Raw genomic sequence first — 144,179 nt, forward strand, 5'->3', positions numbered from 1 at the left:
GGTGAGCAAAGCAACAAAATGTGGAATACATTGTGTTAAAAAAAAACTATTCGAATGATTTATGGACTGTTTGAATATGTTTGTATGTGTGTTTGTCACTGTTCTGTATCATTTGACTGAGTTTCACTTATTTTTCTAAAATTCTCGCGAAGTCTCGCGAGAAACAACGTGCCTCCAGTGATGTGTTCTCAGTTATCGGAATTTTGAATATCAGCCGTGGCCAGGGATGATAGTCTTTTTTGTTTTTTTGTTTGTTTATTTGTTTGTTTTTTGGGATTGACACAAAACACATATTTTTACAAATTTACATGGTATCATCCAGGACATGTGTAGATTTTAAAACATTAGACAAAGAAGGAACGCCCTTGTGCGTTGAAGCATAACAACAATTTGAAATGTCCGAGGGAACCTGAATCTATCCTGGGTTTGCGGATTTTTTTCATGGCGGAGCTTGTTGTTCGCTGCTAAACTGAGTGGATTTTTACCTTCTTCATCATTATATTTCACCCTCTTGATCCATTTTCCCTCACTTTGGATATTTCGGGTCACCAGCACGATGACTTCTAAAGCGAAAGGTAGGTTAGCATTGGCTATTGTCAATTGCGCCGTGTTGTGCTAACGATTAGCTCGCACTATGCTGTGCTGTTGTAATATTCTCTCAAACTGTGATCGATAGTGTCCCTCAGTTATTAAGCGTTTTGTAACGCTAACAGCCAGGTATGTCAGATTATGCGCTCCCCTACCCCTGAATTTACCAAACAACGGCATTCGAAGTACATGTAGTTGACTCAATTAAGCGGAGCATAAACCAAGGTAGTCTGTTGTAGAATTTAGGTTGATTCGCTCGATCTACCCATTGCAAATAATGGATCCGTAGATATATGACTATTGGTATGTACATCATTTAAGAGGTTAATTTTCATTGGAGCAACTTCAATGTCCACACAACCTGAGAGAGTTCGGTGAGAGTTTGAAACATATTTCCAGTGTTGGTAATTGTTTCAATCCACCAATTTACAGGGGCTTTCAATCTATGTTGAAACAACAAAAACGGAACAACTTACTTGATCGTTGGATTTTGACATTGCATGCTAAGTTGTATTAGTGAAATGCGCAGCGCGATCGACGGATCTTTGCGCGATTAAGGAATCACTGGCTTGACCTCAGTAAGGAATCCATCACTGCGCAGAGCAATCTGTAATTTGCGCTGACTGTCCAAAACCGCTTTACGTTTCACTCTGAAAAATACCTTCCAAATCGATGGATTTTTTTTTTCATTTCTTTACTCTAAATATAGTTATGTAGCTGTGTTTTGTTGTTTGGTAATCTGTGCTGTGCTGTATTTTCTGTGGATTTGTACACAGTTTGAGTTTTATTACTTAAGTGTGTTTTGAGATTCACACAATGAGGAAAATATTTGCTTTTAGGAGAAAAGCCTTAAACAACAGAGCATAACAAAGGCCAAATTGGAGACGTTATAAAAATATGTAAAGTTTTTCTTTCTTCATCATGCTCAGATTACCTAATACAGCAGCTAACTGAGCAGAGGCAGGATACATTCTGGAGTGGTTGCCAGTCGAGCACATAGCAATACACACATTCAGATTCACACCTCTGTGCACTTTAGAATCAGCTTCAAACATGTTTTGGGATTGTGGGATGAAAGTAGTCAGAGAAATCTATGTGCACAGGGGAAACATCATGTCCCTAAAGCCCAGCCTGGACTTGAACATGGGAACTGTTAACCGCTACACAACTTTACATTATTGGTTGCTGTAATCTTGATCAACACAATTAAAATACTTAGTGAAGATTTGATTATCTCCTACAAATACACCAAAGGCTGAGTGCAATATATTTTATTTTCTGCTATTAAGATTTTATATTTTGTATCTTGTATGTATGTATACTTTTTCTGTTTAATATTGATAAGAATCTTTCCTAGACTATTCCGCCCTCTTCTGCTTCAAAGGTTAAATTGAACATGAAATAATTTATGAGTGAAAATATAAATTTTAGTGATAGAGCAGACCAGTATCTACATTCAGTGTCTCTGGGAGTCACATCCAGTCTGTTTTGTACCAGCCAGATTTATCGGCATTATGTCTGAGTTAGTACTCTAGCTATAAGACTGAGTTCAGACTAATTCCATTGGCTATTCAGATAGCTTCAAATATTTGTAAGAATGTATTTTACATTTTACTTTCCTCCTGTCACATATGTTAAATTCCTGTCAAGTCCAGTTCTAATCGTTGCTAATCACAACCTTCACAATAAACATAAGTTTAAAGTCAAACCTCTCAGACAGAATGTATTGCAGAACTGTCATATTGGACCAAGTCAGACCGTACAGTGAAGTGCTAGTTGAGAGTATGTAGCTTGGTAACCAATTAAGCATGTAATTTGTGTCAATTCCAGGTGGGAAGACTGGCTCCAAGAATAAGGAGGATGCACCATATGAGCTGGAGAGCCAGTTTGTTCTGAGGCTTCCTTTGGTGAGACACTAATTAGTCATTTCAGTTTTAGTTAGATCTGACCATAAGCTGATTTTTTTTATTTATTTATTTATTGATTTTGTCTTTTACAGGAGTACGCCTCCACAGTGAGACGAATCGCTCAGTCCAGCAGTATGAACATGAAGGACAGACTCACCATCGAGTTACACCGTAAGCTTCTCCATCAATCGTCGGAGCACGACCAATGTCACCTCACAGTTCCAACACTGATTTACTCTGTGTTAAAATGGAAATCTCTCAGGTTATTTATTGACATTCTAATGCAGAATTTCCTATGTTATGAGTTCACACTTTTGTTTTTCTGTGAGACATACATTTTCATTGTGCGAGCATAAGCTCTAAATAAATTAGGTAGTGTCGTGACAGTTGAAATTGAAGTGCATATAAACATATTAGATCTGATTATTACATTTATCTGATCACTGCTGTTTGTTTTATTTCTATGATCGTGCAAACAAGTTCACCGGCTCAATCATTCTCACACACTTTCCTTCTCATTTGTGCTCCTGATCTGCAGCTGATGGTCGTCATGGCATCGTGCGGGTAGACCGCGTCCCGCTGGCCTGCAAACTGGTGGATCTGCCCTGCATGATCGAATCACTGAAAACGGTGGACAAAAAGACATTTTACAAGACTGCTGATGTTTGTCAGGTGAGCCACTTCAGAGAGTTGAACGAGCTGATAGGAAGTGAACTTCACTGTTTTGAATGATTACAGGTTAGATTTACTTCAAAAAGAAAGTACTTTTTATATTTGCATAACCTTCATAGTAAAATGTGGAAAACAGACTCTACTACAGCTGTGTTTGTCAGTTACACTGACTCATCATTCGCTGGAGCTCGTTTATTCATGCATCTCTAATTTTCTTGCTTTCATGGGTTAGATGCTGGTATGTACACTAGATGGAGACCTTTACCCTCCTTTGGAGGAGCCGACTGGGACCGACCCCAAGAGCAAAAAGAAGGACAAAGACAAGGACAAGAAATTTGTCTGGAATCACGGCAGTGAGTAGATAAACATCCACACACACTCCTGTTGGGCTGTTTTTTTGCCATGAACTTGATTCATCAGCGATTCAGGCAGCGTAGTTTGCCCTCCACACCTAATTGACCCATTTTAAGGACGCTAATCCTGTTGTTTTGGTCTTCAGTCACCTCCCCCCTGAAGAACACGCGCAAGAGAAGATTTCGGAAGACTGCGAAAAAGAAGGTTTTTGACATTTTCCTCTTCCCTCCAGCGCTCTCCTCCCTTTTCCCGTGCATCTCTTTAGTATCCTGTTTGATGATCCATCTTTTTCCCCGGCTCTCCTCCAACAAGACATTTACATTTCATAAAACAGGAACTGTGGTGAAAGTGAAAACCAAGATTTACATATAAATAAAGCCCTTCCGTCTTCGTTTGCCCCATAGGCATGCAAAAAGGCTATTTCTTTACGGCTTTGATCAGAGCGAAAGTGAGTGAGCTCGAGCACTACACTTCTGCTTTGTCTTCTGAATAAATCTTACTGAAGGTGCCGAGCTGAGCCATATTGATTTGGCTCCTTCTGGTTTTAATCGCTAATGTGCTTCCTGGCATGCGGCCAGCTGCTACCTTCGTGTGCCTGCATGTGTGTTTATATGCATGTGCGCGTGGGCGGGTTGAAGAGATGCTGCGTTACGAGTAACCTGATCTCTCCCTCCCTCTCTGTCTGTCTGTGTCTCCTGCAGTACATTGAATCTCCCGATGTTGAAAAGGAAGTGAAGAGATTGCTGAGCACAGACGCCGAGGCCGTCAGTGTCCGTATCCTTTCAGAAGCTAATTGATCAGAGACACAAATACTTGTCTGTATGGATTTGTAGAATTTTTGTCAAACGTGGAAAATAATACTTTTTTTTTTGTGGAATTGAATTGGGATATTGTTTGTGGCGTTTTTAAGACAAATGCAGCCTCACGCTCATTCAACGTCTTAAAATAGGTTGATCCAAATCCCAACTTCCACATCCTCACTCCTTCCCGGCTCACCTGACTTGACTCTGTCTAATGCCTTTGTGAGAGATGCGCTGTGCGAGGAAGCTATTAGCGCTCTAATGAAACTCTGAACTTGCCTGACAGAATAAGAGCACAGCAGGGCTGCTTTGAGTGGCTGCTTGCTGCGTTTTAATTGAGATGGACTGTTCATTATCATTGCTTAGCTGGTCACAGTGAAGCTGGATTCTAATTATAGTTTTTTTTAGTGCTCGCATGCAGCAGCAGACACACACATGACACAAATGGAGGTTAAACCGGAGGCACTTCCCGCGGAGACTCGTCTGCTTTTTACCCTTCGATGCAACTTCAAAGAAAAGTTGGTCAAAGGACTTCTGAAGGTTGAAATGAATCTGCAGCAGGTGTGTTGCCCTTAACGTGCGGCGTCCAGGATGGGAAATCATAGCAGAGGACGAGTTGAAGGAAGCCGATCAGCATGGCTCTTTGGGCAACCTGGACTCCTCGCCTGGGACTTCAGGACACAAGATGGGTCACGGATCCACCGGTAAGAAAAAAAACCAAACGCATTCTATAAAGGCATGATGGATTTCACCGGTCTTCACCTCATGTAACAGGTGGATGCGCTGCGTACATCAGTCACTCGGCCTATAGAGGGACGAGGCACCAGTGCTTGAAGACCATTGTTTTTGCTAAATCACTGAGAGTAACACAATATTGTTTTGTAATCCAAAAACAGGCATTCAATTTTGTTTGGAATGAACTGTGTGAATTATTTATTAAAGTTCTGGACCGTCTTCAAACGCAGCAATGATGACGCGATCCCTATATTATGAAATACATCTTCTTTAGTTTTTGTCCTCCAACAAATGTCACATGCACACAGTACAGAGACTACCATCCAGTTTTTTAGGACACTATCGAATTAAGCTTGCATTGTCATTGTAAATGTATTATTCTATGAATAATGACATTTGAAAAAAACACTTTCAGTAGAAAACATCAATTTTCATTCAGCAGCACAGTTTAGTTGAACGCTTTGGTGCCTTCTGGGATGCTGCCAAGTGTTGGAGCAGTGTTTGTATGTCAAGTGAGAGAACACTCTAGTTTCTGAGATTCTCCACCTCATGTAGGACTGCTGCTCTGAAATATTCTGTTTACATCAAATTCTGACCTAAATCAAACCCAAACACACATTGTGAATGCTCAGTCTTTCCGTGTTTGTGCTCATGTTAATAATGCTGATGTGCGTTGTGCGTGTGCAGCCCCGCGTGACGAGCTGAGGGAGATCTTCAACGACATCAGCAGCTCCAGCGAGGACGAGGAGGACGAAGGGGACCGGCACGAGGACGAGGACCTGAATATCATGGACACGGAGGATGATCTGGTCCGACAGCTCCAAGACAAACTCAACGAGTCGGATTCTGCGCAGCATGAAAGCGACAGGAACAGCCAGATAGGTAAGACTACATCAAGGCGTGTATATACACATCCAGGGAGAGCCGTATTAAAGTCACATTACAGTATCATCACATAAACATCAGGTTTTACTGACAAGTAGAGCCAAAGCAATCAAATAAACATTGAAGTCTCGTATTTGATGATTTAGACTGCTCGAGTTTGTTACTCCTCGGATAATCACTGAAGTGAATCCTCTACTAATCAATCAGCTGCTTGATCAAGTGTTGAAATGACAACTACTCTGTATTTATTCCTCCCTTTAGGTCTTTTTTCCACGATTCTGGCTTCAGAAATGTCAATACTTTGTTCCATTTACTCATCAAAAATTCACTTTTAGTTGTGATCTATTGGTTGATACAAACTGTTTCTCACACTGCCAGCTTTTTTAAGATCAGACTTTTTTAACTTCTTCACTTTCTAAAGACCAAAACCCAACCCATCAAGTAAGGGATCAAATCAGCCTAACAGTAACATGTAGAGCTTACTGTAAGGTTACATTTGTCAGCTGTAAATATGGCGCAAGATGCAAACTTATGTGCATTTTTTTTGCTTTGGAGCCACGTACTAAAAGATGTTCTTGTCCCCCAGTGAGTTAGGTAAGTGCAGCATTGGAGTTATGTAATCCTTCGCACTCCTCAGAACGAATGCTGATTCTCTCGGTCAGTTTACTGAGTCGTACAGCCGCGGTTGTTAAGTTGCAGCCGTCCGGACTAAAATCGTGGGAGACTATAAACTGACGAATGTGAAAGCAGAGGTGAAGAACAACCTCTGCCAGGTGTTTTGATTTAGCTGAATCTTTTCACTCAGACTTAGACGAACTTAAACAGATAATTCTGGGGTTTTTTTTGTTTTTTGTTGTTAAACAAATGGACCTGCTGTGCTCTCAGCCAAAGAGAGACACACCCAGACAGCTCTCATCCCCCCCCACCAACAAACCAGTCTGACGGGTGTTCGTGGCTCAGCGTGCGGCTCAGACGGATGTCCGTCCCGACAGCGCGGCGCATCCTGATCTACATACGTGTAGCTGTCAGTCAGCTCCACTGCGGTATCCGGGCAGAACCTTCCCCGACACGCCCTAGCGCGGCCGTGCACGTCTGGCAGCTGTGCAGAGGTGTGGTGAATGAGTCTGCGGGGACCTCTTTCTGCTTGATTTCTGTGTATTACAACAGCTGTGTGAGAGAACCGAGAGCCGGTCGGGTGGAAGCGGTGAAGGGACGCTGTTGGTTTAAAAGATGGTTTACTCGCTTTGGCCACAGGTTGCTGTGAGACGCTATCGCTCTGTCTGTATTTAATGAGATCCGCGCGGTGCCCACAGCAGGCTGATTTAGTCGTGTCTTTTCGAGTTTTGTTAAATGGACAGATTGTCGTCATTAACCACAATTTGTCAGACTGAAATGACGGTCTTCTCATGTTGGCAGCAAAACCCAACATGCATATCTCCGTCCTTGGCTTTGTGTGTAGTGCAGCGACGCTCACAGTTTACGAAACGCCAGCTTTCCGCAGCCTTCTGCCCCTGCTAGAAAAACAGAAGAACAAATGACACGTTTCTCTGAGCGCCTCTGTTCCAGCGCATGAACCTTCTGTTGTTTTTTTTCCCCCAGTTATGGAGTACCAGGTGCAGATCAACAGCATCAAGGCCAAGCTTCAGGAAACCCGCACCCGAAAGAAACAGCAGGAGGAGCTCATCATGAGAGTGGATAACCAGGCCCTCAAAGTAAGCAGTAAACACGCGCTCTTATTTCCCTCACAGTCATTCAGAAACTAGGTCTGCATGTACAGAAACATAAACAACAAGATGCAGATGAGCTCTGAGGCAGAAGTTGTCACGCAGCATAAATTCTCTCAAAAGTGTTGCAAGGGGAAAACCTTAAAAATGGCCGATTACACACACCGTTGGAGGCCATTTGTTTGCTTTCAGTGTTTTTTTTGTTTTTTTTGTTTTTGTCCTGAATTATAAAACTTTAAATGTGACATTACTTTTCTGCAGCAGTCTAGCATACGAGTTTATCCACGCTCTGAAACTTGAAAAATCGTTCCTCTGCCAGGCGCTCTTTAGTGGAGACTTTCACAAAGAGTGAAACATGAGCGGACACGGCCCTTTTTACGTTGCCATTTAGAGCGTTCATTGCCCGGTGTTTTGGGACCGTCAAAGCCCCATCGCCAGTCGTTATTATCACAGTCGCATAGAAAAGGTCAGCTGTCTCTGACTGGCATTCCAAGTGGCCTTTCTGTCAGGGAGAAGATAGTGACATGAGCGGCCCAGGCAGACACATTTAAAGCCATCACAATTTAATGAGGCTCAGCGTGTCGACTCCAACAAATATTGTTTGTCTCTCCGCTCTCACAGAACCGCCTCCAACCCGTTCTGGATGAGATTATTCAGCAGGAGGAGCAGGAGATGGAGCAGGTAAGAACCTTTTTTGGGGTTTTTTTTTTTTTCTTCCCCTTTTTCTTGCCCACTGCGAGCTTCCTGCCGTTCTCCACACTCGGCCTCGATTCATCTCGTGCAAATGTCAAATACCATGTTTTGCAAATCGCATTGTGCCAGCTGTCGTCTTTGAAGCCGACAGTTTCCCCGTCCGGCAGAAAAGTTCAAATCGAATCAAATGAAACTTAATTTGTCAGCAGCGAACAGCGGAGTCCTTTCCTGCAAAGTATGGCGTCGAGGCCACCCCACTGTCTGGGGGTCGTTGTTTGTATTGACAAATGAAGGCGGCAAATTAATGTGAAAAGACATGTTAATCATCATCCACTTACCCTCCAATTACACCCCGGGGCGGCCGGGCATCAATCACGCCTCCTATTTTTCTCCTCCCAACAGCTGGCCTCGCTGCAGGAGCAGCTGGACTCACTCATAGAAAAGTGACCACCAGGGGGCAGTCTCATGTCGTCTTGAAGAGGAGGAGGAGGAGGAGGAGGAGGAGGAGAGCCTTCATCCTGGGAGGAGGGAGACTTTATCAACGGACTTGCTGTGTCACTCTTCTGAGTTTTTCTTTTTCATATATTCCCCTCACTGCATAGCAATTATTCTCCCAAAAGTTAGTTTTTCTTTTTTTAAAAATGTGATAAAAAAACATTGTTACCGTATGAATAAACTGTTTTGTTTTCATGTGGCAAAAATTGTTGTTTGTGTTTGTCATGCTAATAACTATTTCCTAAAGGAAAGCTCAGTTTTTTCTGTATTTCCTCTCCTGTGTGGGTAAGATGTTACTGAATTGGGTTGGAGCCTAAAATTGCAGAGTGGCATCGCTTCGTCATTTTTCATTTGTGTTTTGTGAACCAGCACACACTGAACGTACTGATCCTGAACAGTCACACAGTTTATGTTACACTCCAAATAGGTCAGACCTCTTATCTTTAATGCCACTTTTCACATCCAGTGTTGGCAGCTGCAGTAGTGTGGTAGTTCTGCTCCTCCTCACAGTGAGATGACTCCAACTCGAGTGAATCCAGAGGCTTTTGTTTGTAGAGATCACATGTTCTCCGAGGATTTTTACCAAATATTCTGGTTTTCTCCAATTTTGGGAAAACATGTGTTTGAGGTTTACTGTTCAGTTCATGTATGTTTCTATGTCGGGGGGGTGCCGCACTATCTCCTTCCGGGTAATGGTGAGAGGAGAAGATGCAGTCTTCACAGGTTGTAAATTCATCCATGCCTGCTGTATTGTGAGGGGAGGAGTGGTGCTTATCCCTGCTGACAGCCGGCGAGAGGAAGTGTACACCCTCAGTTTTTCCTTTCAGGGTGTTTCCATAGACTTCCTACAGTCATAAGATCCTAAGACACTGCATAAAGAAAGTATGCATTCATTTAATAACCAAGTGGTTTCTTGCTGTATCTGGAACGACTGTTTATATAAACGTGGCCAAGGATGGTACACTTAAACCTAAACTCGTGACTTTTCGCCCTCAGTGAAGAGTAGAGAAGAAAAGACTTTCTGAATGCGTTTGACTTGCATTGAAAATAAAGTAATGTTAAACATTAGCAAATCTCTAAAAATGTTTGATAGAAACAATTGTGGGTTCTCTGACTTTTGATCACTGCTGTTTTCTGATCTGTAAGTCTGCTAAACTAAAAGTAAGTTTTTAGTGACTAATTTGGTGTGACAGAAGAAAAGCTCATTTATGAGTGCTACAAATCTCACCAGCCAGCTTGAGGTTCCATCGATGAAAGACTGAATGGAGATTGAACAGAAGTATAGTTCATAAAGGTGGAAACAGTGTATGCTTTCTGAAAAGACGCAGCCTCCAGTCACGGCCGAATGTTGACATGTCACTGTGCTTCCGGAGAAAATGTCCTTTAGGTAGACGAAGCAAAATTAGTTGCTTTTTTTTTTTTTTTTCTTCTTCTTTTTGGGTGAGTCATATCAGCTCCGTGTTCGCGGAGGAAGAAATGAGTCTTTCACAGACAAGGACACTGTTCTCGCTGGAAAATACAGAGGAGGTTTTGGTTTTGTAGCAGGGCTGCGTGCTGTCTCCAGCACAAACTGCTTGGAAGCTGAGCGGAACACAATGAAATCAAGATTATCAAGACATTATAGAGGGAAACACACTGTCCAGTGTCAGGGAGCTCCGTCACAGCTCACAGCTCCAGCAGCAGGATGAGGAGCTCAAACATGGATCTTGAAAATCTTCCAATTTGCCATTTTACAATGTGCTGCTCAATCACTAATAAGAGAGCATTCATTAAACCTGAAAACTGATCAAGAGGAAAAGACTTAAAAAACAATGAATTAAAGTACAGAAACCTCATCTAGGAGCTACCATTGTGTAATTCAGAGATTTTCTCTCTTTAGTTTTCCATAATAGCCTTTTATGTGTCAGTATTTTCTTTCAGCCTAATTATTCAAAACACAGTAAATCAAATTAAAAGAAAAAAAAAATCTACATTGATTTTTCTATCTAATAAAAGGCCACATCATTGAGTAGCTCTTTGTATTGTTTTCTCAAAGCGAGCATACCCAGGCTTAGGAGAGTTTAAGTGCGGAATTTGCTTGTTCGCCCTTTACGTGTTTGGGTTTGCTCCAGACACTCCAGGTTCTCTGCCAACTGGGCACACTAAATGTGAGTGCGTGTCTGTCTGTGTTTACTCTATCCAGGGTGGACGTTTTACTTTTTTTTTATTAAGTCCCAGTGGTCATTGACACCTTTCCATGTATTCTTTTGTTGCTAGGATTTGGCATATCTATCACATTTTTTTTTTTTTTTTAACAATTGCTGCTCTTGAATGCTTAATGACTGCAGTCACATCCTCTGTGTTTTTCTTGTCAGTAATTTCACCTCTTCCTTCCTTTAGTTCTTTCAGATGCTTTTTTTTCTCTCTTTTTTTTTATCTATCTCTGTTTCTAATAGAGTAGTTTTTCCTACCCTGGTTTAGTTTTGAACCTGCACAATGACCCAAATGGACCTCATTACTGCACTGCAGTTTCCCAGTCTGCACACGAGGTACTTGATATCAGCTCAGTGGACCACGAGCTCGAATCTCCAAAGATGAAAAGCCATTTCCTTTCTGGTGCAGCAACTCTGGTTCGTGTCTCGCTCAAGGACACAATCCTGAGAATAGTGTGACCACAGTGGGACTTGAAACGGCTACCTACAGGTCAAACAAGGAGCAGCCAACCAGAGAGACCCTCATCTATTGTTTAAATCAGTGTTTCACAGTCCTGGGCCCGGAGTCTGCCCGACCTGCATGTGTTTAATGTCCACCTGCTTGGATAAATGGGTTCTTCTGAAGCCCGATAACTGCGGACTGCATCAGGATGAAAAAAGAAACACTTTTTTTTCTGCCATTTTTAAGCACAAAATGAAGTCAGTGGTGATATTTTATCAACAAAATATTTAATACAGCACTCATAAGAAAACTTCTAGTAATTATAGCTGTTTGAGGGCTTATTTTAGATTGAATTGTCCCTAGAAAAAGATTAACTAAGCACTCCCAGTGCACTTTCCTGTGTGAACTTGAGGTTTTCCAATGCCAGACCACAGCATCATCAGTCCATTACTGCATCAGCAGAGCGCCTCCTTCCAGAATGATCCCCTTCCAGAATGATCTCGTTCCAGAGTGATCTTTCTCCTCCACATGATGCCGGGCCCATTGGTCATCCCCACCTCTCCTGCTCCTTCCTGCAGGGACTGCCCCACCAATCGTAGGGGTAGGCGAGGGATTAGCTCCCGAGATTAAAGTGGCCATCTCCAAACCCTGTCTAATCCTGCCATCTGTCAAGAGAGCAGCGAAGCAGCCAACACTCTCTCTACACCGGGCTTATTAGAAAGCCAGAAGAGCACACACTTATATAGACATCTCAGAAAACACTGTCCCTTTTTTTTTTTCTTTATCAGGGTGACAATGGAGGAGACATATCTTTTGAACCATCCAGGAGTCAAGAAGTCAATTCTGGCTGGAGGCACTGGTCCGATGCCCCACTTTCCACCTGGGACTAAGGTATCCTACATGACCTGAAGGGTCCCGCGTTCAAACACTGTATAATTGAAATTCCTAGTACAATTGCTTTTGCTGTAATTATTATTTCAGAGAAAAACGTCTGTTTTATGGTTTATTTTTAGCCACGTGTTGCGTCGCACACTTCAATTAGAACCTGCTGAATTATTCATGAAGTATGGAAATGGATTCTGTTCCTGGCTCACGCACACAGAGCAAACATTTGGTCAACCAAATTGCAGCATGTTTTTTGGCACGGCGTCTTTGTTTCTGTTCACGAACTGATCTGCCGTTCTCCAACTTTTTTCCCCCTCCCCACTCACACTCAGCCATATGGCACCAGGCCCGGACAGCGTGCCAAGTGTTTTCCATGACAATGCCAGCATGAATTTCCATTTACCTGTGTGTCTGTATCACTGTGCAATGCACGTGTGTATGTGTGTGTGTATGTGCTGCTTCCACAGAGAAATGATCCCCAGTTGTTCACACAGCTATCAGGCCCACTTACAAAACACAATCTGCTATAAATAGAAGATTACATGGATATGAGCTCAATTTACAGTCAGGGTTATGGTAAAGCTTTCATCATTGTCTCACCTGCAGTCAAACAGATTGAACACATAATGAAAACCATCTGTGTGTGTGTGTTATATAACAAATGTCTGAAGTATATCATGACACCATAAGGTTCAACAATCTTTATTGTAAAGAATAAAAACCCAAGATTAGAATAACAACAGCAAGATAAAAGTAGGAAAAGAAGAAAGCTTCACAAAACTAAAAGATAAAAAGGATCCTCTTGAGGGAATCTTAAAAAAAGATTCCAACAGTTTCTCTAAGTTAAATTTGATTCATAAAGTTTTATCTGCAATATGTCAAAGATAGAAAAAAATCTTTTGAAAAGTGGCTTGTGTAACCTTGGTAGTGAGAAAAGTGAAGAAAATTTTGACTTTTTTATTTGAGATCGTCAGATTAAAAAACACATCTCATATCTAATGATAAGGTTTTCTAGGAATTGCATACATCCACATGAAGGGAAATCGTCTTTGAAAGTCGTTGCTCATCATGCCTAAAAAAATTGAATGAACAATTTTAAAACCCCAACACTCCTTTTCAAATTATGAGTGGTAATGACTTCATTTCTTGTTAAGCTTCTTTTTCTTCAAATGTGTAACTGTTTGTAGATCTGAATACACTTGAGTACCATCAAACTGTATTATTTGTTCCAGATCTTTTCAAAATTCAACTCATCAATTAATCAAATCCAATCATTCTACTTTATTCTATGGAAAAACAATGCAGCATTGTTCTGCTGCAAGTTCACGTTTTAAAATTGTCTGTTTATTGTTTGTTTGTTTGAATAATGCAATTAGCAGTCCCTGTAATGAACTGGCCACTGATGTGGCGTCCTTCATTAACGCCTCACTCCCTCTTTGCCCCCCAGCTGGTTTTCCATTTTCAGACGCTGTTGGACAACTTTGAGAGGACGGTCATCGACGACAGTCGCCTGGCTGGCAGACCGGCCGAGATCTTTGTGGGGAAGATGTTCAAGATGGAAGTGTGGGAGACCCTGCTGACCTCCATGAGGATCGGGGAGGTGGCTGAGTTCTGGTGCGATGCTGTGGTAAGCTGCGCTGCAGAATGCACGCACACATCAAAAGGCCCCTGAGCAAACCTTAAGTATGCCTTTATGCTCAGAGACGCCAGGCTTTTATTCCTCATTATGATGCACATGAACCAACCCTGTGTAGCCTACATGTTCGGCATTATAAACACAAATACGGCAATCTTTTGTGCAAATGTTGGTGTACTCCCTTCTGGAGAAAAATTCAATTTGCAAGTAAAATTGGGTGAATTCTTGTCTTTTTCCTTGTAGGGACTGATTGGCACAGGCTGGCAGCGCTCATGGGGTTAGCGTGATTACTTCTTGTGTGTCTTATTTTGGATCTGATGTTCTTGTTGATGTGACACTTTTGCAGCACACGGGCTTGTACCCCATTGTGTCCAAAGGAATGAGGCTGATTGCTCAGGGGAAAGACCCTCTGGAGGGCCAGCGACACATGTGTGGCATGGGAAACATGTTCCATTACCACTCCACAGGGTTTCCAGAGCTGGACGAGCTCATGCGAACCCCTCAGCCACTCATATTCATCATGGAGCTCTTACAGGTAAGCGTTAATGGAAAAACGCCACGTGTCACCCTGCATAACTGAAGGAGACACTGTTAAGCACTCATCTGTACTCTTATTTGTTTCAGTAAACGGCTGCTCTCACAGTTTTATATATATATATATCCACACACAGCCTGACAGTGAAAAAGACACATATACCTATTAATCTAATCCTTTCTCAGAGTTGAGACATGCTATTTGACAGCACTGACAGATCTCCAGCCTCTCTCTGGCTAAACAAATACAGCTTTGAAATAATGCATTTTCCAGAACAAGCCTGACACTCACCGGGGGGGTCCCACAGCAGTCCAAGTAAATTAAATCTGTGCACTTGCAGACAGTTTCATTGTTGTTTTTGTTATTTGATGCGTGGAGTGACATATCTTCAGCACTGGAAAATAATTCTTACACTAACAGAACAACGTATTGTCGAAGGCAAAGATACCGCCAGGATGCATTTGATTATCCGAGGTAAAAATCTGCACATAGTAAATAATGTGCAGAATGAATTCGCCGCTGCAATCCACCTGTTTCAGCGTTCGACTCCAATCACAGTTGTGTTGTGTTTGCCTCCTGCTCCCGCTGCTTCCAGGTAGGAGACCCCATGTCCTACCACCGAGAGTCCTGGATGATGGAGAAGGATGAGAAGCTGCAGACGGTGCCAACTCTCCACATGCAGGGCAACGCGCTGGTCAAGCAGCGACGGTTCAGCGAGGCCGCCAGCAAGTACAAAGAAGCCGTTCTGCTGCTGAAAACCGTCCAGTCCAAAGTGAGTGAAGGATGGGGGAGGGAGGACGAGACGGTGAACTGGGAGGTTTTCTAAGGATTTTAGGTTTTTGGGACATTCAGCTCATTCTTTTCCAGTGGGAGGTTCCTGTTTTCCTGTCTTGCTCTACTTCACTGTGTCCCTGATTACAGGAGGCTGGCGAAGGAAGAAGAGGGCGAGCGCTGTACTGTATAATACTGGAGGGAGAAAGGAAGTTCTATGTGTACAAGGTTTTATTAACCGAATATGTAGGAGTCTTAATACTTGAGATTAACTTTTGGCAGCTTTAGACATGTTCAGGGTTTATTGTTGGAAGCTTACACAGAGAGGAACTTGGTTCTCGCCGAGCTGTCTCGGCCGGAGAGGATATACCTTTGGTGTCTTCAGTGTCCTGAAGCCATGTCATGTTTAAATTTGTGTGAAAATATTTAAAACCTACTCAGCTCACATGAAATATTCAAATACCGTGTAGGAGCTGCCCGGCCAATACAGCTGCACAAAGAACATGTTTTTGTTCCTCTTTCTCCTCTTATATGTGTGTAGGAGATGCCGGGAGACATAGACTACATTAACTTGGGTCGTATGATCGTCCCCCTGGAGTTGAACTACTGCCAGTGCATGCTGGAGCTGGAGGAGTACTACGAAGTTATCGAGCACACCACCGAACTCCTGGAGAAACACAAAGGTAAAAGCAAAAGCTGGGTTAAATACACCTGCAAGGATTTTTATTTCTTAATTACGGAAATGAAATCATTGCATTACTCGCTGTTTCTTGCGGGATTTAATATAACTGGTGTAAACTTTGTGTTGCTTAGTTTTTTTTTTTTTTTGCATAATTGTACCAAACCTTGGAGCTGCATAGCTTTACTGGTGCTACCTGCTCACAGAGGTGCTTCAGATGAAGCGAGGTTATTTGTCACTCACTTATCTGACAAAGGCGTGAAACACCAAACATACCAGACGTTCAGTCCTCGAACCTATAAGCGCAAATGCAGAGAGAGAGAGAAAAAAAAGTTGTGCTGGTGTTATTTATGTAAGAGAGCCATTACTATTTAAAATATATGAAGATCTTTCAAACCATATTATTTTAAATTTTTTAAACAGCTGTAAATGTTTCAAGAGATGTTTTCTGCCTTAGACTTCAGGCTGTGTTTGCATCAATACATTTCCAACAACAGAGTTAGATTCTCTTTAGTCTAATGCTTCCTTACTGCATTACTTTTGTCCACCGGTTCTTTATTTATTCACCATCTTCCTTTAAAAGCTTAGTACATTACTGCTAAAGCAATTTTCTCTCTAGAATAGAATAACTAAGCCATCTATGTCATGTCAATTAGCACTGTAGCCAATTAAACGGGGTTTTCGCCATTTAATGACCATGTTTTCTGTCTGCTGTGACACTTCATGCCAATTCATGATTGTATTAAATATGCCAGTAATAAATACTTGCATTTGTATCTGTCATGTGGTGCAAACTGCCGCTACGCACTGTTTCAGACGTTTTTCCAGTTGAAGCTGCTGCGGAAAGATTCAGAACAGATGAGGCTGCAATATTCTACCAAATGAATCATCATTAAATCAAAACTGCAGGAGTCACTCTCAATTTTCTTTTCATTATTCACTCACAAACTGCTCGGTGGAAAGTGCTTCACGGTTTCACATCACAGCCACTCAGGTCTGAGTTTGGGGGGTTTTCTCTGTTGGGTTTGCATCTTATCTCCGCGTATGCATTCAGTAGTAAGAGGAAAGAGATAGATGGAGGATCGATGGATTCACTGAACATTTACTCAAACATGCTGAATGCTTCATTTAATGTGTTTGCTGGCATTGCATGCCAGTCATGTCTCACGCCCTTCACTGTTAAGGGAAGCGGTAGGCAGTTAACTGTGTGTTGATAAATCACTGCGTGCTGGAGGAAACAGCTGTGTCAAATTTGAGATGTAATCCTTTACCCTAGTGAAGGATAACATCTCCTGGTTGTTAAGTATTGTTATGTGTGACATGACGAGGGAGCAACTTTTCCCAGGTAACATCTTCGCTAGAAAACAAACAAGATAATATCTCAAACTGAAGATTTTTTTGGTTCAATTAAATGTTACAAATTCCGCAGATTAATGAGAGTGCACACATTTCTCTCCACCTCTGGATATGAGCTGTGAGAGTAAATTCAAGGCGTAATAAAACCCTGACAGGTCATGGCCTGATGCCTGCGTCGGGTTTACTGCGCTGTCTGCCGCGCGCTGCAGCCGAGTCTCCAGGAGGAGTGTGTAGGAGGGCTGAGGCTGACGTTCCTGAGGGTTTTACAGTCGGAGCAGCCTTGGGAATTGTACTGTCATACCCATGGCTACTCATATCCTGGAGGAGCCTCACATGTTGGCACAGTCTCCACTCCGGAGCCTCATGAATTATGCCCCCGTCCAGAAGCAGGATCCACAGAGGCTATCTTTATGTTACACTTTATTCCTCAGCCTGGATTTTCTGTTTTACAATCTCGCTCTCCGATTGAGTGTTTGTAGTGATGTTGTGGCGTCTCACATCTGTTTACACCGTCACAGAGCAGGTAAGTCACACTTCTGTAGTGGGATAAAAAAGAAAAACCCCGCGCTGCAAAATATTATAAAATATGGGAACTTGAGATAAGAGCATCAGGTGAAGAGGACAATAATGGATGAGCAAGTAATGACTCCAGTAAGTCAATCTAATAGCTTTTGAAGTGATAGGAACGCCATCGTGTGTGCATGTGTGTGTGCGGGTGTGTGTGTGTGATTGAAGAGGGAAGGTTGAAAACCTGCTTGTGAGTGAGCCTGAGCCTGACAGTGAGATGTGAAAGTGGTGGGCAGGGGTTTCTCAGCTCCACTGGTCCATTATGAAGAGATGTCACAAAACTGAGCCTTTAAAGAATGAGCCTTCTTCCAGTCGCACGACTGACCCTCCTCTTCACCTCTGCTTCTTTTTTTTTTTTTTTTCTCACCGTCTTTATTTTTGAAATCTACAAGGACTTTTCAAGCTGGAGATGTAATATTTTCCCACATTTCCTGTATACTGTATGTGTGCACATGTGGATTTGTGTCTGTATCTCTGTCTTTGCAGCGTGTGTTGGACTCCATACATGAGAAATGCACTTATTGACTTTCTTATGAAGTCAGACAAGACAGACTGAAACGTCTTCCTTTTCTTAAACATTAAACTTACATCTTTTCCCCTGTTATAGCTCCCGCTGTCAGTGATGTTGTGTTGTCTGAATCAGTTGAAATCAGCCACTTTTCTACTTTCATCCCTTCAGTCTAGTTGTTCGTTAGAGAAAGCCTCACTGCAGTGTCTCAGCTTTTGCCAGAGGCAACACTGAATTCTGTTAACTAGTGGCCAAATGAAGATTTAGAACAGAAGGAAATTGACTGCAGAGAAAAAGAAGAGAAAACTCCACCAACAGTGAGTAAAACAAACACAGGCCGAGGCCGCTCAGGATGTGTGTGTGTGTGTATGAGTTTGGGGAAAACCAGTTCTTCTATTTCTGCAGTGAGACATGTCTGTGAGGCTACAACCAGCAGCACATCAGTTTAGTTTGCCACAAAAAAACAGGAACCAGTCTGACTCTGGCCAGAGGAAACAGATTCTACCTCGCTAAATACTGCCCCGTATTTTGCAGTTTGTTTGCTTTCTCCATGCAAGAAACCGTAAAAACAAACATTTTTTTTCGCCGCTCTACAATTTCCGTTTTCATTTAACTGATTTCTAGGAGTGTTTCAACTCTCGCAAATAAGCTGTAAGCAGGAATTAAATGCACCACTGAGAGGGTTTTCTGCACCATTATTTTAAACAGCATTTTGTACATTTTTTTTAGGCCACATAGTAGTTGCATTTATTCTAATGCTTTAGCTTGGAAACACTTAGAAAGAACGTTTCTTTGATAATACGATTCCAACTCAAAAGTTCCAGTTTATAAAGGCATGCTGGGCATTTTTTGCCCATTTTTTTTTCCTGAATCAGTTTCTCATTCCTCCTTTTTCTTCTTGGTTCTGCTGCTGGAAAAGCAGCCATCACAGGGTTGCAGGTTTGATCCCCCATCACACTCTTTCCATGTCTTCAAGTGTTCTTGGGCAAGAAACTGAACTCTGAATTATTTCTAATGGAGGCTGAGTCCCTTGCGTGACTGCTGCTACACTTCTGAATGGATGAATGACTAACTAACAAACTGTACTATGTAAAGTGAATTCCATCTAACTTTAATGAATGTTTCTGTCACATCTGACTGTAATGCAGACGGCAATACATTCATTGTATGTGAATGTGCAGTGTAAGCTGAAGTCAAACATCGGCAGTCCTGATTTATAAGACATATCTTATGTGACAAAACTTTTATGTTAACATTTGCTGGCTGCAATGCAATACAGAGCACACTGAGCATGAATTGTCTTGTAGGACTCTGCGTTTTAGTTCTTTGTTGGTTTTCTTTTTCAAATTTTCACAACTAATAACTCACAAACAGATTAAAGATGTGCGACTAAATGAACGGCAGCACATCAGTTTAGTTTGGCACAAAAAACAGGAACCAGTCTGGCTCTGTCACAACACTGCATGGAGACTTTTTCAGAAGCTGATCCAAGTTGCTTTTCAAACGGACTCGCTCGCTGCATCGTTGCTCATTTCCACAATTCAAAGAAAATGATGCAGCAAATAAGCCACAGTTTGTTTTAACCAGACCAAACACACCTTCAGTGACCAGACACCACAACTGTTACTTTGACGACAAATAATGTTTGTTTTTTTAAAAGTGCCCTGCAGAAGTAATTGATCCTGGCAGAAGCGATCTGCTTCCTGCTACTTAATTCAACCTTATTATTGCATTTGATCTGTGTCTTGGAGATAATACATGTTTAAATTACAAAATGTCAAACAGTAACCCATATAGATCAGTATGAAATAAAGGTGCAGCATACATAGATTATTTGCGAACTCAGAGCTGGTGATAAATAGACATAATCACAGCTCTTCACGGCTCCTTGTCCAAAAAGACAAATTACTACCAGAGCAGACAGAACAGAATTATTATTGAATTTTTGGGTCAAACATGATTAACTGTATTTTTGTTTTGTGTGTGTTTTTTTCCCCCTCATGTTGCTCAGACTGTGTGAAGGGCTACTACAAGAGAGCCAAGGCTCACGCTGCTGTGTGGAACGAGAAGGAGGCCCGGAGGGACTTCAACATGGTGGCCCAGCTGGACGTCACCCTGGCCAGGCTGATCCACCGAGAGCTGAACGCCCTGTCGGAGCGCATGAGGGAGAAGTACTGGGAGGAGAAGGAGAAGTACTGGAACATGCTGGAGAAACAGGAGAACAAGAATGAGAGCGAGCAAGAAGAGGAGGAGACAGAGAAAGAGTCGGATGATAAACAGCAGCGAGCGGATGACGAAAGTGTGACCGCAGCGCCCGATGATGGAGTGGAAAAAGATCTGTGTGAATCTCCAGACTCTAAAAACGAAAATGATCCGCCCACTGAGGGAAAAGGTGCCAAAGAGGAGGCCAAACCGTCTGCGAACAGCCCGGACACCTCGGATAAATATGAGGGGAAGAACTGGCAGCTGATGTTACGCCTGGTCATGCTGCTGCAGAAAGAAGGAAACTTTCTCATTAAAGAAAAACGCTTCCAGGAAGCTTCGGAGAAGTTCAAAGAGGCCATTGATTATGTGGACTTCCTGCCAAATAAGGTAGAAGGAAATGTGGTGTAGCAGTGGTTAGTACTGTAGCGTGGTCCCCTGTGTAGAAGCCCCTGTGTGGAGTTTACATGTTTTAACCTCGGCCTCCACTCACCATCCAGAGCCATGAACAAACTCTATTAGATTAAGGTTACCAGCTCAGTGGTTTTCACCACGTGTTGCTGTGGGTTAAGTGTTTTAGTTCATGCTCAGATTTGGACATAACTTGATTTGTCTGCACATTACAAGAATATCTGTGTGTCCAACACTGCCCGGCTCCACCCAGAGCCCACCTGCCTCCCTTATCCTGTTAGTCAAGTGATGGTATCCCTGATGGACAGCCACCCTGTTCAGCTGCTACCTTATCTTTTTTTCCAGTGCTGGCTGTAAAAATCTATAGCTTTCTGTACATCAGGTATAGATACAGTGGGTATAGAAGTGAAAGGAAATTTGTTTCTTTTTATAGAAATAATATGCATGATAGAAGTTGTTGTTGTGACGTTGTCCAGATGGTCTTCATGGTTCATATTCGCCGCTTCCACAGCCACCAGTGTGATTCTTTGCCTGTGATGAATAGTCAGAAATGCCAGAAAGTAGGCTTAGAAAAGCACTGTAGCTCGGTGTCGCCTGTAAACTGTAATCATGTGTCATTCCTGCTTTTTTTTTTACTGAAGAGCAGCTGTGGCATTGTAGGTACGCTGGCAAAGTGAGGAGCAGAAAAAGAACTCTAAAAATAACAGTGATCCACAGAGATATCACTGTCACAGCACAAGCCTGTGCTTCGTTCCTCTTTCTTAAACTCTCTCCTCTGCCACACCTCACTGTCTTACCCCCCCCCCCTACGCCTTCCATACACAGAAAATTACGTCCTCTTATCAACTCACACTATTCCATCCTCATTTCTCCTCCTTACCTCAGACCCCATCTCAGTGAGCCTTCAGTCTGCTCCATCATTCCCAATTCTTCATTTCACTGTCTGCGTATTTGTTTCTCACACTTCCATTTTTGTCTCATCTTCTCAGCATTTCCTCGGCCATACATCACCCTCTGCCCTCGGCTTCCCTCCTCACGTCCAGTTTGTCCACTCTGTTTTCTCAGGAGGTGGACATAAAGGAGGACGACATGGAGTCGCTGGAGAAAGTACGTCTTCCTCTGGCTCTCAACCTCAGCCAGTGCATGCTGGAGCTGAAGGAATACCAGCAAGTGGTGGACATCAACAACGACCTTCTGAAGAAGCATAGAGGTAGTGTGGAAAACCAAAAAAAAGGGAGATGGGCGCATATACAGTACTTCTTCATAGGTGAAGATCAATTCTGACTTCAACGATACTCAAACACTTGAAGTTCAAGGCTGCTTTAGGTTGTCTTCATTGAAAATGAGCCATTAACTGTTGTTTAAAATAGAATATTTTTTTTTATATTTGTGACACATGAGACACATGGCACATAAGAAGGGGAGACAGATTTTCCACGTCAGCTGAAATTTTCCATCAGAAGCATTGACATGTTGACAATGGGGGGGGTGGATTCTCTCCTACTTCCCCTGAAAATAATGATTAAGGTAATTAAAGTTTATGCAAACAGGATATTTGCAGCAAAATGCAATGCACACTTTTTTTCTTTAATAAGTGATTTGGCCTCATCTCTCTGGACATGTGAGATTCAGTGCTGAAACATTTCAAACCGTTGTTTCAACGTTTCCAAGCTGCAGCACTTCACTCAGAAAACAGTTTCCATTTAAGTGTTGATGTAGTAACATTCATTTACACGAGAAGCAATAAATTTGTCTCCAGTCATAGTAAGAAATAACTCAACAAAGGCAGGTATACGTACATCAAATGGGCCAAATCCCGCCGAACTCTTAGTCCCCTCCGGCCCACTGATGTTAGTGTGACAATGAAATTTGTAGCTCAAGGTGAAGCAGAAGAGTCTTCTTTTGATGTAGAAATAGATGACTACGTGCAAGTTTCGTTTAGTTTTTTTCTTTCTTTTTTCTGCACATGCCATCATTTCTCAGCTTACAAATGTGAACATCTGATGCCAGGAAAAACGCCTGGCTCCCAGCAAACGCCTGCATTCACTCCGCAACAGCCCTTGATCTGTCTGTTTACCCGAGAAAGAAGAAACCAAACATTCGCAACTGCAATGCTGCGTCTCTCTTTTGTTCCCCTGGCACCCACCCATGGACATCACAGTCAAAAAACGAATTCACTGTTTTCTTTTTGTTTCAGCTGTGATGAATTATTTATAGTTGAGGCTGATCTGAAATGGTTGTTCTTACGCTTTCCTTTTCCCTTCATTTACTCCTCTCCGGCTTTCGGCTTCTTCTTCAGTTGGTCTCCTGTCCCTCCACTGGAATTCAGCCTGCTTCCTTCATCCTCCCTCTGATAGATTATTATACCTTTAGCTGCTTTCTAGCTCTATTTTTTTTTTTTTTTTTTTTTGCTGACCTTATAATGTCACAAAGCTCTTTTACCAATAACACTGTCCCGGCCTCCTTCGCAGGTAACTTCAAGGCGGTGTACCAGAGGGCACGGGCGCACGTGGCACTGTGCAATGAGGATGAAGCCCGGCGAGATTTAAATCTGGTGGAGACATTAGATCCAACATTCAAACCCTTTGTTCGCCAAGAACTAAAGAAGCTGGGCGATGCCGTACGCACTCGGCATGCTCTCCAGAATAAGACTTACTGGGATACAACGCAGGAGAGGTGGGGGCCTGGTGGAAGCAAAACAAAGAGTGCAGCAAAAAAGAAGAAAGTGAAGTTCTCTCAGAAAACCACAGAAGTGAAATCTGAAGCGGATAAGGAAACTGAAAAGAGTGATATTCAAGAGAGGGAGAGCTCAGAGAAACACCCCCCTGCTGAGGCAGAGGGAGCGAGTGATGCGGAGAAAAATCCAGATGCGAACGCCGAGCAGCCCGATGAACAGTCAGAGTGTGTGAGAATGAGTGGAGAGGGGTTAGATAATGAAAATATAGAGAGGGCTGTGGCTCATGAAGCCGGCCTGGGTGCACCAGATAATCGTGCAACAGATAAAGACAGCAATCCAGTGCCCACCAGCTCAGGCAAAGATAATGTCGTGAGCAACAGATCAGCGTGCGATAAGGGCAAAAAGAAGGTCAAATGCCAATCAAATCCTGCACCGGACTCAAACAGAACAAGCCAGGGGAACAAAGACACCAGTAAGACAGGAAATGGCGACTTTCAATCACAATAGACCAATGAGTTTCAATTTGTCATCAAGAATCAAAGGTCACAGCAAAGCTGTGGTCAGAGAGATGAATATACTGGATGGATGGAGAAGAAAAGTAGTCGTAAAGTCTCAAAACAGAAAATATTGATTCTGATACAGGAAAAAAAATCCAAGTATAAAGCCACGAGAAATAAATATAAACAGCTTACATTTGGCACCATTCGGAGTTTAGTTTCATTACCGAATCCTCAAAGCAATAACAACAGGAGCATAAAAAGCACAGACAGGCTCGCAGTTTGCCAAATACAAAGTTTTATTTCTGTACACAAAGAGTAGAAAGCAGCCAGTAACCCACTTGTTATTACAGTAAAAAGCCTTTCTTCAGAAAACTTTTTACAGATTAAAAACTCCAGAGAAAAGACAGCAAGTAGTGTGAGATCTGGACAATAACAGAAAATCAAAACCATCAAACAAGAAACATTTTAATGAGTGATGAGGTATATTAATGGTGATTAAAAAAAAAAAAAAAAGAAAAAAGTTCAACAGTAAAATATGAGTGTGTACGTTTATTTGTGTTAAAGTTACCCACACCTTTTCTGAGGTTAGGTGATTCGTCGCCCTGTGTTACGTGAGAGACGTTACATGTTGAGATGCATAATGCAAACACAGGCGGGGGAGTAACGGTGGGGCTTATTCACAATTTAGTCAACTCCATGCGATAACGATATTGGTAGTCGTGCTCTCTGGTGCTTTGGGGACGGCCTTTTTTTTTCTGTAATCACGGGGAGCAGAGTGTGTCAGTGTGTGTGTGTGTGTGTGTGTGTGTGTGTGTGTGTGTGTGTGTGTGTGTGTGTGTGTGTGGGGAGCAGAAAGGCATGGCGCCACTGGCTGTATAGATATTTGCACATGGATCCGATCACAGACTCACACAGGGATGAGACCCACTGTGTAACACTCCTGCAGCTGGATCAACACTCACTGAGGCGGCGGCGTCAAACAGCAGCAGAGTGTGAATTCAACTAGAATATGTGATACCGAAATGTTATTGTCAGTCTGCCCCCTGTTTACCGCCCTAAAATAAACATGAGGAACGTTGACATCTTGCCCTGTGGATGATGCCTCCTTCGCTTTCTTATTCAAACAAAGCTATTACTGTTGCATCAATTTCTGTAAACAAAAGACAAATAAAAGGAGATGCAATGTGTAATGAGTAATCATGAGAGTCTAATGAGATGTGTAAATACTATTAGATAAATGCCTATGAATAAACATTACTTGACATGGCTTCTTCTTCTTCTGCTTCTTTTATTTTTTTTTTCTTTCTCCCACGAACTGAGCGACTGCCTTTGTCCCGTCTTTTGGGAGCTCGAACAAAACAAACGCTTAAGCCGCGCTGACGCCGAGACGGATTCAACATATAATATTGACTATCTTCAGCAGCTGAGCAGGCTTCAGGAAGTGAAGAAAAGGAGAGTTGTGTTTGGGAAACAAGGCGCTCTCTCTCTCTCCCTCTCTCTCTCTCTCTCTCCATCTCTCGCTTCCCTTAAGGCTATTAGCATTTGTATTATGAACAGCACATCACCTTTCCAACTCACAAACCTGTGGATCTGCATCCTTGGGGACAGTTCCCTAGCAACAGTATCAAAACTAACAGGCAGCGAGTGCCGAGGAGGAAGATGTCAAATGTGAGTGCTACGTGCCTGGAGGTGGGGGGGGCGCCCGTAATGAAAGCAGCACATGGGTTTCGCACTCATGCATGTGGGGTCAGTGTGCCTTTTTAAGGTTTGAGAGGAATCCACTTGTGGTTGTGTGTGTGTCAGCGTCTTGGGCTTCTGTGTGAGCATTAGGTGGCACGATTGCTGGGAAACACACAAGGCCAGAGCCTCATTGTTTCAGGCAAACTCCAGTCCTGCTTCTGGAGATTTTGCTGTAGCAGGCACATCAAAGAGGATCTCTCCCACCAGCCCTCCAGCAATAAATGGATCTATTTTTCTCTACTTTTTTGCTACTCTTGTCTCTCAGATCTCCAGTTCCTCCAAGCAGCCCTGGCATCAGAAGTTCACCCTTTAAAGGCCTGAGCTAACTGGCTCCAATCTATGGATGTTCACATGCTGCGAGCCACACTTTTCTATTCTTTCTGTCACTTCCAATCAACCGCAGTGCTGCCAAGGGACTGACAGACACCGATACACAAAGACGGGCGCCTGATGCAACCGCCTTCCCTGAATGTAAGACACAACAAGAAAAACAAGCATCCAGAAAGACTCATTCCCATCCTGTGTGGATTCAGTTTGATTTTAAGGCATTAATTGACTGTGCTATATTCAGAGCAGAATTCGCAAAAAAAAACCAAAAAAAAACAGGAATCCTTTTGTAAACTTAAAAGCAGTTGGAGAAACAAATAACAAAGTCAAAGCTACAGTTGAATCTGCACGGGAATGAAGCGTTGCTGAGGATGGAGACACTGCAGGACTGCTTTACTTCGGTGTGCCTAACACAGACCAGCGAACAGCGTCTGGAATTAGGCGAGTAAAGAGAAATAGTGATTCAGCCTGGAGCTCCATCTTTTCCTTTTCTCCGCACACAGCAGGATAACAGTAAAATCCCAGAGTGCAGGCCCACATGCTGATATTTATCGGCCGAGATTTCCTCAACAAAGCCTAATTCCAGTCACAATACAAACTAGTCGGAAGCTGAGGACTCGTCCGAATCCCACAAGACAGGAAATGGATCTCCATTTTCATGAAAGCGGATACGGTGTGTATTTGCATTGATGCAGCGGTGTGCATCGTATTGATCATGCAGGGGAGCAATTTGTGCATAATGCAGGAAGGTGTATTGCGAAAGGGAAGTCTGTATGTAGCAGCATATGTGAGCGCACGGACAGTGAGTGCAAATGGTTTCTGCACGGGAGTAAAGGGCTCACTTAGGAGAGGCGAGCAATGGGAGCGACAAGCAGTTTGAGAGGATTAGAGGAACTCAGTGTGTGCATACAGAGGCGCTGTGCGAGCGGGCACTTTGGCTGTCTTAAATAAATCATGGATTTAACTGATGATGTGTCATTCTCACAAAGTAAATAAGCTGGCTGTGGGTGCTGTCAACCGCTCGGCGAGTCTGCGCCACGCACCCACATGAAGTGCCGTCAGCCCAGCCCCGATTTAGTTTACACAATTCGCTTTAACTCACCACCCGTCGTTATGAATTCAAAAGGAAGAAAGATGAAAACACACGTGAGGAGGGGAAAAAAAAAAAACACAAACACTCAACGTACAGGCATTTTGACATTACAAGGGACATCCTTCCTATTCCTATTGTTGCATTTTTTTTTTTTTTTTAAATCTATTCTCTTCATGGAAGGTCCAATTTGTGCTGTGGACTGATGTAAAGCTTCACACCTCCAAACGACTACACAGATACTGGTAAAGCACAGTGTCTTGGCTGGGCGTTCTCCCTTCGCTTTCGTCTCTCCCTGACCTGCTGCTGATGCTGCTTCCCTTTGGCTCGTTAACATGGAGTCGGACTGCACCGCTGAAGGGACGAGGCACAGGCCGGCCAAAAGGACATCAGCGTGAGCCTTCAGCACTTCGCATGAAAAAGGCTTTTAGTGCACTGAGTTCCAGTGGAGGGTTAGCTTTAAAGTCTTAAAGCCGCTGCGGCGGTCACAGGGCCCGATGCGTTGTGGCCTGACCCCAGCTGTGTGTGCAGCTTCTCCCTCCGCCATCAAGCATTCTTTCAGGCTTCCTCTCCGCCCCTCCGGGCCAACTTGGGGTTAGATGTGTGAGGTGGTGCCTGAAATTAGGAGACGGAATAGACAGAGAAGCAGAGAGAGCTTTCATTAGTTCAGGAACACATGCAAAAGACCAAGACGCTGTTCTTGGCTATAACTAAGAAGGCTATAATTATTATAATCCCTTTCTTTGTTAAAGTTACAGGCTTTGGCTTGTAGAGAAAATTGCATTTTAAATGTAACGGGACAGCTTGAAAAGTGTGTGACAGTGATGCTCTACGTCTTCCTTTGCGACAGTCTCAGCCTTTCTCTTATCTTACTCCTCCTCCTCCCGGCTATTTAATCTCTTTGTCCCTCCCCTCCCGGACTATCGACCCACAGCAGTACATATTTGCTCTCCTCTCCATCTCTGCATTCCCGAGCGCCGCGGACGAGGAGAAGAGTCCGAGCGTGACGCGCTCCGGCAGAGACGTGCGCAGGCGAGCTGAACTCACCTGGCTCGGAAGGGAAGACGTTCCTCAGCTGCTCGATGACCTCCTGGAGCTGCAGCACCGTGTCCTGCTCATGCTCCAAATCATCTCCTGTATGCACACACACACACACACACACACCAAATGTTACCGCGTATCGAGTGAATGCATGGCTTCACATTCTGCATGCGTGCGAAGTGTCTGTTCCACATCTGAGCCCGGCTGCACGTCCCTGACCTGCGGCCTCAGTGTCAGTCGTCTCTCTGCTGGCCGGCTCTCCGTGGTGACCCCCTCCGGACACAGGGGAAGACAGGGTTGACGGTTCTGATCCATTTGCCTCTGAATCGTCTTTGGGCTATTTCATTAGAGAGAAAAAAAAAAAAAAATCACCATTCAGTTTAAATAATTGCTTGGATTCATCCTTGCTTTAGACCTCGCTTCGTCTTTCAGATAGCAACAAATGCGGCGTGTGGTGGCACTCCGCCAGCCAGCAGCTCTCAAATGGCATCTCAGAGTGAAATTATTTAAGAGAGGCAATTTTGTCCAACAGCTGTTACACAAATTCATCAGGTTACTGCTATTTGTGCTTTGATAGGAAGATAAGAAGACGGGGACTGGCGCCGCACAGCGCAGTGATACAGAAAGCACACTGACAGAGATGGATGGAAATCTTAACTCACAATCAAATGTGCATAATGTAACTCTCGAGGATATTATAGGCAATGTACCATCGCTTGTATTGTTTTTAGCAACCGCGGAGTAATACTCAAGAGGTGGGTGAGATCAGTCGATGCAATGCAACAGAAGATTCTGCAGAGCGGGATCGTATAGACACATCTACCACTATAGAGGTAGATCCAACAGATTTGACTTTCTGAGGAAATGAAACTGTGTTTTCAGAGTGGGGAGAAAAGAAAAGAATTCGAACAGCCCTTTTTCCTCTCTTCCTCCCTCCTCCTCCTCCTCCTCACATCCTCGTCTGTCTTCTCTCTTAATTTCCAAGTCTTTCACCTGGAGAAGCAGTTTCTTGTCAGTCTTTCTCAGTGTCTCTCTCCCCTCCTGTAAATCACTCCCCTTTCCTTTGTTTCAAGTCAGTGGCCCAGGCATGCAATTCAAACACCCCATTGTCAAGAATTTACACCTCATTATAGTAAGCAGTAATGTCACCTTCCACTTTCCCCATCCATCTGTCGACTCTCCTTCATTCCGCAGCAAATCCTTTTATGTGTTGCTCCAGTGTCTCAGCTCTCTCCGTGCCGCCCTTCTCTTGTATACCCATTTCCTTTTCCAACATGTGCACTCCTTGCCTCTTTATACATGTATAAATGTATTTGAAGGACTGCACTGCCTGATGTATGCAGTGTGATGCATACAAATTTTTGAAAAGCATTGAATATGAATTTCCTCTCTCTGCACCTTTTATTCATACTGCAGTCACTGAAACTTGCAGCGAGTGCAGCTGAGGCTCTCCGACAGAGGATGTGTGAAAACAGTAGCGGTGACATTAATAGTGACTCTAATTTTTTTTTTTTTAAAAAGTGTTTTGATGCTCAGCAGACAATATGAACACCTGCAAATGGTCAACAGCTGCAGCACAGCCCTGAAAACTGTTCGCACGAAGGCAGACATTTCGAATTTTTTGATGTTTTTTAAAAAACTGTGAGCTGCTCGAACAAAGGAACGGCGTCTCCTGCTGTTCGAGAGAAGATGAAATATAAACTAATCATCCTTTTATTAAAAAAAAAAAACATTTCAGTTTAATTTTCCAGCTGAACAATACCATGAAAAATGTAATTTAACTGTTCTGAAAGCCTTGCGGGATATAAAGCACATGAACCAAATTATTTCTGGAGGTGTAGTTAACAAGTTATCAGGCAAGTGACCACATTCAAACTTTTATTTTCTCTTCACCAACGAACAATGGCGAACTGAAGAAAATGATAGAAAATGCCCCCAAAAAAGTGGCACTGGTTATTGGGTCATTTTATTTTTGTAATTTCAGATATATGGAGATATTCTTCAACTGTGTCCGCAGGATTTAAATGTTAAATTCACACATTTTCGAGAGTACACTATGAAAGATTAAGCACCAATAATGCTCACCATGCAGAATAACTACATCTTATGTGTTTAATGATAATGCAAAATCTACCATTTATCATTACAGTTTATGTATTTAGTTGGAAATGATTAATTCACATCAAATTATGGAAACACTTTTATTCATGTCTGTAAAATGCCAATAGCGTTGCCAATTATCCATCGACTGAGAAATATTCGCATTCCTTTAATGTCAAATGAAATTCAATAAAGAAAAAAAAATGCATAGTTTTCGAATGAAGCTCATTCTGCTTCACTGCTGTTGTTCGATTATCATTCTGCTCATGTTTTTCCTCCCAGAGCCAGTCTGTCACTACAACTCGCTCTCTCCATATAATCATAAAATGGTCATTCCACCTCTCAGAAGCTGCGGCGTTCAGCCCCCCTCCTCCACATCACCACCGTATCCTTCACCCTGGTCAGGGAGTCTCTTCATCACTCCCATCAGACCCAAACTACCTGCTCCCCCTCTAACGTCTAGACAGCTGGAGTCTTTCCTTAATGCTCTGTGATGTTGATTCTCATCACTCAACAAAACTTTACTTATTTATTTATTAATTTTTTTTGCATCACTTTAAAGTGAATGTGAAAATTATTTCTATATAATTCAGGCTGCGTCTTTCTACCATCCAGATTTATTAAACTCTTGAAGCGCTGGAGCCAACACCAGCTGACGGGGCAGGGTGCACACACACACACACACACACACACACACACACACGCACGCATGCAAAAAAATTCACATTCACACATAAGGGCAAATTAGGGTCACTAATCAGCCTCTCATGCAGGTTTCTGGAGTGCGGGTGAATTTGAGCTCGCTCTCAGATTGGTGCCGCTGTACCTGTAGCAGCAGCTCTCTGAGCCTGCGCAGCTGAGACTCGAGCTGTTTGTTGTGATCCTCCAGGATCTGCATGCGGGTCTCCAGGCGCGTCTTGTGCTGCCGGAGGACCCGGGCCTCGGCCAGGAGCTCCTCGTCCTGCTGTCCCTCTGCCGTGGGTGAACCCGGGCCGCCTTCTCCGGCCTCGGTCAGCATGGGAACCGACGCCGCCTCTTCATGCTTCCACTTCAGCCGCCTGTACTCGCCCTGCAGCACCCTGAGGACCCACAGCGCAGAGCAGATGGAGCGAAACAGTCAGGCCGACTTGTTAGAGCAGCACTCGAAACATAACCGCAGAAGGAGAGATACGCATCGAGCCGAGACAAGTAGACAAAAACCTGGACCAAAAAAATTACACAGTTCATACAATACCAATTCATATGTAAATAACAACACAAACAATGCAACAACATGTTATTACATTGTTGACACGAACCACATGATGAATAATTATATTCATGATGAATATTTCAATATAACTTTAATCAAAATTCCAGGAAATTAAAGATGCAGCAACACAACAAAGCCTCCAGCAGTTTTCTAAAACCAGACATGAATTGGAAATCGGATTTTGTTTAGTCCCGATAATTCACTGGAATTCAAATAATTACGCAATAGAGCTGACACAGCAGTTTAACATGTTTACGCACTTCAGATATATTTTTTTTTCTTCTCTGAAAGTATATGCAGAGTCAGCAGGATGTCTGATGCTGTTGTTATCTGTCTTTCACATAGGAGCCACAAAAGCAACAAACGATCCAGATTAAGCTGCAGCCTCTGCTTTGGCCGTGAATAGACGCAACAGAACACACAGCAACGTAAAACAGAGTTTGTAGCTGAAAAAAACAATACCTAGGATGAACCGAGTCAAGGTTTTAGGCACCCAAAGGGTGTGTGTGAGTGTGTGTTTGTCAGGAGAGGTCACAACCAAACTGAGGTCAAGTAATATATTCATATGAATGATTCACATCAAGTGTGCCTCTGGTCACTAATTAAATGAAAAGATGAAAAGGGGAAATGAATTTGCTTTATTCATGGAAAAATACATGAGCATCTAACAAATAAATTCAAAACAAACTAATTCAGTCATCAGCAGCATGTGTTCTAATGTTCTCGACACTTAAATCACCAAAATTTGTTCCGATTTTACACAAAGACAAAAAAAAAAAAAAAAAACAAGAAAAGAAACAATTTTGAAGCAACTGCAGAGAGCTTCTGCGCCATTTTACAGACCTCACTGTCATTTATGCACACAGAAAATCAGATTTTATTTACTTGATGCCATTCAAAAGGATTTGGAGTGTGGAAGTGTTTCCTCTCCACAGGGGGCTTTTCAAACGGCGGCAGACAGACTGAAGGGGGTCACACACCCAGACAAACACACACAGTTGTGTTATTATGCTTGTGAGGAGCTTCACTGAAGAAAATCACTCACTCACAACTTCCATATCCCTGCTTCAACCTTTATGTCTCATCTTCATCGAATCAATTCATAAGAAATTCAGACGAGCTATCTGAATGTTAAGAAAGGAAGAGAAAATCTAATTTCTTGGCTGTGATGAAATGTGTATACTTGTTTGTCAAACACGGCAGCAATGCCTGCGATGGATGTGGTCCAGAGATATTATTTGTAAAGAACTGAAGCCCAGTTTATTCTGCTGGCTTACAGACCTGTTTTCGTTCTCCAGGCGGGCCAGGGTGCGCTGCAGCTGCTCCTTGTCCTGGTGCTCCAGGTGAGCCAGCAGCATGTGCTGTCCGCACGGCGAGTCGTGGTCCAGGGCTGGGCTGGAGTGACGCAGGAGGTACTGATCTTCATCCCTGAGTCCCCCACACAGGAGACAGCACACTGAGCCACCAGCACACAGCCACCAGCAGCACAAAGCAGAGCCAACAGCGTCTCGGGGAGGCAGACAGGCCAAAGCGAGGCCGGGCGAGCGGCATGAGGGATGGCGTGACCGGACAAGACGCGACGAGACAAGACGAGAAACAGCGGGACACGTCGCCAGGTTCACAGTCCAAAATATTAAATACTCTGTCATAAACTTGGCTCAGAAGACCATGAGGACCCACTCGCATAATTAAGAATGTGAGGTGCATCTTAAGCTGCAACACAATATATCGCTTGAATAATAAACACTTTATTGGAATTGGGAAAGAAGACTTGCTCTTGGATAGCAAACCCAGGACAATAAATGGGTCTGTGAATGTTTGGCAATTATTTTCAGAGGAAGACACTTGTTTGCTTGTTGTGATAATGCTTTTGCCTACAAAGCAAACTACTTTATTGAACTGCCGTTGAAAACAAAACGTAAACGATTTTGCATTGCAATTAAACACTGCAGATGCTTTGTTTAGATGGACTGAAATGATTAAATGCATTTCACTTGCAGCATATTTCTACTATTTGCAGATTTTTTTTTTTGGCCCACTTCACAATTTAAACAAGTCACAGTAGTTACATTTGGACAAACGTTTTTTAAAATATGTCACTATTTGCATAGAAGGTATTTAAAAAAACGCCTTCCACTATATCTCACTATTAACTCTTGTTTTTCCATTTTCAATAGACACTCACCATGTATTTTTATTCACGGACGTACTCAGTTTTTATTCTGAGTGACGTACTAAAACACTCACCTATGTATATTAGGCTGCATAATTATTTTGCTGATTTAATTCTAATTCAGATCAGACGTATTTCTCCAAGTTGAAAACTACATTTACATTTTGATGCAAATTACGTGAACGGCTGTATGCGATTATAATCAAATTAGCCTACTTTATAGCTTATGAGCATGCCAGCCTCACTTTAGCTGTTGTTGAATTGTTGCTGGTTGTAAGCAGCTCCGGAGCTCAGAGGACATTTTCTGACGATCATGAATATTTTACTGTATCAGTAAATACTATATACTCCACTGTATTTTTTAATTCTTTGGAACAAATCCAAACCATGATATGTTTTTAAAGTAAAAAAAAAATAATTAAGTTTTATAGGTTAAAGTTAAAATTATGGTCATGTCTGTTACCTGCTTTAGAGCACAGTGAACTCTGAACAACGCACACAGGTGGAGGGTGACGGCTGTGCACACAGGCAGCGTGGTTCAAGACGCAAAACAGTATGATGCCAACCAAACACCAGCTGGAGACACAGATAGCACAGCAGCATGTACAGAGCCATGCAGCATTAAGGGAAAAAAAGAAGAAGAAGAAGAAGAAGGAGAGAGAAGAGGAGTGCTGACAGAAGGACGGGTTTGCAGAATATGAACAAGATGCAAAGGCAGAGGAGCAGAACACAACACCGCACGTGAAGGGTAGAAAGGCAGCATCATGCATACAAATATACTCTAAGGCAACAACTTAGTGGCATGCATAAAGACAAATACAACATGCCCGTACACAGTTTTGAAACATTGATCCATGTAAGCCAGACTTTAGAAGCATGCACATGCCAGTAGAGACACTGTGAGCAGGCTGGAGAAGCACCAGTGTCAGTAGTAGAAAGTGCTGTGTTGTAGTTTTGTCAACCTAAAGCTAACTCTTAATGTGGTGTCAATCACAGCCCTCTCAGAGAAGGCACACATCTGAAAAGAAATAATGAGCACAGTTCACAATGCACACACACACACACACACGCGCGCGCGCGCGCGCGCGCGCGCATACACTCACGCCACACACCTGGAGCCCTAAAAGACCAAGCAGCACTTTGTAGAGAGCTGCTGGGCAAGCAACCTCAACTTTAAAGCGCAATAAAGAAAAGAAAACGATCTCAGAAGGAGGAAGAAACGGTTGACAGCCCCCATCGACGTCAACGAGACGAAACACAAATACATACACGCGATCTCAAACGAGCGCCCTCTCCACGTGGCACTCTCCGCTCTCCGCAGTGGAGAATTATGTCTCTCAGCCAGCCTCCACCACTTATCCAACTTCTACAAGCACACACACACACGGGCTTTGTGTGTTTACACACAGAACCTAATCGCAGCAGGCATGCGGATTAAGAAGGAGGGGGGGTAACGTGTGAGCTTCTCGCTCTGGGTCATTTTCTTTATGTGGCTGATTATTCATGCCTTTTCTTTAACAGTCAAACATACATGTGTAAGCCTGAGCACACCGTAATCGCAAAACCAGCGGCTGTTTCAAGGAGAAAAATATAAACAGAACACACACACACATAATCTCTGAAAGGTTGAGGTTGTAATGACGGGGTTTGTAGTGTGGGGGTGGCTGCGTACTCACAGGCTTTCATCCGGGGACAGGCTGTCCGTGAAGAACGAACAATTCTGGCTCTCCATTTCTGCCAGTCTGCAAAGGTACACACAAACACACAGCATGGACAATGTGTCAATCGTAAAACACACGTGAATACAATGAGACACACAATGGAGGGGAACCCGGGAAAGTTTAAGCATAATTCATTCAAATATTGCAAAAAAAGCAAAACAACTGGCTGATTTTATGACCAAACACGAGGTGAAAAAAAAAAAAAAATCACAGTAACGAAGCCTTTAAATATTGTGAAAATCTTTATGGCCGTATGGCAGTATGGCCATCAACAGACTAGCAAAGAAATATCCGGCTAACAAGACCACAGAGTGGAAGGATCGGCCTTAGCTTACGAGCTGTAAAAATGTCCATGAGGAGAAAGAAAGAAACTGTACAGTATAGGGTCTACCAATGTGCAGGCAATAATTCATGAAAAAAAAAAAAGAAAAGAAATGAAAAAAGCCCCGTAGAAATGTGGTGCTGTCCAGCAGCTGGAAGTGAGCGGCTCTGTGCTTTTTCAGGACCACGGACAGCGCTTCCAGTTCTGTATTATTTCCTGCTGAGTGTCAGAGGACAGCTCTGTGGATGGCTGCTCTGTGAGCTGTTTCACTGTAACACCAAATAAAAGGTTCTGTGGCAGAGAAATCACAGGGGGAGAAAAAAGCATTAATTTTTTTTATATATTTTTGATGGATTAAAGGAAGAAATTCACACTAGAATGGAAAAGTTAAGTCTGCAATACAAAGAAAGGGTTCAAGGTAAATTGGCTGGGACTCTGCAGACGGTAAGAATCATATACTTGGGTTGATGGAGGAATCAAAAGCTCCTTCAGCCAACGTCTTGAATGAACGGAGACTGATCCTAATGTGTCGCCTTAGACAGGAGCTTCCTGCTATCAGTGTGTCTGCTCCAGTGGTTGAATGTGAAGCCAAACTGTAAAGATGTGTGGGTTATAAATGTAATAGAGACGATATAAGAGAGAGAACACAATAGAGCGCTTTGTTAAGCTTCAATGCAGGAAGGCTTTCTGTGCGAAGGTTGCATGTTCTTCCTTGTCAGTAATCTCGGGGTCCTCCAGCTCCTCGTTATTGTGAGGTTAACGGACGGCGGTAAATAATCCATGTGTGAATTACTGCTGCACAATATCAGGTGAACATGAGATGATTTGTTATAAATGAAGTGAAGGATGTATTTGTGCTTCAAGATTTATTTGTCCAAGTAACAGTGCTCTTTCTCTTGCCCCTAATTACACAAATTATACCTGGCTATATTTTTTTTTCTTCCAGAATTTTTGTACATCTGATGGCATTGTCTTAGGTTTTCTTGGATAAGTACTTGGTTAAATGTCTGAAATGAAATAAATCATTAACATAAATTAGTAAGAAGCTCTCCTGTACTTTTTGATTCAGAGTTTGCATGTTCTCCCTGTTCATATATGGGCTTTCTTCAGGTTCTCTGGTGTCTTTGAACTGTCCAAAAACACACATCTGAGGTTAGTCAGTGAATTTAAAGCAGAGTGTGTGTCTGTGATGGACTGCTGACCTGTTTTGGGTGTGCTTTGCCTTCTCCTATAGTCACATTCAAACAGTGTCCCTTAAATGTCTCTTGACGTAAAATCGAAAAAGCGCCATAAAATTTCCTCTCCTATTTAACATCTTCTGTCTTTAGCAGACAAAACCCAGACGTTTGATAAGTTACTTTATCTTGTTTCACAGAATGCTTTCACACACACTGCGGTCTTCATGCTTCTAACAGCAATTAAGGTTTCACTGTGTGTATCCATGTTCACTGTCATGTTTATTGCACCACTTACAGCTATTTCACTGCTGCGGCATAATTACCAACGGTAGGGTCCACGGCCCATGATGCAGTAAATGTGTTTCTAACCTTTGCTCTCCATCATTGTCACCTCTGAGTAAACGTTTAGCTTGCACTTGAATGCACAAAGCTATCTATTTACGTCCACTCATTAAAAGATCAGAGCTGCAGTGCTCAGGTACTGAAAATGGCTGAATGAAAGCCAAAAAATATTAGAGTAGTAAAATCATTACCAAGGGGCTTCAGTCTGAAATGGTAATGAAAAAAAAAAAACAGTGTTGTGTGATCAGAGGGTGTTGTTCTCTCCTTCCATGGGGTAATTATCCGTCACAGGGAACTTGAAGCCTTGCAGCTCATCGCATGTGTTCATATTCTCGCATGTGCAACATGAAAGCGGCCTTAAATCTCCACCGCGGCACTTCTGCTGCACACAAACACACACCGATATAATCCACGCTGCATCATCTTTCGCGGTGTGTCGTCAGCTGAAGGAGTGAGAGCTGGGAAAAGGAGGTGTGAGTGATATAGAGGCTGTCAGTAGCATGTACCTTTCGTCCTCTTTCTGCCCAGTTCTCAACCAGACTGCAACACAGAGAAATTTAAGGTTTGACCCTGTCACTGGACCCGATGCCCATAATTCAATCTGGGACACAATTCCCCATAAAACCTCCGCAGACCTCCAGCCTCGGTCAGGACTGACAGCGAATGAGAGAAGAAAGGACAAACGGCAGCACCAAACAGGAGTGTGTGCATGTCTGTCTCATACACGTGTGTTCAGATTCAAAAAACGAATCAAAATTAACTATAGAATATATGAGAAACAGGAGAGAGAGTGATGGCTAGAGAGGAGTAATCCTATCAGAGTTCTGAGAGGGTTTTTTATTATCTTCTTCTCATCTCTCCTCGATGAGATGTCAAAGCGGTGGTGATGATGAAAGGAATAAAGTCCTGCATCGACGTGGGGGGAAGGGCGAGAGATATGAGAGAGAAAAGGGAAGAGACAGAAGCTGTCTTTGTGTTTGACATGACCACAGATCCGACTTTTCTAACCCAAAACATCAAATAGTCTATCTTCTCTGAGATAACTGGAGACTACATTCATGCCACAGATTAGCACGTACACCCCTGTAGAGAGTGCTGAAGGGCGCACACACACACACACACACACACACACACACACCTGTCTGAGCTGCTCTCACAAAGGATGATTATCAGACACATATTTTGATGTCCGTTTGACTTTCCACTTAAGCTCAAAGTGAGTAATTTCTAATTAAAATCAGCGGGTTGAAATTAGAAAGAATCTGAATGAACTTGAGGAAGAAAGACACAAAGAGAAAACTTTGGCATGGTAACACTGCTCTCTTTACTTCCTTGAGTAGAAACTTGTCTAATACTGACATAACAGCGTTTTCAACTTCTTCATAAACTGAGCCAGACTGAAAAACAGTGTTTCAGGACATGTCGTCGTTCACTCACACACATGGAACAGGGGGCCCGGGACTTTATCGGAGTTGTCCAAGTTTGAGGGCTTTCATGCAAGTTTTGTTCTCACGCCTGATTTGTTTAGCGCAGCTCCTTTCCTTGTTTCAGAAGCCTTCATGTCATTCACTGAGCTGCAGCCAGCCGCACTCTGACTGTTTCCACCTGTGTCTTGTTAACTTCTCTCTCCTCCTGCGCTCTCTGTTGTCTGTTGCCACTTCATCTTGTGCCATCCAGTCGAGCGTCCCTGCCATTGTCAAGTTCGGTCTGTTTGGTTTTGATCTAGTTTCCTATTTTCTTTTTTTTTTCTTTCCTCTGGTTTAACTCCAGCCCATCCCTCAGGTACCCCAGTCTGATTCTCTGCCTTCATGTTGACGACCTCTGTTTGGACTTTGAATAAGCTCCCTCGAGGACTGAACCTGTCTCACAAGTCGCGAGTGTGAGTCCTCTGTTACCCCATGTCAGATGTAAGCACTGATCTAAACTTTGATGGCTTGCAGGGACTCCGAGCCTTGATCCAGATACATAAATATGTGGGAAAGGGGAGGGAGGGTTCAACAGCCCATCTCTGTGTTCGCGATGCATTGAATTTAGCACGGATAATAACATCAACTTGACAGCACTGTGTTGTTTTATTCAGGTACAAGCAAAGCTAGGTGCCACTTTACAAGTCTATCAATGTATTTGAAGAAACCCTTGTAGTCCCCTATAACACATCCATAAGTGGAGGGTACTGTATAATTAATTTATAATAAATTATTCAAAACACTTCATAACAGAGCTGTACCCATATGTTAATATATAAACCCTGACATGAATGCTGTGTTGCAAATCATTTATTAAATGGTTGAACACATTTATAAATTATTCAATAGAAGCTTTAAAATAAGAAAAAATATATATAATCTGGTTTTCCTGAACAATACTGGCTGTAAACCCCATGCGATGTGCATTGTATGCGCATCTAAGTTTGATACAGCTTAAGCGTGCCTCTGCATCGCTGAGCTCTGCTGCTGTCCTACGATGGAGAACAGTCACATCAATCAGCCACACCGATGCACCGGGTGACATGTTTCTTCATTATGAATAATGCAGTCTATTTCCAGTTAATTCCACATTGACAATACCGCTGCCTTAAATAATTGCTCAACAGACCGGATCCGTGGCTGTAAGCGGTCCCCTAAAGAAACAATAGGCAGCTACAAATAGAGAAAAACCGGCACGCGGCTGTAAACCACACACAGGTTAAAGACGTCAAACGGCGGGTACTTATTTGTCGATCATAACAATTATACCTGCATGTTATCTAACCAAGCATTCATGTGTGTGAAGAGTTTTCAAGTTCGACCTCTGGAGACGCTTTTAGAGGTGTGATTGTTAGAAACTATTTGTTTTTCAACCACTTGATGATACAGTGGCTTGTAGCTACTTCCCACAAATGCTATGTTGTCTAAAAGAAGATACCCTTACTTTAATCCATCTGTCTGCGGTCCATCGGATCTGACTGTGGGCAGAATGCACCCAGAATGGGTCGATCACAGTCCAAACACCAAGAGGCAGATCGTCACTCACCCTCAATTCACAACACTTAGCCTGTTTTTGGACTGTAGAAGAAACCACATTACCTGGAGAAAACCTAGACATGCACCGGAAGAACATGCAGAACCCTACACAGAAAGGTCCCCAAATAGATGATAGCTGTGAATATCCTCGGTATTTTGACAAAACTTGTTCACTTCTAAAATAAATGCTTTCAACTGAATGAGCTTTACGACATCTTCTTGGCTGAAACATTTTTTTTTCGACAAATGTTTTCCAGATTTGCCAAATCCACTTCCTCCTCTGATCTTCTTGTGCATTTCTAGCTAATAGAGCAGTTCGGTGTATTAAACTTGCAGAGATTCCTCTAAGTGACCAATGACTCGAGATCTGTTTGAAGAAAATTGCACCATAATTGAAAACAAATGAGTAAATGGAGGAGGAAATGTTTGAAAAAATGAAAGAGAAAGCGGTAGCGGAGAGAGGCAGAAGGAGAAATAGTCTGCGAGACATAACAAGATGTTTAATGACGAGTGGGCAGGAGACAATAGAAGAGAGGGATCATGCAAAAGAAGAAAAAGGAGGGAAAAAAAGGAGAGATATGAGGGGTAGAGAGGACAATTGTGCCTGGTCTCCGGTTGGTGTGTGTCCTCTCTGTTTTGGCAGGGTGTAAAGCAGTGTGTAAGAACCTCAGGGAAGTAATACACAATGGCACACTTACCAGTAGACGCGCACGGCCCCACACACAATGCAGGCACAGCAGAAAGGGATATCTGTGAGTGTGTGTGTGTGTGTGTGTGTGTACATGTGTGTGTGTGTGTGTCTGCGCTGTGGGCAGAGCTGCCAGGAGTGTGTGAGTCCAGAGCTGTGCCCTGTTTATAACCTGTCACACAGAGACTAATCCACAGTGACAGCTCCCAGGTGACCAATGGGCTCGCTGCCCCAGCAAGTGACAAGTCGCTAGGCACGCTGAACCCTGCTGACCTGAGCGCGCCCACACACACACACACACACACACACACATACACACACACACACACGCGCAAACTGCTCTGCTCTGCTGGGTGTTTGTGAGGAGAATACGAGAGAGGAAACCACTGGGCAGCACAGCCTGCATCCTGGCTGGAGTGCGGTGTACAGCTCAGCCAAATCAATACCTCAATCAGTGCTGTGCAAAGACTAAAGGCTGCAGGAGCGCACAAGGAGAAGGAGGAGGAGGAGGAGGAGGAGGAGGAGGGGTGGAGTGAATATAAAGAAGAAGGGAAATGATTTGGAAAGAAGAAAGTGAAAGAGGGGGAGAGACTCTGTAGTAATTATTTGATATATAGCACTGCACCGAGAGCCACGTACCTGCTGGCATAATGTTCGATTCTGCTGTGTGTGTCTGCATGGGGCAGCTTGGGTGAGGAGCACGGTCTAAGAACAAAAGGAGGCATCGTCAATACTTCACAAAGGCATTTTTGATACTTTACACAAGGGTGCCGTTATGAAAATGCAAAATTCAATGCATGTTCTTTAAAGAATTTTTAAACATATTTTTTCAGGAAACATGCAAAAACAGATTAAAATGCTGCAACATGACACAATATGTTAAAAAACAACTTAACATTTCAGTTTTCTTCATATCACTTTAATCTTCCACTCATTTACACTGCTTCACTTTAGTTTAGTCGACTTCCATGGTTTACACAAACAGAATGAATAAAACACCAAAATAAATGTATTTATAGAGCACTTTTGAAAACCATGCCTTAGAAGCTCGAAGCAACAAGAAAGGAAATCAAATATCATTTAAAACACAGACTGAAATATCAGTGCGTTATAAGCCATGACATTTTAGATGTGCTGTACTCTTTGCATGTCATATTTACTTACACTAAATAAAATTGCAGTTACTAATTTGGAAGATATGAAAGTCGAAAACAGAACCATAAAACCTTGAAGACGGCAGGATTGAAATAAAAACTGGGACAGAAAAGTTAAATTACAGGTGCTGAACTCATTAGAAGGAAGGTGCAAAGTTCAAATTCTGGGGAAGTTTCTGCTGCAGGTTGTGTCGGGTTACAGTGGGACATACAGCGGTGTGTCATCTGCATAGCTGCAGAAGTGAATGTGATGCCTACTCAGAATAAACCTCTGGGCTACAAATATTCAGCTGTATTGATTAAACCCTGAATTCAAACATCTTTGGGTGTTGTTTGTGATTAACTTGGATAAATAAGGAGAGGTTCAGAATCAGGACTGGAGACATTTGTATGTAGTAGTAGGATGTTTTTAATAAGGTCGCTCTTCGCGGCAAGAAACTTAAGTATGCAAGGCTGCGTCGTAACGTTAATGAGTTTCTGCTTTACTGAAAAGAAGTCAGCAAGAAGCAGATATGTAAACAATCCGGGGCTCAGGGGAGGCTGCGCGATTCAGTCGTTAAATATAGCTAAACTACACAATGTAAATACAGCAAATATGCTATTTTCAAAGATTTCTCCAAGGTGGTTTGATGATTTATGTGATGTTTTATAATGGCATACTTATATATGCTGCTGAGCTATTCCAAGAGCAACAACTAATAATAACACACAATCCTATAAGAAACAAAGAAAAACTCTGTTATAATAATCATTTTCCAAAAAAACTAAACACAACATGTCTGTTGATGCACTAGATTCAGCTCTCTGTGAAATTTGAATTACTTCAAATATTACAGGCATAAAGTAGAATAGTGAAGGATGTAAAAAGGTAAACATCCCAATAACAATCAGCCACAACATGGAGCCGTAATTAAACTCCGACATCCTGGATGCTGCTGTAGCCGTAAGCCATGATTCCTGATGATCTCATGTATTTTTATCTCAGCGCTCTCTTCTTTTTTCTCTTTAGCCTGCGACTCGGTTAAGGCGCTCTGGAACCAGACCGTGACCACAGGAGCAACATTATGTTAATTCTGAACACAGAACTGTCCCTTCAACCCATCTCAGCCAGGCAACATGACAATTAGCCCACAGCAGCAGGAGTCTGCATGGCTGTCACCGACAAAAAGCAAAAGACAGACGATGCCAGGGAAGAAACAAAGGGGCGACCGTGTGTGTGTGTGTGTGTGTGTGTGTGTGTCTGTGTGTGTGTGTAATACTCACGTCTCTGAGCTCTCCACTTCCAGCACTGATTGCACTGGCAGGTAACCTCTCTGTGGGTGCTTGGTGAAGTATTGCTTCGACCTGAACTTATTCTTCAGAGTCTTAGCGAAGTCCCTCATCTTCTCTCCCGATGTCGTCTGGGGTGTGATTTAGGTGTGGATGTGGTGGGCGGGTTGAAGAGGGGGGACAGGCGGAGGTTAACAGTGAAGGAAGATGATAAGTGGGAGACAAATTACAGCACTTCAGGATTCTTGGAAATGTTGCTTTCTCCAAAATTACTTCATGCAAATATTGCCTACTTTGGCTCACAGCTGGGTGGTCTGATTCTCACTTTACTTTTCCTCCTTCTGCCTTAGTTTATCCACTGCTTTCTCTCTCGTTCCATCCTCATCTTTACATTTTTTTTTTTTTGTAAAGTCACTGGCTTTTTCTACTCTGCTCTTTCCATCTTAGCAGAAATCCATGCGGCTTATGCCTCGGTCTTGGAAAAAAAACTGAAGCTAGCCAACGTGAAATATTGTCCATCGAATAAAAAAAAAAAAAAAATCACTGTACAGATGGCCTTTTGCCACATTTTACAGCTTGGAATTGATTAGAGACTTAATCTGGCCCTATCTCAGCACACTCCAGCTACAGTACAGCAGCTTCAGAATGAACTCCACTTCAAAGATTGTGCATGAAATCTCTTAAGACTTTGGTTTTATTGGGGTTTTATGCACAAAGTACCGAAAGCTGCAAATGGACCATCATGTGTTCACTATTCAAGGGAAAGGAAGTGTTCCCACTGAGTGGTTCTCAATCCTGGCACACCCATTGAGCTCGATGAAAAAGATATCCAACAGCGTACACTTGGAGATGACAGAGGCCTTACAGTGGCGAGACAACTAATCCATGTCTGGCAGCAGGAATCAGGAGATAGTAGTATCATTTTCTTTCGAGTACAGTTAAGCTTTATCCATCCCCGGAGACCTGGATTTGTATTTAGTCAAAGCGCCACCTATTTGTCTTACTGGGGTGTAGTACTCCATGATGGGGTAGTGCAGCTTCTTTCCCTTGGTAGTCCGGCCGGTTAAAAAACACGTCTGGCAGATGTCCACATTAAACTGCTTCAGACTGCGATATCTGTCAAGATAAAAACAAACATTCTATGATGAAAATTAACTATTTTTAGAGGGAAAACTTGGATCAACAAGAAGATGAAGTGATTTAATCCCAAAGTGGGAGTATATCTCCAGGAAATCAATGGAAGTGTGTGTGGCTGTGTGTGAGTTTATTACTCCTGTGAGGAAAGAAATCTGTTTACAATTTCACATTATTGGGACTTGGGAAACAAGAGACCCAATTAAGACGATCAATAAAAGTTTAGGTGGAAACAGGTTTTGGAGTTAAACTAAGGTGAGAGTTGGGGCGCTGTGTGAACTCAATAAGAATATTATGCTTTTAAAGGTTAAGATTTTGGGTTGGGGGGTTCACACACGACGCTCGCACCATTCTTCAATAAACTGACATTATTTAATACTCTGGGAGTGTTTGGTCTCTCCTGCTAATATTACAGCGCGCCGTATCTCAGTTCCAGCATCTCCAGCGAGCCTTTATCTCATGAGCAGCGAAACCTGTGATGTAATAAAAGCTGAAAACACCAGTCGCCATTATTAAAACATATTTACTTTCATCTTCCATTCACTTGCATAACGCTCCCACGATAATGTTGATATTAATCTCAGTTGAAAGTCCAATGCGAAATAAACGTGCATTTCATGTGCATTTTTTTTCCTTTGCAAGATGCAGGAGAAAAAAAAAAGCCATTCAGTTTAACACACTCATGAGTATTAAAATGTAATTAGGTCCTATGGAGATGACTCCTTGCATATAAAAAACGCATAACTCTTTGAGAATGCTTTAAACAGAGTTTAATACTTGTCTTCTGATGGAAGAGAACAAAATTTACACCAGGATTTTGTCTCTTTTTTTTCTATGTTTACACCTGTGCAATTGCTCCAAATTGCTAATTTGATTCGATTTGATTTTGCAATAGTTTTCTTTTCCACCGAGATTAGTCAAGAGTCCCGTGGATCAGTTCACGTCTTTGTAATCAGCAGCTTTTTGTTCACAGTAGCCGCCTGTGTGTTCAGTTAGCCACTCACTGAAGCCCACCTGAAGCCCTTGATGGGACATTGTTTGCAGACGTAGCACTTGGCCTGATGCTTTGTCGACTCTGCGGCAGTCACGCGGTGGAGGACGGGCAGCCAAACCATCGACTGGGGCTCCAGGCTCATCCACTCCAGGAAGTGAGACACCTCAATGGCAGGCTTCCCTGGAGCCTGGAAAAAGGGACGTTGGAGGCAGGAAAGAAGTGCACAAACTGTAAACAATCCAAATATAGACCACCGGCAGTTAGGCGAAGCACTGAGAGAACAGAGAGTCCCTCCTTCCAAACAGCGATTTCACGATGAATGAAAGTAATCACAGAAATACGAGAGAGAAGAGCAGGATCAATGCAATGACTGCTGAAATGATAAAACTCACGTGCAACACAGAATCATAAAACACCTGTGCGTACTGTATGTGTGTTTGTGTGTGTGTCTGCAGCTTGTTAAAAATTCCAGAAAGTGGGATAAAAAGGAAGTCAACCTAATAAAAGAATGACTTGCCAAGCGCTAAAAATCCGTGATGTGCTAAATTCTCATTAAGTCTGCATCAGAGATGCATTAAGAGGTTGATTTCCCTGGGGCTCCCTCCACTACTCAACCAGAGTAACATAATAAATATGTGTGTGTGTGTGTGTTGTGATCACACACACTGAGGTGTACTGAGGTGTAGAGTCTCCAAGGGATGAAGGAGCTCCTCTCTGTCAGTGGAGTAGCCAGCTTCGCTCCGTGTGGGAGGTCAAACAGCAGCCGCCCCCCTCACTTGAACACCGAACACCTGGAACTGGCGATGACTATGCCGAGCACACCGCCGCCGCACCTCACACCAGCACACGCAGCAGATGGGATGTTTTAAATATCATTTGGGGGGAAAGAACGGGATGATAAATTTCCAGTTATCTATCAAAACTCAATGCTTTCAGATTATATATTCAATAAACTTCATGGTTAGGAATCAAGCTCTTGAAATAAAACACTCGCAATTGAATGTGACTGAGTTGTTCACTTCTTTAAAGTTGATTTTATGACCTTTGCAGTGTCATCTTCGATAAAATCAGGTCATCATGATTAACTGCCTCACTCAGCCTATTCTACCTTGAGTATGTTTCATCAGTTTCTCTGCTAGTAGAGTCTAACCCTCGGTGACAATAACGCTGAACCCACATCCACTCACGGAAATCGTTTTCAAGTCAGCTAATAAACACCAGATCTGGTCCCTCGGATTCACATTACATGAACATTTCACCCACGAGTGAAAACTCATTACCTCCCTGGTCTCCCAAATTAAATGCCACCAGTGAAAGTTCCCACAACCTTTGAGAAATATACAAGTTCAGAAAAGATCAGCAGAGAATATTTCTCTTGATTAACAACTACTCTGTCTGCTTCTGGTCCCTTTATCATAAAGAAATATTCCCACAGATGACACTCTGCCAGCAACTTCTTATAAACTTGAGTTTAAAAGTATCAGGATAATCTAGAACTGAACTCGCACTTTAAATTCACTGCAATGCAGCCGTAATGTAATGCGACGCTTCTGCACTCACTTGGAGCAGGAGCAGTTCTTTGGGACCGATTATGAACTTTAACATTTTCTGTAATGGCACATTAAATTTCTTCATCCGTAGTCAATAAGACGGAGTTCAATTCGGCAAAACACACATTCACAAAGCCAGCAGATATCCTGTTGAGGCACCTTATCATTAGCATTATTACACTGTTTTACTGTGCACGTTTGGCCCAGGCGAGTTTTCACTCAGATTAATTACAAGTCTGCCGCTGTTTTCCTGCACGCTAATTAATAAATCAGACAAGCTTCACCTGACAATAGCATGAATAAAAAGGTTTTCAAATTGGCTTTCAGATTGCTCATTGGAGCAATCAAACTATTGTCACCAACACTGAAACAATCACTGCATTCACGATGTAAGAATACACTGTTACAGCAGACACCCTGGATCACTGATATGAACATTAATGCAGCAGCTTAATCATTTGGCGGCCTAATCTGAGCAAATACGTTCAATTAACTCAGTATATTTGCTATTTCGTTGCGTGTGTGTGTGTGTGTGTGTCTGCTTGTCTGCGTGTGTATAAAACTGCAGATGCTCCGCTGCTCGTCTCTTAACGTGTCCTCACCATGCGGAAGCAGCTGCGAACACTCGGCTCCACGTTGCTGCCCCCAAAAGCGGCGACCTCCCCTAACTGGCGTGGGATCTGGATGGCTTCGTGGAGCAGCAGGCTCAGGTGACGCTGGTCTGTCAAGCCTCCAGAACCCGACACCTGACGAAATAAATCTGAAAAAATATGAAAACACGTCAATCAAATCTGATAAGACGCCAGGCAGAACATGCAAACTTCACACAAAAAAAAGCCCCCGGACCCAAAATTGAACTTGGATGCACTGTAATCGCTGTTGTTACTGACTGCTTGGCCTTGCAGAAAATAAATAGGACATTAGTAAAAGCTTGCTTTGTATTGATGCAACAGTTGGACCTGTTGAACTTTTCTTTTTCTTTATATTTGTCCTCACTATTTTAAATACATGATGTTAGAAAAGCCTGTTTTCTGTACTTATTTCTACTATTTTCATGCTTTTGCCCAAAAATGGCAAAGGAAATAAAAAACATGCTGGGAAAAATGTTGTAAATGTCCTTCCCTTAAGTTTTGCCACAAATGCAACCCTGATTAGACCGGTGGCGTCTTCGGGGCGTCCTCTAACGGCCCCCATGTGTCGGCTGGGAGAAAGCTTAGATTGATCACAGATAACAAACCTCAAAAAAAAAAGTTTTCTTTCCCTTTTTCAACCGGGAAGCTTCAATTTCAGACTTGAAACTAACCTTAAGCAGTTTTGGCTGGATAAAATTTAGTATAGTGTCACACACGCACACACACACGGAGATAAAATCAGTATCAGGCCCGGCTGGTCAGCTCGGGGATGAAAGAGCTGCATAAGTAGAGTCTCGTTGGGTTTTGAATGAGGCCTTTACCGAGCTCGCTGGGAAGTCTGCCTGTCATTGAAGAGATGAATGCTGACAGGCGTGTGAGGGTGCTGCACAATGAGAGTATAAGCATACTATGTGTCCTCCTCGCCGCGTATTTATTCAACCCTACAGGGACAACGCTCCGCTTTGGCAGCTGCCTGTTAGCAGCCGCCTCCATACAGTCATCATAACCAAGCTCAGGTGTCACTTCATGTGTTCAGGCTGACATGATTGAAATGCATTCTGCACGAATCTTGGAGATTACGACAGTGTATTGATGAATTGCATCCTGAAAATAAAGCCTGCAAACTGCGCAGTGAGATTGCTATGGGACTGAATGACAGAGGACGAGTGACAAATACGAATCTTGCTGAGATGCTGCAGTTTAGACCCTCTGCATGAGCTCCACGATTTCTTCTTCATATAACTATATTCAAAAACAAATTTCTCTTCGTGGATTTGACACGACTAAATCATCTTCTGCGTTTGACAGATGAAGGAAAGACGACTGACAGAGCAGAAAATGGTGCATGCATAACAAATATGACAGCAGAACATGTCTGCAAAGAGGAAAACCATGTAACCAAGAGGTAATAGAAACACTTGTTACGCTTACAGTAATGACAAGTACACTTTTTAGAGGAATTAAAAAAAAAAAGCCTCAGAAATGAAATACAAACACAAACCATCTGCATCTGAAAGCAGACGAAAGCTTCGGCTTTATTCGCGAACATTTCTTCAACAATGATGGATCAGCCGTAGAGAAGACAGACTGCTCGGGCCACATGTCTACCTGAACACGGGATAGTGAGGCTGACTCACCTTGAGGGACATTCACTTGAAGGCAAATCTGTTATCTTTCCGTCTCAGACCTGACACAGATGGTGTGCCAAGCATGAATAATCCTGGCGCCGGTTTGGGGTTGTTGTCTCAGATCCCGTATCAAACTACAAGCTGTCGCAGCTGCAACCATAACCGACTCAAACGCTCGCTCTTCATTTTTACCTAATACATACTTGTAAACCGGAGTTACAAAAGAGCAGTGAAAGCATATCTCAGACCGGAGCGGAGCACTAATAAAAAATTACAGCATAATTCATAATCTAAAAAGCATGAAGGGAGTGCTTAAGCTTTCCTGCTAGTTGACTTGTGAAAAAAAATGAGTGAGAGTCATAGAAAGAGAGTGTGCATGAATGGTGTCTCTGGCAAGCAATCCTTTTAAGGGCCCCTGGTGTACTTTGTACAAGCAAAGAAAGCTTTCTCCATTATGGCATCGGAGACATTTCCTCCATTAGACTAAGTGGATGTCTTTATGTAATACTGGCAATCAGGGTCGTTTTGTTTTGGCTCATTGTTTGCAGCTGAGGAGATGCATTAGGCACATGAGCGAGCATCAGACTCACATTTGTACTTCTCTTGGACGTCTGCGTTGCACAGGCTCACCAATCCCATCTTGAAGCTCAGCACTCGCATTTTGCCATTTCGAGCACTAAAGGAAAAAAGTAGAGAGAAGGGGGGGGGGATATGAAAAAGAAGCTCCGAGGTTAAAATTTCTGAATGGTGAGTAATGTGGAATCATGGCGTACTGGGTCATGATAATGTATTCATATGTTTCTTGGGCTCTGCTGGGAGAGACAAAATGTGGAAGAATCATGTGCGCAGCACAGGTTAGCGCAGTGAAATCGTATTAGAGCAGATTCAGAGCAACTGAAGCCTCTGCTGGGACCTGATGAAGGGTTGGCTTCATGAGTTTATGCCCCAAAGAGCAGTAATAAGTTCGTTTACAGCACGCTCACATGCATGCGTGCAGAGTAAACACACATAAATCATACATGTATGCAGCGTCTGCGAGACTCTGCAGAGCTGTCCTCATTTACAGGAGCAGTCTGATCACTGGCCAGTGTCGAGGAAAATGAGACGGACGCTGCTGCGGCCATCGTCTTTTTCTTTTTCTCCAGTTTTAAATAGACAAAAAAAAAAAAAAAAAAAAAAGAAAGAAAGAGAAAGAAACAAAATAGAAAATTCAGGAAGCTGCTATGGAGAGACTGGATTTGTGAGGCAAATAAATCATAAATCATCACTGTTCACAGCTCCAGTGCCAACACCGCCTGGAAGAATTTAGTGAGGAGCCGAGCAGCATTGGCAGAAACCGGGCTTATCGAATTAGCATTTGAATCGTTAAGTAAGAAATCAAGATCATCGCATTCGTCAGAGAATATCACATCAATGGGGTATGAAATCAAATCAAAGAGTGAGTTACATTTCTAAGGCTTTGAATGTGTTCCAGAAAACAGGAACCCAGCTGGGTTGCAAAGTTTTTAATTCGCCGAGGGGTCAAAACACGATGTAGTAATAAATTACTCAGGCCAAAACCATTACAGCAAGGTCAGAAATATTAGAGTCAGGTGAGAGAGAAAAAAAAAAAAAAGGAACATAAAAAGTTAGAGAGAGTATCTCCGTCATCCCGGTTTTTTTGGATTCAGTGCTGGACGGGGTCTGCAGGAGCTGGAGAGCACACGAGGACGACTGGCCGTCAGCGGTTTTCACACGCACGGACTTCTGCTGTGTGCCGCCCGCGTGCCATCTTTAATATGCACCCCAGCGCTGCTCCTGAGGGGACACATCACTCCTGCACACTCTGCGTGTGTGACACATCTCTGAAGGACACACACACACACACACACCCCCCATGATAATACACATTCATGGGCACAAAAACAAATTTAAATGGACCCGCAAACAGACGCGCACCTCATTCAGAGTCCCCGCTGCTATTTATTGGAAAACAAAAAAGCAATTAGTGAAATTTATGCAGAGGGTGAGGTCTGTGATTGTCTCTCATTAGCGGTGAGTAGTTAAGCGCCACCGACCGGATTCACAACACTGGCGGAGTTTTCTCGCTGCCTTCCTGTGTCTGTGCTCCGCGCTTCCCCTTCGGAAGCACAAAATGGTTAATCAGGAACAAAGATGGATGAATGTTGGTGTCAAAGACGATTTGTGTCCACTGTGTCTCAGAGGGGCGGGGGGGCGGGCTGGCCCTCTGCCTGGACAGGGTTATTGGAGATGGAGCTGCGGTGGGAATTTTATATGGATTTTAGTACAACAAGCTTTCGAAGTTGTTGCATCGGTCTGCTCTGTGGCTCCAAGGAATTGTTCAAAAATAGTTTTTGTCATAATGATTCACACTAAAAACAGTCTGCACAACGTTAATGTGATGTTTAGTTTTAAATGTGGCATGGTGTGCAGAATCCAAGAAAAGCAGAATGCAACTCATTTCACCATTGCTTTTACATGCTGGTGGTCTCACAATGCTAATCTTTCATCTGTCACTTGCCCATATTTGGCAACTTCCAACTGTCTTTTTGTTACCAAGAAAATATATTTATGATATAAATAGAGAGCATAGCGAAATACCTGTGGTATTGTAACAGGTGTTACACAGACATCCTCATTTTTTTCAGCCTTTTGCCTTAGCAGAGCATTTTACTCCCACTCAGAGTCTCTGATGAAGGCATTTTAATTGAAATTATGCAGAAAACCCAAACAACCTTTCCATTGGTCATGTTACCAATTTTCAACAGATTTTGCTACTTGTAAAAAGTCGGGTTAATCTGTGATGACTTTGTGAAGATTTTAAATATCAATTAACAAAGTATTTTAATGAGTGTCATTTCAAGGGGTAAAGATGATAACATTTCATTTCCCTCGGTCCAAAATGTATCTAAGTCTGTGAGAAATGCAAGTGATTGCTTTTACTTAAAATTCTCCCAACGCTTCAACCTTTGAAAAAAAAAATAAATAAAATAAAAAATGGGAAGCTACTGAACAGTTTAAGCACCAAAAGAGAATGTGACACTAATTAAGCTGCAGAAAATAGAAGCAGGAAAGGTTAAGCAGGGAAGAACGGTTCAGATTTGAGGGAATAAATCAAAACCACAATCATCAGAGTAGGTGAATTCAATTAAGCTCAATAGTCCATGTAAAATTTAGAATTTGATCCTCAGGGGCTACTCAGCAGTATTGTGCTTCTAGTGCAGTCAGCAGTAACCGCAACCTAAAGGTACAGGCTATCATACTGAAAGGTATCTATATCGAATTTACAGAAATTAGCATTTTACTCAAGAGTCCTGCAACGATCGGGCCACAGAAATGTGTTTTAACATCAATGCACTCGTCTCTCCTGTCAAACTTTGGCACTTGCATCACCCGCCAGGCAAGACAAGCGCTGCCAGTCTGCTTGGAGATTCAGACATTTCTTACTTTTCGTGCCTGCAGCTAGAAACCACAAGCAGAGATGAGGAGTAAACTACAAAGGTCAAACTCCACTCCACCAGATTCATTTTAGAAAGTGATTTATACTCCCCCCTTTTTTTTTTTTTTTTCTTTCAACCTTTGCAATGTTTTCCAGCCCACCAAACAGGCTTTGATGCTTGGGGTTAGAATGACTCAATTTTGTGAATTCATCCACATTACTGAAAAGTGGTTTAACCACCTTGGGGAATTGGACTGTTGGTTTTTGTCTTTCATCATGTTTTCCCTGGCTGCACATTACTATTACTGCTTTTTATTCCATAAAGTCAGTCATATTAAAAGTGCACTGGAAAAAAGGTAATTATCCTTAGACTGAAAGAGATGTAATTTTTCAAGAGTTGGAGAACGTAAGAAAAAAAAAGGCTAAAAGGGGAATTAATATTGAAATTAAATAGGCAGTAATTGCACTCCGCATTGTGCTCCCCGGATGTGTAGACATTACATTCCTCTAAAAACACTCCCGATGCTGCCGGTGATTCACGAGGGTTCGAATAAATCACTTTGGCCAAGATGGAAACATTTCACGGCGCTGACTCACCTGTCATAGACGTTGAGCAGCCAGTTGAGACACATATCAACGCAAAGTGGGATGTTGACCAGGATGGACCTCTCCTCCTCCAGCCTCTCGTACAGAGCTGTCAGGCCATGAATCACCTCCACCACATCCATCACATGCTCTCCCTGCTGCAGCTCCTGCTCCCGAAACACCTCCACGAGGCTGCTCAGCGCCACTAAATCCACTAAACAGAACATTGGTATTCATTAGGATATGAGGGCAAATCGGATTGATCTTCTTGAAGCCGTGCACTTACACATGCGGTTGTTGTAAAAGCCTTGATTGCAACGGTTTTGAAGCACTTACATAGTTAATTTAGACAAGTGCGCTCGTGAACGAGCTGAACCTCAAACACCTCCATTTAACACGCGAGTGCTCATTGGCTTTTTAGCACAGATACACAGCAGAATCATCATCTTCACCTCAGTAAATGAGAGCACAGGCGACAGTGGTGCTTATTCACCCTTTTGCCCACTTAAGCCCGACCAGATGTTTCAAGAGCAGTGACACAAATTTGATTTCGCTCTTCTAAACTAATTTGATGGCCCATCCCTGGGAGTGGAGCTAAAAGGGTGTCCGTCGATGCCAGGTATAATTGGATAGCACGATAATGAGGGAGAGCAGAGAGGGGAGATAACAGGAGTGTTCTCAGGGTTAGGATGGAATCACAAAAAAATGCATTTTTGATGGGCTCTCATGCAGCACTGCTCAATCATGCAATATGTGAGCAAAGAGAAAGACCGAGGATCCTGCAGTTATCAAGTCAGCCCGGCAATTAAATTCCGTAACGATATCAACTAGTAGACCGGAGGAGGGTGAGATAAGAGAGCGGGAAGGAGAGAGAAAGAGGTATAGTCGCTGAAAGAGGTTTTTCACTCTAGTGAATGCAGGCTGAGTTTTTATTATAGAGACTTGGGGACGCGGTGGGAGGAGAAGGTTACAGGAAGGTTGTCGACGTTGAAAGAAAAAGGATCAACATGACGAAGAATTGTCTGAAACTGGCGACTTATACACAAAAATGTGCCCGTATAGCGTGAGAGGGAGACGAGCAACACCGACGCTGGCTGTAAGAAAATACGAAAGAAACGAAAGGCCGTGTTGCGGTGAGTGACCTGAAGGGGCACACAATCAAGCCTCAACCAAGCAGGAAGAACTAATTGCCTTCGCTTTTATAACTCAAATGGACCAATTAATAGCTAATTACCCAGTGTGCTAACGATCCAAGCCCTGATGAAAATGAGGAGGAAATTGGGACGTTGAGTGGCTCTCCACTTCATCAATACTTTTTGACTGATGCGCGTCAAATCCAACAGCGGTGAATGACGAAGAGAATATTTGCTGCTATTTCCAAGCCGAGCAAAAAGGCAGTGTTGATTTTTTTTTCTCCTTTTTTTTCCCTGAAAACTGGATAAAGAAATGTACTACAGCAAATCATTATATCTCATTCCTGAGAGAGCTTGTCGGGAGTGGATTATTGATGGTTCTGGATAACAGTATGTCACTGAACCGATGATTCCCGCGCCGCAGACAGAAAATACCATCGATACGATATACGTACGTCTCAGAGCCTTCTGAACCCGCCGGAGCTTCATCGCTGTCCTGTATGCTGAGAACTTAATGTTGTTCAGATCCGCTAATGGAAGAAGAAGAGAGAGAGAGAAAGATTCAACAGATCAGAGAAACAAATCCATCCTTCAACCTGCTATTGAGGAATTAAGCCTTTTTATGAACCGCAGTCTATCGCATTCCACGCAGAAGTCGTTAGCAGTTCATCTTTATGCGTATGTGCACATGCATGTAGTTTTACAGCTGAGCATGTGTTTTCAAAAGCGCGCCCGGTTCCCTCAGAAGCTCCCCGAGTCGGATCAGATTAACTGTAAAACACATGATGTCGTTTAATCGCAATTAATTAAAGGCTAAGCGAAAAGCAATCACGCTGCGGGCGAGGCAGGCCTCGTAGGTTAATGGCAGAAGCAGCGCAGTCCCCAAGGCGCTGGAAACGGGTCCCTTAATGAGCTGCGTGACATGGCATGCGAAGCGGAGCCCGGCGGCGCCGTGGGACGGGCGCCACTGCAACCTGGTGGGGGTCCTGCACCAATGAGCACGAGCGCCCTTTGACTGTCTTCTTACCCAGAGCCTGGTACAGTTCTGTCATCTTTGGATGGTCCCAGCACGTCGTCTGAGCCTGATGGCTGGCAGGAAAACGAAGCAAAGACAAAAGATTTCATGAAATAGGGAAGAAAAAAGGTGCAGAGAAAGATCAAGGTAGGAACGAGGCGCAAATGAGTTACTGGAAGAGAGAGGCCGGTGGAGCAGACAGCAGAGACGGTGAGATGAAAGAGAAGTAAATGGAGAGAAAAAGAAGGGCAAGAAGTGAGAAAAAAAATAGCCATTGGGCCATTGTTTAAGATAAGTTAGAAGATTTTAGTCTGAAAAAGTACCGACATGCATCAAACATGATACGGTTTCAAGCTCATTGAGTCAAGTTTCATCACACTGCTGCTCAGCTGGAGATCTGCTGAGAATAACTCGACAAATGCGACATGAATTCCAGCTCCCATACACACCAAAAATATTAATTTACAGCAGCACCCTCCTCTCCGATTAGCTCAGTAGGAGCATTCAGAAAATGGACCATCTATGATGATAGAGCCAATGAAAAGGACAAGCACAGCAAAATAAAGGAAGCCTGCCTGGATCCAGGAGTCTTTAAAGGCAGAACTTGAAGTTTTACCCGCACAGTCGCTCATTGATTGGTACGCAGACAAGCGCTACATAGATACGACTCCCACCCCGACTGGAGGAGCAATATATCTTATTAAAAACTGAGTAGCAGTCAAACATAAAGCCCACAAGGCTGTGTTGAAAAAGCAGACACCGTAAAAATTCCTGAACCACTACAAAACTACAAAAAAACAAATACATAAAAAGAAACATATTAAAATGTAGTATTCACAGCGCTCTGAGAAAACCAGGAGCTCCAAAGGTAAACGGTGCTGACGGGGTAAATGGACAAATGATTGCGTGCTCGGGTCAGCTCAAGACTATTAAGACTATTAAATTGTCTAAAAATATATTAAAACCTAATAACTGAGAAATAAACTATTAAGTTACCAGTTTCTTTCTCAATCATTTAAGGCTTTTTTTCTCATTAACAAACATCTGGAGAACAAAAGATTAGCTTGTTTTAAAGCAGCAAAGTTTCACATGATGCAGACAAAACCGTTATCTTCTATATGATTAATCTCAGGAGGAATTATTCTGAATCATGAAATGCAAGGACGTTCATCAAGGCTTCGACATGTTTTGCAGCTGAAGGTGTTTTTCCTTTGAGAGCACGATGCTGCCCACATCTCTGATTTCTTTATTGATTGAAAAAAGACAGGGCGCTTGAGTCATTGATGGCCTTGGTTCACACTTGAGCGAACAAGACATTTGATTTCTGCGCCACAGACATGATGACGGGGGTGGGTGGTGGACATGGCTGCCGCTAAATTAGAGGGCGGAGGAAAACCTTTCCTGTGATCTACATGACAAGTATCCACTGATTTGCTTCTGCGGCTTTCATGTTGATTGAAACTGACCTACTTAAAGTGGAGACGTCAGTCACAGCTGATCAGTAAAATAATGCAATCGTACGAAGAGCGAGCCTCTACAGGTGAGCCTTCGTTTCTCTCTTTTTCTGAAGATCGATAGAAAAGTCTCAGGCGGCGTCTATTCAGAAACTAACAATGAAACGCACTGTGGGAGTTAACACCTTGGACAAAAGATAAAAAAAAGCTTTGTATCTACACCGCTTCAGTTATGTCAATATGTCACCAAAATAATACATTACCCCCGCTTTCATCCAGGCACTTAACCTGCAGTGACAAAGAAATACATTTATTCTTCAGATGCAGAGGCCGACCCCGAAGATACACTTACTTGATGTAGTAGGGCACTTTGTTTGGGGAGATGGCACGCTCCCACGGTATCTGCACTGAACCTGCGCGAACACAGAGGGATTTGAAATCAATTTTGGAATAGGCATGTCATGCATGAAAAGCCATTGTACCCAGTGTGCCAGACAGCGTGTCCAGACAGCGTGTCCGTTCGGGCCGCCGTATAACACGGCGGCACCGCCGCCGTACAACAGATGCAGCAAAGCCAAAGAGACAACTCTATTGTGTGGGGTTTCCACAGAGTGTTGGTTTGTTTGGCATAATCTAATGGAATACGCCGGTTAGAGGAGCCGGCCAGACTGGGTGACTAGCTCATTGTAAAACCGGTCTCCAAACTGAACCACGGGGGGGTTCAGCTCGAGATGAAAGAGGACAGGCTGCACCGAGACAGTACCCGGCAACACAGAGACGCGATGATCTCCGTGCAAATATACAGACACACACACGAAACACAATACGCAGGAAACAGGAGGACGCTCAAAGAAGAAAATCACACCAACGCTGTCATCAGCAACAGGTCATTGCATTTTATACATACATCAATACAGTGCAGGAGAATAGAATGCAGCTTTTAAGGGTCTCATTTAGCCTTTATTTAAGACAGCTTTTTTTGGAAAACCACACTCGGCTTCTCTATGTGGCGTTTGCATGTATTCCCCATGTATGTATGGGTTTTCTCTAAAGTTTCCTCCCACGATCCAAAAGCATGCACTTTAGGTCAGATGGTGACGATGACTGCCCGGAGAGTTTAATATAGGTGTGTGTTTTTCTCTCTCTTTGTATCTTTGTGTGTCTGTCCAGGTGTGACTTGTGTTTTGCATTCAAAAAGGTAAACACATCAGTGTTAATTTGATTGACAAGGCTTTTATTTAGTTATAAGGTGATAATCTTTAATTGTGAGAGTCAATATTGTTGATATTGAGTTAGAAAACAGTTCTTTTAACTTGTCTCTTATAATTAACATGAGAAATAAAAAACAGCAACCAACATACCCCACCGTTTTATGTTGGATAAATTGGGTAAAGATTGATGAATGAAAATTGGGGAAGAATAATCATTACACTGGAACACTAATACATCAGAACAAAATGTAACACTAGCTTTTCAGGGGATCATTTAGCCTTTTTTATGAGATATGATTCGATAGTAGTGGAACCTACTTCATGTATTGTCTGCATTTGCAATCTTATTTATTTTTTGAACAGCGTCCAAGACAAATTCTGCTGAGAGGACAATAGAACGTATCTGTTCTCTGCACAGGAGGTAATGAGGTTTTCCCACTCTGTTGTTTGAGAGGCTGCTGGAGTAACAAAATAGACATAATCTTTTCCTTTTAAATATCCGATCTGTTTAGAACCTAAATATTTCATAAAAAGCTAGTTGTTGATTTTGAAAACCTTTTTTTTTATCTGACTTGAATAATAAAAGTATTAATTGAAGTACAAAAGTCTAAACATGGAAAACTCCTGACTTACATGTCAGTTTTGTTGAAGATGAAACTGGAATCAGCCACATTCCACAGAGGCGTGAATCTATAACCACCCATGAGCATCATTTGCACCATTCCATATGCACAACAACACGCTCAACTCCATGCATGCTGGTGCATGAGCAACACACACACAGAGACGAAGACCAGACGTTTCTGCGGGGCACAGCGGGTTGAGCTGGCAGTGCAGCGGTGCAATATAAGCCCCAGTGCGCCGTCTCCGATCCAGCGTGACAGCAGTAAATCTGGACGGGGCTGGTGAGGACACTGGAGACACACACCACCACTTCAGAAGCCACCCGCACGGCGAGCACTGCAACAAGCAGCTTTTTCACCTCATCAGTTTAAACTAAGCTAAGTAAATCACATCTTTGCCCCCGCTGCTGCCTCCCCGCAGCCTTTCGAAGAGCGGCAGGTAAAAGAAGAGGCAGGATTCGCAAATATGTTTCTCCGCTGAAATGAGAGCGATGACTGTTGTGATGAACCTCACCGGGGAAGCCCATCGCCGCGCCGCACTGGAGATGATGAAGACGGATGAGCAAAGTCTGCCAGCTGCACCTCGAACCCACACGATGCGACACACTACCCCGCGCACGTATACACAACAATTTAAAGTCTTTTTACCACCAAGATGTGATACAGCTCCATCATCACTTTGCAGGTATAAACAGATGTGTTTCTGTGTTCCTCCTGCTGCAGCTATATGGCTTTGGCGATAGAGTGGATTGCATTCCTATATGAAGATGTTACATTCAGTCGTGTCCATTTATGTGACAGCGTCCTTGAACTTCTGTTTGAATTCCACAAAGTGCATTTCGACTTCTAGGAAACTGTTAAAATGCAGCAAAAAAAAGTTACAACTTGCTCAACCTTGACCACACGCAGACATACAAATTGACTGATACCTTAAATGTACCGGCTACTGCCACCTCCCCAACCCCGGCCTTAACTTATTTAAAAGTCTTCACCAAAAAGTTTATTACTTCTTTCTTATGGAGACTCGAGTTTGCAGTCACCACCTGTCCTCACAATGTGAGTGTGTTCGCAGGTTACGGTCCCCACAGCAGTACCGAAGAAACCCCTCACACACACACACACACACACACACACACACACACACACACACACGCACGCACTTTGAAGTTGATGCCGCATGTTGCACCAGCCTGTACCACGCTGTGCCAAGACACCGTCTCGAACAGCAGAGGAGGACTCTTACTTGAGAGGAAGTGCTGCGATCCAGGGCCAAAATCTCTATGCGCGTCTTGGAGCTGCTTCAGCCGCTCCTCTATCGAACCCTGAGGACGCACACAAACACACACACACAAAGGTAAATCAAAGGGAACCATGCTGTTTGTCACTCCCCACCATAAGCCCCCTACAATAGAAATGAGCACACCGCAGACCACCTGCATCTGCTCCATTAGTTAACTGCAGAATGCAAATTATGCTTTTTTTTTTTTTTTTCCTACGCTGCCCTGCTTAGAGGACTTTGAAAGCCTTTGAAGAGCAGCAGGTAGGAAAAGAAGACAGAGATTACACAAAAAAAAAATAAAAATACTTTACAGAAATGAGGACAGCGGCTCCTGCTTTGTGGCGTCAGTGTGCGGAGAGCAGCGAAGGCTGCAACCTCACGTGCTGACGTGAAATCAAGTTTGCGCACCACCTTCGCGATAAAAACATTCTACATCAGTTACGTTTCCAACCAAATGGGATTTAGAGTGTCTAATCCCGTCTTATGTGAAATGTATTGGATTTGGCACATAAATCATTAGATGGATGTTGAAATGTGTCCTCAGACAATAAGAGGTAAATCCACTCGCTGTGGGGTGGAGACAGATGCAGGCAGGCGCCGGGGGGGGGGGAGAGTGACAGCGACTTAGACATCGCAGAGGAGCAGAGGCAGCGTGTAATAATGTGCATAATAACGTGTGAAGTTCGATATTTTAAGTGGGCATCTCTCCGTGCACACACATCGCTGCGCCCTCCGCAGAACGCGGAAAATAATAACAATCTGGAGCCGGAGCGTGATTTAAATTGGTTGAGACTAATATAGAGTATTGTCAATGTGCCGTGGAGATGTTACTGCCAACTGTGTTTTGTTGTACAATCTATTTGTTGTACAGGCAATTTGGGCTGCCATAAGGAAGACAAATGGCTAAATTATCCATGATCGACAAATATTAGCAAATCGAATTTAGAAATACAATTTGGCTCCCGACGCAACAGCCCAAACCAACGGGGCACGGGACGTCGCAGGGATTTAGCATTCATCACTTTTAATTAAGAGAGAAATGGGACACAGAGAGGGAGACAAAGGAAAAGGTATCTCCATTCTGGTTTCTCACTCCTTGTCAAGCTGCCACGTCTGTTCATCTTATTGCATTGAAATTAATAAAGTTGAAAAGAAGACGTGGCAGATTGAGGCGGTCATGAGCTCAAAGGAGGCTGATTTGATTTTCTCCAACACCTGTGCCTTCATGCGCCCCTTTTTTACTCCAGCGATATATCTGGAAGAATCCGTGAAGAATCACAGATCTGGGAGATGAATATCTGCTGGATATTAAAAGTCTTAACATACTGATCCTCGGGGGGATCAGAGAAAAAAAAAAACCCTCCCGAATCAGAGACCAGAGGACAAACAACCTGCTGCAGTGTCTGTTTTTATCATCATAATGTTGTAACGTTGTTGTAATAGAGCACTATCAGCAATGTCGGACAGCAGAACTCTTTCATTCTAATAGAACCTCCTGATTCAAACTGGATAACCAAATGGTAGCAGGTGCATCAAAGATAAGATATCAAGACCAGATCTGAAATCCTCAGACAAGATTTAAAAAATACTTTGAGCCAGGCAAGGGTTAAACTTGAAGGATCAATAGATCAAATTCAGCAGAACCACAGTCAAAATGCAGGCAAGAATCAAAACGAGGTAAAGCAAGACAGTCAAACTACTGAACCCCGTTTTGTGTTGTGAATAAAGTCAGTAACTAAAAAGGACAGCCGGCATGTTTGAACAAGACAAAAAGACAAGCTGGCAAAGATGAACACCCAGCGCACAAATTTAATAGAGGAGGGAGAGTTTAATCAACAAGACACAAGTGGAAAGAATCAGGTGAGGCAGGCTGGCATGAGGGGGAGGCGGCGGGACGCCTGAAAACACAAGGGAGGGAATTAAAGAAAGAAAAACATTAAGCTTGGGAGGAGGTTCAGATAGAAAGATTTCAGCAATCACTCTAAATTCACAATGTGTCGTTACCTCTAAAACAGAATGAAAATACTTTCAGATATTTTAATTATAACAGCGGGAAGGTGGGCAGCTGATATGGATAAATTAAGACTGACAGATGTTCCAATTTGTATGCAAGTTCATTCCAGCCTACTCATTTGAGGGGAAGAAGAAAAAAAAATGCTACAATAGCTGCATCTGCAGCAGACAAAGTGCTTCACGGGGTTTTTCAAGCAGAGAACACTTAGACTTGATCAGCCAAGACAAATGGCTGCCCTAAAAAAAGGATCAGCTCAGCCAGAAATAAACCTCACACACCAGAGAGCCTATTGACAAGACAAATACACAGAGACAGAAAGAGAGCTGTACACTTTAACACATGATTCTGGCATTATTTTATCCAAGAAACACGGTGCGCTAGATACAGTCACCAGTTTGCATGCTGGCCCCTGGACTGCAGGAGGAAGCAGGAGTTTTCCTGGATAAACTTGGGGAGAAAAGTTGAAGAAATCCCCTTCATTTGCTTCAGTCAGCACGGGGAACAAGTTCATATAGCTCTAGTTACTTCATGAATTGCTCCAGTTTGGCCCATTTCAGAGGCACAGAGGTAATACTAAAGCCATAAAGAGTCAGGGTGCAGCCGCTGTGCAAAGCAGGTGGCGGACAATCATTTCTAAGAATTGTTCAAGTGATACTAAAGTCATTGTGTTTAGAGGAGAGACGGGCCGAGCTGAAGCAAGGCTGGAGTGGCAATTAAAGCATCATGTCAGGCAGCGGCGAAGGTGTCGGGAAGGTTATCTAATGGGGACGGTACATTTTCACACGCGAGCGCTGAAGGCTGAGTGGTTTCTGTTGTACTTGTGGGAGCGCTGCCGAGGCGCTGATGGCCGTCGCAGTCGGTCTGAAGAGCACTGAAGCTCCGGCACGGATTGGCAGACAATGCATCCATACATCCAGCAGAGCATTGAGGAGAGGGCAAATTTAGTTCAATGAGTCTGAGACGCTTTAGCCTTACATTTTTTAAAAGGCTTTAAGAGTAAGTGCCTTAAATTAATTGAAAAATTGTCCTTCGGTTAAGTGTGTGGGTTTAAGTGTTGATTCATTATGTGTAATTCATTCATTCATCATTCATTTGTATACAAAGACCTATATTCACAGAGCAATTCTTCAGACATAATATAAACTCAGAAGGACGTCTTCACTGTCGATGAGCCTCTGTTGTTAGTGTCTTGAAATTCACCTTCAGATTTTGGTGCATGTTGAAAAAGCTGCATTACATTTCTGCACACGGTTGCATATTCATGTAATCACCCAGTTTACAACATCCCAGAGGTGTTAATTTTACATGGGACGACTGGGAGGAGCCGTAATCTCATTATCAGGTTGATGAAATTAACATTTGGTGCACTGTCATGCTGGAAGGAGCTGAGAGGAGATGATAAACTCTGGTCATACTCATTTAGCCTGTCATTTCAAATGATGATTGATCGGCATTAAGAGACTCAAATCTGCCAAGAAAACCTCCTATAAAATGTGTTTTATGAGTGCATATCTCTCTTTAAACCTCCACTTTATGTTGCGTAAGTATCACAGTCAGGCTGCCACTTACCAGTTCCAATTAATCTCGAAATTTACGAGGGTTTCTTAAGTCCGTTTTTACAAATGTTCTCATATTTTGACACGCGGCTCAGAAGGCATCAATAGGGTGCATATGCATCCCATTAAGGCCTTGTTAATGTCAGCTGTCTGGGGCGGGAAGGATGACGCTGCGCCGTGCATTTAAATGCAAAGGGTTGCTGCTGCATGTATACGAGTCAAACAAAACAAAACTGTTCATGAAAATGAACCTTAATATGAAGTTTAAGAAAAACAAACTTGTAATGATTTTTGCTGCTGCTGGAGGCAGGCTTTGGTCTTAAAGTCACATTAAACCCAAAACAAACGACCTGTATAGCATGTGGAAAACAGCACCCATCCATCCTTTTATACCTGCAGGAGGACTTTTAAGAAAACAACCTATGCATCATCCATCTCCCACTACATCAAAGTTAAGGTCACAAGGAGCTGGAGCCAATCTCAGCGCACTTGGGGCAACAAACAAACAGGCCAGCCTCTTCTGTTCATCGCATCGACAACACTGTATCAGCTGGGAATGAATGATGACGACGATGATGATGAGGATGATGATACATAATACAGTTATACAGTAGTGCTGTCACGAGTCTTTACTGCAAATTATTCAATACATCTACATGCATATGTTGATTTAAATTCTGATTTTCTAATTCTATTACTACTACACCTCTATGTGGAAAAGACTGAAGAAGATGTAAAAATCAAAAGTCAAAGAATGGTCACACCGAACATCTGATTGAGATTTTTCACTGTATTTTTTTCACTTTGCGCTCAGTTAATGGGTAAAAATAAAGCGTTACCATTTCAAGATTTGAAAACATGCCTGTGCCGTGCTGCACTTTGTCTCACCTGTTACATCAAAAATCACCTCACAAAGCACATCAGTGTTAATAACTGAAGTAAAGATTTGAAACTCAACAAACTAAAACAAAAAAAACCCCTTTGTTTTGGATTTCCCTCTTGGTCTCTAAAGACACTCTTATCATACCAGTGAGTAGGATGAAAGCGTCTGCTGTCAATTCTTTGTGCCTCTTAGTTCAATGCTTTTGGGAAACACGTGTTCAGCTTAAATAAACTTCAAAAACTTGTTTTGGGGGATCCAGACCTTGGTTTGACTCTAAAGACTGTTATTTATAGGTTGCTCAATACTTTATGCATTTAAAAATGTTGTATTTAACCTGTCATCCAGGAAAAAAGCTTTGAACTGATCACCGTACAGTGCTGTTTAAGTTTTAATGTTACGCTTATGACAATACTGCTTTATATGCTCAGATAACCTCACCCTTCCTGTGGGTGGAGCCGTCACTGTCTATCTGATTAACTCTGCAGTGTTTAAGAAGTAAACCTAACCACTTCTTATCTGTATCCCTTTGGTATTTCTACAGGGCTCAGCCCAGATTTTACAGTTTCATGACTAAAACACGGCTCTTTTACTTGTCTCAAAACCCCTATTGTTGTCCAGCCGGGCTACAGACGTCATCTTTTTGTTGAAAGCATGAGTCACAAGTTAAAGTATTTTTGATATGAAGTAAAAATCAACTCAGTGCAATAAATTGCAAAATGTGAACAGTTACCCTCACAATAGACCCACGCTGGTGAACATTGTGAATATACCAAAACCACACACAACCACTGTTTTCCTTTTGTATACAATACAGACTAGTCTATTGTCCAACTGTCTCTTTTTGTTACCATTTCTTCTAAAAAATAAAGAAAGAAAACAATCTGTGCACCAGAAGAGACCCACAATTTGAAAACCGCTGGTAAAACACATCACATAATAAAAGTCGTTACTATGAGGTGCTTTCCAGCGGCAGGTGGACAATAAGGGCATATCCTGGTTTAAACCATAAACGTTTGAACCTTTAATACTCCCTGTGAGTTAACGGAGGGGATATAATTAAGTCTATCAACCTATTGATCTCTCCTCTGACTCCCCTCTTGACTGCGATCAAAACCCTCTCAACAGACACACGACCCTTTGTTCGGATGTGAAAGCACATCACTGTCCTTAATGAGATCAGAACGATGTGGAAAAACAGTCAGGAGTCAGAGGGGCGAGCGCCATAAAGCTCGCATCACACACACAGGATCGCTCTCCGATGCCCTCCTCGGATCTGACTGCAGCTGCTGACAATGTCAAAGACGCAGCGCGGCCCCGGCGGCGGCGTCTACCTGAAGCACTTTCCATCTGCTGTTGAGATGCTCCAGGGCGCGCGCATTCTCCATCGACAAATGGACATCAGAGATGGCCAGCTGGTGGGCAAGATCGTTGATGTGCTTCACCCCCTCCTTCACCTGGGTCAGCTCCTCTTTGAATAACTGCGGGAGGAAGAGCAGGAGCGGACGGGACACAGGGAGGGAGCAGTGGGGGGAAAAGGCGAGCGGAAAATACATTAACAGCAAAATATAAAAAATAAATGGTCCGGAAATATCAACGCAGCTCAAGTAAAATTGAAATAAAAAGGAGAATTAAAGTAAACTCAATTCTAAATACCTTTCAGATGTTGTGGTAACTTTGTGGCAGCTGCTATAGACACATCTACATAAAAATCTAAAGGATGCAATGTAAAACTAAGGCCACAAAAACCTCCTCTCGTGGTAAATTATATCAGTAAATAATGGGTCAATTCACAAAAATCCACACAGGCACCCGGTGATAAGAGCATATAAAAGTGTGGGTGTTTATTTACTGATGCCTTTGACTTGGCTGTATATTGTATTTTAAGTGAGCATCCGTTCTTGCATTAGAAAACAATTAACATGATAATTCAGCACAGAAGGTTTAGTGTATTCAGTTGTATTTATACTGTGTGTGAAAACATTTTATTTCAACATACCTGCCACAAAATAACACTTGAAATGAAGAAGCCATGATTTTAAGAGCAGTTTTTTACATGCTCCACATGAGTGTATATAACATGATAATCAATGCCACATCTACCACTTATGTTATTCTGAATATATACGATCTAAACGTCTTCAAATCATCCCTGAGGACAGCCTGAAGTCACAAGAACTAAAAGGAGTTCTTCAACCCCTATCAGAGTGAATCGGGAGGATGAAAGCGGCTGATGGAAGCAGCTCTCCACTGAAGCTGAAGATGAATGAATTGATCAGAGATCAGGTTGCATCACCAACAGTTGAATGCAAAAAAAAAAAAAAACATTTCTGCTTCTGTATCAACAAAGAACAAAGAAAACTCTTAAAAAATTCACAGCAGTCCATGCTTTTGTTTGTTTTTAACTTATAAAATAATCTACAGCAGTGATAGAAGTTCAATCACCCGTGCAGTTCATAGTCAAGCTTTGATTTTAAAAATCGGTGCAAATAATAAGAACATATGGAAGTACTTGATCAAATTTAGAATTAGTATTTGTTTTCCTTCATCAGTGAGTTCTGTTTTTGAGGCAGATGGAACGGTGAGGTTTGGACCCCTCTACTGATCCTCTTGGTTTTTGTCCTCCCACATTGACAGACTCTCCACAAACAGCATGAACATAAAAGAATATAAAACATCTTATCATAGGATTTGTTCTGCATCAGTGAACTGCTTTTCTCATCTATGTGACGGTGAAACATTTTTAAAAATTTTTTTAAAAACACCAACCTCGTGACGTTAATCATTCCCTGTAGCTTTTACACGAGGGATTCACTCACTAATTGATGTTGAAAGTAAAGTAATTAGTCGCTGCTGCATGTGAGCATATAAGGTCACATTTACACTGTCAGTGCAATGTGACCCAATTCTGATTTTTTTTTGCTCGCATGTTGCACACATTTTGGTAAAAGCTTTTGGAAAATGGAAGCTGGGAAAATATGCATGCATTCAGATGTTTTCAGAATAGATACAGGACTCATTCATATGTGGAAATAAATCAGATATGCACAGGACATGCCAAACTGTCAGTGAGAGCGCTGTATAGCCAGGCTGATCAGATTTTCTTATCATTGTATCTCTAACCTACATGTGGGTTTTTCATTGTGCTTTTCAATGTACATACATCAGTGAGAAAGACGGCGTTTACACTGCAGGGTCTCGATGCTCAGATCGGATTTGCTGCATAAATCAGATTTTTTTGACTGTGTAGTTAGGTGTAATTTATCAATCGACCCACATCTGGTTCACATGATGTGGTGTTTACTACACTTCAGGCTGCTTCGGAACCATGAAGCCAAAAAAAAAAAAAAAGGATGATGATGTTTGTTGCCAATGTGAGCAAAAGAAACGCAGTTGAGTCACATTATGACAAAGAACAGCATAACAACGTGAGTGTTGGGTCACATATACGGCCAGCCGACAAGGCCGCCGTCAAGAATGAGCTGAACACGTGCCGACTGTGACAGGAGTCCAAACAGTGACAGGATTACTGTGAAGTGGCCTCACTTGTGTAATGAATTCCACCACACAATTACAGGCGGCAGCGGCGGCGGCGACAGCAGCGCTCAGTAATAACTAAACCAATGACCTGCCATTTGTTCAACAGCATCCATTCAGCGGAGGATTGCAACCTCTGCCACCTCATCGCGTCATTCTGAAGTGTTACGTCCTTGTCATCCCCCGTCAGATCACAGCCGCTCCGACAGGCATGTGTACACAGGCAACCAAAACAAGCACTTTAAAGCCAAACACTCTGATAGAGATCTCGCTTATTCACGAGCAGCAGAGCACTGCTGTGCTTTTGTGATAAAAAAAAAAAAAAAAACAAGCCGTGCAGCACTGTTCTGATGTTATTTATGATATGTCGAATTGTCAAAATGTGTGTTTATGCGATGATACCTCGAGGCGACTCGCTCGCAGATGACAATTAGGTTGCTCTAAAGGTAAACCAATTTATATCAGGATTAATAATGACACGCCTGCATGTGGAAATCTGTCAGCCTGAGGTAAAGAGAGTAAACAGACTCCCTGAGACTGTATGATATGTGTGTTTCTACCTTGGTGGCGTCGATGTGGTCCTGCAGAGAGTCGATGAAGAGGTCTCCGACAGGCTCCCAGGCGTCTCTCACGCCCTCCGCCTGCTCCAGCGCCCCTGCAAGCTCCTCCATGGCTGCCTGGATCTGCAGAAGACGCTCCAACGTCCTCTCCATGTGTCTGGAAATGCAAATAAATCTGGTCACAATGTGAGCAATACTCTCAGTTTATCTTATAAACTTCTCATTCATCAGTGCTTTTATTATAAAATAACACAGTAGCATTACTTTTTACAGTGCTGTGGAACTGAGTGATTAATTCTAGGAAATTTCAGATGCGGCTCTAAGTACTGAAATGTTCTTGTGATCATAACTTTCTTCTTAGCTGGAAACAGGTAACAGCAAGTTACTGACTGTCCTTTTCTTTCACAAGCTGGAAGGTTCAGCCTTAGTCACTTTTCAGCTCTTAAGTAAAGATCATCTCATATTATCTCATCAAGAGCTGTCTGCATGGTGGTGGTTTTGTGTTGCCTGTTCTGTTCCCGCCTATTTCTGCTGTCATGAGCTCTAAAATCTATTCCCATCAAGAGCAAGAGTTGAGCCAAGTTTTGGAAGATTACTGAAAATTGGATCCAGTGGAGCCAACTCTTCAGTCAGTAAGTAGCAGTTGGCGCTCTCAAAAGTGTCCAGAAAATTTCTAAATGACTCAATAACATAATTTGCATAACTGACCATGTGTATATAATTCTAATGGATGCTGTGGAAAAGTGCAATGATGTTGTAGAAGAGACAAAAAAGTGAGTTAGCAACCGAAATATTTTTAGAACGTGATTCATTTTCAGCCCATTGATGGAGGAGGAGACATTTTCTGCTTTGACTGCAGCAGCACCCACTCACTGGGAGGAGCCAGACTGATGTGTGACATATTGAATTGCTAAAAGTCTCCATCAACACAACTGAAAGTTGCTTCATTCGTCACTATTTTATTTTTTATAAGAGCGTCTGACACTTTTTAAAACACAGTGCCAAAGTTGCTCAGTTGGCAACGCTGATTGTATCCCTGCCATGACAACACACGCAGTGAAAATTAAAATAGTAACTTTACTAATGACTTCTTAACTCAATCAGCCAGCAGTTCAACATCAGCGATATCAAAAGTACTAATATTCCACTAAACTCCTGCTTGTGGAAGGAGTTCCTGATCAATCCTGATCTAATTCAGTCATCCTGATAACAAAGAGCCAGATGTGTGACTATAAGTACCTTTTTTAATAAGCCCATGTCCACGGTGTGTGTGACGCATTATTAAAGATATCTGCTGCTTCCTGCATGCTCGTGGCGTATCTCCGCCGTTTCGTCTCAGAGTAATTAGCTCACGGACCCGTTTCTTTGAAGAACAGATTGCATGTAGATTATAGAACATCTTCCTACGACTAACCGACTCAGCTCAACTTAATGAGTGAATCACTAATTGGACCGACTGGCGCAGTGCTGCCACAACAACACTGCAGGAATTCAGCTGTGTGCACACCGATGTGACTGACCCGGCTGAGGGAATTAATTCAAGTGTTACTTTCCCATGAGACCTGATACTTTTTAATTGTAGTAACTGTTAAGGGAATTTATCTAATTTCTGAATAAACACCTAATAATTTTTTTAAATCACAACTTTTCAGCAACTTGTGGTATTCAAGTTGTGGTAATACTCGTAATCGGTAATGAAGATGCACAAAAATGATTTAAAAAATATATTTCAAACAAAAATGACTTTTCGAAGAGTTCTATTTTTTTCTTTTCAAATACTCACCACATCATTCATATTCAGGCATTAGTAGTTTTTTTTATTTATGAGATACTACTACCAGAGCATAAAGTCCCAGAAGTGAAATCCTTGATGGACTTCTTAGAAATCATCAGTATCAAATCAGTCTGACTGAAAGAAAAATTACCCGTGTGAGTGGCATTTTATTAAGTTTGATATCATAAATTTTTTTTCACCATGGGGGCCTTGATTTATGAGCAACCTTTTACTGTTGTGTGCTGTGAAGATAAATCTGCGGGTTTGTGAGATGATTAATGGAGCCGGGATGAAGAAAACACAAAAAAGAGAATTTCTTCTGCATTAATTTGTAGCCTTCTAATCTTGCTTTTATCTCTTGGGGCCGCAATTAATTATTCAAATAACACCGAGTTCAAAGTGTGAATGTATCTTTTGGTGGAGCCTATAACAAGTCATGCATATCTGAAAAATGTGACAAGATGTCAGATAAAAGCTTGACAGTATGTTTTTTTTTTCTTGAAAAGTAGCAGAATAAAGTTGAAGCAAACATAAATTCTTCTTTTTATTTACAAGCCACACCTAATCGCCACAAGACGCTTTGGGAAACAAAGGGACTGACCGGTGGCGGTCCACGCAGCGGGCTGTCAGTTTCTCCCACAGGTCGCTGGCCACGTTCGCCTGCTTCCACACCGAGCGGCTCACGTTCAGGATCCGCCGGCGTGGAGACACCTCTGCAGAGGTCAGAAAGTTGGCCAAGCAATGTAAAAAAACACAGAAGTGCCCAAAAGTTAAAAAAAAAAAAAAAAAAAAAACTAATGATAAAAGAGTGAAAAGACGAGTCTGTTAGACGTCACTCGAGAAAAGGATAGTGAACCAGCACACCATGAAGGGGAGGAGGGGAAGAGATGGCGAGGGGGGGGGGGGGGGGCAAAACAAGTTTGAGAGCACAGTGAGGTAGATTGCTTCAGTATTTCCCCGGTGAGCGCCCGGCGGTGCGAGCCAAACATCACAAAGAGGACGTGAAGGTGGAGAAACAGACAATCAGGAGGCAATATTGATCTAAGCAGATGGTGCCGCGGAGCCGCTGAACTCCGCCTAATTGGTCCCGATCCGGATACTTTCCCCTTAACTCAGTGTGACACAAGAGGACGGATCACTGCTAATAACAACTAATGGAAGATTTCACCTGCATGGTTTCCACCAAATGAACTCGGGGGCTGTGCTGATGGGGGGGGGGGGGGCGGTTGTGAATATGACATTTCGGCTGGCACAGCAGTTGGCACAGAGTACGGAGGGAGCAGACCTTTTCCATCAGTCAGGGTCTCCTCTGGCTCCTGGAAGGGGTGCTGAGCCAGAAAGGCCTGGGCAGACTCCAAGACGGAGTAGATGAAGGGCCCGCGAGACTTGACATCCTCCATGAATGCCTGCAGGGAGACAGAGAGTGAGGAATAAATGATTCCTCCCAATTTATGCTCCTCAAAAGAAGTTTGTGGGGAAAGTATCAGATATACTGAGCATGTGCCAGGCACAAATGAGATCCCCTCATCAAACATAACATAGTGGTGCATTTCAGTGCTGTAACTAATTGTTAAACAATAACATTTTAATGGAGAAAAAATCTCATCAAATAATGTGCAATGTATACTGAAAAATTGCAATCATGGGCCGATTCAAGCATCCCAAATGGCAATTTTGCCGCTTTATTAATCCATTACATTGCTGTAAATTGAATATCATTGGGTTTTGAATTGTCTTCATATCTGCCGCTTTATAGCGAGCCCTCGGGGAAATTTTGATTATCCTCTTTCACAGTTTACACTAAAGAGCGTTTTCAAAGAATTGATAAAACAATCTCAACATTATTTGATGATGAGAACATTCAGACAGCCAACTGTGGATTGAACCAGCGCTAATCAACTTATATCAAACACTTCAGAGTTTATTAACTACAAGCTGCCCTCAAAGAACTGAAAATAAATATGGAAGTGTGCTGGCGAGTGTAAATATACTCAGTGACTTTTCAAAGAATCCACGAAATGAGAAAACAAAAAAGGCCATCTTCACAAGTACTGCTGTATTTGTAGCATAATAAAGAAATATAAAGCTTCATACTAACAACATGACTGGATTCTCTCTGAGTTTTTTTTGTGTGTATTGTGGAAACATATGTTGCACAGACTGCAAAGTCCCTCGGGCAAACTTCTATTTTGAGGCTGTAGAAATAAACCTGACGTGACTTGGCTCATGTTCCTTGGTGCTGTCCGGCGTTCTACAACATGTCCAGGCCGCTATCAGGAGTGAAACAACAGCGGCGGCAAAAACAACAACAGGGCCTTGGACTTGTGTTTTCATCCTACAGTGAGGATTGCTTTGATTCCCATACAGTGATGCCGATTTACATGTTCAAGCCTGCCGACACCCACGACCGGGAAACTGACCAGCTGCTTGCAATTTACTAAATAGATCCACACTGGAATAGGTGGTTTGAAAACTAGTCGCTAACTGTACCTTCTGCACTCTTGCTGGAAATCTCAGGCTTTCAAAGGCAATTTTTCACTCTCAAAGCTTGACAGTTTCGATCTCATTTACTCACAAACTCAAACACTAATGGGAACGGAGCTGTTATGTAAGTCGCCAACCGACTATTTGAAGCCACCAAAGGTGTAACGTCTTGCTGAGGAAGATGTCGGCACTTTGACAAGTAGTGATTAGGAGGCAGCTCCTTCCATTACCTGAGCTATTTTCCCCGGGTAGCAATAGCTCTGGGTAACAGTTATAAAATAGATATATTTGCTTGAATCAGCTTGGGCCATTTTGATTTTGCGCCTTTAAAATAACCCTTGTCAGCTTTAATTTGCTATGATTGTCCTCGCATGCTTAAACATATATTTAGAAATACCTGCCTGTAATATTTCCTGTTTTTGACAAATCCTAAGTGGTATAGAAGATGGTTGGATGGGCCTTGCAACACTCGGCAGCACAACTGCAGCAAATTCTGATCCAGCGGTGTAAGGAAGTCTCTCTCCGGTACAGGAATTTCGTGTTACTTTGTTGTCTTACTAGTTAAAAGTGGAGAAATTATTGAGAGGTTGTGTGTTCACTGAGCTGCCTTCAGGGGCTACAAAACATATGCTGCTTGAGCAATTTGTCTCTTGAGCTGTGTGCTAAACTACGTACGTCCATGAGAGAAGAAATGCGATGGAGAGGAGCCACGGTTCGTTCAGCACGGACTAAAGTGCGCTACAAGACGCTTGGTGACAATAAATGTAATCTTAAGTGACAAATGGTAATTCTGTGCTAAAAAAGTTAACTTCATAACCAATAGCAGAACAGACTATATATATTTATCTCAAAAGAATCCAGTGTTTAAATGAACCATCAAAATAGTCACAAACAATTTTCTCACTTAAGCTTTCCCCGGTCAGACTTCTCCTCTCTCTCCAGGTTCACAGACAGCAGAAGAGCGAGCCCTCTTTACCATACCATCCAGACACCGCCGCTTCTCATCCCGCAGCACGCTCCAGTCTGTATAGATTTCTGGGTACTCTATACACTCTTCCTGTCTCGACCATGCACATGGCTGGTTGAGCAGATGTGCACAGAACATGAGTCCGATTGCTCTGGTATGATTTTGCTCCTTGAGACCAGTGAGGAGAAGTAAATCCCTGACCTTTTTTTTTCTTCTCACTAAAATCTATAGCCAAAAGCAGTCATAAACAGCTGTGATAATACGTGTTTTAATAAAAGACTGAAGAAGATTTAACATCACCAATATATGGACTTTTTTTTTTTTCAAGAATTCAAATATCCTAAATCTGTCATTTAAATCTGAATCAAGCACAGTTTTATGAAATCACACACAAGTTATAGCGCGCATGAAGGCTCATATACATACCATATATATCTAAACGCACACACACACGGGCACACACAGACACAGACTCAACAATTTGTCTGGCCGCAGAACAAAAAAATGACATGGCTGTCTGCTTTGCTCGGAGTCGGCCACAATAAGAGACCAAATCTAGCGGGAGCGCTGGCTGCCTGTCCTCCAAACACAGAAGAGCCAATTAACTCATGCTCCACTTGTCTGCGTATGCAAATGGGAGACAAGAAGCTCAGCGTAAAACAGAATACACACAGCTACAGCACATATATGGACCAGAACTCTGTGCTTCGGCACCGAGGAGAAAGCCGGAGCATCCCCGCGGCCTTGAAGAAAGCCAGTGTGTCAAACTTCTCCTTTCTTCTACACTAATCTTTGTTCTGTATAAAACATACTGCAGGTGTGAGAATTAATGCCAAGGATATTCCCTCTCTTCAAAGTAATTTATTTAGGTGAAGCCAGCTTCCTCAATCCTCTTACGCTATAAAGAGATTACAATTTCAGCTGAAAAATCTACAGCGCCGGCTGGAATTAGCGGCGTTGCGAACCACAGCGGTGACAGTGTTTCAGTGCCTATTAAAAAGCCCAGGACCGCAGCCCAGGAGGCCCGATAACGCCCGGTGAGCACGAGTTAAATAGAAAACCCCAAATGAAACGCCAGCAAACACCAGCCAGCACCGAGCAAACATGCGAAAGTGTGTAACAACAGGGGGCTGCAGCGCGAGATAAGATTCCCAGCGCAACAGTCAGAGGAGGAAACCCGCCGTCCTTCCTCTCGTTCGCTCGCACTCTTCCTCCCGTTGGAAGCTTCCTGCTCGGCCTCGCTCCCATCCTTACCTCCGTTCCCTTCCTCTGCCCTCTTTTCATCCTCTGGAGGTTTCTATTCTCTCCATCGCCTCTTTAGCTGCTTTGCTGCCCAAAGAGGAGCTGAGCCAAGGATTCTCTGAGCCAGCTGTCACGTTAAAACTTTAATTCCAGCTAAATTTCACACTCAGAGGCTTCATCTATGGTTGAAGGAACATTAAGAGCGAAGCCTTCAGATCAGATTTAGATACATTATGCATGGAGGGAGAGAGAGAGAGAGAAAAAAAAAAGCACGAGGAGGAAAATAGCTTCATTGACTTGGTCTAAACATGTTGATGGCTTCACTTGTACGTCTCCGTCTGGAATGCTTCCTCTCAACGCGGCTGCGACAACTGAGAGCAGGAGAAATTCTCATTTTGTTTTCTGCTCTGCAGCTGGTACAGACACGCAAGATTCCTCCCACAGCCAAGATGCTCACTCTCCCCGACGTCCAAACACACACACACACACACACACACACACACACACACACACACACACACACACACTGACTCCCACCTCGAAAAAGAAAGGCAGTGCGGCTCTTCTGTTACCACCTGAAATGCTTGAAGGAAAGACTTGTGCACACGAGTACAAAAACACACAAATGCTTCACATGGATAGCTACGCTCACACAGCGACATCAGAATAAACCCACTTAAGATCAATAATTCACATTTTTTAAAACGCTTTAATTCTCCACAGAAAACCGGGAAGCAATTTCCCTCTTTGCTTTGTCGGAAAAGTTTTAGAGCGACCAGACGCTCGGGAAGCAGAAGCATCGCAGATTATAAAGACATGCTGAAAATGGGACATTTGAGAAGAGAGGAGAGGGGGTGAAGCAGAGGAGAAGAGGAGAGGTAAATAATGGGAACAACAGCTTTAGCGCGAAAGGATTAAAACAGGCACATGAGAGAGTTGAGAAAAGAGCAAGTACAGATGTTCAGGAGGAGACGGAAGGAAGAGGCAGTGTGATCTGGAACAGAGTTACTGATTTTTTATTTTTTTTTTCCATGCATGTACGTATGTTGGGCTGATTTCCTGGTGCAGCAGGAGTGGAGAGGAAGCGCTGCAAGAGCCACAAAACTCTCACTGTCAATACAAGTCTCCTTTCAGACACACCGCACAAACTGACAGCACAGAAAATTGGAAAGAGGCTGGAAGCTGTGCTGTAGTTAGAGAACCAATTACAAGTGTGTATAATGTGGGCTGCTGTGTGTGTGCGTGTGCGCTCGTGCGTGCAAGGCTGTGTACGCATGGCCGCAGTGGGTCACATTATTCGCTTTTCAGGATCAGGATGCAATATTTTATATGAAACAAAAGCATACATTTGTATCGTTCTGAACAGGATTTTATTCTAAACAGTACTGTTTAATGGTATTTCTAAGCATTCTGGGTAAGGTGTGGCTACTGCTTGTTATAATATACTTTAGATACACACAGACGCGCGTGCGCAGACACATGCACACGCGAGTCTCCTGACGCTATGCACTCTGGGCTATAAAACACGTCAATTAAAACAGATTTCAGCGCAGAAAGTTTACTTCTTAGAGACATCTCGGGGTTTCTGTGGCTGTCCCACCAGTGGGTATCATTAGCACAAAGGAAAGTCATTTATTTTCTTATGATTCCTCCAATAATAGAGCTCCTGACATAACATTGAAACTTTCAACCATTAGGCTGGCTCGTGAAACAGAAGCTGTCCGATCTAAAAGGGATTACCGCCTTCCCTCGCATTTCAGAAATCATTGAAGTCGTCTTCGGTTCAAAAGTTTACAAACCCACTTCAGCACCGGAGAGGGAGTTCTCCTCTTCTGGAATCGACTAAAGTCACATTGAAATGTGTCTCTTTTCATTCCAGCTCAGCAGACACAGGACAAGCTGGCAATACGGAGGGTAAAGAAGACCACAAACCCAGCTCATCTGATGGGACACCACGCTTTGATTTCGAGTCCTTTCTGGTTTTTTCTTTTGCATGTTTTCAGGTAGACTTTCTCCACAAACCCAACCACAGTCCTGAAGGAGGTTTCCTCAGCTAAAAATAAAGAAAAACACACTGCGCAGGTGTGCGGAGCCTGTAAAGACAGATGGGGAGCCCGTTCAGACAAAACCATCTCATTCCACTGAATGTGTGCAGAGGAATGAACATGCGGACCAGACAGTTAAAGGATTAAAGTCTATCAAGTGAAAAAAAAAAAACACAGAATCCCACAAATACACACATTTCGTCTCCATGTAGAGAGACTCATAAGAAGATAAAATGCTTCAGGCACCGTGTGCTTACAAGTTTGCCCAACTTGCTCCTGACTTGTGGTTTTAAATCCCTAAAGACGCGGCTAATCTATAATAACATGGATGTCGTGTAAATCTTCATCTTACCTCGGATGTATGACTCACTTTATGAATTTTCACTCCGCCGCCTTAAATCTGAAAGGTTTTCTATTGTATTTTTCCACATTATTGGTGGGAACTGTGTGAAGCTCTTCAGTTGTTGCAGTGAAATATATTCTTAGCACGCTGTTAAAGGTCTAAATTGTCGCGATGATAAACGTGTAACCGAACAATCTGTCGAGTGACTCTTGTCGAAGATGAGTAAGAAAAAAAAAAGCAAGGTGAGCACGTCTCCACTGGTAATTCTGACAGGGAAAGTTAATGGACAACATTTCAATTGAACTCCTGTCTCTGGAGCTCCTGGCTCTCCTTTACAGCAGGCTGACAGCCGGTAATTTAGGTGAAATAATGATCCAAGTTGTTTTGTCCCCCGTATGAGAAAGAAAATATTCATTGGACAAGTGAGCAAATACAGATCAATAAGAAGATGTCAGTGTTTGAGTTTGTAAGATTGGGAGCAATTCTTCCCTCAAATAACCAAACTTAAATCATTAAACCATGCAGGCGTCATCTGAGACTCTGAGGAGTGACGACATTGAATGCCTCAAACTTTGCTGATGACCCATAAAGGAAGGTAAATGGGTTTGACTGCTTTCAGTTTATACTGTGAGAAGACGAACTGAGACCTTCGTCATGTGCAAGTGGCAGCACAAAACCCACAAAGGCAAAACGACAAGACCAAAGTCACTCTATACACATTTGAAGCTCATTTTAATTCTAAATGCTTTGTAGCTGCAGAATAAAATCCAAACTAAATTAAAACTCGATAAAATTAGCCACTATATAGGATAGGTTCTTGTGATAGAAGAGCTCAGACACAATTCGAGGTGAATAGCTCAAAATTTGGGTTGCGACTAATTGAGAGGCACAAATTAAGAAAAACCCAAAGGGAGAACATTAAAAAATCCACACTGAATGGTTTCTAATGCTTGCAGTTGGACTGGTTGATGAGTGCTCACCATGTGGCCCATGTGCTTCGTCAGCGAGAAAAAATTAACATTCTCTCACTTTAAAGCAAATCAATATTTGTAACAACTCTTCAATTGGCTGTTTAGAATTTTGAATTTCAATTCATTAATTTAGGCCCAATCCAAAGAAAAAAAGGCCAGTTCCAACTATGAAACTTGGTACTTACAGTAAGACAATAAATGCTGTCACATCAGGATCTTCCATCATGATCCACAGTGTTACCGTAGCCTCGGATCAGTCAAGTCAAACTAAACTACCGTAAGTCCTAATTTCATTAAAGTATTGATGAAACAGCAGCTGGAGCACTGATACTGTCTTTTGATCTCGAAATGGACATTTGATTAAATGAAAGGCTTTATATATGAATTTATTTAATCGATTTCCAAAACAAGGTTATGGAAGGATTTTAGCAGAAAAACATTCAAGCAAGAAATGTTTTGGAGCATGACAGAACGAAGGCGGCACACAGCGTCAGATGGGAATAAAAAAAACGACTTTTCTTTTAGGATTATTGAGATCTGAGACGTGACCAAGTGACTACTGCTTGAGAGTGACTTACCGCCGTGCACAGAGCGAGCGCTGCGTCCATCAACGGTATCAATTAACCGAGAGAAAGTTCCAGCTATCCAATATTGACCAGGGCAAGACGATAAACTCTGTTTTGATCAATACCTGTGATATCTGCAACAAAAGCCACCTGCACACACTGTTCTGCACTTTATCTGATGCTGAATAATTAATCTGGGGATGTTAAGGAAAAGCAGATGTGCTGACTGTCATCATGCAGGGGAAGAAAAAGGGCCGTCAGAATCACTGTCCTTCCTACGCCAAGCCTTCATCCACACTGCATTGATCACAGCTTATGACCTTGGTCACAGCCCCAATCCATTTTTCACCTCAATGCCAAACACACACACACACAGGGCTTTGGAGCTAAAAGAGGCCATCTACAATGTACATCCTGTAGATCTATGTATGCAACAAGTACTCAGTCTGGCTTTAGAAACCAGTTTCTTGAGATTTGAACTAAATGTGTCACACCTGAGATGGGAAGGTGCAGATATAACACTACCTGGTGGAACTCCCTCTGGTGCTGCACGGCTCCCACGTCGCCTCCGATGGGCAGCTGCTCCGACAGCTCCTCGTCCTTGGCCGTCAGCCACTCGATGATCTCCTGCAGGGAGAGCTGCAGCTTCCCGCTGTTGTCGGAGAAGGCCTCTAGCCGCACCCTGCCAACACACACAAACACAGCTGCTTTAACAAAGCTGGACATGACATTCGGTTGCTATTTCGCTATCCCACATGTAACTTTTCCTGATGTGTGTTCAAATCGGGTAAACATCGGATATAATAATTCATCAAGTAACAAGTCACTCTGGGCTCTGAATTTTAGTTTTAATTTTTGCCATCTATGAACAAACGCGGGTAATTCTAATTATTATATGAAGAAATTATAATTGAATTCTTCCGTTTTTCTGATGAAATGGTGGAAAAGCTTCAGGAAGTCTGTTAACTCTGTGTGCGTGAGGCAGCCAATACTGACCCGGGGATCTAAATAAACCCCTAATGTGAATAGTTTTTAATTAGCAGAACTCATTAGCTCCCATGTAAACATCAAAAACATGACATTCCTGATAAACTGACTTTGTTAGACTACCTGCAGCGATGTGAGGCAGAGTCAAGGCCAGGAGTTAGAAAATCATTAGCCAAATCATTTTGGGAGTAAACATAGCCTATTGAAGACATTCCTTCTGCTTGCCTCTGCTGTGTGAATTGTGTAAGACACACTCCTCGGTGCTACACTTCACATTAGCTCGGCGCCTTTGTAATGCTCTTTTTGGATCATGAAAAGTTTCCACTTCAGCAACCCTGAACAAACTCATAATCAGGATATAATGCACATAATAAAAGTACCCTGTGGAGTTTTTGACCTCTGGTGGAACCGTGGACCTGTTTTTTAATGAGACGGCTCATGCTTTATTTGTCTTGTGTACACAGGTCACACAGGTTGCAGTAAAGACACCAAAGCGTCTGAGAGTGCGCCGCTCAGGCAAGGTGCACGAGGACAACCTGCAAATAATGATGCAGACCATGAAGGGTTTAAAATGTTTTCCAAATGTTTGTGGATGAAAATGTTTTTTCCATAAAATGCATTTCTTTGAGTAAATTTTCACTTGTAGCATTGAAAACCAAAACATGAAGACTGAAAACTCCATTCAAAACTTAATTCAAAATATGGAATGTAACTTGTGTTAATGACATAAAAGTCAAATTGTATTTATTTATTTTTTAAATATATATTTGCAAAGATCAGTCAAATACACACCACCGATGCAGCTTCAGGACCTTTTCTTTACAGCTTTAGTTTTTGTCTGGCAGCGTTTTCCTGTCTGTAAATCACATACGTGGCCATCAAACACAATTCAAGACCGATTTTCTAAACAACTCATGGAGCTTGGCGATGATAGCAACTCTTGTCTTGTCAGTCTCCAAAATCACTTTTGACAGACTGGAAGCGAGAAGCTCTTTTAGTCTACTTCTGAACCAATTGTGTCCAAAATTACAAAGAATTTGCGAGTAAGTCCGCCAGCATTATCGCTGCAAACTGTATATGTGACACACGAGAGTGGAGTCTTTGACAAGCGTGGAGGAAGCAACGGAAGATTTCGAAGCATAAATGGTCAATTTCCTTTTGCAATAAATATGCAAAACAGGCCGGCATCCAAGCCAAGCCATCACTCCTGCAATCACAATAAGCGCGTCAAACCTGCAGCAGTGCGATATCGCCACGCTGTCCATCACCGGTACCTTCTGCACGTCGTGGCACACGCCAGACGAGGTGAGAGAAACAGAGTCAAGAGGTGAGAGCCGCAGGTCTGCTCGGAAAAACCCGGGAACAAATAACTGGGGGGGGAATTTATCTGCTTACCACCTGCCATCGGCGTGAGGGATATCTCAGAGAGGCGCTGCTGTGGTATCAGTGACACAGCTGGAGAGGGGGGGGGGGGGGGGGGGGGGGGGGGGCAGTGTGAACGCTTCCCAGTGTTTCAATTACAGACCAGAAGCCAACGCTCAAATATCATTATTCCTACACATCCCAGTTTTGCCAGCACTGTCACATCGGAGATGATGAGCGGGAGCGAAAACAAGAGTCAGAAAGAGAAGCATGCAAGTTAAGTGTTACTGCTGACAAGTGAGAACGAGGGGCGGAAAAGGGCTGACGTTCAGATGACAGGCTGCGTATTGCCAGAGCAACACTCCGAGTGTTTGAATCTCATCAGTTGGGTGAAGAAAAAAAAAAAAAAGAAAACACACGAAATTTTGCTAAACATGAGGTCATCCGTCGCATTGCTTGAACGCTGAGGAGTCAAGGCCTTTTCGCTTATCTCTAAAGCTGCACCATTACAACGACATCGTCAGCGAAGTCTGGCGACAGAGAAAAGCACTGCGAGGCAACTTCCTCCAAATTGAATTTGGCGCAGACGAGTTGTGACATATGAGGGATTAGGTATCACTTTGGGGATGTCGGTCGCAGGAAGGCTTGCGGGAGAAGCACGGAGACTTCCAGGAGGAAAAGACGGAAAGGTGAAATCAAGCTTGTAAGAGCGCATTTCAAACTTGATAGGCCTCTTTGTTCAACCTCGTGTCAGAAAACCTGTGTGAAGCAGACCATGATGTCCCCCAGCCTCCCGCTGCCCCTGCAGCTCTGCTCGCTGTGGTAATTGAATCAGAGAGGAACTGTTTCTCCGTGGCCCCGGCCAAACAGGCTTTCAATCCATAACAGGCGTGAAGACACAGCCCAAACACACACACACTCACTCGGCGTGAATGGTGAGAGATTTCTGACTCAAGTCAGAGCGAACCCCCGAAAACCTCAGATACGTCTAAGTAAGGTCATCCATCAAAAGGATGACCCTCGCGCTTCTGCAGAGGGAGCGTCAAAAATGCTTCAAACCACACAGCCGTACCGAAGCACGAAGCTCGCGGCACGCTTGCCCATCACGGCTGCTTCCAATACACACACCAAGGGTGAGACAAATAGAGTGCTGCCCGTGCCGTAATGGAAACGTCGTCACATCGCGGGTGCTGCCAAGAACAACTCCCGCCCCGCTAAGCTGCAGGGAGGCCAGGCTAAAGGTCTGGCAGAGCGGGAGGCTGACTGAGGCTTTTTCTTTTTTTTACCTCCCCAGGAACATCATGATATTAATTTCAGGGGTATTTATGGGAAGGTTTTTACTGCAGCAGACTCAAAGTTTGCCAGGAATTCTGAGCGTACGTGTCCAGAGAAGCAGCGAAGAGACGGAGCGAAACGGGTCGGGCATGTCGGCTCATCCGTTTTAGCAAAGATTCGCTTGAGCTCCATCCAAAACATGGCAGAAGTCTTTTTGGCAAAAACGCTCCTGTGTACACAAATACAGAAGGCACAAAGCACCGTTTGCTGTAGGTGAATCACGTTTTTGGCAATTTCTTCCATGGAGGAACAATCGTGCGTTTGTGCCTGGGACATTTTGTATTACTATATATCTCTATTCTCTATATATCAAGTTTTTGCTGGAAAATCTCGATTATAATTTGAAAAACAAAACTGGAAAAGGGTGAATTCAACAATAGTTTCCCAATCAAATCCTCTTCAGAGCCATACTCCTGTTTTGTTTGAGGACAAACCTTTTTTTTAAACCCTCACATTAAGTTATTCCAAAGAGTGACTGGTGTTTTTGTTGGTGACTATTTTGAGCCGCAGATTTTGCTGCTCTCGAGTATTTACGGCCCCAGGACTATGAGTGTGAGATATGTCTCAAAATAAACTGCAGATCTCATATTCACGAAAATGTAGAAACGCTGTATACTCACTGCAACTTTTTGGGCTGTGTTTTAAAATGTGATGTGGAGACGTTACTGTCGAGATCAAATCATTTTTTGTTTTAACTGTTTGATGTGACTTAAGATTAAAGGTAGGGGCACAGTATTTCAACAATTCTGTGTGTGTGGGTGCAATCGACACAATTAAATATGTGTGTTTGCAGCACAGAGAGACATTTTATTGGCGTCATGAAACCCAGGACACCTATAAAAATAGTTAGTATCTGAAATCTATCAGCCTTTTGTTCTCCAGCACTGCTAATCAGGACTCTAAAAGTATCAACGCAGATAGTTCTCGACTCAGATTCCAGGTGTGATGACCACTTGCCAGTTAGTTCTCTTTACAGCTATTTACTTCCCATGAAATAATTCAAATTAAAGCAGAAAATTCTTCTTCGAGTGCACGATGCTTGACTATAATCACTTATAATGTTCCTTTGCATCACACAGGATAAAGGAACACCTGGTCTTCATTACCCTGCATGCGTTCGTACGTCTGTCTACATGACTCACTCAGAAAATTATAGTCCTTGTGAGGACGAAAGCTTGTGCTGGGTGGACAGTAAAGAGAACAAAATAAACCTCAAAAGGTAATTTTGCAGAGTTCAGGTTGCCTCAAGTCTGAGGTAAAAGTTAGGTTCAGGTAAAGGTTAAGGTTGGTTGAGGCTACACTCCGTCTGCAGGACATCAGTGTGAGTAATGCGGTGTCCTCTGAAGGTGCCTGCCTGTCTGTCCAACACTGCTCAATAACAGCCAACAGGTTTGATGACAGCACCAGCATCGATCAATAACAATGGGCTAATGGGGAAGCTTGAGTCCATAGCAGAGTGCTTCCTGAGTTTGTCCTTGATGAAGGACAGCCTGAACATACAGAATCCTCTCTCGGCATCACAGAGGAGAATGAAAAGCAGCCGGTCCCACCAGAGAGCGCAGAATAACAAAGTATAGTCTGTTCTGAGACTGGTTGTCAAAGGCAAAAAAAAAAAACTTTTACACTGAAGACGGGAGACGTTTCCCACCGTTTTTCATTTCCTGGGTTGGATTCACACAGGGGATAAAATTGCACACACAACATTATATAGACTGATCTTTGCTATGAATGTCAATATGGAGGTAACAACTGAGGTAACAATCAAACATCCGTATGTCCTTGAACACTGAAGTGGTATCAGCTCATCACTTGTGTAGCTGCGGTGGAGAATCCTAATCGCACAGTTTGGCCTGTAATAAAACCGGACTGCTGTTCAGTAAACCTTGACTTTGGCCTTCTGTGTGACTTTGACTTGTCACAGGTTGTAATCCTGTTTATCTTCTCCGATTCCTGACAGTTAACATTCAAAATAAATAACTTGCTCAAAGAGAAATTTGAGTCCCCAATCAGAGAGATTACAGACAGAGGCTTAGTGCTGCGTTCGATGATTAATTAATGCATCGGAGATGTGCGCAGCGATACCGCTGTTTTTAAGGAAGAGGAGCTTGCAAGCGCATTGCCTCAGGGCCCAGGGAAGCTTCGAGAATAGCCAGCCTCGTTACTCGCCACCCTCCGCCCACTGCCTCACCTCTCTGTCTCCTCTTTCAATTGCAGGGATGTTGCGAGACCTGGCAGGGAACCGGGGCACAGCTCTATAGCATCGAGTTGAGAGGGTGTGTATTCAAAGGTGTCTATATGTGTTTGGTCTTTTTCATACATTTCCCAAGAGACGATCCACTGAGGGGCCGCGACTCAAAATAGATTAAGATGCAAATCATTTATTTTGTCACGTCGTCACTCTGAGCTGAAAAAAAAAACTGCAGCATTTGGTTGCATTAATATTCCTGGTCGCGTTGCGATGCATCATGACTACATAGCAGTGCATTTCACCGCACTGTGTTTTCCTAAATGTGGGAATGCATACAAACTGGAATGCAGACGCTGTGCATACAAACACAGAGGCTGAGAGGAATCTTTTTTGTAAAATAGTTTTGCAATAAAAATAAAAATCAGACGGCGTTCATGCATCTTTTTATCTTTGAACCTCCAATGTGGAATAAATACTCTAATGATTGATGTGAATCATATGAGATTTAGAAAAGTGGATGTGAAGCAGTTGCAGCTGCAGAGTCCCTCACTCTTATCTCAAAGCGAAAAAAGCAACAAACTGCGTGAAGAAGTCATTGTTTCAGTGCAGGAGCAGCACGCTCCTGCAAACTGATATGTTTCTGCAATTTATTTTCATTTAACTAACATCAGATTTATTTGCTTTTGATCCAGAGTGTTTCCCATGGTGCACCTTGTTGCATGAAGGTAGTTTCGACACAAACAAAGGCCTGCCTGTACGGAAAGCTATTCGCCGATAAACTTACTTTCAATTTCGGTTGTTTCCATGCTGGGGATGACTGAGTTTTCATGAAAAATGAAAACAATTTCATAATCCCCATATTTTTCACTGTGAAAAATTTACTTGTGCACCAAGATTGCATCTTCCACGGGCTACGATAAGAGATAACAACTGCAAAAACAAAACCAAAAACAAAAAAAAATAGGGTACGGAAAAAGAGATTTATTACTTTTGAAATTGGTTCTGTTATAACTGTGTGTTTTTGTGAGACCCTAACTGCTGCTTGAATATCAATGGAATTACTGAAACTTTTGCCTGGAAAAGTCTGACGATACACAGCCGGTGTGGAGCGTGACACGGTGTGAGTCATCAGAGGTGCGACTGGCGACGCTCGCTCCACCCTGCTGTGAGGAACCCAGTTATCTGTGACCTTTGACCTGAACGTGATTAATGTTTTAAATTTCCCATTATGTTAGGTGACTTAGGAGAAGGATTTTAAAAACGGATTCACTGGTGTCTTTGTGGGGATCTCATGAGACGTCATAAAGAAAACATTGAGTAATTTTGTCACCTAAATTATGCGGCATGAGAAAAAGGATTGCCCAGATAATCGATCACAACATCAACAGGCTGCATTATACTTTCATCAGCAGGTAATTAACGGCCACACACTTTGCCCAACTTCTCGCATTCATTCATGTATACCAGTCTCTGATAGTTATTGTTAAAAGCTACAGAGACCTATAGTCTGGAAATAGCACTTTTGATCTATTTTGATTAAAACTACTTCAGCAGCTCTTCCTGTACAGATTGTGAATGTTGCACCTGTTACAATTATAGTTTTACTTTAAAACCTCTTTCGTCATTTTATTTTTTTCTTCAATACAATTTATTACCAGCTTTTAATTTAACTTCCATCCCTTTTGTATTAATCTAAATATATCTACGCTTTATCTTTCTACCTAATTGTTTATTTTAAGCCATGATGTAACTAATAGCCTTGATAGTCGAAGAACATCTTCGAAAGTGCCTCTTAAAGTGTGCCTTTCCAGAGTCGCTTACTCCACTCCAACGCTGACATTTGTTTACCTCTTCATTATTCAAATTCAAGCATTACTCCAGTTGTTCCTACCACTCGCCGCTGCTTCAGACTTTTCAGCGGCGGATCTTAAACTGAGCCGACGTTGTTTGTCTGCACAGTTCAAAACAGTGTGCATAATGTGAAATGATTAGGTGACCCAGTCCTGCATTTATGCCATTTCTGGAAGCACGCTGCGGTGCACATGTTGGCAATCACCCACAAAATAACCACCTGATGTGAGACTCTGCCCGGAATAAACACAGACACGTCGGAGCGTTGTGTTGTCCAATCGCTTGTGCAGTAAATGTTTGAGGGAAATGATGTAAAGAGAAGCTGACGTCCACGGTGACCCGGTTAGATGATGAGGCGAAGACAGCGGGAGATTATTCTTCCTCAGTTCAGTAAGTGCTTTTTATTTAAGAAAAAAATAGTCCACTTGTTAGAAAAATGCAAGACCGTGTCCTCCTTTAAAGGACATATGGGAGTGCGTGCACACACGTCACACACTCGGATCGAAGATGCGCTCTACGAATACTCCAGATAATGGGAAGCCCACCAAGCACCTGATCACCTGAGGAGGCTCCCGTCCCTCATGAGAAATGAGCCTTTTAAAGACGCAAAAATTGATGCGTCCCTCGTGGGGAAGTTGCTGCGTGTGCTGGTCTTTCAAATCGAAGCAAAGCATAATACCGCATTTTGAGCTTTAATATCAATAAATCATGCGGCATGTTCGCAGTAAAATGTTTCCTGCCTTCCCCGTCTCCTCTCTCTCCCTCTTTCCGTCTCCTTTTTTTGATTTCGTGCACTGCAGGGGTAGTGTGTGTCATGTGTGATATATTCAGGGGAATCCTCGTGTGGAGGAGGAGTTTTACTGATGCTTTGCCTGAAGCATTTCTTCCAACCAACGTCTCACACGGATTTGTGAGAAACATAGTTTGGTGAGTGACAGGAGCGGACCAGCCAGCAGGGTCGTTTCACGCGACTAGAAACACGGTAAACGTTTGAATACGAGCGTCAGCCGACAGCCACGGGGGAAACGGCTCTGCAACACAGTCTCTCACAGCAGCACAAGTCAACTTTGTTTGCTCGTAACTCAGAATGACACCACAAACTCAGGGCCCAGCAACAAACTAACACTCAACACATTTATTAGAGTCAACTCTTAAACTTCTGCACTGGCAGGGAGAACGTGCAAACTCAACACATGCAAATACCATAGACCCACAATTCAACTTGTTTTGAGACTGTGAGGTCTGAAGTGGCTGAAATGTAAGTTTTGAAGAGAGTGGGCCTACATTAAGCACCACATTTGGTACACTATATACATTGTGCTTTATGCAAATGAAAAAAAATAAATAAATAAAAAGCATGAACGTAAAGAAAAGGAGAAGAGCATGCACAGACACATAAAAAGAAGAAAACCTTTTCTTTCACTGTTTTATGTTGTGCAACAGGAGATGTAAAAGGGGTTCTGGGCAGTTGTGGCACTTCAATATAATAAAAGAGGACAAAGAATATATATGAGAGAGCACAAGTGAAATGGCCAGACAATCCCATACCTCCACTAAAACCAGAGCGCTTTATATTCAGCATCTGCATACAGACTGTGCAGTGATGTATTGTTCAGGTTTGTTATGTGCGTGTTTGTGTATAGCTTCAGCGCAGATGTTTTCCATCAGACACATTATTCGGTTTTATTGAGCATGAGGGTGTTTGTGTTGGTTCACGGAGATATGGATCTGCATGCTTATCACTGTTTTTGTGCGCCGGACTGTGTGGAATCGTGGTATCATTTCCCCTGATGTTCATCTATTAGATTTTGCTATAAAAGACACCAAACGGGCTGAAAAGCGCAGAGAACAAAGACTCCCCTTCTTCGGATGTGTCCAGTGAGTGAACCCATCCTTTGTGGGTTCGGCTGCATTGCCAGAATAAATATCACTGCTGTTCTCCCACATTATTATGCCTCGTAGAGCGAGGAGAACAAGACGCTGATAGAAGCACGACGTCGCCAAGATATTTTATGAAGTCAAAAATCACGTCATTGTAATATCTCAGCATTTTTTTTTTTTTTTTTTTTAACTTGAACTGTTTATCTATCAAAAATAAATGTTTGCAGCCTTGGAGGGGTTGGTGGTGGTGGTGGTGGTGGTGGTGGTGGGGCGATACGGAAGGACAATGCTGATCAATGTCTGGCCATTGATCATACTGACTCACTAAAGCACAGAGTGATCAATGAGTTTTGTAGTCAGTCAGCTGAATCCGGCTGTAATAAATAACGTGTCCACCCCCCCAACACTTTTGTAAGCTGGAGTGTCCTATCAAACAAAGCTGAGTATGAAAAACATTTTTCCTTTGCAGACATTCAAGCCCAAACTTCCATATAAGTCCAAATAAAAAAACAATTAGCGCCATTAGTCATGCTATCATTGTTGTTCCGGCTCTTTATAATGATTACATTCCTATTATTTAGATGAGAGCAGCTGTCGAGCTCTAATTTAACCAGGCAAGATGTCAACATTTCTTTGAGTATTTTTCTTTTAATGAACACTTTCACATTTCCCTTTACCTCTGTGTATTAATCAGCACTTACTGTTCGCTGTTTGTCTGCTCTGTGGTGTTGAAACGATGTTCTATGTTTATTTTCAATTTGCATTATTTCGTTAATTACATGCATAACACATATTTCTGTTTGTGTCCTAACCTTCAGTCTTGAGACTCTGCAATATGTATATGTGGCTTTTAACTAACACAATGCCTCATGGGAACCTTTTACTGGTGTCATCACGCTGCTGCAGACACCAAAATGTAGCAAAAGATATATTTGATTATAAATAATTAACATCATTTCAAACTATGTAATAAAACTATGTATTCATCATATTTCAAATATACAAAGGCAGATGGTTAATATGAATAATGTTGCTGCTGAGTGTGACAGAAATGCCCCACACTTCCCAGTTTTCTCAACACGCAGCAATCAGAAGTAAAGACCGTTACAGCTGTGAGGGGAAGGAAAATCTCCGGAAATGGGGCTCAACTGAATCCTCATTCATCTCAGTGCTCAACACAATCTGACACGAACAAAGGAAGAAAAATTAGACTGTACAGTGAAACTCATTTGGCTTTTCATTGACCAGAAAGAAAGATAAATGAAAATCTAAATTAATGCATGTCACGAGTACACTTCTTTTCATCCATAGAAACCTTATATATGAACAGATTTTTTTAAAAGGAAAAAGAAAGAAAAAAAAAAAACACCCTGTACAGCAACACAAGTCCGAACAGTTGCTGCAGACACCGACCGCACATGAAAAGGTGAAATGAACATCCAGGCTCACATGGCATTTGTAGTATGAACGAACACAGGTTGCATTAAAAATGCATTCACGGTTGCTTTTGATCTTTGATCTTTCTCCAATAAAACCTGGAAAGAGCACCTTTGAGTCAGAGAAGGCGTCTCTGCTTTATGGATTCAGCAGTCAAGTTGTCACACCTTTACAACGGGGGTCAATAAGTCACATTTTTAAACACCGCTGCAGCCCTGAGATCCTTCAGTGTGTAACCTTGAGCAAAACATCTGCTCCTTCGGACGTCAGGTGGTGTTGTGTTGTGTGTAATCGCACATGTGCGACGGCGAGAAGCATCGGCTGAATCATATTGTAAAACAAAGAGAATCTGATGAGGTTAAATGCTGAAAATAAAAGAGAAAAGACGAAGAAAAAAATGGACGACTGGCAATAATGTTCAGTTTCCCAGTTTCTCTGGTTATTATGGTTTCTTTGTCATGTGCTGATCTAATTTGAAGAATCTCAGAGCAGACAAAATCCTGTGACGGGCTCGGGGTCCCTCTGCAGAGGGTGGACATGTTGTTTGTGATCAGACCTACCATTCAAGACCAGGCTCATTAGGTCAATCTGAGACTTTGGACGAGAAATCTGGATATTTTTTGTGCGTCATTATTCATCCTGTCTCGAGTGTATCCCGCTGTGCTCCTCATGTCAGCCTTAAACCTCAACAACCTTAACTTGCATGAAGGGGCTGTGGAGGATGGACAGTGGAATGATAAAGCAACCTTGTTCTGACAGGTATTGCGATGGATGTACCATTTAATTTTTTTAGTTTACCTGTAGCCCTCCAACATCAACATCACAGCGTGCCCTTTGGAGGCAAAAACATCTTTGTGCTGCCAGGAAGCGCTCACACTGATGCTTAAATGAAATTTCAAATGATATGTAAACATTCCTGACGTCTGAAATGGGCCAAAACCCTGAATTCACAACCGTATTGCTAAAAAGCAACAGTGCTAATCGGTACACCACCCTGCATTCCCAGTTAAACACACTAAACACACTAAACCAGGACCCACATATATACCAGGGGTTACAGAAAGAATGGAGCACAGATCAATGTCAAAACAATACAAATACTCATAAGAAATACTAACGTTAGATCAAGAGAGGAGAAATGTAAAAAAAAAAAAAATGATTTAGAAAAACCTGCACCATAATAAAGAGAGCAGCCAAAGGCAGGTGCATTGCTTCAGGCACCGAATGAACAAAAGGACACATGGAGGACGGGTTAGCCGTGTTTACAATGAGCAAGTTCTCTTTATTGTTTCAGATGTTTAATAATATTTAAGATTTCACTAAAATGCATTTAAAGTCGCAGATGACTAATATACAAAAGTTAGTCTTCGGATGTTTGTGAATCAGGATGTTCAATATGTTGTGGTTGTGTTGCAATTTACTACAAAGAGGAAAACATGCCTTACTGCAACTCTAGCTTTAATTCTGGACATAGTTTACCTCAAATGAACTATTTTATGCTTGACCGCTTCAAAGCTGAAGTAGGAACGTTAACTACATGATTGGCATTTTGTTTAATATCTTATAAGAAATAAGGAAAATGACACAAAACAGCAATAAAAAAAAAATACGTTTTTCATTGGTTGCTCATTCTTCCATCATGTAAAAACTCAACACACTACTATGATCCAGCATTATGTTATTACAGATTGGGAGCCTTGCCCCCCCGTCACCCCCCCTGCAGGTCTTGGTGTGCAGCGCTGCATGTGACCACGTCTAATCTACAAATCTGTCTCAAATCCTCAAGCTCTCATTGTTCACCAGCTCTGACACTCCTTCGGGAATTTGATTTTCTCCATATAAACCTTTCTACATGCCTGGGTACAGTGTTCACGCAAAACTGAATTTATTTCTTTTTAATTTATTTATTTATTTATTTTTGTCATGCTAGTCAAACACTGGAGCAGTCCAAAAAGTCCAACATTGTCTTTAATCTGTGCAAACCACGTCTGATTTGTTCTGCACCAGATGACTGGTAAGAAGGCACGGTTCAGTGCTCTCCTCACTTTAGTTCAGGCTCTACACACACACACACACACACACACACACACACACACACTCCCTGCAGTTTCTTTTATCGGTGTATCAAAGTTTGTTTTCTCAGGCCTGCCACCAGATTATATGTCTTTAAAGGGTTTAACTACCACCCAGGGGTTTAGTGGTTAGCTCTCTTGCCTCACAATGAAAATATCATAGTTCAAGTCCAGTTTGGGGCCAGTTCATGAATGATTTGAACGTTTTTCCTTGTGCATGTGTGTAGATATCCTTTCATAGTCCAAAAACATGCATTTGAGATTAACTAGTCGTCCTGAACTGTCCATGTATGTGTTTCTCTCTTTGCTCTCTCAGCTTCCAGCCTCCTGCAACCACAACATGGAGAACACAGGGACACGATTTAACAAGTATTAATGGCCCTTTCTCATAAAAACAAAGAAAACACATCGCATGTGACCTGGATTAATTAAAAAAATAAAAAAAAATCAAGAAACTGATTAAGACATTTACAAAGCTTCCAAAAACATCCAAAGTCAGAATGAAAACTCTGACAAATGGCGTACATTTGCAATATTTGGCCTTGCTTCAGACCTCATCCATCAGTATTACAGAGTAATACTGTGTGACTGAGCAAATAAATAAAAAGCATCTTGGAAGAATGCTGCCCTTTTCTTCCCTCAGAAATAAAACCACTGAATCTCGAAACGATCCTGAGGCGGCAGTGAAAGCAAAACTCATTCTTTCGAGCAACTGAATGATTGATGGCCGAGTCCTTCGAAAACAGTCCCGAAACGCACCTGCAGCCGCGACGCCGGCACCCTGCAAATGAGTTACACTTTCACCCCTGACCTTGAACAGTACAATCATCATTAGCATGTAATTGGAGCTCAATGAGTCCTGCAGGCAGGAGCGTGCGACTCTCCTGAGGGCGGCGGAGGAAAAAGTGGGACACAGAACAACCAAAGGGGCTTTTGCAGGATGATCGGAGACTCTGTTTAAGGTGTGAGTAACCATATGAAAATATAGAACAGAGAAACTACATCAGTACATTAGTTAAGGAAGAGTAAAAAAAAAAAACCAAAAATGAAAATTGGAGAAGAATGAAAGAGACCTTGAATGAAAAAGGTTCAGAGGGTGAATAGAGACACAGCATTGTGGTAATGACAAAAAAAACACAGACACAAAAACAGACTCAGAGGTCTTCCTCTGCCCTCAGACAGACGCTGAGCGTGGGCGGTTGGCTCTCTGCAGTTATCTGAGCCATGCGGCAAATAAATTCATAGCATGCCACCGAGCTACCCACACCAGCCCCTGTGGGCATTCCCTGCAGTGCAAAACAGCGGGCACGTCACTATGAGGCACAGCCGGAAAAATCAACAATGCCTCATAGTGTTACCGGTGATCGGCTACAGAACATTAAAAAAGAAAAAAAAAAAAATCTGTTGAAAGGGAAGATAACTCATACATGACTAAGAGGCATTCTGTGAAAACACTAAACTAGGTGAAACTAGTGATGATTCAGCAACAGGCTGTTTTTTTTTGTTTTGTTTTTGCTTCGTCGCAAAAGTACACAACTGCGAGGAGAGGATGCAGCACAGCTGGTCGTAATCCGACGCCAACACAAACATCCATTACAGGAGACGAGACTGAGGGTTCTGTTAAGTTTGCTTATAGAATTGCTTGAATGCAGAGCAAGCTATTTGACCATCTGGCGTGTATTTCTGATGGAGTACGGAGGCATAGCGGCTCTTTAAGGCCGCGCCTGCACTAAACGCTCACATCAGTGTGTTAAAACGCTCGCAAAATATAACGTTAGCTCGCTGACATTTACCAGGTGCGATGTTTAATGTGTCCTCCGAAGTTCGCTCATTGCTATTCAGATGTTTACTAATTTGCACGAAACATTAAACACTACAGTAGCTGACAGGAATCTCATTAGCTTAGCAGGTTTTAGCTCATAAACTCAACTAATGGACAAAGTGACATTCTGACCTGATGATGGTGCAAAAAGAAAATTTAGAGGGTCCTGAAAGTTCATTGCGGGAGGATGAACGAGGGGATTGATGTAACATTACCGAACATAAAGATGGTTTGTCTTGGTTCAGGTCATTTTTATGACACTGACGTCTGAATAAATGTACGATTGCGAAAGAAATTCCAGCGTATCGTGATGGACAGCTGATGAGCGAAGTGTTCCAATCAGATTTATTTTTCTCCAATCATGCCTCAGTATGTCGTTATGTTTATATTATTACTGACACAGACGCTGCACTTTATGGTCTTGATTCTCAGTACGTGAAAAACAGCTGCAGCTGTTTAGGATTCTGCAAATGAAAGTCATTTGCTGAACTGTAGGGTCGTAGCAGCAGTAGTAATAGTATGACAGGATGACCCCCCACAGAGAGCTTGAGCCACACTGTGACACCTTGAAATCCCTCAGGTTTTAATGGCTGGTAGGATCCATAATCAATCATATAAAAAAGCAGAACAAAAATGCGGTTGGTGTTTACTTATATATAGACTAAAGTTTATTTTGTAATTTCAATGTATTTCTGATATACTTACAACAAACAGAATTGTAAAAATAGGTGTTCCATTAGAATGATTAATATAATCACCTTCAAGATTTCTGAGAATTCATATTTGTAAAAGTCATCGGCATGAGCCCCAAACCTCTGCTGCTGTTAACGTCTTCTAACGTCTTCTTCACAGTTAGAAGAGACGCTTCAACCAGATGCAACAGGTATGTGGCAGGAGGTAAATATGATGAGCAAAGAAATCTTAGATTATTACTCAACCACAAAGCAACACATTCTCTGACAAAACAATAGCTGCACTTCGAAAATAGCAAAAAAAAAATTCTGTGAATCTACCCACATGCTCATTCCATATTTTCTTGCACAATAGCTACAGATGGCGGAATAGCCTCAGCAATATGCTTGTGGTGATAAATGTCTCTTTCACTCACACACACACACACACATACATATATATATATGCATGATCATTCAGCTGTGATTATGACAGACAAAGGATGTGCTGATGTGGCCCACTTGTTTGGAGCTATTATCTCAGTTCTCCTATAAAACAACTTGACATAGCACAAAGCACACAGCAATACGAACAGCATGTCTACATTTTTAGCCACTGGCATAAAAGCAGTGTTTTGCAGTTGGTAACACATGCTACGCAGCTGGTGTTTGAGAGTGAAGTGGCTTACAGAGGAATGAGTTTGCCAACTTCCAATGCGAGATGCCAAAAAAGTGATCAAACCCCTAACCTTCTGTTATCGGCGCCGAGTCCAATTAGCCGAGCGACACTGTGTCAAGCTGATAAATTCTCTGTGCCACTGCCATCTGTAAATGTTTAGAGGATGCATTATGATTCGATATTTGCTCCTTATCTTAATTCCTTGACTTATCTGGGTTTTCCCAGAAACGCGGGCGCGTTTGGAAAAGTTTGCGGCGTGACTCTGAGGATGACGCCGTCGATCAGTTCACCACTTCGGTTCACACTCCAGTAACTGTCAGAGGGATGGATTGGCAGGAATGTTGTGAAAACATTTATCTCCAAGCAGACCGAGCCGCCACTTTCCACACAAAACCAACATTTTCTATCAGCGTGAACAGTTTTTTGCATTCCATGTTAATTACTAATCTCACTGACTCTATTGTTGGGTGACAGCCACTGCAAAGTGGCACATGACCATCAGATTGAATTGTTTGTAACACTGTTTCGCAAGCGATCAAGATAGCAACATTAGTAATCAGATTACAGGTTAGAGTCGTTTTCTTAGTTGCACTACAAGATTTTTTCAACATGTAATTTCTGCAAACGCCTCAGGTGAAAGCAGGAAAAAAAAACTGCTTCTAATTGTTTGAAACCTCTCAGGTCTGCACGTTCTAATGCATGTTATGATCCACAAAGTAGGAGCATAAATTATGAATAAAGTAGTACATCTACATCCATATCTACATCTATATCTATACTCGTTAGTCGTGACAATTTGAGAGGAAATTTTCTGTTTTCCTCTTTTTCTTTCACCTATCCTTTGCTTCAACCAGGATTAAAAGTGTATTATAAGTTACTGATATGCATATGATTAAAAAAAGAAAGACACCGTTGAGTTATTCTCTCCAGTTCATTGTCACAGTGCAACCTTTTGATACGCTTTAATTTTTTAACGTTGTCTTCATAATTACCTTTAACAGTCGAATCGAAGCATACGACCGGGGCATCCCTGCTATACAAACCCAGACCGTCGGTTTGACTTTCTGTATGCACAAGTCAATTCTTTCATTTTTAAAATCAAATATAAACAGCAGAACCTGAACCACCGTGACACTGTGACAATTTCCACTTCAATTCTTTCAGCAGCTTCTTTCTCGGCGTCTCGATATTAAGAAAAACAAAGCAAAAAGGTGCAATTGTTCTCCTATTAGCAGAAGGATTAGTGAATATCTGTGGCTGCACAGGCTGTGAAGCGAGGTATCGCAAACACTTCAACTGCGTATTATATTTATGCTGAAATGAAGTGCAACAAGTTACTTTCTTCATTTCACTCTGCAAAGGGTGAATTTTCAAGGTAAAGAGTTAAAAATTCTTTTCCTGAGTAACGCTGGCTACCACACTAAATTAAAATCACGGTTCAAGTTATGCCTGCTCGCTATCAAAACTTATCTCATTGTGAGCCTGAAGCCCGGGGCGCAGCGGAAAAGTCCTAGTCTTCTTTAGAAATTAGTCCTAAAGCATGATGGGAGAAGTTAGAACTACTTTCAGTAGGCGGTGAAAGATAATGCGAGACAGTTTAAAGGATCGAGCGAAGCTGCCACGACTTTCATTGGAACAAAGCCTCAAACGCCTGTCAATCAATGCCAGACAGGCCATTAAAAAGCCGGTTGTCTGCACTTGTCCAGCCACTGGCATTAATTGTAGTCCGACGTTTCCCCTGGACAGCACTCTCCCTCAAGGTTAGACAGCTTTTCGCTGGAGCTCTTCTTCATCCATTCGTTTATTCTTGCGTTCTTCAATTCTTCCTGCCCTTCCCACTCCCCTGCAACCCGTCTCTCCTGCGTGATGATTTAATACCGGCTGTCGGTCCTCCGTCTCTCCCTCCCTCCGTCAGCATCCTCCTGTGTTCCTCTCCTCCTCTCTCAGTCTGACGGAGTCAGAGTGCAGCCACTGCAGGCCATCCATAGTGATCTCATTACACAGGACTGCAGGGGAAACTGTCTTACCCAATTTAACAACTATCCTTCCTTAACCTCCCCGTCCCATTTCCTAGATATATCAGGGTCAAGTAAGCAATTAAAGGGCCAATTGTCTAAACAGGATGCCGGTTGAATTGAAAAAGCAGAAATAATGCGGCAAGCCCGGCCGGTTTCCAATTAAGCATCAAAGAATAACACAAACCAGCTTCAATTGTTTTGAACTAGCAAATCTCTCGAGTGTAACTTGTGCAATGGCAGTATTAACCCGTATTATATCAATAATTAATAAGCTTACTGGAAGCAGCGCTGAAATATGCAATATTGTGTGACGGCGCGTTGTGAGACAACACTTTCTTTCTAGGTGGCAGAACACTGTAAAGGCAGCAAGACCAATCATCGAGAGGAAAATGGAAAACAAAGAGCATAATAGATAATATTAATGCCACACATCAGTAGCTTCTCCTCTCGAGTGTGACTGAGTGGACGCAGCTTTTTCCACGGCTGTAGCCACAAAAAGCTAAAGTGCCAGAGAAGTTAATTGCTTCTCGTACTGAATTTTGATTTAAAATGCATTTTGGTGCGCTGTGAAAATTAAAGCTCCCTAAAAGGTGCATCATCATTGTTAAGCTGAAAGACGTTATTTGATGCACTACTTCACTACACACACCTACTGTAGGTGTGTAAACTGCAACTTATATACTGTTGTATATAACGTCTGTATAACGTCTGTTGTAAGTGTCTGATTGTGGGTTTCAATTTTGATCTACATAACAAAATTGTCTTTGTTTTTCTTTGTTTCTTTTTGAGCCTTCTCCACAAAACTACTTGGGCTAATAAACATTCATTAAGCTGAGTGAATCTCAGCCCACCGGCGATGACTTTAGACGGCGGTGGAAAACTGCAAACCTGGTTAGAGGCATCGATGGGGAAATCGCTGGTTCCCTAACAGAGTTACTCAAAGAAATTAGCATATTTATGTCTTTTGAGAAAGAAAACTTGTCAGTTTAGAAACGCAATCAACAGTTTTGTTACCATACAGCAGCAACAGATGGTGGCTCCGTCACCTGAAACACAACCACCCCAACAGACAGTTCAACCGCCCGTCTTCAGTCAGTGTCGTTGGTGAAGTCCTCTTACCGGATGTTGTGGGACTTGCGCTTGATCTCGTTCCAGCAGAGGTTCATGTCTGCCGTTTGGTGCGGGCCGCCTCCCCTCAGTCTCCTGCACTCGGTCCCCTCCTCCTGGCCCTCACCGTCCACCGTGGACTGGCACGGCACACAGTGGCATCCCGGCCACGAGGGCCGCCCCGCAGCTGACGGCACAGAGGAAACAGAAAGGAATGGTTCCAGTCAGTATGACAGCGTTACAGGCTGCGAGCGTCGTCTTCTCAGCCAGTCAGGGTATAGGACTGAAATTTCTGGCTTTGACAAATCTTGAAGAGAAGTGTTAAAAAAAAGAGCCAGCAGTAGATATCAGTGAAAACTCTGAATCCCAGCCGACGACAGCGAGGGCTGCTGTAGGTGTTTCGGCTTTTTTTTTTGGTTTCACATAGATCTAACTGAGCAGTATAACCTTCATTCCTTCAACATTATCAAAATCAGATAGTACAATCTTTTTATTCCCATTCTGTGCAAATAACAGCGACCAAAAGATCTTGGTGTTCCAGTGTTGTGTCTTCCTGTTCATACATAATAACTGAGTGACAGGATCTCTTTCAGACCGAAGATCTTGTGCATGTTCAGGCCGTGCAGAGAAAAGCAGCTCACCCTGTGTGATTTCAATGAAGTCAGTCTGTGAGCCCAGCAAGGACACCGATTCGCAAAGCTCCAGAAAGGAAATGAAATAAAAAAATAGAAATCAGTGGTGACTTTCAAGTAAAATCTACTGGGTTAAGCTGTTGTCAGTGTTTGGAAAGCAAGCCTTCAAAATCCTCGAGAGTGATGCTTCCAAGCTGAACAGCACATAATACCTTGGCCTAACCAATTTAATGCTATTTTGGATCATTGGAACCGATAATTCCCATGACATCAGAAAATCCTCCCCAGGCAGGCACCTTTCAAGATGAAAAACTCATTAATTCCTGTAATGGAAAATTATTAATGAAGCTTAGAACTTTTATGGACTCATGAGGGTAGATCCTTCAAATCGTTTTGCAGAAAGCCGATAATCAATCATTCGCACGCGGTCTACATCAAACAAAGCCGATTGCTATTGCTGTAAGAATGACAACATGATGTTCATGCTTCCCTGGTGTGTCGCATGATCAGTCTTCATCGTCTCTCCTTGTGAAAAAACGAACATATGAGTTCTTCAATTTAAGGTTGCAGGTTCAATTTCACATGCTGAAGAGCCCTTGGGAAAGGCACTGAAGCCCAAATTGCTCCCAGTGGATGGATTGAGCGCCTTGCACGGCAGCTGCCTCTGTGTGTGTGAATGGGTGAATGTGACTAACAGCGTTTAGCACTTCGGGGACTGCTCAGCAGTGGAAAAAGTGAAACTCAGTTACCATATCAGTGGTTGATCCCTTCAGTAAATCTGGATTATATCCAACAAAAATAAATGAAAATGTACGTGAATGTTTCGAAATATTAAGAAAACGCCGCACTCACGCACAAAGCAACAGTGGATTTAACAAATCGAAGGCAGGTTTGTTATCCCCGTTGAGGGCATCAGAGAGAAAACTTGAATCATGAGACAGCAGCAGTTTTATCCCATTATTCCGTTCCATTAAACTCAAGAAAACAAACGCAGACAAAAAGCCTCTCTATTCACAGACTTTTAGAGTGAGAGGGCATCTGAGGCGAGACATGAAGAGGTGCAATCCCCCTGATGGAGCTCGGGGGGGGTAGAAATCAAGGAGACGGTAACACACGCATACACACACACACAAACACACACACACAAACACACACTGTATTCACTACTAGCATTCAGGGCAGGAGAAGCTTTTCCAGGTTCGGAGGTCAAGACAAATCTTGTGTTTGGTGGCTGAGCTGTCTGAGGCTTTCAGTCTGTTGTGTTCATTTCATGACCTTTACCTTTGCAGCAGCTGGGCCTCCCAGCTAACACCCTCAGCCTTATAGCATCCACACACACACACACACAGCTGTAGATGTTTCTGGACTTGGTGGAGAGGATCTTATCAGATTGTTTAGAAACGGGTCGATCTTAATCTTCCCTGCAGGAGAATCAAACCTTTCACCCACACAGCAGCAGTCCGCTGTCCATCCACTGCAACACACACATGAAGCACTGCTCTCACTGCTCACTCCGATATCCTGTTATCAAAACAAACCCTCCATCGCTCACAGTTAACAGTGAACTCAGCCTGCACAGATCACTGCCACGGCTCCTTTTAAGATTTAACTGCATAAACTCTCCTAACTGTAGGTTCTCAGCTCTTTCATGCATTGGGTCATGCAGACTTTTATTTTTATTATTTATTTTCGACAGCCACTTTTGGCTAATCCTTTGCATCTCTTTTCAGCGTCATGTTTCCTGTTTTTGTGTTTTCTCAGACAGAGACTACCATTATGTGCACCTGTGCCTCTCTGTCTGTGTCTCCCCTGTGTCTTCTCCGGTCCGTCTCATACTAATTTCTGCTGTGAGTCACCAGTTTATCTTGGTTCTAGTTTATTTCAGCATTTATCTTCAGCAGCTCAGCAGTTTAATGAGCCTCATCTCGTTCTGTTTTTCTCACTTTTGTTCTTTTGGATGGCTGACTTATCTTCCCCCTGTTTGATCAGAAATCTGTTTTCAGCAAAGTTAGAGTCGTGCATTGCAGTTCTACGCGAAAACCAATCCACATTGTCAAGTTCATGTCGGTCCATAGAAAGAAAAGTAGCATTTTCCCTCACTTTATTACTTTATTACACAAAATGAATTTCTGCGTCACTGCTTTTTTTTTTTTGTGTGTGTTCAGGTTGTTTAATAATTTTGACTCATCCCAATCACTGATCTTTTGTGAGTACTTTTCACACCAGATCAGATGTTTTGTCTGAAACTAACTATTAACTAGAAGGAGGAAACTTTGGGTACAATGTCAACATTTGAAGGAGTTGAGTCCCGAGTGAGATAGAGGGAAAAACCTTTCATCTGTTCATCCACCACCCCATTCTCACTCTCCTCTCCAGCTCGTTCTCTCCTTTCTTCTCTGCCTTTCTTCCATGTCGTGTTGGTGAAGGTGAGCCGCTGAATGAATCAGCGCTCCCCAGCAACATCCCGCTCCCTTCCTGTTAGCAATCAGAAATCACGTGTGGCTCGGCGTACCGTTCATCTGAGCACTGATACCTTGACAAATAACAAAGCAGACAGTTTTATAGTCTGCAGACACATTTCATTCACTCTGCGGTGGTGTTTGTGAATAAAAGTTTAATGTAAATGAGGCAACAGACGCCACACATGGCACAATGAAATTTAAGAGGCGAACGGAGGCATGATTGTTTGTTTGCTTTGCGGAGCCGCCTCTTGAAGGAGTGAAATGGAGTTGAACAATGACAACCATCAACCACACCACTGAAAACATCAAGAGAATACCCCGAGGGTGAAAGATGGCTCAGAGAGAGGTTTGTTTCTCAAGTGAAGTGGGGACTGAGTGACAGGCAGTCTCGGGCACTGCGTATCTCCTCCGAATCTCCAGCTTCCTCTGTCTTTATCTGCTAATAGGTTTTCCATAGAAAGGCACTGTACGAATTCATAAAGCTTGCTTAAATATTTTAAGGAAGAAGATCTTTTCTCTGTCTCGACGGGCCACCACAACAGCCGCCACAAAGGGGAGAAGACGTCCACACAGATCATGTCATGCAAATGTATGTATTAAAGCCGTCTCGTAGGCGCAGCTCTGCAACACGCAAGCACGTATCAGCCCACAGTGCGAGACATGAGTTGGTTCTGTCTCTCGCTTTAAACTTCAAAAACATGAGTCAAGCTTTAAACATGCATTATTTACTGCCTTGATTGGATGTGGCGTTGCTCAGTCAAGCGCGGGCACTGTGTGTTTTTCGAAGATGCTGGAAAAACCAGCAGAGGTTTCACTGACATGCCACAAAGTGACAGAGACAATATTCATCTCGCTGCATTGGGTACGACTCTCACCTCCGTATTTTCCAAATGAAATTATGACTTAACACCCTGGCAATTGTTCAATTACGTGAGCAGCTGAGGCAGCACGTCTCGCTTCTTGTCCTCTTTGTTTTTTTTTTTTTTTACTTTCCTGACCACTCAAACCAGTGAAATCTGGAATTACGTGTTTGAGACAATATGTGTATTTGATGTCAGTGGAGCTGAAATTGATAAGAGATAGCGCACAAAGCTTTGTAAGATTTCACAGCAAAAAGAGAAAATGCAGTTCACCAGCACTGACAAAGCATCAGAGGATCAAAGCCACTGCTACATGATGCCTACATGTTGATACTAATCTGAAGAAATCCAGACAGTAGCTCAGATATCACAGAGAAGCGGTGGAATAGCCAGGATTCATTCTCATTACGGGAACTCTGCAGATAAATGCAGTTCTTTCCCCTTGTGCAATGCCTACCTTAATGGGACGGACTTGCTGTGCTGCTACGTCTCCAGTCTCACACTCACGTTGTTAAAGTTGCCACTAAGGGTAACTGAGTGTTGACATTATTCACCCTGTCAGTCGGTTGGCTTTGCAGAGAATGCAGCAATAGGTTGGGCATGCAGAGGAGGAATAAAGTCAGACGCAGGGAGAAGGACAGAGGTGGGGAGTCGGGGAGGGGATTGATGCAGAGGGACGGGTGACCTAATAAGCAGAGACTTCGCTCAGAGTCAAAGACCTCTCTGTCTTTGTACATTCCTGATGACACCTACATAACCCCTCCACATTTACAACAACAAGTGGAGGAAAAGGCCATCTGCCTGCTGCCCTTCCACCTACACACACTCTCTCACCGACGAACAAGACCTGCACTAATGACCGTGGGGACAATCACAGAGGAATACAATAAAATGAATGATATTCCGTCAGTGGGGACTATAGAGCTTTCACACAGCTCACACAATTAGTAATTAATAAAGAGAGTAAAGGTCAAAGCCACAGTGCAAACAATGTAAGCCAGGCTGAATAACTGCAATAAAGGTTTATAGCAGGGCTACTCAACCCTGGTCCTCGTGGGCCGCAATCCAGCATGTTTTAGATGTTTCCCTCTTCCAACACAGCTGATTCAAATGATCAGGATCGTTATCAGCCTGATCATTTGAATCAGCTGTGTTGGAAGAGGGAAACATCTAAAACATGCTGGATTGCGGCCCACGAGGACCAGGGTTGAGTAGCCCTGGTTTATAGAGACATTTAGAGACCCTACACTACTGCAGCTGTTTACTTCCTGAAATTCACATCAGGGCCAGCAGCGGGTTTACATGTGATCCACAAGTTTGATCAGCTGAAAACTGTTCATCACTGATTCATCAATGTAATGTCAAGAGCCAAAACTTTCAAAGTATTTGCCTCCTGTTCTGTAGTACAGAAACACTGAACAGGATCTCAGACCAATTTCCTACTATGGATACTTGAAATAAACGAAACAAAACAAAACATTAATTAAATAAATAAATAACCCTTAAGTATATGGATTAAATTTGAGTGCTTGGCTGCAGAATTAGGCAGTGATTTAGTTCTTCTGCCATTTTTTCCCTCAAAAAAACTTGACGTTACTGATGTTAATTTGTTTTCTGGTCCTAAGAGCTCATATCATGTGTCATATGGGGATTAACTGTTTCTCTGACTGAACTGTCAGACTTCAGAAGTACTAAATTCCAATGTAATGACTAATTTACATAAGAATTCAGGGCTCAATTTCTCAGTTTTCCTTTGAAAATAATCTTAATTTCATAAACTACCTGAAAGTTGTGGCTAAGGATGTCGAAACTGTCAAACTTGACAGGTGCAAAAAGAGTGTCTTGTATCAGAATGATATTCGGCTGAATATGTGCGTCCCAGGCTAGTGAAGCCGATGTCCACATCTGCCAGTGCTGTTGCTCCAATAGAGACCATCTGCAAAAACGCACATGCATCACAATATCTGAAGTGCTGCATATAAATGAAGGTTTTTATTTGAGGCAGAATTAGTAATGGTACTCAGGTTTACATGATTCACTAGACATTTTAACACAGTATTATAGGAAGAAAGAGGAGGACAGCTTAAAAAAAACCCTCATATAATCATTTTTTATGGAACAGATATGACACTAATGACAAAAACTGGAAAAATGACATTGTTAGCATTTTCTATACTAGACAATTCTGTTATAAAGCATTACGAGCACATTTATAGGCACTAAAATGCTTTATAAAAGGAGTTCTGCGCATTGGCATTTATATACATTCCCCTTTAGTCTTGCTGTAGTCGTAAACATTTCTATTTGACATCAAAACAAAACTACACTCACACAAACGATCAGTGTTGCAACTTTAAATTCAGCTTTTTAAATATGGATCAGTTTTGTGTGAACCCATCCACTTTTGATGTGAGCTAATATACTGATGTTTCTGACTGATGTTTCGTTGCAAAGGCATGTCCAATTAGATCGATTATTTAACACTATAAGCTGTGTTTAAGGTTGAAGCTCACTTCCAGATTTGGGTATTCGCCTGTTCAGACTTTATTTATAGTTGGAAACCATGAAAACCAGACAGCTGTCTACGAGTGGCAAAATAAACAAGTGTGAAGCTGAGAGAAGATGAAAAATCAATCGGGGTCCCGGCACAAACGTTCTGCGCAGCCAGAGAAACCGTCTGGAACTTCTTGGAGAAGAAAGAAACCACAGATGTACTAAGTAATAGACATGGAGGGGTTAGTCTAAGAAAAACACCAGATGACAGAGATATTGTGAGAACTGCAAAGAAGTACCTTCAAACAATTATTCGTTAATGGCGGTGTGGATATACTGTACCTGGAGGTGATTGAAGCTGCCAGTGGAGACTTCACCCTCTCAATTTTACCCTTTATTTTTTTAATTTTTTTTTTTTTAGAATTTAAAAATAGTCAAAGTTAAAAAGCTCTTAAAAATTTTAATATTATGTTAATGAATCATGTTATATGAGTTCATGTGCTCAGTATTCAAATACATTATCTTCAATAAAAAAAGTCTTAGTACCTTGATAATTTCTATTTTGAAGAATTTTTCTTCTTTATTTATATTTCCAAAAAGAAGTTTAAGAATTGGCCAGGTAAAAGTTGAATCAATAGCTTTAACAAATGATCCATTGTGTTTACGTCAGTGACGCTTGGTGCTGTAAAAGTGCTGTTCTGCAGAGACACCGTTCTGCGCTGGCGGACTGTATCATCATCAGGTGTCGACCCTTCTATTTACCGAGAGAAATCACAGCAATTTTGCTCGCCGCTGCGCTGCGCATATCGCCACCAACACCAACACCAGCGACAGGGACGAGGAACTCAATGAACTCTACCACGCCATCAGTGAACAACGGACACTACCTACCAGAAGAAACAACACTGGGCCTGGTTTACGCTCCCTGAACAGGAGCAACTCAACAGTATGGCAACAAAATGTGTGGTCACTTCAGCAACACCAGGGATGAACAGTCTCTCTGGCACGGCAACTAATCACCTACAGACCGTCCATCCTCAATCCCTACCATGACCCGTTTCAGTTCGCTTACAGGTTAAACTGGTTCACAGAAGATGCCCTTTCGGCTTCTCTCCATCAAGCCCTCATCCACGTGGGCTTGAGGAACTACTTTGTGTGAATGCTGTTCTTCGATTTTAGTTCTGAATTTAACACATTCATTCCCCAGCAGCTCATACAGACACTTGGACACTTGGGATGGACAGCATCTGTGTGGTAATGGCTGCTAGAAAGGCACCAACCTCAATGGGGAAAGTGCAGAAAAGCTGTAATTCTGGAGAAATTCCAGCAGAGAGGATGATTCTGGTGTCAAAAAGAACCCGAGTCCCGTTCGAACACATTCAAAAATGCCAAATTTCAGAGTGCAAATAAACATATAGTTTATTTGTATAAAGCCTGTTTTCAAAACATATTTTGGTCTCTATCGCTAGTTTCCACAACCGTGCCAGCTTCACATCCGGTTTCAAGTGTTCAATATGGCGACGTCCTGCTCAAATCTCCAAAACATTATTTCAGAATGCTATGGGCGACGTCGTGTTAGCTCCGCCCATCTTTTATATGCAGTCTATGGTGCTAGACTTTTTAACAGAGAGACGACAAAAACTGCAGGTCAGTGGCAACTGGGGCTCCACAGGGGTGTGTGCTCAGCTCACAGCACCAACCATTTCATCTATCTATCTATCTATCTATCTATCTATGGGACAATGTTTACTGGACTAGCAAGACAAAAAGAAACTTTAGGAAAGTGACCGATATAGGAAGACATGATCCGACTCTGAAGCACAGTGTAGGAAACGTCAGAGTTTGGGCTTGCTTTCTACTGAAACAGACTCATTTATCCTCATTTCTTATGTAACGCATGACAGCAGAAGCAGAATGAACTCAGAAACCAAAAGAAACATTTTGTCTGCCAGTTTATTAAAGACAGAAACAAGGAGACTGAGGAAGATCCTTCATCATACAGCGACAAGCAGAGAGCTCATGGGGCATGAGAAGTGGGAAGGTTTACATCGGCTGAATCAATCTCCAGACCTCAGCTCCACAGAGTATGCATAATACTGGATGTACTGAAAAGCAGACCGAAGGTTTTCAACCTTAAAATAAACAGAAACAGAAAGAGGCAGCTATGCCTGGAACAGCGTCATAAAAGAATAAGACAAAAGTTTGGTGGTGTCAGTGTGTGACAGGTTTGATGCAGCTATTGTTGTGGATGTGCAACTAATTAATTCTCTTCCAACGCTTCTGCTCAAATGACAAGTGGGTGAGTTTACACACACACACACACACAAGATAAGACATGCAATTGTGTAAAATATGTATAAGATCAAGATGTAAATAACTAAAAGCTGAAATGTTCGGCTCTTGTCTCGCTTTAAAGCAACTGGAATCAGCGTTTGAAACCTTTTATACTGGAATACATGACATCTTCTAACAAGCTTCATATAAAATAATGAGATGGTAAGAATGATGTGTTAAAAGGTCATCATTCATAATGTCTGAGATCTGTATGGGATGGAAAAAAAAATATGTCAGAATCTGACCTGCTGAATAGTGCATTATGTTATATTACTCAAATAATTATTCTCAAAATACAATTTTATCCACATTGATATAAAATCCCAACTCCATGTGTATAAAAGATGAAACAGGAGGTTAAACATCCTCTCAGTCAAGCCCTCCTGTTTATGTTAGTGCGCAGTTTGCCCTGAGAAAATGGTTCATTGTGAAGCACTGAAAAAGGGCAAACAGCCAACGTGTCTTCCAAAGAAGTAGCATGACAAAGGCGATGTGGATGAGGTGCTCCTGGCTCAAGGTGCAGAAGTCTGCCTGTTTCCTGTTCAGGAGGGATGCTCAGCCAGCACATCTGTGCTCGTCTTGGAGGAGACTGACTGAAGCAGAATTCAACAAACTCATTTCAGATGCAGTCAGACCAGATTTTCCAGGCATCTAAGCAAGTTCATGTGGCATTGTATATTCTCATCCTTATGCACCGTGAAATGCTTCTTTTTTTGTGTGCTTTTTTTTTTTTAAATCTTCCAGAGACAGCATCTTCATTGCTTCAGCTGCTTTGAGTGTCCCCACTGTGATTTCGGTGTCCTCCGTGCCGTCGGCTGATATAATGGAGTCGAGGTCAGTCAAGTGGCAGTGAACTCAAGCATCTCACCATGAATGACTTGGGGCTGTTGCAGGGTGTTGTCTTGCTCTCAGTCCCACATTAATTTGTTTCCTTTTTCAGAGGGTTTCAGCTAACCGGATTGGTAGTCTCTTAAAGATCTTGTCCAGAATAAAGTAGACAGGGATTACACGACGGTCGCACCACTGACTTTCCTTTTCTTCTTTCAAGCTGTGATAAGGAAAAAATTGCACTGAGACAAAGGTCTAACAGGAGAAATCGTAAGCTTTCATTCTTAGAAATTCCACATTCATACATTGAAATGTTTCTGCTTGCGACAGATGGACTGATTGTTCTGAAAGGGAACTCATCTCTTACTGTAATTGTGAACACATCCTGCTGTCAGAGGAGGCGGACGCCAACTACAATTTGTAATGCTTTTTACACCTACAATTACAACACTTAACAGAAGTGAGAAAGCCTTCGCGCATCATCCAAACGAACTGGCGAGAGCTAATACAGACGCCCAGAAATCTGCGCGGCTGAGCTTCACTAAATGTGCCGAACACTGATTTAACTTCAACAAATAAATGCCAAGCCAAGAGTGACTCAGAGTATCGCTGTCCAAGAGGCCTGCTGCCTCCTGCTAAATAGCATGCTAGTACGAGTTGATGCGAGGCCATTGGTGTACTTCTGTGTTTGTGCATGCATGTGTGAGTGTGTGAATGTGTGTGTGCATGTGTGTGTGTGTCGTTCCTGGCTTGTTTTAGTGGCAGGCATTTGGCTTTGTGCCTGATGGGGGTTAGTGGAGGTTGGACCACTGCCTCCCTGCTGCTCTGCCCCGCTGTCCCACAGCCCCTCAACAGCCACCAGTTAGAGACACACACACACACACACACACACACACACACACACTTACACTCTCACCCTCCAGCTCTCAGTCCTTCTCTGCTGCTGATGCAGGATGAGCGAGCGGAGCTTTTCTTCACAGCTGCAGCAGTCACACACTGCTGGAGACACTGGAGGAGCTCCAGCGACACGGCACACACACACACACACACACACACACACACACACACACACACACACACACACAGCTTTGGGAAGCCACTGTTATATTTTGTCTATTATAAAAAAGCATAAATGCACAGAGACGCACACGCACGAGACTAGCAACTACATCAGACCGACCCTCTGCACCCCTGCTGAGCACAGGCAGCTGTCAAACTTGTACTTCGCCCCCCCTGAAACATCGCCACTCTCCTCCCGAGCCTGACTCCTTTTGTCGGCAGACATGTGGCCCAGTGATTTGTGATTGGAAGCAACCGACAGAACAGCAGGAGCAGGGAAAGACTTTGACTCGCCCTCCTCCTGCCATCTTTGTCCCGTACTCCCATCACGGCCACACATTGTCATGCTTGCAGTGTTTTGCCCTCTAACCACATATTTCATTACCCTTCCTACTTTATTATCTCTTCAATGACGAAGTAATTTCCCCCCGGAGCAAACATGGCATCCACACACTTAATTATATTTACATGGTGTTACTCTATTTTTTTTTTTTTTTTCCTGAACTGAAAAGACACTTTGAAGTGAAAGTCTTTCTGTGAAATGAGAGCTCAGCCGATGGATGCTGGAATTTGAAGTGCGGCACAGTTATTTACTCACTCCTCAGAAAGCTTTTGTTGTTGTTGATTCTAGGATCAGGTGAGAAATGGTTTTCATTTGACTGTTTGGTGAAGTGTCTCTAGAGGAGAAGTGAAGCATCAGCTGTCAAAAAATATGACTGATATTGCGTATAGGCTGGTTCCAGTGGATCTTGATGAATCCTAACTCTCTCTCACTGAGTTATACATGACTTGAGTTCTACAAATATTCAAAGAACTTCATTTTCTATTAAAAACCAAGGAGGCGTTTCAGGCTGTATTCAATACAGGGCGACAATTTGTCTCTGTGTTTGTCCTGTGATAGACCCCGAGTTGTGAAAAGTAGCATAGAAGATGGATGGACTGTTATTTACACTGTTATGGTAAGGCTTGCTGCAAACTGCAAATGAAATAATTACTATCCTCTTTATTGTAAATTTTCTTTGTCACTGCAGGTTTATCAGGAAAGTCAAAACTCCCCAAAAGCCTTAAAAAACATGATCTGACGTCATATTAATGTAAACGCTGAAAACACATGGAGAGCCAGCTGGAGAAACCGTAAGATGTATGGGCAACAGATTGCAAGACACCGTATCCATCAGTGAAAAGCGTCTGCGGCTCAACAAGTGAGCAATTTCCGCTCAAGTACTTTCTGCGGCACAGCCGTGATTTACTGTTTGTATTACCATTTACAAGGCTGCAGTTTGTGAACAAAGAAGGAAAAGACGCCGAGTTATACATCCTGTGCATCCACAGCAGTGACAGCACTGATATCAGCAACTTGACTCTTTCTTTGTCTTCACCATGATACGTCTTGAAGTGTGTCAGTGATGAGATTTGCTGGAGCACGCTCAGATTTGCACGTAGAATTTGTGCATTGGTGCCTGCCTGCGTGCGTGCAGAATCTCTGCTGGTGCAATATAATTATCTTCCGGGTAACGTGTCGTGTGTTGCTTATTGGGACTCGAGCATGTCAACAAAGACCTGCACCCCAAATTATGAGCAAATCTGTCACAGCAGGACAAAAAAAAAACTCCATTGGTTGAAAAAAACAGCAGTAGGGATTCACCTGGAATGGAGGTAATGACAGAAATGTACAAATGCACAAAGTCTTTCCATGTACTGCCCATCTCACAACTTCAGTAATCAGTGACACTGTATGTGTTATTTGTCACCTAAAATAGCTCACATTCCTCACAAAGGGCAACAACACATTTCCAGGTCTCATGAGAACAGCTCGACGAGCCTTATGCTGGAAACACATTATTCTGGAAACTATAAATGCAGCGGGAGATGAGAGTGAACCCGACCAGCAACGCTGCAGCCATTATACAAAACAGCAAACTCAAAGGAGCAGTAAAACCCAGGATCTTCGATAAAACCGCCGTCACATGCATCCCTGAGAGCTGTGTAAGTATATAAACAAGCTCACACTTCTAACTTCTGATCAAAGAACCAAGCATTTTAAAGCATTTGTGGATTTATTTGTCCCTGTTATTTAACCAGATGGTAGTCATGTTGATCCAAGAGTTTAAAAAAAACAACAACAAAAACCTTCAGTTCCAGGGAACAAATATATATAGAAACCGTCCAACTAATTTTTATGTTGTTGTTGGCACTATTTCTCTAAAAAGTTTATCTCTTTTAAAGATATGCTGGAATCTTTTTTGATACACGGGCAGACTTTTCACTTTTTTTGAAGGAAACGGCACTTTCAGATCTCAGTAGTAGAAAAAAAAAAAATTTACTTGAAAAGATTTTGTTCTCTTTGCCAAGTGCCCCGAGTGGTCTCTGCTTTAAACAGCTTCCCCCAGCAAGAAATAGATCATGTGGTAAACGTCCATTTTACTCAGCTGTTTTGCTGATGCCACTGGTACAGACAGCATCCTAATGAGCCTATTGTGGAAAACTTCCATTTATATTTCATACAGTCAGCTCGGCCTCTCCTGCTGGTCTTTTATTTTCATGGAAATTGAATTTACAGCTCCGCAACCTTTAATGAAAGCTGAAAACCTGCACGCCGATTTACAATCGGCTTATTTAGCAGCTGTGCGCGTCAATCCGTGTGCAAGATGCATGCAAATATCCACCCTCAGCTTTCTCTGTTCGGGATGTTTATGACTGATAACCAAAGTTTCTTGGAGTTAAGGTTTCGGGGAATTTTTCTTCCAGTCTTGAATCTATTTTAGGAAAGAAGGTGGCAGTTGAGATATTTCATCTTCTGCAAAAAAAAAAAGAAGCTATCTCCTTGGCTGTATTATAGTTGCTGGAAATGACAAGCAGATATAAATCAAGGTTATAAATTATAAACAGAGGACTACAGGGCTTAGTATTACCGGAGAACGGGTGAGAAAAACGAGGTTGGGTCATTTAAGGGATGTTAAAACTCATCACTTCAGCAACGGCAAATAAAATAATTATTAACTCAACAGATTTGGATACTTTTCTGAGTTGGATGAGTGAGCACACCTCGAATGAGCAGAGTTAAAAATACATGGGCTGAAAGGGCAGAGAAACATCTCCGAGATGTAAAAAGAAACCCAGTGGGCTTTAGAAATGACATAATTGAGCTGGAGCTAATATCCTGTCCCTTGTAAATCTAAATTACGGCCTCTAAATGTTCTGATATGTGTGTTTAGTAACGCAGCTCTGTGTCTTGGACAGATTCAATCCTCTTAGTCCGTGCGACACGCAGGCCGTCAGAAGAACTGAGCAAGAAAGTGGAGCTAAATAAGAAGATTAAAATCATATCAGCCCGTATCTCCAGCATATCGTTTAGTGAACTCTTTATAATTGCATCAAAGGGCGCTTTTAGGGATTAGCCGAGACATAAACCCATTCATCTTTGAAAAGTTCTTATATTGAACTCGGCTCCGCTGTTTGAAGTGTTGTGTGCACAGAAAAGTCAGTGAATTAAGACAATCCTCCGCGTTTGAAACACTAATTTCCACACTGTGTTTAGACTTAATCAAAAAGAAAAAAAAAATATTAAACACAAAGAAATGCATGTACCACCTTACAATCACTGTGTAAGCAACACTGATTAAAAGTCAAGCCCGTCGCTGCTTCCTGCTGTGCAGTGATGTATGTCGAGGGAACGCCTGCTTCAGAAAAAAAAAAAAAGGTAATTTAGCGATTCCCAGTTGAAATCCCGGCTAATTAAGATGAGTTTCCTTCACAGCGAGATGAAATGTTCTGTTGGGAGATACCGCAGACAGCTGAGGAGTCAGCTAAAGTTTAAAACAGAAATATGTTGTGTCAGTCCACACTACAAATCTTTTTCATCTGCCTCCACGATGCTCTCTGGCTGTTCATATAACCTCCAGCTGGCAAAAACTTCTTCTGCTTTTGGTCACAAATCAATACAAGCTTCATTGGTTACACAGTGAAATTGAGCGTAAAAGAATCATGAAGCTCATGTTGCTTTAATGAGCTTGTCTGAATCATCTTTTGCCAGAACAACACTTAATACATACTATTTATGATATTTCACTAAAGAAAACGAAATGCACTATCAGAGCAACCGTTCTTTTTTCATAATCTTTTTATAATATTAGTCATCATTTGACAAGCCATAATGTGCAGAAACGCGTGTATTTATGATGTTAATGGTGATCTGCAGTCTTGATTTCTTCGGCCTGTAATATCAGCACAGTGCCATTAAACTGACCGCCACTCCCAGGATGCATCAGCGGCAGCAAAAACACCTTGAAACAGGCTCATTCACTTCGCTTTGCTTGTTTTTGTTGTTTTATTTTTTGTGTCACTTGGAGAGTGTTTGTGAAAATAACCCACAAGCTCCAGCAGACGGTTAGGTTGTAATGGACGCTTTGAAAAAAAAAAGAAAAAAAAAAAAGAAAAAAATCACTTGTCATGAATTGAACGAATTACAATCCCCAGTAGTATAAAACGCCAATGAAAATGGCAATAAATGCAAATGAGGCACTGCACCCATTAGATCGGTTAGCCAATTTCTAAAAATGGCGACGCGTCAAAAGCAGCTTCACCAGCGTCATGTTGATGTGTCATCATGCTGCTTCGCCTCCTCTTCATTTCCTGGAAGTGAGAGAACCAGTCGCTGGCGTGTCTTCTTTGGTTGGAGCTTTTTATTTCGGTTCAGCTTCCTCTGATCAAAATGCTCAACATCTAACACGCCGCTCGTGTTCAGTTGTGAAAATCGCCGCAATTTACGGGATTTGAAATCACTCTATCAAGTTTAATTTCCATTTTACACATCTCTGTCCCCACCTCTTTTGGGCATTTTGTGAAACTGACTTCGTTTATCCCTTTCATTCGTCAGCAGGCCGACGTCTCGCCCCGTCCCGAGGCGACACGCAGGTCGCCGTGACGACACACCAGATGCTGACGATCAGCCATCCGTCCATTCATCCGCCCTTTCTCGGGCCGCCGTCCCCTGTAATTTAGTTTTGTGATGGCAAAACAGCAGACATAAAAATAATGCAAATTAAAAGCCGGCGTTTTGCTGCGGCCTTGTGCAGCGTTTGGGATTAATAGTGCATGGACGAAACAGCTGGCGTTCCCGTGAAATGAAGCAGCGAGTTTTAAAGGATTAAACACAGAGAGCGTAAATAACCCAAAATATAAAACACAAACAAACACATTTTTCATCTATTTTCACAATTTAGGCACTGCTGACCTGGTCTGACCTGGCTGTTCAGCTCCGGGTTTCATCGCTCCCGTACCGGCTCTATCATAGGAGAGACTCCGGCTTAAAAACATCAATTACCAAACAAATATTTGTTTTTATTTATCTGGGATGTTTTTCATTAATTCATCACAGACAAAACTGAAGGTGTGAAAAATGAACATTCATTTGTTTTTCTAGAATTATGTTTCAGCATATTTTTCTCCACATATTCACAAAAGCAACTTTTGGTTTTTTAATTTGCTCAGCAGATTTGATTTTTTTTCTGGCTTTTTATCTTTAAAAATGATTGTCCGATAAATACAGCTACAGTTGTTTTGGTTTTAAATTATTTCCCAGCGCTGGAGCACTGGAGTTTTCCAGTTTTCACATTTATTCTTTCTCAAGCTTTAGCTTCTGCATTATTTCTTATATCACCAATCATGCTCACAGGCTGGCTCAGTGCAAAATTAGGTTTTCATTGTGCAAGGAGAAACTTTCCCCCTTCGCCAGATGAATGCGAAAACAGACCGTTTTAAACGTGCAGACATTATTCCGCACTGCCACGCTCAACCTGTAGGAACGAGAAGAAAAATGCATTTTTGAGTAGCGGTGGATTTTAACACAAATAGCCAGAGCGAGTGCAATCTTTCAAATTTAATGTTATGATTCAGCCTGCATGCTTCAGCCAACAGAAACACAAAAGTCGCAGTAACAGAGGCACATATTTATAGCAATGAAAAAGCTGAAATATTTTCTGTTGTTCATGGAACAAGAAGAAGAAAAAAAAAGAGTTTTTTTTAAGAAGAAAGTCCCCAAAAAGCTGAATCACTTCTGACAATGTGGGACGCTGTGAGGAGGCAAAACTCATAATTTATTCTTAGATAACCTCAGCCTGTAATTTACATGGATGCCAAAGTCTCGAAGTAGTAGGAAAACATCAGAATTATCTGAAAGCAAGAAGTGATTCAGCCGTATTTCACTCCTCTGTGTAAACACTGTACTATCAATTCAAGGTAAAGACTCACAATAATCAGGTCACTTTGTGCAATCGTGCAATCATAAATATTGTCACACATGCTTTATCTCCTCAGACACTGCTTTGGGAGCATTATACGAAGGAGCTCAATATTGTCTGTGCTTTGTTGTCTGAGAACCGAGCGAGCTCGTCGACGCAGCCGCTGCCTAATGCTGACGCCTAATGGTGACGAAATCATTCTGTGAATTTTTGTCACGTTAACAAACTTTTAACTGGTCAATAAGAGCAAGTTTTTACACTTGTTTACTCACAACTGTCCAGGATCAACATAGTATCACAATATCACAACTGCTTCCAGCAAGTCCCAGAAATATATTGAAATGTGTAAACTGACACATAACATGAAGGCAAGAGATTAAAACAGTCAAATATAAAAGTGTGATGTTCTAAGAAAATATTTTTTCCTTCAAGAAAAAGTTGTAGATTTAAGGAAAATGTGACAAAAAATGACCCTGGAACTTTTTTTTTTTCCTTTTTTTTTTTTTTTTTACGACTGAAGGAAAATGAGGTAAAATCACTGAATATTCACCCTGAAACTGTTCGCGGAGAGCAAGTGTGTGCTAATGATGAACATCCACAGTAATAAAGGCAGCAGAAAGCACAAATCAACAGGGAGAGAGCTTTAATGGATTCAACACTCCACCGAGGCTCATTTGAAAGCATGAATCTCATTAAAACAGCCGGAAAAAGGCTCCTGACAGGCGACGGTGTGACATTTGGCTTTCTGCTCAACCGTCCACGCTCACGGGTCTGTCAGGCCTGTCGCCTCCCGTTCGATGATGGAGCGGCAGAAATTCCAATCGACGGGAATCCGGCTGACAGCTTCCCGTCCATTAAAAAAAAAGGTGACAATGAATCGCTGCATTACCGCGAGCCGCTTCCTCGGCTCGGCTTAGAGAGAGCAGCACTGAGCAGCGGCACGCTTTGCCTGAACAGACGAGGAAACGCAATGCACGCGGGAGACGTTCGGATTTAGCAAGAACATTAAAGCAGGAACGGAAAAATGCAACACTGATGTTTTTGGCTGTGTCACCAAACAGTGGGACATACACTCGGCGGCAGACTAACTATGTAAATGGGACAAAAGCAGCTGTTTCTGTAAACAAGGTCATGTCGGTTTTCCTCTCTGAGAACACAAATAAACGTATTTTGAAAGTGTTTCTAGAATCACTTACATGCTGCAGAGCAGAGCCGGGTAAATGGAGAACAGCGGGGATGAAATTGGGACGGGGGATGAGAGCCAGTGATGAGGCTAAGAACTTAATCTAAATGGGAAAATGAACATTCCCACTTCTTCAAAACTTAACCTAAATAGCAAATCAGACATGAGCGAAAAAAAATCAATGCCAAGACACTGTTTGGTGCTGATTAGTGGTACATAGATGGCAGGTGGAGGAAAAGAAAAAGAGAATAATTTGCTTCCATTAGATGGATCTGGGGTGAATCTCAATGCACTAATGAAGAGCTAATGATAGAAGAGAGCGTAAAATATTCAGGTAGCACTCATCAGCTGTGAAACTCTGAGACCTGTATTAACATACCGCCTCTTCTTTTCGCCCTTCCCGACGCTTCCTATTCAAGGCCTCCTTGTATGGACGTCTTTTAATTATTTCCACCCAAAGGAGAGTAAATCCTGATTCAGACTCACACACTTGCTGTATATATCGTTTCACGTGGGACAGGATTGCAAATCAGGTTGGAAAAGAAACGGCTGAGTGGGCCCCGCAGACGCATTCCTCAACAAACTGGCCTTTTCAGCGAAGGGCAGTGGGCAGAGAGCTGGACGGAGAGAAGCGACCTGACATTTAAGGCCAGGGAATCTACCACATCTCAAAAGGAAAATCTGAATGAATCATTTCTCCTCAATTTGGAGGAAATTTTTACTGCGTGTTCCACGAAATCCCAGGATAATGGTGAAGGCGGGTAAAGTGGGGAAAGGCAGTTAAATTATAAGCAGCAGCAGACAATAACAGTTTATGCCGCAAACAGGGAGCAAATGTTCAAACAGGTGTCAGATGTTGGGCCAGCGGAGAGACAAAAAAAAAAAGGTATTTTCAGCCTGGAAAATGTGTTTAGATGCGCTCGTGTCATTACATTTCAACAAATACAGGTTGTTTTTCTGCTTTTATCACACGTTGATGGATGTTCGATCCCACTAATGGAGTAACAGAAAATATGTCTGAATACTTTTGGCTCAGCTGAATCATGCTGAATCATGCTGCACTGCTAAACAAATGGAAAAAGGATAAAAACATTACTTTAAAACATTGCGAAATGCAACTAAAATTCTCAGTAAAACTCTGATGGGAGGCGACCAGAAGACACCTGAATCAGAGGAACCACCTCCACCAGCTCCTCTCAGCGAGGAGGAGCGGCGGCTCCACTTTGAGTCGCTCCTGGATGGTCGGACTCCCATTTCAGCATCCTTTTCCACGACGGAACCGTGAATTCAGACTTGGTTGTGTTGATTTGCATCCCAACCGCTTCACACTGGGAGGTGAACTCTTCCAGTGAACGCTGCAGGCCCCATGTGACGGTCGCTGAACACCGTGACGTCGCCCTTCAGGCCCTGCACACGATGTCGTCCTGATCTGAGCTGAGCTTCAAGAGCTCAGAGCTGTGAAATAAAGTGAACTTTGGCTCGAGATTACTTCAAAATTGATGATTTCAGACTGGATTTGGGAAACTCTTTCAGGATTTAAACTCCACTTGGACTTTAGAAGTAGTGACTCAGGGCTTGGACATGAATCTTTTGACTGAATAAAACTTGAAATTTACGCCAGGTTCAAAACTGTTATTTAAAAATGTATTACAGATCAAATTAATTGTCATTTCTGTATCACAAAAATCCTGTGAAATCCCACCATCTAACAGTATTCAATCACAGGATAGATGAGGACTGCATAAAGTAATGTTACTGCATGCTGAGTCAGGCTGGTGTGTTCCCAAACTGAACAAGGTTCAATGATTTTGTGAGGATGAAAAACTGCAGGAGATAAACAGGCCTTGAAAGCAATGACTTTGCAAAGAGTGAAAATTACAACAACAAAAAAATCCTTAAAAAAAAAACATAATTGCTGTACCTGATATATTTGTTTGAGTTATTGTGCGTCAATGACTGACCCCTAAATTTTAGCTGAGTTTGACTCTCCTGTCCAGTATCTGTGCAGCAGACGGAGAGTCAGAGAGGCTCTCTATCTGCTGCCCAGCTGGTCCAGGCAGCACCTGGATGCCAGCTTTCATCTGCACCTCCCACCGGTGCCTGGTAACGCAGGTAACAGGGGCATATCTGGACTCCAACCTGACAATGAAGAGCCAATCACTTGTCAAAAACGTCTGTCTGCATTTGCTGCTCCTCTCTGAGCAGCACACTCTTTCCTCTTAGTGCCGGCTCATCCCGAACACAGCATCGAGGTTGACACTGACAAGATCCCATGAAATAATGATGATCCGATCCCCAGCCAGACCGAGGCATAAAACTCATACGGGACAGGGGATGCGCCCAGGTACTTCCTTATTTATCCACTCCAGCATTTTATGTAATATACAACACTGCAAACAAATTCTGTGAGGAGCTCAGCCCGAGTTTGATCAAGGTCTTCCACACGAACATGAAAGTCCTGTTTGATTTGTGGTGTCGGGGTTTGAAGCCACTAACGCTACACAGTTCCTCGAGTTGCTGCTATCTTATCCGATAAGGTGCTGCTCGGGGAGGAGAGTCGAACGGTTGATGACTTTGATTAGTGGCTCTAACGGGGCGAAAACCACAGGTGCTGCCCTCCATAAAGACCCTTCATTTAACACGAAAGCACCTCTGGCTGCATCGCTGCATCTGTGAACGCCTAAAGGAGATGACCTGCAATCAAATAAATAGGAGACAAACTACGTCGTAAAAACCTGCATTTTTCATACCGTCGCAGCCTAATTTCAACCTTATAAATATTTGAACTGCCACCGAGCGCAGCCCCCAATGATGATGGCAAGACTTAAAGCTGGCTGTATCTCTTGTGTTCCTCTGAGGATAGAGCCCCAGTGGAAAGCAAGCCTTTAATCAAGTATTTAACCAGACTCATAAACCATCCTGTGAAAGGTTCCCCGTCGGCACCTTGCCGGGGAAACAGCACCATCGCTCCGTCACGAGGCTGAATTAGGATATTACCACATCATGTCATCTGTATGCAGGCCCACGGAAACTTTTCACGCTGATTAAATAAACATTGAGCGACACCTTCATGAGAAATGCTGTGTCATTCCTTTTTTCTTGCAAAGAGCAGTAACTGGATTAAACGGGACGGAATTTCCAAAAGCGGCAAAACAGGACATCAAGGTATTTGCGGAGCACAAAAATAGCAAAAAGTGGATCACTCTGAGATGTGGGTATTGTCAACAGCTGCACGTGAAGCAGAGAAACCTGGTTTGTGGAAATATGTTGGGAGAAACATGCAACCCGTGAAGAAATAAGAGGGACTGACTGAGAAACTTTAATGACTTAATCTTGAGAGAACCTTCCCCTATCAGAAAATGTATTAACTCAAAGCTCCTCTTGTAAAATATCAAGAAAAAAAAATGCAATTAAGTGCAAGAAGAAGCCAATTGTCAGGGAAAAAAAAGGACAGCATAGAGAATATGGTTAGCATGTGAGCCTGAGATGATAGGGATGAAACTTTGAAGCTACAACAGCTTCACGCCTGCAGCCAGCCAATATATACACTCTCTCAAGTGAGAAAACATGGGAGCAAGGAAGTGAGAGGGGAGGGAGGCTTTTGAAGATCACAGTCCTGCCATCAGAATCTGCCGTTCGGTGCCCCATCAACACAAGAGAAAAAAAAAAGTGCTTGCATTTTCCCGGTAATCTAAACCACTTCTGGGTTTTTTCTTCTCTCTTGTTACTGCTTCCTGGTTTCCTCAATCCCAGAGTGGGTGGGAGCTGTGAGCTGGATACTGGCGTTTCTCAGTGTGTCTCTCATATTCTTTTTTATTCCCATTAGCCTCCAGTTGTCAGTGACTTCCTGATACTAGCATGACTGCAGAAAAAAACAGCACAGAAGTGGAGAGACGGTGAGTGACAGAGAGAAGTGCGGTGATGAGGGACTCTGGAGGAGTCGCTGAGGAACAAAAGAGGGAAACAACAAGAAAAGAGTCAATCTGAGACGGGGATCTGAGCGCGAGGGAGCTTAGCAGTAATCAACGAGGGCGAGTCCCGCTGGAGGATGCGCGTTCTGTGAAAGACGCGGATGAACATTTCCAGGAAAGCGACTCAATCAGACGATGTTTGTGAGGACGGCGCGGCGGGAAGCAGGAGATCTATGTGACGGTAAAACTGGGGGACAGAATTAAGACGCGTGTCGCATTTGTGGGCCGCCTCAGTGCTCTGGAGCAGAGCAGCTGTTTGTGAGCGTCTCCTCAATAAGATTTACAAATCAAGAAAATGCAGCGATGCATCAAATAAACCCAAACCTCACATTTTTTGGTTTATATTCTATGAGAGTACAAATATCTTAAAAAGCTATTAACGTTTTGATGATGTGGTATTTTTTTAAATGCACCTGTACATCTTCCAGATTAAATTACTGCAAATCACGTCATTCTCCTGTAAGATTTATATTTACATCTGTTTCATCACATCTGTCCCCGCAGCTCCTCACCGGCTCCCTGGAAGTTTCAGAACTGATTTCGAGATTTTATTGCTTTTTAAGCAATAAACTGTTCCCACTTATTCACGAGGGCTTTTAAATCACAGGGGATCTGTTTGCTGCAAAACCCCGGCTGCCACAAGCCGCAAAGGGCAGCCGCAGCCTTTAATCTCTTTACCTGAGAATCTGAGGTTGGCAAAGTTAATTCATTTTTACTATCTCTGATATTTTAGTCTGTGTTTTATATGTTTTTTTCTTGAACTATGGTTTACATGACGATGTCTTGAAGTGAAAACTGTAGACGTCCCTTCATTGTTACCTTTGTTTTAGTGGCATTGGGAGTCAATGAAAACAATGAATCTCTCCTACTCTCACAATGTGGGGGAAAAAAAAAAAACATAAATAAGGAAGGCAGTTTAAAGAGCTCAGATGTTTACTTCGTACGTTTCTCTGCAAACGACGGTGTTTTCTGTAAAACCTTGCTATTTCCTGTCGATCACCGTCGTGTTATTTCTTTGTTTTTATTGTGAAGCACTTTGCAGTCCTGGTTTTGAAAAGTGCTGAAAAGCTTTTCAACAGTTCGGCGTGTGCCTCACTGTAGATTTTCTTTTACGATGCAGATGGTTCGTATCGCGATCTGCAGCATCCAGACTCTTCAGCTGTGAAACCACGCCGCTGTACAGGATGCTCTGTGTGGTATGATAAAATTTTGCTGAAACATGCGAAGCCGCTCCACCGAACAGACTTTGTCTACATGTGAGCATATGTCGGCCGTTTTAACGGTAATTACGCCTTTCCCACATGTGTGGGCCGCCCACGCTGCACTCACACAACTTCACACCATCAAAGAAGTGATCACTTGAACTGTGGTCCCTCTTCTGGGTAACACTCGCTGCAGCTTCCAGAAAGATCTCAAAATTTTGAAGCATCTGATCACTGAACCGCTTTCTATATAGCCTGAGACCATTTGAAATAAGCTTTGGCTCATTTTCACATATGGTTTACGATGTGCATGTTTGAACGTGCACAGCGAACTGCGTTTCCTTTTCTTCTGCACCCTGTTGGCTGACTTCACGCCGTCGTTTCCAACCACACAGTCGTCTAATGTTGAACTTTGTCTTACTATATTGGCTGGAGAGATTTCTTCAGATTCTGTGAAAATTTTCGGCTGGCAGATTCAGTATTTTTCTTACGGGTGAAATGTTTCTAATTTCTTAGAGACTTTCTAAAACACTCTCTTGATACAATGGGAATCACCTTTTACTTGAAATGCTCTTTTTATCGTCTCCTTCGTCTGTTTTCATTTTATTTTTCTCGCATTGGCTCATTTTTGAAATTGCGATTGTGCGTTTTGTGACAGAAAATTCTTGGTTTATTGCAGTGGTGGCATTTCTACAAGCAGATTTCTCAAGCACAGCTTATCAAACGTATTGAAAAGTCAAAATAATGGCACACGGTCTGCTATAATGAGATTGTTTCCAGTGCCTCTCACGCCCTGTGTTTGCTCTGTTTAGACGTCTTTACTCTGTGCTGCTTTTCGGACTTTAATGAAATTGCAGCACAGAGCGTTTGAAGTGAAAAGAAATCCACTTTTCAAAGAGCGTCTGCCTGCTGAGTTGATGTGAACCGGGGTTTGTATGTGATTTGTGTGTTAGCGTTCACACTCTTCAAATCAGCCGGATCAATAGAGCAGTCGCGCCAAAGTTCATCCCAATTTTCTTTTTTGGATCAACGTTCATGACAAAACAAGTTGTTTAAGTCTGCTAGAGGATACGGATTTCCTTTGTGAGTCACAAAAAATAAAATTAAATTAAATATACACTAAAAGGAATATATAATTGCTGTTTTACATTTTTAGATTTCATCAGCTGATAAAAGAAAAAAGACCCTCACATATATGTATTGATTTATCTGTCTTGTCTTTTTCTGAATTTCATGGCTGAATTCAAGCAGTTTGCAAACTGTGCTTTTAATCCATTTACTTCTCCTGTTGTTTTCCATGACATTACCACTGAGGGCATGAAAATGTCCAAACACACTCCCTCACTGGAACCAAACACACACAGTCTTAATTTGTATTATTTTGTTTTTGACAATCATATATTACATTAAGAGCAAAACGAGCATGGCCAACGTTTCAAACTGTCAGATTTTGACATGTTATGAAAAGACGTAAATAAAAACTGCAAGTTTTCAAGAAAAAAGAAAGAGAGAAAAGACGGCTGTTTTGTTTTTAGTGTTGCTTGTGCTGGGTCACTTTCAAACAAACATGAGACACTCGGGTACAGCAGATTCATCGTTAATGGTATTAATAAGATGTTTCACGACAACCCTGTTTGGATGATTGAGTAGTGTATCTGCAGCAGCTGGTCTCAGAGTGGAACTGCCTTTCAGGGGTCAGCGTGTCTCGTCTGAAGTGCTTGTTGGCCGGGATTGCTGCATCTGAAAACAGCGTGGCTCCAGAAACGGGGAAGTAGCCGGTACGGCGTTCTCTGCAACTTTCCAAGTCCAGCAAGCGACGCGGCTTTCATCCGGCGGCCGAGGTGAGAGGCAGGCAGGCATTCAGACTTTGAACTCACTCACACTTTCTCTCTTTAGAGTCAATTTTCAGACAGTGAAACAAGCTGAATGCCTCTGAGGAGGAACTGTCTGACCCTTATCCCCATTTGTGCTATTCATAGCTGCCCAGCCTTTTCTCTGAGCGCTGGCTTTTCACTTGGCCGCCTGTGTGGCCGTCCAGAGCGGCCGCAAACCTGTCCGCCTTTAGGTTGGGTGACACCTCTCTCATATCAACTAGCTTTGATTTGATTTTATTGCAGAGCAGTGTTTTACCCCGTATTGTACTTCGGAGCCGCGTCCTCCGTGTTTCTCACAACCTGTGATTTCTTCCTGTTCGGAGCCATTCGGTCTGCGCTGCATTCAGACTTCTATTGAATTTCTTGTTTTGTTGGTTTCTGCCCTTTGTGCCCAGGATTTGTTTACCTGTGCTCGCCAATGTTTGAGTTGAGCTCATTTCAACAGAATCTGTCCTGTGACAGTCATCTGCTTTTGGACGCGACTTTATGAGCACGTATATAGAAATGCACACACAAACACACACACACACACACAAACAGAATTTCGTGGCCAAGGTGCTGGGATGCTGATAGCAGGAAGAAGCCAACAGAGGGTGGCCAGACATTTTTGAAGTCGCTGTTTATGAATGACAATACTAGCTCCCTGCACACGCGTGACAATTTTTCAGTTTAAAAGTAGCATTGATGTCCTGGACTGGCTCACAACAGTGGGTTACCCTGGATCATAAACCAGATTCCACTGAAATAAACTGTCCCATCCGTGAGCAGCTGTTCTGGAGGAATGGGGCAGACCTTCAAATGGGAAATATTCTCTTACGATTCATGCCTTTTTTGTCTATTTTCCTGCAGCTCCAGTTAATTTGAATCTCTCCAATATGGGATCAGTAAAGTTTACCTTACGTGTAGCAAGTGTGCAGGATTCAGTTCAAATGAAGGACGTTTCTTCTCCTGTCTGTCTGTCTGATGACTGGGTGAAGTAAAACAGATTCATTTTAGCAGCAGCACTCAGGAGATTGTCCGGGAGTAGACTCCAAGCTAAATGCATATGTATTTTAATGTGTGTGTGTGTGTGTGTGTGTGTGTGTGTGTGTGTGTGTGTGTGTGTGTGTGTGTGTGTGTGTGTGTGTGTGTGGTTAAGACATCTAAAAAAAAGGCATTAACCGTTTCTGGGATTTCTGGTCACGCTACTCTGCCTGGCATTGTTCCGCGACCCATCACTCAGACTCACTGCGTACATTATTCATGACCCTGGAGGAGTTCATCAGAGGTTGCGACTGCAGGTGCGTTGACAGAGCTCTCGATCACAGGTAACCCACGCCATCCGCTGCACCGCCACGACACGCTGACCCACGGTCCGTCTCAGCCCTGTCGGGAAATCAGGCTCGGGCGCCCGGAGTAATTGTCCAGCATCCACTTTGCAAGTCAATCCGGACATAAAGTAACCAGAGGTCCACCATCAACGGCCACGCCGGGTTTGGGATGAAAGCCCGGGGCCGCCGCACAAATAACCACACGCGCCACACACATCAGCTCACGCTTGTCAACTTCTGCACACCCCGAGTAACAGATAGCTGAAGGATTTTATTAAGTTGTTTGTTCAATTTCACAGAGCCACATAACTCCTGTTGACGTCGCCCATACTGAGAATAAAAACTTCTTTAAGAGGCGTAGCCTGTGAACCAGGATGTGTCTTTACTTCCTGTCATCCTTCGTAGAAAAGAGCAAGTCTGAGAGTTGCGTCTATGTGCTGGCAGAGTGAAAAGTGGCCCGCGGGGCAATTTGCCTAATGTTACCACAACTGATGGAAGCATTTGCATGTGATCTTTCGCAGGTGTCCTGCTGCCCGCATCCACGGTTCAATCAGACATAAGAGGGAGTCAAACCGAGCTGTCATCCGCCCAACGTGGTGTTATTTACAACGCCGCTTTTCTTGATAATGTGGGTAAGGTCTGCCGCATCAGAGCCATCCACTCGCAGCGTGACGCTACTCAGATCTTTGGCTCATTACCCAGACCCGGAGGTGTTCCCAACAAGTCTGCAGAGAGAGCTATACCTTCTGTAATTATTCCTTCATGCCAGTCACACTTTTTTTGGATTAGAGCACAAAAAAGCATGGCTTTTTTGTACAATAAAATAAACCGGTGCATGACGAAGTTCAGTAGCTATGCAACGGAACTATATTTTGGCTTGATGTTCTCTTCTGAAAATTAGTTTCACCTTTTAACAGGGAAGACTGTGAGAAATCGTGCAGCTTCTCACATAACCAAGTCAACAGAGTATTACGTTGTGTACAAGAGAAGCTTGATTTGATGCTTTGAATGAGCTCCAGACTGAAGAAACAGACTATCTGACAGTGTAAGGCTGGAGGGTAACTCATTTAAATTAGTGTTGAGGAAAAATGCTTCCTGTTTGCCCAGGTGATACCAAACTTTGGCAGCATTTAAAGCCATGTTTCTCCTCATGATTATGAATTTACATAGAAATTCTGCCCTCTGAAGCAGAGGAAGATGCTAAAGTTCCTGATGGAGCACAGTCATGGTTTCGTTGCATAGCTGCTTCCACATCCACGACTGTGTCGCTTCATGACTGACACATTAATTAACTTTGGCTATGTTGGGGAAGAAAGCATTAAAATATACAGGACCGTGGCCCTCCAGGACCAGTAAGGGGATGTAAAACCGGGATGCAATGATTTGCAGTTCTCATGACATCCTTGACCTGTTGCCAATTAACTGGAGTCAGTGTCGTGGAGAACCTGGACCTGAAGGGACGGCAGTGTCTCCCTGACGTTAAACGAGATCACATATTCTGAATTTACCTGTGTTTAGACAACGGTCAGTCTCAAAACATCATCAAAACACACCATTTCCAAGTGAAAAAGCCTCATTTAATACATGTACATTTCAGTTAAAGTCAATAGCGTTCTGCACGTGTATCAGATCTCCTACAAGCAAGGTGGAAGCCAGAGTGGCGTTGGTGCTGCTCCGTATTGAATTTAAAAATGCTTCTTCAACATTTTTTTTACATTTATCACACCATCATCGGGACCAGCAGTGTCTGTATTTGCATCACAAATATGCACATGTGAACTAGTGGCCCGGCATGGAAGCCATAATGTTTCCTGCAGCCTCATTTGTATGGCAGTTAACTAATCCTTGCTGTCTGCACGCTGTTCTAAAGCAAAAACTAAAACAGAGCAAAAGTTGCGCAAACTGAAACACACACGACTGTGATTAAACACCTATTATACTACATGTATTAATCCAAATGTTGCTATTTGCACCATTTTCTCAGCTCTTGATTACCTCAGTCTCAAAATATTAGTTTTATAAATGTCTTAAGCTGCCATCAAATTTAAAATGAGGCCACATTCTTCATGAAATGGTAAATTACCTTTCAGGAACTCCAGTCTAATTGTGAATAAAATGCTGATTTTTAAGAATTTCACTTCAATACGAAAAGGGTCTTCTCACAATGTTCAACTTAATTCGGTTTGTGTCGTGCTCCCTCACCGTCTCCTCTTGCTTCCTCGTCGGTGCTGGAGCTGGCCTCTCTGCCTTGATTGTTTTCACCTGTATCCTGCTGCCTCTCCTCTCCCTCCTCTAATGAAGTGCTTTGCTCTGTATTCGACTCGTCTCATCACTCACCACCTCGCCCAGTGCCTCTCGTCTCCTGTTTTTTTGTTGTGATTCTTTTGAAGAAGTTTTTGTTTAGCCCATGTCTATCCCTCTTATGATCTCTTCAGTTTCAAATGCGTATTATCTACATTTCAAATGTTGTCAGTCCCTTTTTGGGAATGGGGTTGTACATCAAAAAATCTAAAAAAAAAATTCTGAGTAGATTGAAAAATCAAGCGACCTGTTCAGTTATACAGTATTTCACCCTGAATTTGCAAGACTGCTGTCAGATGTAAGATTAATATATAGCTTAAAGGTGCTGTAGGCAGGATTTTGCTAGTCAATGCTAATTTTTCTGTGTTTTCTTTGGATTAAATGTTAGAGTATCCATTGCTAATCCTTTAGGAGTGTAGCATAATTGCACTACCACGAGGGCGTAGCGTTTCTATCTGTATCTGTTCTGAGCTGAAAAGGAATCTCGACAGCTCCAGGTATCTTTGACCAATCAGAAGAGCCCATGAGGCTCTAACCGTGATTGGTCGAGGGGCGTTCGTCGCACGTTCTTGTGGGAGGGGCTTAACTTGCGTAAGGGCGTGATATCAGCGAAAACAGGACCGGATTGGCTGTGCTGGGTTTCAAATCGCCATCTTAGATGGGTCGAATCGCCATCTTGCTTAGGTAACCCTAAGAGCTGGAGCTGGGCAGTAAATGGGTAATTTAGACTCCCGTCTAAGCTCAAACACATGCTTTTTGGCTGTGAAAGGAATTGAAAGTATTTGAGCTCAACTTAGGAGGGAAATTTCTTAAAATGAAAAAAAAAATTTCATTAGTCATATTGCGAAGAGAACAGACCCAAGTTTTTATCAGAGTTCAACATCTTTTAAAACCTCTCAGGGGTTTAAAATAAAGGGTCACGTTTATCTCCTTTATAAACGCGTTCCTACTCTGACAGACCTTTGTATGTCAGGTGGACTTGAACGTTCGGATGCTTTAAAATACCCACAGGCACGGTGCTGATTGTGAGTACAGTGCCGTGTTGTTTCACTGTGCTGAGATCAGTGATGAACTGGCAAGCTGCCCTCCCTGTTAGCTTCCTGCTTGCTGAGGGCAACTTGGAACAGGCTGCAGATCTTTTGGAAGCGAATAAATGGACGATGAAAACGAGCCACATGGTAATATATACCAAGAAAGTGACGCCTCTGGGAAACAAAACATGACAATTATGTCAGTTCTCCTTGCTGTTAAAGTCCGGCTGACGGCAGATAATTTGACCTCATTGCCTCGTGCCCTTCTTCAGCGGAGGGTCTGCCGAGTAATGAATGTGTTGACTTCGGCGCGGCGTCCTCAGTATCTGTCTCCGGCCGCCGCTATAAGCGGGGATTAACTTCTTCCTAATGAAGGGCAATTCAGTGCTGGCATTCGAACCGATGGATAGCAGTGTAAAGACCTCATGTCCCTCACCCCGACAATCACAGCGCTCCAGGATTAGCGAGAAAGTTGCAAAAACCTCTTCAGAATGCTAATTGAAGCCTGATACACAGCAAACATACAAACACATAGAGGCGTCCATACACTAACAGCCAAAAGTTTGGACACTCCTTCACATTCAAGGCATCAAAGCTATCAATGAACACATGTGGCATTATGCTGTGAACATAAAAGTATGAAATAACTCAAAGCATGTTTAATACAGATTCCTCAAAGTAGCCAATCTATGCTCACTGCTTTGAGTAATCTAGAGATGCTGTCAATGAGCTTCAAGAGTTTCCTCTTCCATGACTTCACTAATAGCTCATAACATCTCAGAGCAACAGCATCTCACACACACACACACACACACACACACACACACACACACACACACACACACACACACACACACACACACACACGATAATGGACCTTGACTGAGTGAAAGTCGAGACACAATCTGCGATGCTTCCTGATTCTGCTACATGGTTAAATTATGAGATACAATAATTCATTCTTGTCAGTGACGGTAGCAATTATAGCAAATTTACCACATGGGCTGGCATGAAAGTAATCCATGACATGTGCCTCAAAAGGAAAGTACTCACACACATGCAGCACTCGGTTCAGTCATTTCTGTAAGTCAGTGGAAACAGACTTCTCCGTGTTTCAAATAAAAGCTTAACATGATTAATAAAGTGTATCTAACATGTAGTTTTTTCCCCCCCACAACTGAACTGCAAAATACACCAGTTGTACCTGAACTCAACGCGTAAAATGAAATTTTCAGTCTATTGTGTTAAATATTGAAATGTTCGTTCTGTACTTTGGTTTGCAGTTATTACTTTATCTTGGAAAGTGAAAAAAATCTCAAATAAGTCTTAAAAGTAGTGAGCGATAATTCAAAGAGTGGATTTCTGAATCCTTCTGGTGTTGCTGTTGGCCAGTTATGTGGCTGCCAACAAAGTGTGTGTGTGTGTGTGTGTGTGTGTGTGTGTGTGTGTGTGTGTGTGTGTGTGTGTGTGTGTGTGTGTGTGTGTTTGTCATGTGGCGCCTCAGATATGAAGAGTGTGACAAAAGGATCCTTTATCGAAGCGGATAAACCATTTATGTGTCAAGTGAATGTTACTGATTTACACTGAACTACTGAACTTTCCTTTAGCTATAACAACAAATATATTTTTTGAAATTGGACTTGTTCCACGTGTGCATTCTAAACTCAGCCAGCTGTAAAACCCAGATGTTATCACTATTTTCAGTTCACTGTTCCCTCACAATAATGGTACTTATGCATAAATGATAATCACATTTCCTCACCGTGGCCCTCGGTGACATCCATGTGACATCCACTATGCTTATGTATAAATGATGTCCACATCTACATGTTACACACTCGCCCAGACTATGGCCCCGTGTTCTGTGCTTTTGCATAAATCTCCATCTTTCACTGTGTGGAACATTACACATGTGTACACACCGAAGTTCTGTCGCAGCTCACGCGCAATTTGTCGCTCAATCATTCATGTGCTATGTACAATAATAGAAACATTCCTCACATCAAACCCTGGTTGTTGCTTCAAGCAAGGCTGAAGTAACAGTGTGTAGTTTGGGAGTTAATTGACACAGTGGCATGTGATTCTCCGAGACATACATCATACATGAGCCACATGAATTTTTAATTTTTTTTTCCACCTTCACAGAACTGTAAAACGGGATTTTGCAAACACTGCACCCAAAAAAAAAAAAACAGCTTTTCCCTTTAGGATTTTTCTCAAACTGTTTTATTTGTCAACAACATACTGTGCATTCCTGATAGCAGCATGCACGGTCATCTGTTTGCTGAGCTGGGATTGTACACAGCGAGCTAATTGGCTCCAATATGGCAAAAGACAAGCCTTTCATCTAACTCATGCTTTCCAAATCACACTGCCCTGTAATAATATCAGAAATCAAATTAATGGTGAGAATAGGTCTCGCTGTGGGGCAGTGCAGCGCGAGTGAGGGGAGGAGGGAGGGGGGAAATATCCTCAGACCGAGAGGAAATGCAATTTGGATTGAGGACGGAGAGAGAGGGGAACGCTGTGCAGGAAGTGGAGCAGGCATCTGTCTCCTACGAAAGAAATGTCAGGTCCTGTTAATCTTATCTGAATGGCTGCCTGCTGACGTGGATTTAATTTTACACAAAGTGCACGCCGGCGAGCCTACGTGAGTGCACACTGGCATGACTGTACACACAGTCAAATATATATATATGTATTGGATATATGCATCTACACATAAGCCACAACATTAGAGACACCTTGTGAATAGTGTTGCATTGACTCGACAAAGTGCGACAAATACACCTCAGAGATTTTGCTTCGTGTCGACATGACAGCTTCACACAGTTGCTGCATATTTGTAAGTTATCACATCCCAAAGGTGCTGGTTTGACTGAGATCTCTCCACAGTGATAAATAACCCGATTCCAGAGATTTGTGGTTTTTATAAAGTGTGCATACTCCTGGCTCAAATGTTCTTCAGGAGACGGTGCACTGTCGTCATTAATGTGTCCGGGTAGTTTCCCAACACCATCACATTAAAACCAGCAGCAGATTGATCCGTTGATTCAAGGCAGAATATCAAGTGCTGAATGTCATTTACAGTAAAAACGGACTCTACTGCCTGAATGTTGCAAAAAAAAAAAAAAAAAATCAAGATCCTTGAGGCAGAGTTTTTTCCAATCGTCTCTTCTCCAAACGAGTGAGTAAATATAAACTCTGGCAATCTGTGGTCTGCAGTCCATTTCACAATGCATCAAATTTTAAGGCAGAGAAGATCTCCTGCAAAGTTTTTTTTTAACTATTTGAGCGAGGGACACGTTCCTCTCTCACCATTATTATCTGACCTCTGGCATCATTAAGACATCCTCACCCAGAGAACTGTAGCTCAGTAGATATTTTCTGCTTCTCTAAACGTTCTCAGTCAAACGTACAGATGGCCGTGAGTGAAAATCCCACTAGATCAATAGTTTCTGAAATACTCAGACAGACCTGTCTGGCATCAACAACCACAGTCGCTGAGCTTTTCCCTGCTCTGATACTGAATTCGATCCTCAGTCTCAGCTATGTCTACATACTGGAATGCATGCATTCTACATTCAGCCAATGTGTGTCTGTAGATTTCCAGTTATTTTATATTCAAAAATATTTTGAAGTGGGGGGGCATGATGGCTTGTTTTCACTACCATGTGTGGGTCAGGTGAAGCCAAGAACATCCGCCGAGTGTTTCTGTTCGGCTGTATAAGTGTGTGTGTGCGTACTGGTGTAACATGCACAGTCGCAGCTCGAAAGCAGAATAACTGAAATGTCACCAGGATCTTAATTCTCAGGAGGCAGAGAGGTTGGTGTGAGGAAGGAGCAGACGGCTTTCTGAACCAAACACCACACAGTAAAGAAACGCAGTCTTCGGAAAATAAATTCATAGAATTTTTACCAATTCCAGTCGACCACCTGGTGGCCAAAGTGGTCTGCGATCCACAACATTCACTAATTCAGAAAAACAGCAACTGAATGAACATAACAGAACTTGCAATTAAACACATTGTTGAGTATAAATACTGCAATATAAACATTTCTTTTACAAAGTGTAAAGGAAACATTGATCATTCTTACTGATGTTGTTCAGTCGCCTGGAAATAAGTCTAAAAAAGTAGACTTGTTTCAAATGTTACTTTCGAACTGAGCCTGACCCGCTGACTGGAGGCTGTCAGCAGCTCTCAGTCTATACGTCGCCAGCATTTGGCATGTTTCACACAGCCAAGCAGATTCAAATCACTAGAGATGCACTGTACTGCACTGCATAATTCAACATCCCACACCTCCGACGTCCCTCGTCCCTCCGAGTCTGTATTCAGAGCTGACAACAACGGTTGCATTAAAAAATAATTCAGCTTTAACCTGCAATGAAGTATTTATCAAGGTTAATCAGTTAATGGTTTAACTTCATAATGATGCATTAAGTTTCCCAGCCACATTAAAATGGCAACAGCGTGTTCTCATTTGCAGGTAACTTAATTATATTTTGTCCAACAATGGTGCATTGTGCTCTCCGGGCCTCAACCGGGAGAACATGCGGAAATCACCTCCTTGACACACTGCTGACACACACACACGGACACACACACCTCTCAATCGCACATAAATTCTTGTTTCCTGAAATGGAAACACAGAGCCAACATAAACAACGCAGCCTCCCACACGCACCCGCTCTGACGACCCATTACCCATCTACACTTCAATACCGCACGCAGGCCCATTCACACACACACAAGAAGAGCAAATAACGAAGGTAATTCTGTCAAGAAGCTCCATGCTGGTTCCTCCACCAGCCCAGGTCTCCATTATTACCCATCATTCTCAGAGGCGACAGGCAAAGAGAGTGAGGGAGAGATACATGCTAAGTGAAATGGGAAATAAAGAGCTGGAGCGGAGGAGCGGTGGACGTGACAGCGAGAGGGAGACTGGTGAGAAAAGAGAGGGGACGATAGGGGAATGCCACATTTGCTCATCCTCAGGCCCGCTCCCCAGCACCAGGAGCCAGGCCTCTGGAGGGTGACACACATGCACGGCAGCCTCGGGCTCATCGCAACACATAGGACCTCAAGGGAGGAGCGGGAACAAGAAAATGAAAGAGGAAGGCAGAAGATTCGAATCAAAGAAGAGATAAGAAGATCAAACTGTGACAAGGGAGCAGGAGAGTGGAATTACCAAGTGAAGGAGAGTGAAAGGAGTAGAGGAAGAAAAAGGGAACATGATGCTCGCAGCAGCCAGCGCAGTGGGTCTTTGACACTGTGACACACTCAGGGACGATCGGGGTGGGCAAACTGACTAAGCTGCCTTGAACATAGATTAGCGGCGAGCCATAGGACCAGCGAGCAATTTTAACACAGCGCTGCTTCCACCGTTCATCTCTGGGCACATAGGAGGCTTAAAAACCTCAAGATCCTCGTGTAATGTTGACATATTTAGCTTATTTAAGATGTACCAAGTAATCATGGTGTATTAACAAAGAGATTAATATATTAAGCATAAAAACTGTGTCACAAAGGTTGTATGGTAATGTGTGTGAATCATGTTAGACGGATGAATTAAGGACCAAGGCTCTGGATGGGATAAACCTCAGGGGAACATGCTGGCGATTGCTGTTCATGCTGCTTTGTTGTTGATTAGCATAGGAAGACAGTGGTGTGGGTGCGTGCCACTTTAACTCATTGTCGTGCACACTTGGCTGGGAATGCACAGTGACACGGGAGTGCAGGAGTGTGCTGCGAGTCTCAGCAGCGAGCAGCACAGAGGTCTGCACAGTATACAATGCACTGCTTAAAATCAAAATAACAATAGAAATGAATGGAGAGTGCTTGCAAAGCTCACATTTCATTAACACAGTCGTCAGATAAGATTGAGAGGAAAAAGATGGCCAACCTCTCTCTAATGTCTCGGAGCAAGGTAACAATTTAACTGGCAAAAAAATCCCAAAGTAGATCTCTAATGCGCAACAAATGAGAGCTAGTCAAAGTTCCCTCGTGTCAGACGCAGCCAGATGACTGGGTGAGCAGAGCTAATATCCCTCCTCAACTGGGCTGGGGGCCTAAACTCCCAGAATCACTGAAACCTCACGGGGTATCCACACAGACGCTCCCGCCTTTCTTCTGTCCAACAGCCGCCTTTTCCGACCTCCTCTAAGCTCCCCATCTTGTTCCCTCGCTTTCCTCTGTGGGCTCCGATCTGAAGACTGGCTGGAGCTCAGTAATTTGGAATCCGAGATAAGAGCAGGCAGAGGATATTACCTGTGGGTAGACAGTGATTGAATTGGCTCCAGAGGGTCAAACACACCTTAAATGACAACACGGCGGAAACCCGGGACCCATTTATTTAACTTGAAGGAGCCTCAAACAGCGAGCCTGCAAAGACTGAGTGGAGGCGGACGTGATTATCAAATGTACCGTAGCAGAGCTTCGGGGTACAGCAGGAAGCAAAACAAAAGGATGCAGTATAGCTTACATCTCTCTTGGTGATCATGTGAGCCTAATTTATGTGTGGGAGGGAGAGTAAATAAACCTACAGGGACGTTATCTGAGTCAGGTCATTTCAGGGCTCTCTGGAGACAGGAAGAGGAAACAACAAAAAGAGGGAGAAAAAAACTGAAATAGAGAAAGAAAAAAAAACAGGAAGGAAACAAATAGCAAGAACAGAAACAATAAATTAACATTTTCGCTCTGCTCACAAGAAACAAGGAAGATAGGCTATAAATAAATCCGCATTCACAGATGGACATAAAACGCAAAGTTAAAGCGTCGACCGAAGCCTCAGTTTCACAGAGAAAAACTTGAATTGACAGATTTATCAGGTGAATCAGACAATGGGCTGAATTTAAATTTCATCAGATTAAGCCATGAAACAAACATGTCATATTCCCATCCCATTATTTCAATTATCCCATCTCTCTTCCTGTTTCATCTCCATCTCCAGTTGTGTTTTGTTTGATGGGACCCACCTGGAGAATTAGCTCCAGCAGCTGTTTACTGAGATGCACCAGACTCCTGATATTCACAATGGTGAACGGTAATGAGTCTTAATTTGTTCATTCTTTTACTGATTACCACGTTATTTGGACACAGTCGAGAAAAAGATTGGCGCTATAGTGTGAATAAAAACAAAAAGAAAAAAGAAAACACAAGAAAATCTTCATAAACAGCTCCATAAAGACTGTCACATAATTTTACTATCTGAAGTTATGATGACTTAACAAACCTTTGCCTGAAATATATGAAATGTGCCCTCTGTGCCTGGTCGTATCGGACTCTTAAGTGCAAAATAGCCCATTCGCTGTCAAAATCTCTGTTTATCTCCCATTTGTTTCTGAGCGAGTAATTTACAGTGTGCTTAGCAGAGCTCCTGGGCTGAAAGCAGCTGCCCACTGCAGCTGTAAACATGCTGGTTGGGGGCAATATAAGTGCAAAGAACAAAACATTAATGCTTCAGACCAGAAAACCAAAAGCATTTGCTAAAAGACACAAAGTGGAGCAAAATCTGTAACAGGAGGTGTTTATGTGTCGAGTCATTTCTATGAACTATATCCTCATTCCAATCAAGGCGAGTTGACTCCAACACGCCAGGGTTTAAAAATACAATATAAAAGAACTGTAATCAAATTTCTAAAGACCTCCACAGCGCCTGGCAACGCTGTGTATCTGCGAGGGTGAACTGCACACTTGGCTGAACACAATTCCTCTTTTACATGAAAAATACACACATGAGCAACTCCAGAAGTAACAAACAAGCATAAAAAAACATTTCCACAAACAAGACTCGACATAATCTCAGATATTAGAGCCTCCCACCTCGGAGAGAAAAAAATACAAAGTGTTCAAAGGCAGGATCAGTTGGCATGCGTGTTCGATAGTTACCCAGCGGTGAAGACGTGATTGACGTGGCTGCAGGATCAGAGCCTCTCTGGAATCCAGCCAAGCCGTCCGTGGCTGCCCTGCTCCGGCGGAGGGGGAGGCGGAGGCCTGGATGTGGAGCAACCACCGCGATAGCAGCAGCAACAGCGGCAATCTCCTCACACCGGGTAGGAAGGAGGCGGCGGCGGCGGCGCTGGGGGGGGGCGGGGGACCTGCAACACAGGGAACAGGGTCAGAGATTCCTCCCCGGCGGACAGAGGCAGATTTGATAAGAAGCTGAAAAAGGCGCATCATTTAACAGCTGTCTTTTGGAGTTTAATCCTTTATTGGCACTGGGCTAAATGCCAAACACCCGGTCCCCTCCCTCTCGGTTTTTTTCCCCACAAGCGCAGTGACATTCAGACCCGGGAGAGCAGCAGAGACGGCGGTGGTTTTAAATCGCGGCGACACCGAGCATAAAGCAAAGGTTTCACCCAATCTTTGAGCGAGATAGACAGCGAAGGGTGGCAAGGCTGTAACTCAGTAAACCCCCGTGACTCCGGCCTGGCTGTGGGGTGGTTTATTATCAGCAGGCAACACACTCGGGTTTGGAATACAGGACTGCTGAGACACTGGGTGCCGGCTACTGGGAGGAAACAGGGAGCGAGGCGATGCGGGAGGAATGCCAATGACCGTCCCCCTCTCTTCTCCCAGATTTCATTTTCCCCTCCGCCACAGAACTGCCCCTCCGTCCTGGCCTCGGGTTTGATGGCCATGTTAACGGTAAGCGGAGTCCTTTCTCTGCTTCCAAGCCTCAAATCCTGACCGTTACCCGGCAATAATAACTGTATTAATCCACTTTGATGCAGCCTGTCTGGAGCGCTTCGCAGTGCGGCGGGAGCGAGGGCAGGCTGGGAGACAAATGCTCCTCAAAAATTTTTAACAAGAGGAAGAGGGTTTGAAAAAGTTTGTCAGCAAACAGGTTGGCTTGGAGGTGTGTCATATTTCCAATAAATCCAGTGTGTGCGCAGCGCAGAGGTTGGCAGAGAAGAGAGAGAGCACTCCCGAACAGTTCAAAACAGATATGAAAGTTTAATGCCGAGCTGGCAGCAAGCAGCCAGCAGAGAGGGAATGAGCTGAACTATTTTCAGAGTAGTAAGTGGCATTCATAATTCACATTATAGTTTTATATGAGGAAATAGAATATTCTTTTATACTTATTGTTTTTTCCTCATCCCGCCTGTAATACCTCAACAGCTTTGATGGCGGCGCCGCAGCTGCTGTGCATTATGGAGGAAGGCATGTTTGTTTACATTTGTGTGACTGACAGAAGATGTCATTGGTTTAATAGATTCAATATGCTAAATCTCTCGGCAACAACCTCACTACGGTGTCAGAATGAAAGCTAAATGAAACAGCCCGACGTAAGATCTACGACGAGCGCGGGAAACAAAATGAGAGACAGTTTCCATTTTCTCAGCAGACAGCCAGGACGCAGCACAACAGCTGTTTCAGACGCCCCGTCTCCGCAGATTCAATCTCCCCCCGTTCGCAGCAAATAATGCATTCAATGTGGAGATATTAGTATGATTAAAGGTTGCCACAGATATTCATTTAGTTACCGCAAGACCGCCCAAAGAGAGAAACAGCAGGGAGCAAAACAGAGAGAAAAAACACACACACACACGCACGCACACACACACAACGAGAAATGAAATGCACAAAAAAATGAAGACAGACAAAGAGAGAAGCAGGAGCTGCATCAAACTTCACTCGGAAATGTTAAAATGGTAAATGTTAATGAAATGTAAAGACAACAAAGAAGACAGAAAAGGTTAATCAAATCAGCAATACGTCGATACATTTCTCTGTTTGGCTTGAACTATAGAGACCTCACAGGGCAATGCAACAAATCTACAAAAAACATCTGTCAACGCACTCAGGAAAGGTCTGGAAAACAAACCCTGTGTCGATTTACATAAGGTTGTAGTTTAAAGTGAAACACAAATGAAAGTGTTAGGCCATAACCACCGTATCGGCAATAACAGGCTCAGAGGAACAACTATCCACTTTACTGAAATGGACAATAAAACCCACAAGGAAGCATCACGGCTTCCGCTACACGGGGCGAGAGTTCGTGGAAATGTGTGCACGTAAGGTCAAGGCTACTTTTCATTTCATGAGAAATAAAGTGGAAAAAGCATTTCCAATTTAGAAAATAAAAACATACACAATTAAATAACAAAGAGGTAGACATTACTCTCGAGGGCAGAAGAAGCTGCAGAGGAACCACTTCAAGGAGAATAAGTGACGAACATGAAGGCTGAGGTTTGCTGAACTCTGACCGGGCGGCGGTGAACCTTCGTGGGAGCAGTCAGTCACCGGCGACCTCTGCCTGAACTCGTACAGGAACACATTCACTGCCCTCAAAGCAAGATATGATCTAAAATAAAGCAGACCTGGCGAAGTTAGCCGATGCAGTGAGCACGTGCCGCAAAGACTATCAAGAGTCTGAAACACAGGATAAGAATAAAACTCAATAAGAAACTGAAATCAATGCTGGAAAAGAGCATTATATCTGAAGGCTGGCGATGGAGGATGACTGGGATGAAGATAGAGCTTCGGGTCTTTCTTGGTGTAAATGTGAGTTTAATGCATCCTGTTTCCCCCTCGTGGCTCGGCTGTGCTGCGTCCCTCAACAGCTGTTTACAGTTGTGGATTTCAGCCCCCGGTGGGCGACTGCTCCTGTCATTCAGAAAACGGGCGCCCCTGAGCTCGTTCCTCGATGTGTTTTTTCATTTGTGACTTTGCCTTTTTTTATTTGCTTTTTCTGTAATTAATAACAGTTTCCTTTAACTTGAGGATGATTAAGATGTTTTTTTTAGTCCGTTTTGTTAACTGACACACATTTCAAAAGGAGTCTTTTAAGTACAGTTTGTGGGCATTGTGCAGCCACATTTCTTGCAGTTGCACAGAAAAAACAGCAACAATACATGATGAAATGCAGTATTGAACTGGCTTTGTATTCACTGTGAATGCACACTTCAAATATTTCACTATAAAATGGTTCTTATGTTTCTCTGTGTTTTAGCTGTGAAGAACTTTTCGAGCTGTATTCTGAATTCAGCATCAGCTGAGCTCGACTTCATCTCTCCATGACTTTACCTTGGATGAGGCACGTATATAAAAGAACGCTTAATGTAACGTTGGTGAAGTTGTAATACTGAAAACGGAAAGAAAAAACGATTAAGGCGAGTTTGGACTGACCCTTTGAAGAGCGGCCTGCTCCACTGCAGGACAATCCGAATCCTCAGCTCAACCCAATCTACCACACTGTCAGTGTGCCGCCGTTTTTATGCTTAGCTGGGCTGAGAAAGTTGTTGCTATAATAAAAGAAAAAATGCAACAGAGTCCAGTAGAAAGAAGAGACACTGAATGAATTAATCATGACATACATAAAGCGCAAGATTTATCTGTCAATCAAAGCCGCAGCTTCACTGCAGAGACAAAAAGAAAAATCTGTGTGAAGCTCTGTGGAAGCATTAGCCTCACTCCATCCAACATGAATGCCACATTTGAAGCCAAATTTATAGTATTTGCATAATAGAAATAGAAAGAGGCATGCATACATTTGCATGTTCTCAAGATGCTGTCCTAAAACATGATTTATAATTTTGAAAGATAACATGAAAAAGGGAAATCCACATTGACAAGTAGACGTACGATGACCGTTCCAATGGAAAGCAAGCGACATGCTTATTATTTCTTTTCATATTTCTGAGAACTACTTTAATAATTATTCGCCTGAGGACAGCGGTCAAGCCAAATATCGCATCGCTGACTGATACACACTGACGTACAGCCAGACGGACGGACGCTTCGGTCTTAAGTGCCGCTCTGTCACTCTTTCGCAGGAAGTACTACGCTGACACTAACATGATGTGTTGCTGAATATTCCCTTTCTGTTTTCTTGCACACTTCCCCCGTGGCCACCCACTGACCCTGAGTGTTTAGACGCCTCAAACAACAACATTTCAAAAGAGATTCAATCTGTCCGGGCTTTCATGGAGGACACCGAGTTGTCAAAGCATCTCTCTCTCCAAGGTGGAAAAGGGGCACTCATTGCCGCCGGCTGTTTTCACGCATCCGACTGCCAGCTCTCCCCGACCAATATAGGGGGCACCAGAGTTTAGTCATGTAGCTGCAGAGGCTGCGTGTCAATTTAAATAGGGCGGCCCGCTGGAGTGCATTTTCCTCTCCAGTTCAGCATCCTCAGATGTGACGCCCGCTGCGCTTTACCGTCGCGTCGATCGGATAACGAAGCATTCTGTCGTCAAGAAGAAGCATGAACTCATTCAGAACCGGCTCAGTCAGCTTCCAATGGCACGAAGTGGCTTCAGATGGAACTGGTGGTGGATTTAATTGCGTCAAATATAGAAGGAACCACAGTAGTTGCAGAGAATGTCAAAATATCATATACAGTATATAAAGTTATAGAGGATGATCAACAGATTAAATAATTCAAGCAGGAAATATGTTCATGATCAGGATAGAGTGAGGCTGTGAGGACAATGAGAGATGAAGAGAGTGACATCTGATTGAGCTGGATTTCCTTTTATCAGCTATAATGTGAGAGCCGGAGTGACACAGTAGAACATAGCAGTCAGTCATGGTCCGGCGGCACATCCCATTAAGGTGTTTAGAAAAAAGAGAAGTGAAATTCCGGGAGGACTCGCTGTCATTCTCTCTCCTTTCCAAAGTGTGTCAGCAGTCCCTCAGCAGCTCCTCACAGTCAGTGGAAACTCAAAACTCTAGCAGACGGGTCCGAGGGCACGCCGACGCTGAGGCCTCCTCTGCAGAACTGTATTAGTTAAAGGTTACGCGGCGTAAAGGCGGAGCAATATGATTCACACACCGTAAGCAATAAAAACGAAGTCGTAGCGTTGACCTTTAAGTCTGTTGTGTGGTGTTTCCTCCATAATTTGGCTGTTAAGATAACATTATTGTCACTTAGCGTGCGCTGTCTTTTTTTCTGCTGAGTGTGCCGTAATGGAGGCAGGAGCGCAGGTTTCTCCTCTAGTTCACGGCTCGCAAACATTCTTGTTTTTCTAAAGCCATTTTCACTTTGAGTCAATACAGCTCGAAAACTGTATTCATCCCCAGTGGGGCAATTAAAAACACAAACACAGGCCAACTGAGACACACACATCTCAATAAAACTAATTGAACCGAGGCTCACAAAGAGCAGATGAAGAGCATAAAATTACAATTAACCAAAAAAGCTAAAAGTTCACACCACTGTGCATGATTCTGCAGTTTAGTTTGAGTCATTAAACGTTAATGCAGCCCAGTGTTGTGATCTTTAACCAAAGGATTTCAACTTTGTGGCGTTTTGGGAAGACTTTATTCCAGCATGACAAAGGAGCCATTCACAGGGCTTGGGCGATTGTTTTGTGCTGGCCACTCATAAAGAATTAAAATCCAGAATTGCATTTTGTGGGGCTTACATGTCTCGTTCTATTATTCACTCTTGGAAGTAGCCACTTCTGCAGTTTTTTTCCCACACAAGATTTTTCTCTTTGTTACGTCAAACGTCTGCCACATCAGAAGTATGATGTATTTGAATGTCAGTTTGCTTAAAAGTTTGCAGTTGACTCTATCCTAATCTGCACTTAAGAAGCCACAAAGCAGCATTATCGAGTATTTTCTCCGCCGGCTTCATCGTCGACCATTTACTTTGTGTGTTTCTGAAACGAATGCGACTCCAGCCAAGCGGCAGCGGACCGTGTCGGATTTGGGTCTAATAAATGCTGAACAACAGTTAGATTAACTGCAACACAGGGAAAGGAGTGAACGCGTCTGGTAAAACGACCACAGAGGGAGACAGAGGGGAAGGCATAGCAACAGAGTGTCAGTGGAGAATCCCACCGGTCACACCTCAGGTGGTCTGCAGTGCCGCGGAGTGGAGCTGTGTGTTTGGCCAAGGCGCTTTCAGGACACGAAGTGGACTGTTTCATGACACATGACACCGAGGCAACACTCAAGTATAATTTAAATACGAAAACAGCGACTTTGAGGAGTCGGTGTTATGTTTAAATAAAAGTTTTTATCTTTGAAACAATATTTTTTGTAGATCTGATGTCTGATTCACCCAAAGAAGTCAACTAAAGTTAAATCAGGTGAGAAAAATGCTCAATAATCCAGATGTTAGCAATTGTAAAGAGAGATTTATGGATGAATAACAATTAGAAGAAGGAAGAACCAAATAGCACAGATACACTACCAACATGCAGACAGCTATTTTTAAAGGTGAGCAGCTCATTGAGGTGAGGACAGCACCAGCAAACTAAAAGCAAGTTCAGACTGAACCTGAAGAAAGTCAGACTCAATTTTAAAAAAAGAGAACATTATAAAGAACAAAGGTGTTTTAAAAGACAGGACGTCAGTATTCCAGCAGGCACCTAAAGCATCCAGTGACTCATCTTCAGGCTAATTTCTGTGGAAAAACCTGCTGACGCAGTCTAACAGTCAAACCGGGAGGCTCAGTAGTGTAGATGTGCCGGCACCATAGTATAACCTACAAAAACCCAGGAATGATTGAATATGAATACATTTTATTCTCTAAACAATATTAAAAGATTGCCCTATTAGATCTTCAACAGGAATTTAGCAAGATAGTAACAAAGCTGCTGTCTAATTGACATTCAGCAAGACTAGTGAGCAAGACAGAGAGAGGAGGAGGAAGGAGGAAGGAGAAGAATTCGTGCTTTAGGTGCCTTGCTCAAGACCCCACAGTCGTCAGGTAATCACAGCGGGGACAGGCGGCGGCTTTATCGTTCCGTCCTCTAACCTCAGGAAGCTCATTTCACCCTGACTGTCCAGGTGTGGCAAAAGTAACGATCGGAGTGGAACTCGGGTGAACGTGTCCGTCTTTCTGTTTCACAGCAGTGATCAGTCACTGACTGACATCAAGAAGCAGGAGTGTTACAGTAACCTGCAACATGTTGTTACCAACAGTAAACGTGTGTTAGTTCTGTCCTCACATTAACCTGAAATGTTAGAATAAGCTCTTCACCTTCACTGCAATGTTTTTTTTTTCTCCCAGCTTGTCTTGGAATGATCTTGCCACGGAGCAGAGACGCAGCGTAATCACGGAGAAGTAAAACCCCATGATAGCATGTAACAGGATCCACCTACACAGCTCTCCCTGCACAACAACAACAAACGCTGCACTCCGAGACACAGAGCAACAGCTTATCTACATCTCCAGGACTCCTTTAAAGGGCTCATCTGTTTCCTCTCTCACCTTTCCTGTCCGTGTCATTGGATTGGCCGAGAGCTGAATAAATATCTGCCCACCCCGGTGTAACAGCTCGGCGCCCAGCGCAGAAGGAGAGGCCCACAGAGCGGCCACCTCTGAGCGCGTCCTCTCCCTCTCCGTGTCCTTGCAGCCACGGCGCTCTCGCACTGCTCACACTCCATTATTCATACTCGAGTCTGGACTAAAGGTAAAGGCGAGACGGTCGGAGAGCCTCCCGGTGCAGCCGGAGCCTCTTACAGTACGGACGGCGGCGGGGGGGAGGGGGGGGGGGGGGGGGGGGGGGGGGGTCCGGTCCGTCCTCGAGGTGCACACACAGATGAGTAATGGCAGCGTGCTGCACACACTCCAGCATGGACCACTGTGATTTGAATCAAAGGCATAACCCTCGCAGTGTCAGTGTTCTCGCTTGACACGATAATGAGCCGTATTATCCCAGAGAGACACGCTCGCGCCAGCTGCGATGCCACAAACGAAGCGGGCCACACATCAATCTGCCTGCGGTGCATCTCGACGCGGTGAAATACGGCTGTGCGTAGGGCGTGATTTACATCTCATACATCTATGGATGATTC

General features: G+C 42.9%; 3 protein-coding genes and 1 long non-coding RNA gene across 4 annotated transcripts; 3 read left to right on the forward strand and 1 right to left on the reverse strand.

Annotated features, from left to right (window-relative positions):
• Positions 1–429: 429 nt before the first annotated feature.
• Positions 430–9,048, forward strand: taf7 (TAF7 RNA polymerase II, TATA box binding protein (TBP)-associated factor). The gene is made up of 12 exons (XM_030116177.1): positions 430–575; positions 2,419–2,495; positions 2,588–2,666; positions 3,034–3,167; positions 3,400–3,520; positions 3,667–3,725; positions 4,223–4,295; positions 4,912–5,025; positions 5,744–5,938; positions 7,541–7,653; positions 8,287–8,346; positions 8,761–9,048. The coding sequence occupies exons 1-12, from the start codon at positions 557–559 to the stop codon at positions 8,803–8,805; spliced, it is 1,089 nt and encodes a 362-aa protein (XP_029972037.1). The 5' UTR covers positions 430–556; the 3' UTR covers positions 8,806–9,048.
• A 2,933-nt stretch (positions 9,049–11,981) lies between these two features.
• Positions 11,982–26,275, forward strand: LOC115405104 (uncharacterized). Its single transcript, XM_030114566.1, has 10 exons — positions 11,982–12,082; positions 12,276–12,378; positions 13,820–13,999; positions 14,355–14,543; positions 15,139–15,315; positions 15,856–15,997; positions 20,436–21,016; positions 22,103–22,247; positions 23,509–24,186; positions 26,220–26,275. The coding sequence occupies exons 1-10, from the start codon at positions 11,982–11,984 to the stop codon at positions 26,273–26,275; spliced, it is 2,352 nt and encodes a 783-aa protein (XP_029970426.1).
• Positions 26,276–27,539: 1,264 nt separating this feature from the next.
• On the reverse strand, positions 27,540–103,255 carry drp2 (dystrophin related protein 2). Its single transcript, XM_030104912.1, has 24 exons — positions 103,051–103,255; positions 98,652–98,826; positions 79,755–79,911; positions 71,897–72,017; positions 71,213–71,324; positions 68,838–68,994; positions 66,075–66,221; positions 60,255–60,333; positions 57,530–57,590; positions 55,736–55,797; positions 55,164–55,238; positions 53,588–53,789; positions 50,142–50,227; positions 47,894–48,051; positions 45,762–45,928; positions 44,618–44,729; positions 43,608–43,744; positions 41,830–41,895; positions 35,614–35,679; positions 33,046–33,192; positions 31,339–31,591; positions 28,632–28,749; positions 28,419–28,505; positions 27,540–27,986 (listed from the first exon to the last, which is right to left on the reverse strand). The coding sequence occupies exons 2-24, from the start codon at positions 98,696–98,698 to the stop codon at positions 27,967–27,969; spliced, it is 2,637 nt and encodes an 878-aa protein (XP_029960772.1). The 5' UTR covers positions 98,699–98,826; positions 103,051–103,255; the 3' UTR covers positions 27,540–27,966.
• LOC115398240 (uncharacterized) lies at positions 52,948–58,158 on the forward strand. Its single transcript, XR_003932563.1, has 3 exons — positions 52,948–53,268; positions 56,462–56,466; positions 58,147–58,158. It is a non-coding gene; the product is annotated as an uncharacterized LOC115398240 (long non-coding RNA).
• Positions 103,256–144,179: the final 40,924 nt, after the last annotated feature.

Source organism: Salarias fasciatus, chromosome 2 (genome assembly GCF_902148845.1).
Source record: "Salarias fasciatus chromosome 2, fSalaFa1.1, whole genome shotgun sequence".
NCBI lineage: Eukaryota > Metazoa > Chordata > Actinopteri > Blenniiformes > Blenniidae > Salarias > Salarias fasciatus.

Coding starts and splice junctions, on each gene's coding strand:
- LOC115405104 (XM_030114566.1), top strand. CDS start 11,982: ATGATCTCGTTCCAGAGTGATCTTTCTCCTCCACATGATGCCGGGCCC. Junction 14,544..15,138: donor TCATCATGGAGCTCTTACAG/GTAAGCGTTAAT, acceptor CGCTGCTTCCAG/GTAGGAGACCCCATGTCCTA. Junction 15,316..15,855: donor TGAAAACCGTCCAGTCCAAA/GTGAGTGAAGGA, acceptor ATATGTGTGTAG/GAGATGCCGGGAGACATAGA.
- taf7 (XM_030116177.1), top strand. Junction 2,667..3,033: donor ACTCACCATCGAGTTACACC/GTAAGCTTCTCC, acceptor CCTGATCTGCAG/CTGATGGTCGTCATGGCATC. Junction 7,654..8,286: donor TGGATAACCAGGCCCTCAAA/GTAAGCAGTAAA, acceptor CCGCTCTCACAG/AACCGCCTCCAACCCGTTCT.
- drp2 (XM_030104912.1), bottom strand. CDS start 98,698: ATGAACCTCTGCTGGAACGAGATCAAGCGCAAGTCCCACAACATCCG. Junction 72,018..79,754: donor ACCAGAGGGAGTTCCACCAG/GTAGTGTTATAT, acceptor GTCTCCCTGCAG/GCATTCATGGAGGATGTCAA. Junction 43,745..44,617: donor TCATGGAGTACTACACCCCA/GTAAGACAAATA, acceptor ATCACACCCCAG/ACGACATCGGGAGAGAAGAT.